At 33.5% G+C, this 144,179-nt stretch overlaps 4 protein-coding genes, 2 long non-coding RNA genes and 1 other non-coding gene across 11 annotated transcripts; 2 read left to right on the forward strand and 5 right to left on the reverse strand.

Moving 5' to 3' along the window:
• Window positions 1–25,258: 25,258 nt before the first annotated feature.
• Window positions 25,259–26,482, reverse strand: LOC105797190 (30S ribosomal protein S13, chloroplastic). The gene is made up of 3 exons (XM_012627134.2): window positions 26,291–26,482; window positions 25,639–25,863; window positions 25,259–25,558 (listed from the first exon to the last, which is right to left on the reverse strand). The coding sequence occupies exons 1-3, from the start codon at window positions 26,402–26,404 to the stop codon at window positions 25,391–25,393; spliced, it is 507 nt and encodes a 168-aa protein (XP_012482588.1). The 5' UTR covers window positions 26,405–26,482; the 3' UTR covers window positions 25,259–25,390.
• A 13,337-nt stretch (window positions 26,483–39,819) lies between these two features.
• Window positions 39,820–43,262, reverse strand: LOC105797192 (nitrate reductase [NADH]). Its single transcript, XM_012627135.2, has 4 exons — window positions 42,195–43,262; window positions 41,953–42,093; window positions 41,404–41,636; window positions 39,820–41,286 (listed from the first exon to the last, which is right to left on the reverse strand). Exons 1-4 carry the CDS (start codon window positions 43,171–43,173, stop codon window positions 39,970–39,972), a joined length of 2,670 nt encoding a protein of 889 aa, XP_012482589.2. The 5' UTR covers window positions 43,174–43,262; the 3' UTR covers window positions 39,820–39,969.
• A 7,137-nt stretch (window positions 43,263–50,399) lies between these two features.
• Window positions 50,400–51,187, forward strand: LOC105797193 (uncharacterized). Of its 2 annotated transcripts, none has more exons than XM_012627136.2 (2): window positions 50,400–50,580; window positions 50,889–51,187. In XM_012627136.2, the coding sequence occupies exons 1-2, from the start codon at window positions 50,415–50,417 to the stop codon at window positions 51,044–51,046; spliced, it is 324 nt and encodes a 107-aa protein (XP_012482590.1). In that variant the 5' UTR covers window positions 50,400–50,414; the 3' UTR covers window positions 51,047–51,187. The 2 variants fall into 2 exon arrangements, with proteins under 2 accessions (XP_012482590.1, XP_012482591.1); XM_012627137.2 differs by having other exon boundaries at window positions 50,912–51,187.
• Window positions 51,188–53,957: 2,770 nt separating this feature from the next.
• On the reverse strand, window positions 53,958–60,141 carry LOC105797194 (mitogen-activated protein kinase kinase kinase 1). Its single transcript, XM_012627138.2, has 9 exons — window positions 58,926–60,141; window positions 57,972–58,056; window positions 57,780–57,842; window positions 56,814–56,971; window positions 56,277–56,349; window positions 56,120–56,179; window positions 54,993–55,103; window positions 54,458–54,705; window positions 53,958–54,364 (listed from the first exon to the last, which is right to left on the reverse strand). The coding sequence occupies exons 1-8, from the start codon at window positions 59,933–59,935 to the stop codon at window positions 54,496–54,498; spliced, it is 1,770 nt and encodes a 589-aa protein (XP_012482592.1). The 5' UTR covers window positions 59,936–60,141; the 3' UTR covers window positions 53,958–54,364; window positions 54,458–54,495.
• Window positions 60,142–76,410: 16,269 nt separating this feature from the next.
• On the reverse strand, window positions 76,411–77,442 carry LOC128039619 (uncharacterized). The gene is made up of 3 exons (XR_008194064.1): window positions 76,791–77,442; window positions 76,576–76,650; window positions 76,411–76,482 (listed from the first exon to the last, which is right to left on the reverse strand). It is a non-coding gene; the product is annotated as an uncharacterized LOC128039619 (long non-coding RNA).
• Window positions 77,443–81,616: 4,174 nt separating this feature from the next.
• Window positions 81,617–84,694, reverse strand: LOC105797196 (uncharacterized). 4 transcript variants are annotated; one of them, XR_008194666.1, is made up of 6 exons: window positions 84,515–84,692; window positions 84,366–84,439; window positions 84,211–84,276; window positions 83,751–83,815; window positions 82,541–82,608; window positions 81,617–82,212 (listed from the first exon to the last, which is right to left on the reverse strand). It is a non-coding gene; the product is annotated as an uncharacterized LOC105797196 (long non-coding RNA). The 4 variants fall into 4 exon arrangements; XR_008194664.1 differs by lacking the exon at window positions 81,617–82,212 and having other exon boundaries at window positions 82,309–82,608; window positions 84,565–84,694; XR_008194665.1 differs by lacking the exon at window positions 81,617–82,212 and having other exon boundaries at window positions 82,309–82,608; window positions 84,511–84,690.
• A 45,506-nt stretch (window positions 84,695–130,200) lies between these two features.
• Window positions 130,201–130,305, forward strand: LOC128040070 (small nucleolar RNA R71). Its single transcript, XR_008194730.1, has one exon. It is a non-coding gene; the product is annotated as a small nucleolar RNA R71 (small nucleolar RNA).
• The last annotated feature ends 13,874 nt before the right edge of the window (window positions 130,306–144,179 follow it).

The raw sequence follows: 144,179 nt of genomic DNA on the forward strand, positions 1-144,179 counted from the left end.
TCGAGGATTCAAGTGGACAAGGTCTACTCGAAAGCTGTAAATGTACCAACCTTTTTGAAGAATCTGATGAATATAACGGGGATGAGTGAGCAGTGGGTTTCAGCTCGGGTCAAGCAAAATGGGGATAACAAGTGCATTCCTTGGAAAAATTTGAAGGATCTCATTCTAGCGCACCCAGATGCGAAGAAGAAGGTAGATATATTTGCTTTAAGCATATATGGTTTGGTTGTGTTTCTTAAGGCTTTGGGACATGTTGGCAAGGCGGTCATTGACTTATTTGATCGGCTTGATAAGAGAGTTAGACCAGTCTCGGTAATTTTGGCAGAAACCTTCAGGTCGCTGAATGCGTGCCGGAGAGCGGGAGAGGGTAGATTTATTGGATGTATGCAGCTCCTACTTGCATGGTTCCACAGTCACTTTTGGAAGGTTGAAAAAGTTTCATATCGGGTCTTTTCTGAAAGTTATTCACCATTGAAGGAGATAGTGGCTACACCAAGGAGGGATGACATCTCAGAAGAGAAATGGATGGCAATTTTTTAGAATTTGCAAGAGGAGGATATCGAGTGGAGAGCTTCGTGGTTTCTTCTAGATGATATCCTATATCGGTGTGGGCATTTTGACTGGGTTCCTTTGCTTGGAATTTGGGGAGTTGTTGGTTATGCCCCATTGCTAGTGCTAAGACAATACAGGTCAAGGCAGTAAGTGCCGGCAACTCAGGGATTGGCGGAGTGTGAATTCTCGTATAGGGGCGATGGTTACAAAAAGAGAGTTCGTGAGATAGTCAGTGCATGGAGGCAAACTCACCGAAGGAAGAGATTGGTTGTGGTTCCGATAACAACTTCCTAATATAATGAATGGTAGGTTAACAGGATCAACGATAACATTCCTGGGCCAAGTTCAGAAAATAGTCAGTTGATGGAGGAGCATTTGCGTGTTGTCCCTACTGAGCTGGAAATCATAAAGCAGGACTTTGAAAGAAGAAATGCAAAATTAAAGAAAAGAATAGAGCAAATGGAAGAAGAAAAGGTAAATTTGAGACTGGATGTGGATGTTCAGACTCGAGGCCGATAAATTAAGGAAGGGGAAGAATAAGGCCGAAGAAGAACTAGATAGCTTGAAGACGGATTACAAGAAGCTGCGTATGTCAATGAGAACTGTCAAGCTTGGAAAAACTTCAAAGCTGTGGCGTGAAGGGATTCGAGAAGAAAGAAACAAGAAAGACTGGTGGGAAAGAAAATTTCAAGAGGTTCAGGCACGAAATGAAGCATTAGAAAAGAGTTTATCAGAGAGCCAAAAGGAAAAAGGCAAACTAAAAGACAGAGTTGTTGAGTTAGAAGGGTCTCTTCATCAACATAGAAGTCGAAATTCTGTAGTAAAGTTAAAGGCAAGCCTAAACAAGATTGAAGAGATGAAGAGTAAAATAGAAGAGTTAGAAGCAGCATTACGAAATTGTGAGGTTCGGATTGAGCATCTAGAGGCAAATGAATGTCGTCAGAATGAGCAACTTCATTATTTCCAGAATCAAGTCAGAAACAGGGATCATGTTATGGGAGAAGCTGTGGTTCAGATTCGAGAAGTGGCAGATCACTTACAAACTTTGGCAGTACAGGCTGACAGGTTGAGCGTGAAGTGTGAGTTGGAGTCAGATCAAGGACAAGAATTGGCCTCATTACTTAAAAAGATTAAGGTCTTGAGTATTAAGGCAAAGCCTTATTTGTAGCCCATTCTATGTAAAGAGATATATTTTCTAATAAAGTTTTCTGAATGTAATTAAAATTAACGCCTTTTTGCATTCATTTTCATACATCACATCATATGCATTAAAAACTATTAAAGGGTTCTAATTAATCAAAATCATTCCTCAATTAACCTGGAAACCAACCAGCCAACCCAACACCGTTACGGTATAAGAGCAAAATCTAAAAGTATGGACCAAAGATTAGAAAAGCTCAAACAGTTCGAAAAAGAAATGCAGGATCAACTTCAACAGCAAATACAAGAGCAGCTCGAGAATATCCAGCAGAAAATGATAGACAAAATAGTAGAATCTCAAGGGAGCATGATGACACAGTTAACGCGACTGTTGAATGAGGGAAAGGTTAAAGGAAATAGCCCTATGGCCAATGTTGAAGAGGAAGCTGATGACGGACCTCTGTATTTTCCAGGCTTCACCCCTCCACATGCGCAGCCCCAAGCTGAGGTATACCCTCGCAAATCTTCTGTTACCATTAGGCCTCAGCAGTTTCAGGCCGATGCTTCAAGGTTGATGAATTACCAGGTTGGATCAAGCTCTGGCCTTGAGAATAATCCTGTCAATCTTATTATCCCCAATTTCGATGAGGCGGTTGAAAAAGAAAAAGTGAAAGAAGAATTGCCAAAGCAATTTGAGGAAAGGTGGAAGTGGGTGAAGAGATGTTCAAGGCAATAGAAAGCACTGAGAGATATGGTAGGATTGATGCTAAGGATTTAAGTTTAGTTCCAGACTTGGTGCTCCCTTACAAATTCAAGATGTCAGAGTTCGAGAAGTATAATGGGACTAGTTGCCCTGAAGCCCATATCACCATGTTTTGCAGGCGAATGACTGGGTATGTCAATAATGACCAACTATTGATACACTACTTTCAGGATAGCCTCACAAGGGCAGCATCTAAATAGTATAATCAATTGAGCCGTGCTAGGATTAGTTCCTAGAGGGATTTGGCACAAGCCTTTATGAAACAGTACAGTCATGTGGCAGAAATGGTTCCTGATAGAATTACCTTGCAAAACATGGAGAAGAAGTTGAATGAAGGTTTCAGGCAGTATGCTTAGAGATGGAGGAAGGTTGCAGTTCAGGTTCAACCGCCGCTCCTTGAAAGAGAAATGACAATGCTCTTTACAAACATGCTGAAGGCCCCATTCATCATACATATGTTGGAAAGTGCCACAAAAAGCTTTTCTGACATAGTCATGAGTGGTGAGATGATTGAAAGTGCTATAAGGAGCGGGAATATTGATGTTGGAGAGAATAACAAAAGGCAAGACTCAAAGAAAAAAGAAAGTGAGATGAACAACGTGAATACATACAACAAATCGATTACGGTGAATCAGCCCAGAAAGGTAGTGGCTAATCAATAGGGTTCATCAAAACAGGAATCTGGCGTGAGACCAGTTCACACCGATTCCAATGTCATATAAGGAGTTGTATCAGAATTTATTCAACGCACACATTGTTGCCCCTTTTTACTTGACCCCTTTACAGTCTCCGTATCACAAATGGTATGACACGAATGCACAACACGATTACCATGCAGGAATTACGGGGCATTCCATAGAATATTGTGCAGTTTTTAAAAAGCTTGTTGAAAAGCTCATCAGCATGGGTGTTGTCAAGGTAGATGATGCTTCTGGTATAGGAAATCCGTTACCCAATCACACTGATAGTGGGGTAAACATGATGAGTGAAAATATAGGGAGAAGGGTCAAGGAGATCATTGCTGAGGTAAAAATCCCTTTGAAGTGGGTTTAGAAGGAAATGACGGGAAGAGGGTTAATCGTCTCAGATTCAGAGGGAGGTGGTGAGACCCAAAATTATTGTGAGTTCTATCAAGAGGTGGGACACGAAATTCAGAGATGTGGAGAATTCAGAGCTCTGGTCCAGAGCATGATGGATAATAGAGAAGTGGAGTTTTTTAAAGAAGTGGAGGAAAAAGGAAGTATATGCGCAACGGAGTCAATGACGAGGATTCCGAAGGTTAATCATCCTGTGATTATCATCTCGCGCCCTAAGGTTAATGAGGCTAGGGCACAGGTGACACCGAAGATTGTAATTCAAAAGCTAACAAATTTTTCGTATAAGGATAGTAAAAAGGTCCCCTGGAATTATGAGTGCAACGTAACAATCTCGGGAAAGGAAGCTTTGGTTAGTATTACAAAAGAAAGTCAAGAGACAGCTTCTTATACGCGTAGTGAGAAGCATTGCGATTTGATAAATGCCCAAGTAGAATCAGCGGAAGGGAATTTTTTTATGGCAGAATGAAAGAAGAAGAAGACAGTTGAATCTAAACCATTGATTAATGAGCCAATAAAGGAAGAAGAAGCCACTGAATTCTTGAAATTTTTGAAACACAGTGAGTATAGTGTTGTAGAGCAACTGCATAAGCAACCAGCTCGTATATCTGTGTTAGCGTTGCTCATGAGTTTAGAGGTACATCGAAATGCGCTGATGAAGGTGTTGAACGAAACATATGTGGCTAATGATATTTCTATCAACAAATTAGATCAGTTGGTCAGCAATATAGGCGTCGATAATTTTATCTTTTTCAATGATGACGAGATACCATCTGGAGGTATGTGGTCCACTAAAGCTCTACACATTACTACTCGGTGCAAATGATACATGCTGCTAGGAGTTTTGATTGATAATGGATCTGGATTAAATGTACTGCCCTGATCTACTCTCAATAGGCTACCTGTAGATAGCTCACATATGAAAACGTGTCAAAATGTAGTAAGGGTATTTGATGGAATAGAAAGGAAGGTTATGGGGAGAATTGAGATACCATTGTTGATTGGCCCAAATACTTATGAAGTGGATTTCATTGTAATGGATATCAAGCCTTCCTATAATTGTTTGTTGGGGAGACCTTGGATACACTCGGCAGGGGCTGTGCCTTCATTGTTGCATCAGAAGTTGAAGTTAATATCAGAGGGACGGTTGGTGACAATAAATGCCGAGGAGGGTATTATCGCGTCAATAACCAGTAATGTACCATACGTAGAGACTGATGATGAGGCGGTGGAATGTTCTTTCCGATCTCTAGAGTTCGTGAATGCAACATTTATTACTGAGGAGAATAGAATCCTAGTGCCAAAGATATCCAATACTACAAAAATGGGTCTTCAATTAATAGTGGGAAGAGGAGCTGTATCAGGAAGAGGATTGGGAAGACATCTACAGGGAGGAGTTGATGCACCAATGATGAAAGATAAGTTTGATCGTTTTGGTCTAGGCTACAGACCAGACATAAAACAAAGGAAAAAGGAAATGGAAAGAAGACAGGAGAGAAGAAGGGCACGCCTAAGTGGAAATGAAGTTAAGTGGGAGCCTATGGTTTTTCCTCACATATCCAAGACCTTTGTATCAGGAGGTTTATTTATCCTGAATAAAGAATGCTTAAGGAGGAAAGTCTTGAAGAAATGTTGGGAGAGGTTCACATCAATGCTATAGGCACAATTGAAAGAAAGGTCTTGCTAGAGATTCGCCCTTATGAATCTGGAAGTGAGCTGAACAATTGGACTGCGGAAGAAATTCCTGTAGTTTTTAGAGCTTGTTCAGAGTAATTGTTCAAAACATCCTTGTTGTTTTGACATAAAATATGAATTTCTTTATATGCATATGTTGAACGTTATGTTTCTAATAAAGTACACTTTTTGTATTCATTTTTGAGCCAATAGTCTTTCATTCTTTTCGAGTAATCATTCTTTTATTTTTTTTCCGCATCATTCTTTTATTCATTCATAATCATATTTATTCATAAATTCATACATTTTTTGTATATTCTTTGGCACCTACCGTAGGTCCCCGGATATCAATGATATGAACGATACTGCTTCAGACTCAGAATTCCCTTTTGAGCAAGACATGTGTTTAGAGGGATCACATGATTTTGAAGATGACATAGATTGTGGTGTATCCCCGGACCTATTGAGAATGGTAGAACAAGAGGATAAGAAAATCTTACCTCACAAAGAATCATTGGAGATTGTGAGCCTAGAGGAGGGAAATGAGGTAAACATCAGAACTAACATTACAGCCAAGACAAGGCGAGACTTCATTGAATTACTCTATGAATTCAAAGATGTCTTTGCATGGTCATACATGGATATGCCTGGGTTAAGCACTGATATTGTAGTACACTGTCTTCCTATAAAAGAAGATTGCAAGCCAGTTCAGCAGAAGCTCAGGAGAATGAGGCCCGATATTGTGCTAAAGATAAAAGAAGAAGTCAAAAAGTAGTTTGATGCTGGGTTCTTGCAAGAAGTCAAATATTCAGAATGGGTAGCCAACGTTGTCCCTGTCCCTAAGAAAGATGGGAATGTGCGAATATGTATGGATTACAGGGATTTAATTAGGGCCAGTCTAAAAGATAATTTTCCGTTGCCTCACATTGATACTCTGGTGGATAATACGGCAGACTATTCATTATTTTCTTTCATGGACGATTTTTCTGGTTACAATCAAATAAAGATGCATCCGGAGGATATGAGAAAGACCACATTCATCACTTTGTGGGGAACATTCTGTTATAAAGTGATGCCCTTTGGATTAAAGAATGCAAGAGCAACTTATCAAAGAGCCATGGTGACTTTGTTTCATGACATGATGCAGAAGGAGATTGAGGTCTATGTCGATGATATGATTGCAAAATCCAGAATGGAAGAGGAGCAAGTTCAAGTTCTGAGGAAATTGTTTTTGAGACTAAGAAATTTCCAACTCAAGCTTAATCCAACAAAGTGCACATTTGGAGTAAGATCAGGGAAGTTGCTAGGCTTCATAGTCAGTGGAAAAGGAATTGAGGTTGACTCAGATAAAGTCAAGGTGATACGAGATTTGCCTCCATCATACACTCAGAAAGAGGTACGAGGTTTTCTGGGAAGATTGAATTACATTGTTCGGTTCATTTCACAGCATAATCCGGGTGTATGGGATGAAGAATATCAAAAGGCTTTTGAAAAAATAAAATAGTACTTGTCCAACACTCCAGTGCTATCACAACCTAGTCCGGATAGGCCACTAATACTGTATTTAAGAGTATTTGACAATTCCATGGGGTGCGTGTTAGGCTAACATGATGAGATAGGAAGAAAAGAAAGGGCAATATATTATCTTAGCAAGAAATTCACTGATTGTGAAGCGAGGTACTCGTCTATTGAGAAGTTATGTTGTGCCCTGGTTTGGACAACTCGGAGATTACGGCAATATATGTTGTATCATACGACATGGTTGATTTTAAAGATAAACCCCTTAAACTATATGATGGAGTTGATTGCTTTGAATGGAAGGATGGCCAGATGGCAGATTTTTCTATCTGAATTCGACATAATGTATGAGAGTTAGAAGGCCGTGAAAGGGAACGCAATAGCTGACTTTTTAACTAGCAGAGCCTTGGAGGATTATGAGCCTTTAAATTTTGATTTTCCAAATGATGATTTGATGTATGTGGCAGCCACTGAAGAAAATCCTCAAATGGATAGTGTGTAAGCTAAACTTCGACGGAGCCTCAAATGCTGTGAGTAATGGAATTAGGGCAGTCCTGGTATCTCCAAATAGAGATCATTATCCTATTGCTAGCAAACTGGATTTTGATTGCACGAACAATATGGCAAAATATGAAGCAAGCATTATGAGCATTCGTGCAGCCATTGAACGTAAAATCAAAGTGTTAAAAGTGTATGGGGATTCCGCATTGGTGATATATCAACTCAGGGGAGAATGGGAGACAAGAGACACTAAACTGATCAGTTATCGAAAGATGGTTCTTGAATTGATGGACGAGTTTGATGACATCACTTTCTGTTACCTTCCACGAGATGAGAACCAGATGGCTGACGCGTTGGCCACCCTAGCCTCTATGATCCAAGTGAATAAGTTAGAGGACATGAAGCTTATTCAGATGAGTATTTCTGAAACCCCAGCTCATTGCTATAATATTGAGGAAGAGGAAAAAGATGACCATCATTGGTATTTGAATGTATTACAATATGTGAAAAATTGTGAGTATCCAGGTCAGGCAACGGAGAATAATAAGAGATCATTAAGAAGAACGACCATTGACTATGTCCTAGATGGAGAGATCTTATACAAAAAAGGGAAGGATCACGTATTGCTAAGATGTGTGGATGTAGTGGAAGCTAGAAAAATTCCGGAAGAGGTCCATGAGGGTATCTACAGAACGCATGCAAATGGTTTCACAATGGCCAGGTAGATCATAAGATTCGGGTACTACTAGTCCAATATGGAAAGAGATTGCATCAATTATGCTAAGAAATGCCATAAATGCCAAATTTATGGCGATAAAATACATGCACCTCTTTCACCTCTTCAAGTTATGACTTCTCCGTTGCCTTTTTCTATGTGGGGTATGGACGTCATTGGGCCAATATCGCCAAAGGCTTCTAATGGGTATCGCTTCATCTTTATGGTTATTGACTACTTTACCAAGTGTGTGGAAGCTTCTTCATATGCAAATATCACGAAGTCAAGAATCGATATAACACCCCTAACCCCAAACCGTCATTTAACAGGTTACGAGGCATTACGGACATATCAAACAGTTTACTGAATAATTCATAATAAAATAACAATTGTAATATAATTGTATAACTAAATCCATATAATAAACTTTTGAAGTTCAAAACATGAATGAAAAAGTGAAATGAAACTCGTTCAAATACTTGAGATTTTTTTTTACAAAATTTCAAACATTTCGCTTATTTTTGCATAATACCTCCTGCAATTAAAACCATAGTATTTCCAATCTCAACCAATTCAACCAATTCATTTCACATTCTCAATTCCTATTCTAAATACCTTCTAATCAACTTAATCAACATAACATCAATTTAAATTTAACAATGTAATAAATTAAATAAAGATCGATAAACTTCTTTCATTATAATTCATAAACTTATACTACTAACATTTTTAATCATTCATACTAAAACATAATAACCTTTATACACATCCTATGTACATGCCACATTTCCAAAATAAAATATACATCACCAAAAGTATGCTGAAGTCGGGTCTGGTTTTGGATGCTGGATCAGTACTTGACCTCTACAACCTGCGCACGGAAACAATCGTACGCTGAGTATGCATATACTCAGTGGTATCACTATAATTCAATTTATAATTAAATGCATTAAATCACACACATACTTTTCATCACAATTATCACTACTAATAAACAATTCAATCTTTTGATATTAGCAATTAATTATATATAAATATCATTCTTTTTTTTTCTTTATTTCAAATTTCACTCTTCACATATAATATATCATTCGAGATTAGTTTTATCAGTAAATTTATTTCATTTATCCCTATTAACTTGGCTCGGACTCGGCGGATACACGGATTCCAACCAAACACACCAAGAACAAGAATCAATAACAGTAATGATAAGATAAAAGTAACATATTCAACACACAAAGTCTTTGAATCATGTAATAAAGATATGATAACGATTTTCGACACACAAAGTGCCGAATTGGTAACAGTAACAGTAATCGGCACATAAGTGCCTAATCAGTAAGCCGGCAAATACACCGTACTCTTCCATATCCTATGGCATGCCAACTATATCCGACTAGCCCGACTAGTTAATAGGGTATTTAATTCACTTTCAGTACAATTTTTCATCTTAGTTCAGTATCAAATATAAATTCCTTATTTCAATCAGTTTCACAGTATTGCAGTAATCACTACTACAGTAATTTCACAATTCAATACATTATACGTAACAAATTTTCAATATTTTCACAATTCACGCAGTACTCAAACAATATCCAGTATTCCATAATTTAATTCAATATCGGTTTCAATTCCATTATCACATTGTAAATTTATCATTTATTAAACACTTACCTTAAAATACTTACCACACATAATTAGCAAATTAAACATTTAATAATAATAAAGTTTGAATTATAGTGATACAAACCGTAATTCTCGTGTCTATTCCTCGTCTACTTTTTCCTTCCCTTTCCTCGTGGATGCCTCGGGTGCGATATTAGCTATGAAAAAAAAATTAAGATAATTTTCATAATCATTAGCACAACACAATTTAATTGCTGAAATTTTTATCTAACTTTTACTTTAATTTCAATTTAATCCTAACTAAACCTATATATTTTTCTTTCTCAATTCATACCTTCTTACTACTCAATTTCTTGCCAAACTCACATTTAACTATCTAATTTTTATCATATTTTCATAATTTCGAATTTATTTCAATTTAATCCTTAGAATTCAAAATTTATAGTTTAGTTTACAATTCAATCTTTTATTCAATTCCAAACAAAATTCCTATCAATTAAACCCTTAATTCCATCATTTAATCAACATAAACCCTACTCAAAAAATCTATCAACTTCCAAAACCTCAACTTATTTTCAATAAAACTTTGTTTTAAACTTCTAAAACATCTAAATTAAAAGAAAAGGACTTGATTGACTTACCAAATTAATTCCAAGCTTTAAAACCCTATTTTCCTTTTTCTTTCTTTTTCTTCTTTGTTTCCCTGTTTCGTTTGCTTCTCTGTTTCTTTGTTCTTTCTATTCTGTTTCTTTTCTTTTGCTTTGTTTTTATTTCCTTTTAATTTACTCTTTGTTTTGTTAATTATTATATATTTTATTCTAAATATTTATTTTAATAACAAGTATAATTAATACATTTGTACCATATCATAACCTTACAATTGTCACTATTTAATTTGTTTATCAATAAAATCTCATAATATAATTAATTAATTAATTAATTAATTAATATCTTTTACTTAAATTTTAAGTAAATAATAATTATAATACAAGTGTATATTTATACATTATTACACTTGTACCATCTTATCACCACACATTTGTATTAATTTTAATTTATTCCATAATAAAATAATACAATTAATATAAATTACAATTTAAATAAATAAAATAATTTTAATTTACACAGTAGATTCTTGAAAAATGAGATCATATCTCGATATGGAATGCCTGAGAGGATCATATCCGATAATGCGCTGAATTTGAACAATAGTGCGATAGCGGAGGTCTGCAGTCAATTCAAGATCAGACTGGTGAATGGTACAGTAGAAGCAGCCAATAAGAATATCAAGAAAATTGTGGGAAAGATGACTGAGACTTACAAAGACTGGCATGAGAAATTACCATTCGCCTTCTTTGCTTATAGAACGTCTGTCAGGACTTCGACCGGGGCAACACCTTTCTCTTTGGTTTATAGGATGGAAGCAGTTTTACCTATAGAGGTGGAAATTCCTTCTCTCCGGGTATTAGCTGAGTTGAAATTGGATGAGGCAGAATGGGTTCAATCTCGTTATGATCAGTTGAACTTAATAGAAGGAAAAAGGCTAAAGGCTATTCAACACGGTCGAATGTATCAAAGGCGAATGATGCGAGCCTACAATAAAAAGGTTCGTCCTAAAGAATTCCACGAGGGGGAGCTAGTGTTGAAAAAGATCCTTCCTATACAAAGGGATTTTAGAAGAAAATGGATGCCAAATTGGGAAGGTCCATATATTGTAAAGAAAGTCTTTTCAGGGGGAGCTTTGATCTTGAGCGAGATGGATGGCAAAGATTTGCTTAACCCTGTAAACTTAGATTCAGTTAAGAAGTACTTTTCTTAAAAAAAAAGGAGGCTAAGGTGAAAACCCACAAAGGGCGTTTTGAGGCGAAAGAGGATTTGAGTTGAAAACTCGAAAAAGGGCGGCTCAAATGTTGATCAAGTGGGGCATCCGATGCTTGCTATGATTGAATCATTGGAAAAGGGGACGAACGTCTTGAGGCATCAACAGAGTACTGTAGATCTTCTAGGCACAGGTCAAACTCAGAGTGGTCTTTAGAAAGTTTGCACAGAGAAGTTCAAACTGTGCTATCTGGGGCGTCTAGCCTTTTCAGTATTTATATTAAATTCTCTGTCTTGGAATACTTCATTCTTTTCCAAGATTCGTGTTTCCAATTTATTTTCTCTTTTATTCTTATTATTCTTTATAATTTATTCATCTTGAGTTTTATTCTCAATGAATTTCATCTTGTTCATTGTGATAATCTTTTCAAGCATTTTCCATTGAAACAACGATTAATGGGCTAATAATACTTTTACAAAAGAAGTTTTGCATATTACTCTGGAAGTTTCTAAATAATATAGGGATCTAAAACAGGGCCATTGTTTATAATACACCAAGTGCAAGGGTTGAAATGTCTAAAAAGAAAAATTTTAAAGTAAGATTATCCTTTCGGATTTTGTTGTCCAAACACTAACTGAACAAAACGACAAGATGGGGTGTTGGTGACAAAACTTCATTGAATAAATAAGCAGTGATCATCTTGCGATAAGAGGAGGTTTCCTCGGAGAAGGAAATCATTCAATGTGCATAGGCATTTGGTATGACACCCTGATAATAGTAGAGGACCAAAGTGCTTCACATTGAGATAAGAGAAGATTGAGAAAAGTCATGTTTTTCTACCCTTGGGTTACAGTGAAAAGATGATACAATTTTTTGTGTCCCAGTGGATTAAACTTTGAAGTTCACAGTGGAGGGCAATTTGATTAAGTGTTTTTTGGATATGCTAGTCGAGCAAGAGAACGTTGTAGTACGGCTTTAATAAAATTTGAGTAATGACAACCTAGGCGTTAAATATGGATCATTCTTGAAAAATGACATTCTGCATTCATTCAAATGTCATTCATACATGACTAGTTAGGAGCATTTGATTTATTCTGATCATGACATCTTAATCACTAGGCATAATTAGGTTCATAAAATGAATTATACAGGTCATGTTCCCCAGAGAACAGATCGGTGAAGATAGCAAATCCTATCTCCTTGAAGTTGTAGTAGAGTGGATTGAAGATATGCAAGTCTTATCTCTCTGAAGTTGCAACGGAGCAGACTGAAGATAGCAAATCCTATCTCCCTGAAGTTGCAGTGGAGTGGATTGAAGATATGCAAGTCTTATCTCCCTGAAGTTACAGCGGAGCAGACTGAAGATAGCAAATCCTATCTCTCTGATGTTGCAGTGGAGTGGATTGAAGATAGCAAGTTTTATCCCCCTGAAGTTGCAGTGGGATAGATTGAAGATGGTGAACCTTATCTCCCTGGGGTTGCAGTGGAGCAGATTGAAGTTAGTAATCCTATCTCCCTAAATTTACAGTGGAGTGGATTAAAACATCCAGATCTTATCTTTCTGAAGTTGCAGAAAGCAGATCGCATCTAGTCCTATCTCCCTGAAGTTGCAGTGGAGTGGATTAAAACATCTAGATCTTATCTTTCTGAAGTTGCAGAGAGCAGATCGCATCTAGTCTTATCTCTCTGAAGTTGCAGTTGACTGGATTAAAACATCCAGATCTTATCTTTCTGAAGTTGTAGAGAGTAGATCGCATCTAGTCTTATCTCTCTAAAGTTGCAATGGAGTAGACTGAATGAACCAATCTGATTTCCCTGAAGTGGCAATGAAACATATTGAAGAAAATAATCCTATCTCCCTGATGTTGCAATGGAGTTGATCGAAGCACTAGTTCCTATACCTCTGAAGATGCAGTAGGAAGGGATGAGGCTATTTAAAGAAAAAGAAGAGCATCAAGGTCCAGCATGACCGGGCAAAATTGGCTATTTTTAGAGTCTTTGCTATGTTCTCATTACATGACAACGAGCAAAATGGGGCAGCTGTAATACCCAATTACTGCCCGGGGCCCAAAGCCATAAACACCAAACTAAAGTAAATTAAAACTAAACCTAGCCCAAAACCCAAATTACACCCGAGCCCACCTAGACCTAACCCTAATGGCCCAAACCCATAACAGAGCAAAAAAAAAACCTTGCTGTGATAGCAAATTGGCGCCGCAGTAACCACCCCCGCAGCAACCGCCTCAACATCGCCCCGCACGTCGCGCATGTCGCCCCGCACCGACCATGCACATTTTCCCTGCAAACGAACCACGAACAGCACTAGAATGACCAAAAATTTAGCAAAAATTGTAAAAAGATTATTATTTTGCTTTATCTGTAAAGATTTGGTTATATAAAGCCAATTGTTTTTTTGTAAAGGGGTTACAAAAATTAAGAGAAAAAAGAAGAAATCGAGAGGAGAGGGGTTACGTTTTTGTATCAGAAGATTATTGAGAAAATATAAAAAAAAAAAAGAAATTGGAGCAAATAAGAAATTTTTTGAAAAGTGATTTTCTTTGTGTTTTATTTTTCATTTTTTCTTTGATTCTCTGTTTTGTGCGCAAAAAGAAAGGAAAAAGTAGAGGAGGCTTTACCATTGTAAGCCAAGCATCGTGCAGCCTTGACCACTATTTGTAGCGGGATTGCGTCGGTGACGAAGGAGGACTGGCGGCGGCGGCCAAAGGGATTTGAAACACTAGCAGAGGAGGCTAGGGTTGATTTGCTTTTGAAAAGTAACAGAAAATGAAAATTTCAAAAAAAAATTTGGTTTTATAAAGGATCAAAACGGCGCCGTTTTGAGCCTTGATTCCAGTGGCCAAAACGGCGCCGTATAGGCTTATACCTGCGTGTGTAACCCGACCAGCCTAGGTGACCCGCGTGTTTTCGCTAGCGGGGATATTTGTGCAATTGGTCCCCTTGTTTTTTCCGTGTGTTTAAATTAAATTTCTTATTTCTTTTAAATTTTGCTACACATTTTATTTTTATTTCAAATCGGTCCACATTGCTGCGCAGTGTTTTGGAGAACGGGATTAATTTCTCTTTTGGTCCTCCATTGTTAATTGCATGTTCTAATTGATCCATTTGCGTTTTGTTTGTTTTAGATTTGCCCCTAAATTTTCGTTTATTTTAATTTTAATCCTTAGTTTGTCATTTTAGATTTTTTTTATATTTTAATATCATCAATACTGTTATATTGCATTATTATTGTATTATTTATTATTGTTATTATTATCATTATTATTTCTATACATATACACACGTATATATTTTTTATAACATATATATGCATATTTTTAAAATATATGTATATATTTTAGACTTTATAAATACATGTATATATTTTATACATGTATATATTTTATATTTTATTTTCATAATTATTATATACATATATATCTATTTACATTTTATAATACATATACACAAACATATTTATCTTTTACGTTATATTTTTACAATACAAGTATACATGCATCTTCTATGTTATATATATATATGAGTATTCTTTTTAAAAAATATTATAAATATATATTTCATTCATTTTATATATATATATGTATACCTATATATACGTATTTTAATATATGTATATACATATTTTCAAAATTTACTTATATATCATACTTATATATATATACATATTTTGTAAATACATATATAATTTATATTAAAGTATTTGTTTCATGTTGTATATTAACATTTTGTCTTTTTTTTTAAAGGAAAATATGTTTGATTTCCTTAAAGCATTAAAACCATTTTTGTTCAAAATGTAGTATTAGATATTTGAGATTTTCGAGAAGATTGAGCCCTAACATATTGGGTTCCAATTTTCCTTGTTAACCCTAAACCCTAAACCCTAATGTATTGGGTATGACATATTGTTTTCTTGAGATGAAAATTCTCTTATAAAAAAGGTAATATTCAAAGTTTGGGAATTTTGAGAAATTGTACTCTAACGTATTGAGTCTCGATTTCTTCATCTGACTTAAACAATCGAATATTCCCTAAATAAGAGGGTTTTAATTTGATTTATACGAGTTTTTAAATACAAGAATCATGTTTTAAAATCTTTTCAAACTTTTGACACAAAGACATTAAATAATCAATTTGGTACCGATTTTGGGCGTTGCGAGGGTGCTAACACTTCCTCGTGCGTAACCGACTCCCGAACCTATTTTTTCAAAATTCGGAGACCTAAAATCGTTTTCAAGGTGAATCGATCACACCTCAATAAAAGATCGGTGGCGACTTCAATTTTTGTTTTAAAGTCGACAACTAAATTTTTGTTTTAAAAAAAAAGGTTTCGACAATTGTATTGATAATTACGGTCGGTAAAATTTTAATTTAATACTTTATAATTTATAAAATTTTAAATTAATAATGGTAAAATTATATTTTGACCTTAAGATGCTAAAAATTTAATTTAAATTTTTAAAAATTATAAAAATATAAATTACTTGTAACAGCCCGAATTTGGGGCTAGTCGGAATAGTGGTTTCGGGACCACAAATTCGACGAGAAAAAAATTATTTTCATTATGTTTTTATGGTCTACAATTTCACAAAATGATTTCTTGAAAATTTCGTTCGAAAATTTTGACGTTTGGGCACTCAGTTTAGTCAAAAGAACTAAATTGTAAAAAGTGAAAAAGTTGAGTTCTATATGTTATAGGTGTCCAATTGTTATGAAATTTTAAATTGGAGATATTTATATGGTAATTAGACCATTGATTAAGTTGGTGGACAAAAATGGGTATGGTTAGGCATGTTTCCAAAGTTTTTCATTAAGAGCATTTTGGTCATTTAGTTATTAAAATGAATTAAAAACAAAATTAAAAACCAATTTTTGTCCATCTTCAACCCCTAGGCCAAAAATTGCATAGAGAAACCATGGCTAGGGTTTTTCAAGCTTCCAAGCTCGATTGTAAGTCCGTTCTATCCCCGTTTTTAATGATTTTTACGTTTTTAAAATCCTCGTAACAAGATTTACCTATTTTTACCATTGTTTTGAACTAGGGTTTGAATTTAAAAATTTACCCATGAATGATATACATGTATTTTGATGTTTTATGGAAGAATATGAATGTTTGGAGTGTGATAAACGATTTGTACTAAGTAATTTTCGATGAAAATGCCTAAAATGATTAATTTGTAAAAGTTATAAAATATGTCACAAGTGTGTGAATAAGTGAGTATTGTGGACTGCTATAGTTATGAAAATGGTTCAGCTAGGCCTAAAATGCAAGGAAATTGAATAAAAATTATTTTACGAGCCTAGGGGCAAAATCATAATTTTGTGAAACTTTAGGGGCAAAAATGTAATTTTTCCAAAGTATGATTTTTGGACTGGAATGAATAGTGTGAAGGTTATATAAGTTAAATGTATTGTTATAAATCAAGAAAGACGAGAAATTAAAATTGATCGATAAAAAGAAAAGTGAGAAAAAGTAAAAAATTCCCGAATGAACCTTTGGAATAAAAGGGATACGAATGAAGTGACAGAAATGATCACATGTGGCACGGATTATGTGTAGGCCACTATGTAAAAGAGAAAATGATGGTCACGTGTGTAGTACTATGTGCAGGCTACTACGTGTATCGGAATGATAGGTCGCATGTGTAGTACTATGTGCAGGCTACTATGCGTACCAAATAGTTTCGATCACGTGTGTAGTACTATGTGCAGTATACCACGTGTATCGGATGGTAATGGTCATATGTGTAGTATTATGTGCAGGCTACTATGTGAACCGAACATCATTGATTAGTAAGGTGGTTGCTATGTGCTGAATCTATCGAGTATCTGTTATTATTTCAAAGTGTTCATCGGGAAATTGACTAAGTGTAATTGAATAATGAATATAGGTGTGGAATTGAATTGAATATCGGCTTAAAAATGGAAAAGTGAATTTTGAATTGAATTGTGATTGAAAGTGAAAAAGTGAAATTATGAAAGTGTACATTTAGCAATAAAACAGTTTAGACAGCAACAGTTGTGTGACTTTGAAAAATCACCAAAAATGGTGGAGATTTAATTAGAGGCTTAATAATATATGAAATTGAAGATTAATGAGTCTATTTTCACATAAAAGAAATAGAAGAAGCAAAAGAGTTATATATTTTGAGATATTTGAAGTTTAGTTAGATAGAGTCAGAATGAGTTCGGAATCCTCTGTTCTGACTTTAGAAAATTGTAAAAAATTGTAAAAAAATAATTATGGAAGTTTATATTTTTAGAATCCTCAATGAATCTATTTTCAAGAGAAACAAATGGAAACAATATCTGAATTCTGTACAATGAGATAATTAATTTTTAGTGAAGAGAGGTCAGAACTGTTGAGCAGTGAAACAGGGGAAACTTTAAAGAATAAACTGTACTATTTGGATAAACCAAAAGTTCTGAAAATTTTATGGTAAAAAGATATGTGAACCTAATTTTGGGGAAAATTTACGGATCTTAATTTGGAGTTCTGTAGCTCCAGGTAAAAATAATTTAGTGACTCTGACTCGAATAGACAGCTTTGAATATACATGTGAGTGAATAGTGAAATTGTAGTTAATGTTGTTTAAGTGTGTTATACACATTAAGGATGTGGAATGGAGGGGAGGAGGAGGAAAATTGGAAGAACATATGAATGATTTGTGTATAATTGGTCATATGCTCGATTATAATCGATAAACGATTGAAAAGAAATGATGTTTATAATTGTGCATTATTAGTTATAGTTAAAGTTCATGTGAGAAAATAAAGTTTCATAGTATGTGTATGTGGTATACTTGGTATATGATTTGGTATGTAGCAATGTCAGAAATGGTTTATTAATTAACTCATGCTGATAAGTTTGATACATAAATAAATGTGGTGCTTATCCATGCTTATAATGCTTATACTATATGTTTATTTGGCTAGCATGTTTGGTGTGTATGCTTAGGCTTTGGCCAAGTTGTGGCTGGATTACGCCACATTAAATTTATAAAATTACGCATTGAGATGGTAAATGTTTAGATGGAAATATGCTTGTGATCATAAAAGGGTGGTAAGGTTTAAAGTTTGTAATCTTTATTAAAATAGTTTATCATGTGGTTAGTCTCCAAAAAGACTAGCTTGCGACTATGGTTGAGTGTAATGTTTATATCTTGTGTGATATGCATAGGAAACGGAAGTGGAAAGGAAATGAAATACTAGGTTCATACTTGAAGTGTAAAATGATGCAAAAAGGGGACGTTAAGTTAAACGATAAATATGTATTAGTACTGAACTTAATGAAATTGAATTGTACGTGAATTAAATGGAAATTGCAAATGATATGATTTGAATTAAATGAATTATTGTGGTATTGAAATGTATATTGGATTGAGAAATTGAATTGAATGGTGAACATGAGAATCGTGAATTAAATGAAATGGAAATGAAGTATTGAATTGCATAAGTATGTATTGGGTCTCAGAAGCCCTATTTGTTACAAATATAGTATTTTGAAGTTATAACGTGAAGATTTATAAAAGCATGTTAAAATTTTGAAGAGTTTAAATTTGAATAAAATTTTATAACTCGGTTTAACATGTTTATAAGTATGTGTTCTGGTAATGCCTCGTACCCTATTCTGGCATTGAATATGGGTAAGGGGTGTTACAATGTGACATTGCCAGATTCGGTCATAGCGTTTAGACCAGATTTGGGGTGTTACATTACTAAAATGATGAAATTATATTTTTATTATTATAAAAATATACAATTTAATTTCAATCCTAAAAAAATTTGTTTAACTCCATCACTGGATAATTATAAATTATAATTAGAGAAATATATTTAGACCTGATCATGGGTCATAGGCCCAAAAAATGGGCTTGAACAAAAAAATAAGATCCGTTTAAAAAATGGGCCGGGCTCGAGTAAGGCATTTTTTGTCCGGGCCCGGCCTGGCTCAAATTCACTAAATGACAAAAAAATCTTTTTTTTAATGTTATTTTCTTGTTGTTTTCTCTCTATTTTGCTACCATTTTACTATTATGTTCTACTATTTTATTGTTATTGTTTGGATATTGTACAAAACTTATTTTATTGTTAATTTTGTTATTATTTTAAAGGCATTTGTTAATTTTGTTATTATTTTAGAGGCATTTACTTGTTAAGTTGCATTTATCTTAGTGCTATTTAAGTCTACATATTTTTTAAAATTTATTTTCAATTTGTTGAGAAATATTTATTTTGATGTTTTTAGAATTTTTGATGTATTATATATATTTCAAAATTATATAAAAATTAATACGGGCGGGCCGGGTCAGGCCCTGGTTTTATCATTTTTATCTAGGCCGGGTTTAGGCAAAATTTTAAATCTATTTTTTGAACCGATCTTGAGCCTAATAAAAAAACATAAATTTTTAGTTGAGCCCGACAACGATCACCTCTAAAGGTGTGTTTTGTGCGTGTTATATATGCTTGTAAATAAATTTGATTTTTTTATTTTATAAAAGAAATCTGAAAAACGTATCGAAAGGATGAAATCTCGAGCGCCCAATCAGTTCAGGTGAAAAACACAAGGGGGACCCATTCTATCCAATCTTCTCTGAAACCCAAAACGTCAGTGTATTAAAAAAACCGTAATTGCATTAGATTATTTGTTTTGTTTTAGTTATTTTCCGTACGTTTTATAATTTTTTTAAATGTGCTTTTAATAAATTAATGTGTTGAGTATTGTTGTATATTAAAAAATAAAGTGTTCATTTAAAATGTTATATTGGAAAATATAAAATATATATTTAAATGATGTTTGAATATGTTAATATTATGTTATTTCATTACAAATATTAAAATTTAATTTATTGTAATTCATTATTAATATTTTTATATGTGAATTAAATTTTAAAATTTTATTAATAATTAATATTAGTTATTTTAAATTTTAATTTGAATATATAACATATATATTACATATTAAAATATAATTATCACAAATACAAATATATAATGATATATTTTTTAAATAAGTTTTAATGGAAAATAATTGTACATTGAATACAAATCCCTGTCTAAACTTAAGCATGATATTAACATATTTTATATTTGTCTAAACTCGGTCTGACCTGAAATATGAGCATAAAATTTTGTCCAAATCCCTCCATATTTGCAAAAGACTGACCTAAGTTCATTTTAAGTCCGTCCATATTAATTCTAAAAAAAACGTTTATTTCATTTCATTTCATTTTATTTTAATATTTAATAATTTTGTATTTTTTTATTTATTGAAAAGTTTTATATAGTCATCTTGACATTATTTTATTGTTTACATTAGAGTAATATTATATATTTAGTATAAGTTTATTTTTTAATATATTCTAAATTACATAATATATAAAATAACATAATATAAAGTTTTATAAACTTAAAAATAGGTCGGATTGGATTGGACTGGACTTGAGCCTTAAATGTTCAAATATGAGTTCAACACATTTTTTAAACGGATATAATTTTTTTGTCCAAACTCATTTTTAGACCTAATATTTTTATACAAATTCTCACAAATTTCGGATGAATAACCCGACCATAAATAATTCTAGAAATAGCCGAAGACATTGAATTTTGGAAACATCTTATCAATATCATCAGTCACAGCAAAGAATATTTACTTTCACAAAGAAAAAGAATATTAATTTTCCATCTTAGACCTGTCCATGGGCCGGAAAAAATTTTCGGCCCGCCTCCTAGGCTCGGGTCCGGCTCGTCCCAAAATATGGGCCTGAAATTTTGCCCAGGCCCGGCCTGGGAAAAATATCATAAGCCCGAGCCCAGCCCGGCCCGGCCCATTTTTAAAATAAACATTAAAATTTTATTTTAAAAATAAAAAAATATTTTAAAAGTATTTTAAAATTAAAAAATAAAAATAAATATTTATTATGTTCGGGCCGGGCCAAAAAAGTGGTGCCCGAGGCCCGACCCGTTTTTTAAACGGGCCTCATTTTTTTGCCCAAGCCCATATTTCGAGCCTATATTTTTACCTGAACCCTCCCATATTTTGGGCGGGCCAGGCCGGGCCTGGCTGCCCGGCCCATGGACAGGTCTATTCCATCTCCATACTATTATTTGAGTATATAATTGACTTAGTGTTAGGGTTAAAGAATGAAACCATTACTAACTTAGTAAAAGAAATTATAAAAATATTTTTAGATGTGTAAGAATTTTAGTTTGTTTATAGAAATAATATAAAAATTAATTAATTATGAAAATGGGATGGAGAAAATTTAATTATGAGATTGGGTTGTTTGTTACAGTTCACGTCGGTGCCGCTTGACATACCGGTGGCACCACCTCTCCTTTTTGGCTAATCATCATGTAATCATCACCTTTTAAAATAAAGAATTTTTTATTAGTGTTGCCACTATGTTAGGCGGCATCCATATGTATTTTTCAAAATACTCGTAAAAATAGAGGTATATACTGAAAAAAAATTATTTAATGGTGTGGTTGGTGTGTTAGGCGGTATCAGTGATTTAAAAAAATACCGTTGCCAAAAAAAAAGTTGTGACAAAAAAATATTTTTCACATCAAGAATGAACCTGAACAAATAATTGTCCCAATACATTTAAATCGAACACATATTTGTCTATATTTATTCCAAATCTATTTTTAGTAAATTTATATGTTTTTATTTAAAAATATCAAGTTATTTATATTAATATTTTAAAATTCAAAATATATAAACTTTTAATAAAATTAAAATATATAATTAATAAAATATATATAAAAAAAGAGACTAAGCATATGATTGTCCAAATTCATTGTAGACATACTTTTTAGTTCTTTTATATATTTTTATAATTCATAAATTTATAAAATTCTAGCTCTTTTCTATATTTACATATTTTATATATAAATTTATAATATATTATTTATTTTTCAAAATATTATAGATTTTTTATATATTTAATTGAATATATTTTTATAAAATTATATTTTATATATTTCTAAAATAATAATAACTTAAAATATAATATTTTATAAAAAATAAAATATATAAAGTTACTAAAAATACATCTAAAATGAGTCTAGATAAATGAGTGTCCAGATTTAGATGTATCTGAACACTCATTTGTCAAAATTCATTCTTAATGTGCAAAATATATATTTTATTAATTTGTATGTATTTTTAAAAGTTATTTTTTAATTTATATCTATCACATGGCATATTGAAAGGCTGTCATTTGTCATCATCGGATTAGCGATTAGTGATATATTAACACAAACTAACGATGTTAATATAAAAGTACCAACCTAGATGATAAAATATAAGTTCAAATACCAATTAAGTTTAAAAAATTAAATATCAATTAAATACTTGTATACAAATTTAAAAGTAAACTACATACAATCCAAATAAAATTTATATAGAAAATGTTGAATTCTAAAACATTAAAGAAGGAAGAATGAGTTCCTCCTTCAAGACAGCGGAATCTGAGCATAGGAAAGGAAACCAACCGACCAAACATTCCACTTTGAAAATCAAAGATAATGTTGAGAGGTGGTGTCCCTTACTTGGCTAAGCTGTCCCTATTTGAAACTAGAGAAGTGAGGCTAATGTTGTTTTTCACCCAAAATAAAACCCCCAATATTCCTTAAATAATTCAAAACCAAGGAAGAATAGAGACAGTTTCAAGGAATCACAATCATATTTGTCTCAACTTCCAAAAAGGCATAGTGTAAAATACCATTTTCTTTACTTCCATGAATTGTTCTTCCCCAAGTTGCCTCATTTCGTTTTGTCTAATTAGAAGATGAAGCCACATTAATATCAAAAATCATTAGCCTCTCTTTTCTTATTCTTTTTTGGATAATAGGTTTTTGAAGATTAAATTTACATCCTATCCTCAGTTAAGATTTCATTTTAATGGTTACTCAGTTTAGATCATATTTGAATTTTATTTAATGCTTAAACTATATTAAACTATAAAAAGATCATTTTATACACACATATATATGTTGATGTAGTGATACAATAAAGAATAGATGTGGAGGAGAGAGTAATTATGCTACTGGAGGTTGGTTCACTCAGTCAAAGTGGAGACTCGGAGATGATAGAAAGTAGAGGTGAAGTAAACTTTAGATAGTAAAAGTTGAGAATATCTGAGTTGAGTGTAGGCTAGTATCTCTGTGGAGTCGTTTCTTTCTTCATCGTTCTTAAAGGTATTTATAGACGGGTCTTGTGCAAGATGGTGCTAACGTGTGAACTTGTTATTTAACCATCATTGCAAAACGCGTGGGGCAGATATCCTCAATGGGATGAGGATGTCTCTGATGAGACCAACCCTGTCATTCATTCTGATTTGACGGTATAGAATAGTTGTGCCCACGTGAGATTTGGTGCCCAACGATATCACATTCCTAATAGATGGTCGAGGGGCCTTGGGCAGCGAGTTGTTCCTGCTTGTCTAGGTTGTTAGAATGAGAGGTGAAACTTGAGAGTGACCTTTTCGATTAATAACTAGTGGATCTATTGTTCAAGCAACCTTCTGGCTTGCTACATGTCCTTATTCGGGTAAGGGATATAACAATATATATTAAATGAAAATTTAAATAAAGGAAACAATTTGGATTATTAAAATTTTATAAAAAGTCCATCTCAATTCGAGTTAGAGCAGGTTGACCGTCGATAAGCCTATGTAAGACTAAGGGTGGGTTTGGATGGGCGATTGGGTGCGGTGCGGTGCATTTAGCTTACTTTTTGTCTCACGCTACAGTATCATTACAGTATCTAATCTCACCGCTACCGTTGTTTTTACACTAACTGCAGATAAACGCACCGCCCATCCAAACTCACCCTAATAATACTTAGTGAAGATTGCTTGATTTTCCATGAATGTAAGAAGGAAGATAGGGAAAAAGCCTAAAATCCCAGGACTGTGGAACATGGCATCCATTACGGGATAAGCAACAAACAATTCCACAAACACAAGAGTGAAAGGTATTCATGTGGCTTATATCATTCAGCAAAAGAAGATAGGGTGGACAACAATTTATGTGAACACTGTTCATAATAGTGTATTGCTTTCTACTGCCGCTACGAAATCTGGGACCTACATGTTTTTATTGACAAATTTCATCCCTGATTGATTGTTTTCGACATATCATTCCAAATGCCACCACCCATTGATCTATAATAAACTTTCACAAAATATTTAAGCAATGAATAAGACAAAAAGAAGATACATTGCTTACTTCTTTTTCATATTATGGGGCAAAAGGCCATTTTTGTTACCCAAAACCCAGCTTAGGAAAGTTATGAGAGGCATCCACTTTGGACAAAAGAATGGGATGAATTGGACTAGCTTTGTTTATTTTTGTCCCAAAAAGGGAAGGCCATTTTTTGTTATTACCTTTGTTTTTCTTGACTTTGAGTTTCAAAATCAATTAGTATTGACATAGTGGATTTATCGGCAATCCTTGGTGAAGCGTTCAAACTTTCAGTTTACGTTCCGGGCAAGATCCCTGAACAACCCTAATCCCAGGGTTGAGTTCATGGGATCATAGTAATAATAATAGTAGTAATATCACCTGCATTGACATAAATTTCTTCAACTGCAAGCATTCATTTTATACCTGCTAATATAATAGGATCAAACTGTTTAAGTTTATATTTAACACAAGTATAGCACGGCGAAATATGTATCAACACAAGTACTGAGCACATATATTTAATTGAAAATGAAAATTCAAAGAAACCGTTTTTGGCTAGGCATCGGGATGAGGCATACCGTATGCTTTGCATTGCAGAAGCTACGTTCCGATGAAACCCAGAACATAAAATTGAAAGGCTCATGCAGTTATATAGACAGTGCAAATCCCATTTCAATATCAAATCAAACCATATTGTACTACAAGTCTACAATGCATTCATTTCGAATCAAACATAAAATTCAACATGATTCGCTTCATCGAAACAAAAACGGTTAAGATCAACGAGGGGCTTTCTTCTTACCAGCAATGGCAACTCTCTTACCCTTCAAAGTCCGGCAATTGTTTTTGGTGTGCTGTCCTCTACAAGGCAATCCCTGAATATGGCGAACCCCTCGGTAGCACTGAATCTCTTTCAATCGCCGTATATTAAGAGCATTGAACCGCCTCTGCAAATCGAAATTGCTTAGTAATGAGCGTTCATGGTTGCAACTCTTTAAAACAAAACAGAAGGACAAGAGCAAGTTACCAAGTCGCCTTCAATCATATATTTGGAGACTTCATCACGAATCGTAATGAGCTCTTCCTCCGACAAATCTTTGGTGATTTTGTTCTCCATTTGGAGATCACATAGGATTTTACGAGCCCTCGTGCGACCAATCCCATGGATGTACTGCAGAGAGAATTCCACTCTCTTGTTGTTTGGAATTTCCACTCCGCCAACACGAACGCATACAATGCTTAGACCATGATGCTAATCCATTCAAACCATTTTCACCAAGAATTTTAGCTTCCAAACTCATTAAATTTCAGGTGAAGTGATCTATAGGAAAAGCACAAACTTTTGAATTCTACATTTGGAATATGACTTAAAATTTCCCCTTTTTATCAACAATTAAACATACTAAGAATTTGAATATGAATTTTCCAAATATACGGAACCTTGCTTTGCCCAAACCCTAAAACCTATTAAGCCTAAAGCAACAATCTAGCAAACCAAACTAATTTCCATTTCTCATGATTGAAAATTTACGACGAGGAGCAAAAATGCGCAGAGATAGTAAGATTTCAGCTGGAAATTGCTTTATCTTTACGATTTTTATTTTAATTCAAGGAAACTTAAACAGAAGGTCAAGCGGTTAAGTTGAATAAAATTGAACAGAAATGAGAAGGAAATTTACCTTGGGAGGGTTTGAAACGGGGAGGGAAGCAGTGTTGGAGAGAGACATAGAGCTTACTTTGTTGCATATAAAGGAGAGAGAGGGTGCAACAGGCATCGCCAGGGTTTGCGCCATTTTCCTTTTCAATTTTCTCGGTATCCAAACAGAGTGAGAAGAAGAGCTTCAGACGTTGGTAGGAACTCTTATCCTCTTCCCCGGAAACAGACATTAAAAGAACTCGCTCCCTTGCAATGGCCACGTTTTCGTGGGCCTAAAATCAACTGGGCAATACTGAGTGGCCCAAAACCAAGCCTGAAAATGGGCCTTTTACTGATGGGGACTAGTCCAAAATTGGATATTGGGTTTTTGCAAAAGGGGTTTAGACAATTGGACTGGCTTAGGCTCTGATTGGAGTTTTGACTAAACAAATCTTTTTAGGTCCTAATGAGCAAAAAACGACGAAATATTTGGGGACACTAAGACAAGGTTGGGTCCTTGAATTGTATGGAGTGGGGGAATTGAGAGACGAGCACATCCTGAAATCTCTCAACAAAGGAGTTTTGCACTTGGAAATGTCAGTTTGCCATAATGTTGTTTGTCGTCCTGCTCACCTATCCTGTTGGTTTGGCCGACCTGCCAGTTGTAGTAATTAACTATCTGCTCCCATGTTTTTGTATTAACAGTGCTGAGAAGTTGGCACTCTCCCAACTTCTGTCGTACCTTGCTTTGTTGACATGTCAACCACTTGTTCATGAGCAGGCACCTTACCAACAATAAGTTGTAATCAAAATATTTGAACTTTGAGCCATGACTAGATTTGCAGAAACGACCACTACTCGGATTATCAAAAAAATGAGAGAAAATAGGAGGAAGTAGGGAGATCCTCATATGTAAAAAATCGATTATCCAAACAAAAAATAATAATTTCCCTTAAATTACTTAACTTTAATACTAACACATGCACAACACTAACAAGGCTAGAAAGGGCTTACAAAGACGGAAGCATCAGACTTATGTTTTTAGAATATGCTCTGATATTTTAATCAGTGGGACATCACAGCGTTTCAAGGGGCTAAGAAATGAAGTATTGGACCATGCCAAACAACTATAAAAGACATATTTATTACCGTTTGTAACTATTAGAAAAAGTGAACCCACCAAAATGTCCATGCATGTAGAGGTCTAGATTTTTTATAGTTTGGGTGGATCCAACACATCCCAATTTCCATATCTTTTAACATAAACTATTCAGTTCTTTTATATATATAAAAGTATGTAATCTATAATAAAAACGTTCAAGAGCTAAATAAATAATCCGATCATTGGATAGGTATGTAAGTTGGGGAGAAAGGATTGTATAAAACTGTGATTCCACGTTTTCCCTATCCCTTTCCAATAGGAGGATGACAAATCAGATCTTTTACGAGTTGAAAATCAGGAGGAAAAATCTGATTTGTCATTCTCCTATTAGAAAGGAATAAGAATGACGTGGAATCACAGTTTCATACAATCCTTTCTCGTAAGTTAGGAGACAAAGAAAAAAAAATTGGACCTTTTATAAAATAGCAACGTAATTTGAATGTGATTGATAGAAATAAAAAAAGCAAATGATAATGAAATATTTGAAAAAAGAAAACAAAACACAAAAGGACAATGAAGTAGCAACTAGTCCACCCACTTGCTCCTCCATATACATATGTATATAATTCTATCATCCATAGGATTTGCTTTCGTCCTTCGATACTTTTTCTATCTGACAAATTTGAAGTTATTACCAAAAGGAAAATTCCTTATCAATGGCTTTGAATATAAAAAGATTATCAATCTGGAAGTCACTAACATTATATTATTTACCATACTGGTCACAGTCAAGTTTGGTGTTTTAGGGACACTAATTTCAATTGGTTAGTTAAACTTGATTATCATCAACATTAAGACGGCTCTCTAAAACATTTGATGACAAAATATTTTTAGAAACGAAGTGTCGGGGTTGAAATAAAAGTATAAATTTTTTTTAAAAAATATATCATAAAATATAGAACACAAAATAAACAAAATAATTAACCCTTAGAGAGCCAAAATGACTTCAAAAGGGGCCAATAATCACATCCTTTCTATATATTTTTAATCCATTAATTGGATCAATTATATAAGAATGGCTTAACCCTTTTGTTTAAAAATAATATAGACCGTTTATTTATTTATTATGTTATTATAAGAAAAAGCAACTTATTATATATACACACATTTGATGGGAAAGTGACAGCACATATTGCTGCTGTCCTTGGCTGCTAGACATTGGAGCACTAAATAAATAAATAAACATATAAGCAAATACTTGTAATTAATAAATTATAAAATGCTATTATGATCCAAAGTCTTTGGAGATAATGCTGAAATTGTGGACTTTAATATTGATATTCTAATTTCTACCCTACCAACGAACATGCCCACTTACATTTCAACCAATTTAAAATCTCAAATTTCGGAGATAAAAATTAACCAACTATCCCTTTTAATATTAATTTCAGCAATTGGACTCTAATTCTTAACACTTGCAAGCCTAGTTTTAATTTAATTATATATAATATGTAAAATAATAATAAAAATATTTTTTAAAAAACTAATTAATTTCTAGCTTGTGCCAAATATAGAAGGAAAAAATTGGCATCCTTCATCATGGGCAAAGTCAAAAATTTCTGAGGGTTGAAATTAAATGGTAAAATAACTTATATCTTTATAATTTTAAAGGATTAAATAAAATTTTTACTATTTTGAATTGTAAAAGTGTAATTTTATTACTACAAATTTAAAATTTTAAAAAGCTTAAATAAAATTTTCTATTTTGGGACCACAGTGATCATCACCAGATAGTTCAATTAAATTAAAGTGTATTATTTTATAAAAGTCAAAGCCACTTTTTGCATTTGATAATAATAATAAAAAAGTGCAAGTGTTGTACTAAAATTTGTGTATCTACCAAAATTTTATATAATTAAAACATTGTAGCAACAAATAAAAGAAATAAAAACTATGGGTGTTTTACTAAATAACACGATATTTTATTCAGGACATCATCTAATGATGGATGTCGACCATAACAGTGTGAATTATATAAACCCTAAGGTCCAATTTCAAAACCATTTGTCAGAATCTGCTTGATTGATGCAACATATGCCCACAGTGCATGGTACAATTTAATATGTTATCTCTCATCATTCTGTACCTTTTAACTTTAAAAAAAATGAATAATTTAAATTAGGGTTTAGTTTCGACAACTTGGATTAAAATAATTAGATTAAGATTCATGTAAATGTATACTGACAAAACAAGTAATGTACAAAACTTCATAAAATATTTGAGATTCAGTACAGCTCCCAGGAATCCAATTTATTTTAACCAACAAAATTGTTATAAACACCAGAATATAAATTACTATATTTATCATTGATATTTTAATAATTTAATCGTTAAATTTATCAATTATACTTTTCAGGTATATAAATTTACATTAATATATATTGAACAATTAAATTTTTTTAATTTACTCTAGATTTACGTGTATAATTTATATTTTTGAATCATGAAATATGAGGGTTAAATTATCAAAATATTATAAAAGTAATATATGTAATTATTAAATATAAAGTTGGGGGTAAGGTAAAAATGTATAGAAAGATAGGGTTGGAAGAGATGAGGTGAGGGACATCATGAAATGATCTGCTGGTTTGATTCCAACTTGGTAATTGGAACATGTATTATTAATATAAAAAGGGTGTAAAAGGACAAAAAGAAAAGAGGGGGGAAGGGAGCGCGGAAACTAAACAAAGGCAAAGGGGTGACCCTTGGACGTTCCAAGAACCAAACCCCCATGCATGCATTTAGCTGTATTTAAATTAGAGGGTCAGTCAATATACCATCCTTCTCTCGAACGCCGCGTTCAATTCTAAACCCACCCTGGTCCCATCTATTTCACGCTTATTTAATATCACACTTCCCCTCTATAAATCCCAAATTTTGATAGGAGACGCCATTTTTTTAAACAGTAGGGGAGACGGGGCAGATGGACTTTTCTCTTTCAAGGTTATAAAATATTTTTTAAATAAGAGTGAGTAAAATTCGATTCGATTAAAAAAATTTAAAAAAATTTAAAAAAATTTAAATTTTGAGTTAATCGAATCGAATTATTCGAATTATTTGAATCAACTTGAATAAGAAATTTTGGATTTCGAGTTCGAGTCGAGCTAAATTTTTATAATTCGAATAACTCGAATAATTCGAATAACAGATTAGTACAAATACTATTTTGGTCCCTATCAATTTTGAAAATAAGCAAATTGGTCTCTCTCTTAACAAAAATTACAAAAAAATCAAAGTAATTTTCAAAATTTGAAAATAATTTTAAAATTCAAAATATTTATAGAAATTCTAAAATTTATATTTTAAAAAATTATAAATTTTAAAAAATCTAAAAATTTATAAAAAATTTAATACAATAATAATTTTGGAATCTAAATAAGTGATTAATGATTCAAGTTTATCATACTAAAATATCTTATTTTTTATTATTTTGCTTAAAAAAGTTTTCAAATATCTATTGTTTCAAATTTTGTGTTCTAACATGGAAATAGTTATATTGTACAAGATTTTAATTTAACATTATTAATTTTTCTAATTTAACTCGAAAGGTCTCAATCGATTCAATTGAACGCTCACCCCTAATTCAAGTTATCCACAAATCCAAATAATAAAAAATAAAACTACATCGTTTTGATAAATGTTTACATTTTCTAAAGTTAAAAAGTCAAAACTATCAAGTTAAAAGGCAAAACTACGTTGTTTTGATAAATGTTTACCCATTAGTCTTACTTTCCTTCCCGAATCGCCCCACTCTCCTTTTTCCTTTACTCAAAATTAATCTAAAAGTTTGACTTCGTCTACTTGTAAAATAATCGGTTCATGTAAACGAAACATTGAGTATAAATAATAATATTCAATAATTCGACTCGACTCGACAAGAATTTTTTTGACTCGATTCGAAAAAAATTCAAATTGAATTCGATTGCTAAAATAGGATTCGTCAACTCGACTAACTCGAAATTTTTTGACTCGATTCGACACTCATCCCTACTTTTAAATAATGTTTGCTTATCCTATCTGTTAACAAGCTTTGACTGAGGAAACATCTCAATAAAAACAGCATAACAAAATGAACAAGAAAATAAATGTTTCTTTCTCTTGATTTCCAAGTCTAGTTCAAGCGAGCTTATATACAGAGTACTAGGACTAACAAACTAATAATCATTCACAAACCAATTTCTTAAAACTGACTCAATAACCTAACAATTGTTAACATTTGAACATTGACTAGTAACTCTAATATTTGACTCGTTCCTTAGCAACTCGAAGTTGGTCACAAAATTAAACAAACGTAGGTTGAGTTAAGGGATCGGTGAGGATGTCAACAGTCTGTTCACTAGAAGGAACATAGTTGACAACCAATTGACCTGCAAGAACTCGTTCCCTAACAAAGTGAACATCAATTTCTACATGCTTCACTTGAACATGATGAATCGAGTTTGCTGTCAAAGAAATTGTAGTAGTATTGTTACACCACACAATAGGCAAACCAAAACAATCAACTTAAAGCTCCTTTAGTAGCTGCTCAATCCATAATAATTTAGACACATAATTAGCCACACTTCAATATTCTGCCTCAAATGTTGACTAAGAGACTACAACTTGCTTATTGGAACACCATGTCATTGGACAACCACCCAAGAAAAAATTGTAACCAGACGTAGAGCAACTATCTTCAGGGCAAGAAGCCAATCAACATCAACAAAAGTGTTATAGTTTTAAAAAGTCGAACCGTTTGTAGAAAAGAGTCAAGTCCAACATGACTATGAGATATCGGAGAATCATCTTAATAACCTGCCAGTCACATCTAGGAAAGCATTCATAAATTGACTTACTTTGTTGACAGAATATGCAATGTATGGGCGAGTAAGACATACTATTGTAATGCACCATCTATATATCGATACAAATGAGCATCAACTAGAGGACGATCTTCAGATCACTGGAGCTTAGGAGTGCCAACCATTGGAGTGGGAGTGGGTGAAGCATCTGTCATAGAGGCTCAAGCAAGTAGATCAATAATGTACTTTCGCTGATGTAATCGTAACCCATGTTCATCACGTTGAACTTCCACACCAAGAAAATAATTGAGCTCACCCAAGTCTTTAAGAGAAAATACAGAATTCAATTGTGTAACAGGAGCTGAAATCTCTGCTTTGTTGGTGCTAGCAACAATGATATCATCAACATATACCATAACAAATAGCTTAGCATTACCATAAGATCAAATGAACATGGAGTTGTCAGCCCGAGAATATGTAAATCCCAAATGAGTGAATAAAAAAATTTTAATTTTATCAAACCAAGCTCTAAGAGCCTATCGCAATCTGTATAACACTTTGTGTAACTTGCATACAAGTTGTTGACCATTATGACCTTCAACCTCAAACCTAGGAGGTTGATACATGTAGATGTCCTTAGTAAGTTCCCTATTGAGAAATGCATTATTGATGTTTAGTTGTTTGAGTGGCCAATTATGATTAACCGTAAGAGCCAAAGCAGTTCGTATGGTACTAAACCTCTTAACCAAGCTAAATGGCTCATAATAATCATAGCTTATCACTTGAGAGTACCATTTTGCCACCAATCTAGATTTATATCAAGTTACTAAATTATTGAGTTTCCTCTTGACCTTGAACAACCATTGACATCAGATAGGTTTCTTTCTTAGAGGCAACACTTGCAGAGACTAAGTACCATTCTTGAGAAAGGCATCTAATTCCTCCTTCATAGCTTGCTGCCAAGCATGATGCTTTATCGCCTCATGCACATCCACAGGTTCAACTTCCTCGTGTGTAGCAACCTTATAGACCTTAGGCTTAAAAACACCAACCTTGGTTGTTTTAATCATAGGATGCTGATTAGACATTGAAAGAGCAGTAACAAGTACTTTGGTAGAGACAATGAGTGCTGTCTGTTGAAAAAATTCGGTTTGAAAATGGTTTTCTTGCACAGTAGAAAATCTTATTTTTGAAACTCGACCCGGTTTGTGATATTTATAGTAATAAACCCTAGATCAAAATCATACATTTGCTTTTAGATAGACAGATCCTTGTCGTTCTCGGCTTTCAACCAAACGATCTTCTTCATTATTCTCGTACCACAAATTGCTCCGAGTGTGGGCTCAAACAATTCAAAGCAAACACAGAAAATATAAATAGTTTCCTTTTCTTTTAGGGTGAAAACGAAAATTCTCTCTTTAAATAGAAATTGACAAAATCATTATTTCGAAAAATATCTTTAATTCTTAGAGAATAAAAGTCTCTCTATTTTCAGGCAGAATAACAATGTCTAAAAGTTGTGTTAATAGCCTTATCGGTGCCATTTATTTATAGGGAAAGAAGGTAGAACCCTTATTGAATTAGAGAAGTTTATTTCAACTAGAAAAACAAAATTCTAATTCTAATAGGATGTAATGGGCAACAACCCTAGTTAAATATACTTGGGTTTACCATCTCACTTTATTACATAAGGGATTTTGGGCCTATTCCATATCGGATCCAATTACAAGTACTTCTGAGGCTTTTAATCTAATACTTTATAATTTGATCCAACTTAATATTTGTTTTTCTATTTCTCAAAAATAAACTTCAATATTTATATTAAATAATTTTCTTATCCCAATTTTATCACCGGTAAAAAACAACGAATTTACCCTAATAAAATTTTCAAAAAAATATATTTAATATTTCATCATTCAACTTGTTCACTATGATCGATAGTTTATTTTTATTTTGGGCTTTAAAATAACTCAAAATATAAACTCAACCTTTCAATCATTTTTGAGAAATCCTTATTCATTTCTAAATGAATTCATTTCTCATTTTTATTTTCATTTCTATTTTCTTTTTCATTCTGAAGAAAACCACATTTATTTCTAAATGATTTCCTTTCTCCATTTTCATTTTCATTTTGGAGAAAACCTTAATCATTTCCAAAATTTTCCTATTTCTTCATTTCACCATTTCTATTTATTTCTGTTCATTTGATTCAAATGCAATTCATTTTTGGTTTTAACGAGCTACCGGAGAGACCGATTGGACATATGCAATTGATGCTCAAATGATTTATAATTAAGTTCCAACTTTTTGCCTACTAATTAGAAACTCATTTATTCACGAAGTCATTCCACTATAGTATCGCGACTGAGCTCTCCCAAATGGCATACCAATATAAAAATAACTCGATTATTGCTTGTCTAATGACTTTGTCATAAGTGTGTTACTCTCATAGGATATCCTTAATTTTTTTGGAATAATATTCATTCTCTCAATATGATCATATTTTATCTTATGGTAACATTACATCTTCCTTCATGAAAAGTCAATCACTATCAAATAGTGATTAAGTCATCCATCACAAAGATGAACGACCCATGGCCACGTTTACTTTCCATCAACCATGTAATGCCAATGAGAAGATACCATTTACCCATGTCTCGAGCTATGAATTTCACTTTTGTGAACAATGCTACATACTACAGAAGTCGTACACCTAGTGCACTAGCTTTCAGTTCCTTATCTATTCGAACTTAGGCTTTCACTTACATCAAAGTGTACGAGTCATGCATTCATAGTTCGTCATCCACTCAGGATTAAGGTATGTCACACTATAAATGTCACAAGTGAATAAATCCATAAACAAATTTAAGATCTATTCTTCTTGGGTTTAATTCGATGTACTGTCAGTCTAGTTAGTCACATCTATGTCTTTATTTTCTAAGAGTCATCCACTTCGATGCCTAAGACAAATCATCTCCACAATTGGACTTGATAAATGACATAATAGTTTTTCAATCGGTTTGTTCATTTTTTATTAGACTAAGACCATGTTTAGGTTCGTCTACTAATATAAGTTGTATTTTTGTATTACAATTCGACCACATAATACCACTTAGTATTAGTTAAAAATGTAACACCTAAATTTAACGGGTCTAAAGTTTTGGGTGTATAGCAGTAAATAGCCTTCTAGCGTGGTGATATCCGTCCAAATGATTATTTTGGCGTATACACATGGGCATATAGTAACTGCACTTGAGTCAGTAATAATTTGACTTCATGATATTTTGTTATATTAAAGAGAAGTTCGTATTAATTGATAATGGGTAAGTATAGAATGAGTATTCGCCAAAGGTATAGTACGTTTGATTTGTCTAGAATATTGTGCTAGTTAGATTTTAAGTAACTTAGTTAGAAATCAACTAGTTAGCCTAGCTTGATAATTTTGATTGCGATGTGCTTATTTATATTTCCCTCGAAAACTGTAGCCCTTAAGAAGGCAAGTTCTGAAATGTATGATGTAACACCCGATTTTGGTGTAGTGCTCTGAGTGGTGTAGTGCTATCCGCTCAACAGATGCTTTTGGCGTGTAAAAATGAAAGCGTAGCAGGCATTATTATTGCGAGAGATTGTCTTAAAAAGGATAAATTGTTAAGAGAAAGGAGCTTAGTAATGTATTTTGGGTAATTAGGTTATCACCGAAAGGGATTATGCGCCGAGTTGGTTGTTTACGGTCTTGGTTACGTCCTAACGTGATGACTAGGAACGAACGATGGATTGGACCCCAATATATATAATGCTAGATTTTCATACATATTCTTTTAGTTGTAAACCATGAGCATTGCGGATCGAAAAGGATTGCCATAGGGACAAAGGTTGTATATCTAGATAATCAGGTTAAGAAAAATGAGAGTTGTTCCTCTTTCTTCTTTAAGAAGTATTCTTAGTCTAGATTTAAACGAACCTAAGTGTTTTCTCATTTCACTAAAACTAAGTTTTAGATCTGTATCTTTATCTAAGAATGCTCCATGACAAGGTAAAATTCACGACTCTACAAATTATGTTATGAATGAGCAAATCTATTTAACTGGGTAAATTGTATGATAAGGCATTTTGGGGACTTCAATTGTTAGAGATGACGAAAAAATGAGTATATGAATAGATCTTGATGAGTTTCTTTATCTTGTAGAATTAGTTGCTACCAATTGATCAAGGAAAGCCTGAAGTTTGGAGCTACAAACGGTGAAAGTCAGGTGAGTCCCTAAGCTGATCCTTGCATATGTGTTATGTATTCGAGAAACTTCGATGAAAAGAGATAAAACCATAAGATTCATGCTAGGAAAGTCTGATGGGATTATTCTGATAAGAAATGTATGATTTATTGACTTGTGTATATGGTTTGCATAAAATCTGAAGGTCTAAATGTGTAATAGGAATCTAAGGTTAAATAATGCTTGTATCTGAAGGGTTGAAAGGTATATATATGTCTAGAAAAACATGAATATGTCTTTCATGTATAAGTTAATGTATGATGAGTCTATGTCTATTTTCGGAGTTGTCTAAAGGGGTTCGTCGAGACTTTAAACACAATCTTTGAAAGGAAAAGTCCATGATCATGACACTATAATTGTGTAAGACCATAGCTGGTGGGTTATGGTGTCATATGAAAAGACCATATCATGTAAGACCATAACTAAAGGGTTATGGCATCATATGGAAAGAACTAAAAGAATGTTATTACTTAATGAGGCTTTCTACGTAACCCAAGATGATGAGGGGCAAACTTCGTGTAATGTGAGGCTAGGTGAATCTCTATTATGAACACGTTAAAAAAATGAAGCCTTTGTGACAATCTATGAATATGGAAGCCTTTGTGGTGATCTATGAAAAGGAACACCCTTATGGCGTATTCTAAAGAATGGCCATTGTGGCAGTCGTTTCAAGGAAATCTCTAAAATTAAGTTCCTAATAATAGCGCGAGGAAGAGACGCTCTTGCGACAGATTATGAAGAAACAACCTCTATGGTGCATACAAGATGGGCTACTTATGTAGCGTAATCTGAAAAGGTTTCCAATAATGAACCATGAAGGACGTTTTTACAACGAACTATGTATTGTGTATCTGTCATGATCTACAATGTCCTTAAATGAAAATAGTAAAATTGTTAAGTATGAATTGTATCTGCGAATACTCTGGTGAAGTATATGATATGAATGAGATTTTACCAAAATAAGGAATCAAGGAAACATGACGAAGAAACGAAAACGTATTTTGAAGATGACTGCAACTATTGTACGCTCGAAAGAGAGTATTAGTGACCTGTGTATAGGTCTCTTTCAGGAACTTGATGTAGTATGTCTTAGAGATTGAGGAATGTAGGTAAGGTTGTGAAGGTGCTGAAGAGAAGGAAAAGGACGCTAGAGTAAGATATGGAAACGAACCCAAGTTAAGGAATGGTAATTGAGGAAGTAACCGCTAGAGGAAAAATGAAGAATAAAGAGCGATGAGACATTCATTGAAACATTGAAAGCAACGCACCAGAATGATCCAAGTAAATGAGGGTAACTCACTACATTCCTTCAAACTTACCTCTATGTGTGTTATGTTTCAGGTGGGTCTTTAAGGGTCTTTGCTTGGAGGAACGATGCCAGGGCTACGCCAAAGGAATGGCAAGATAGGCTATTGTGTATACAGAGCGAGTTTGGGTTGGCGTGATCGAGATTGTCATAATAAATTCAAATAATATAATCAAGTTATAAGATTTGTCTACAAGTCCTTATAATTGAGATCCATTGTACAATGATTGTAGCTGTTTATTGAACATTCTTTTGTATTTTGGTTGAAAGATTAAGTAAACAGGATGTAATACTTGAAATTTTGTACAAGTAAATCAAGTGTAAGTCTGTAATAGAGTAGTAACACCCGAGGTCCGGATCCGACCGAATCGAGTTTAAGGCGTTACATGTGACACTTATTAAATTCCACTAAATAAGTGGAGTCATATTTATATGTGAGAGATGAGTTCTAAAATGATTCTTCTTTCTTCTTCTTCTTCTTTCTTAAGTGGTATTTATTGATACCTTCCTTAAACCTGAATGTATGTTACATCGATGATCTAGAACCTATGGTTCTCTTATGATAAATTATTATTTCATATCATGGTATGTATTTCAACCCTACATATTAAATTTTGAATGAGTAAATTTGTATGTGGTAATTGAACAATAAGACTGTAAGTATAAGGTTTCTACATGAGATTGTCAACGATTGATATGATAAGTCATTTGTATGTATTAGAGTAGTAATAGTAAAGTTATGTTTCTAAGAAATGATTGCTGCTGGTTCGAGATGGATACTTGGGTCTGGAGTTTTGAACTGCAGTAAGTAAGAATCAAGTGAGTCTCTACTTTGACTTACATATATACTGTTCATGCTAAAGTATATCTATATGAAAGTGATCAAACTGGAAACTAGAAATCATGGACAGTATGGTATGAATATGACACTTATACAATTATATGAATAAAGTTATGATTAAATTAATATATAAGTTAGTCTGCTCGAAAATAACTTTTATAGGATATATGAAAAGTGTTATGAAACTATGAAATTTTGGTATAGGATATGTCTGGTTCGTAGAGTTTGTAAAGTGAGTCGATTCACCGCGGGGGTAAATAAGGAAGCCCGTCAGGATTGTAAACACAAACTTTGATATGAAACTCTAAAGGAAAAAGTCCATGGCCATGACATACTCTGAAAAAGAACTATTGAATGACATTTTATCTAATAGGGTTCTTTATGTGTCCTAAGGCGATGATGGGCAAACATCACTCAATGTGAGTTTAGGCAAATCCATATGGCAAACACAACAATTTTGGGATGTTTATGTGGCATCATGTTAGCCTTTACGGTGTACTCTAAATGAATCACCTTTGTGGCGTACTCTTTAGAGCGTATTTTGTAATAAAGACTTATGGCGCACTCGATATATCATTTGTTGATCTCTGATATGTTTTGTGAAGCCTGCTGGGACAGTGAACAAGAGACTTTGTATAATTGTCTATATGTCATGCTCTGTTAGGTCTACGTGGCGTGAACTGTCAAGTCTGGTAAGGATTGAATATAAAAAATAGAAAACAACAATTATTATTGTAATTTTTTATTTTAGCTTTTAAAAATATAAAAAGGTGACAATATATTATACAATAAATATTAAAATATGTTGGTGATATATTTATAAATTATTTTTATATTTATTTATTAAGGAAAAATAATAAATATATGAGATGGGAGAAAAACACAATGGATTCGACAATATCCGCCTTATCCTGCTATTCTTATTTCGCACGCATGTGATTATGAAAACACATAAATGGTAGTGTAGAGATTATATTTCTCAATTTTTAGTTTTCGTGTATGAATAAAATTTATAGTATGAAATAATATAATTATTAATAAAATTCAGGTTGGGAAATCCACAATGACCACTTTCTTTTGTCTTCATTGGGAAATCATGTTTTCTGATTTTTGTTTGGAAGGAAAAACGAGTGTTTTTCATTAATTTAAAATTCTAATTATCCATAAACAAAATATGTCTGTTACACTTACATACATTTCTTTATAGAACATGATACAAGAAGACTTTTTTATTTTTATTTTCCTTCTCTCAAACTACAACACCCTTGATTTCTCTATGTACATCGTTTTCCCAACAACTTTGCTACGCCATGGGAAAAATTAATAAGAATACAAGACAACATTTAAACATCTCCGAATTTTCCTTAAAATACCAACAAAGAATCCTTGACGTCATACTTCATCTTCTCTAAGTTAGGCTGCACGGCGAACTGGATCATCGGCGGCGGCCCACAAGCCAACGCAAGGGTGTCGCCGGAGCCCTCTGGGATGTGATCCCTCATTACACTTTCCGTGATGAAACCTGTGCTATATTGCCATCCTTTCCTTATAGATTCTTGTACGACGTACCATACTTTCAACCGATCATGCTTCTTAGCCCAATCGTCGAGCTCCTCTTTCAGCAAAATGTCGTCCTCGGTTCGGTTTGCGCACACGACATACATCTCGGTCTCGTCCTTGGGGTCCTTTAAAATGGCTTGGATGACTTGATAAATGGGGGTGATCCCCGTCCCACCGGCTAACATTGCTAGTTTCTTGGCAAACTTGGGTTTGCCGTGAACCAAAAAGTTGCCCTGACCGGTGTATTCGATGTGACCCAAAGGACCCTTCACGTCTAGTGACGAACCGATGGGGAGAGAGTCCAAATATTGTGACATGAGGCCACCGTTAGGGAATTTCGGGTGCACCCCTTTGAAGTAAATCTTGACGACTAGATCAAAGTGGCCAACTTCATCGATGCTACTGGTTGGGGTGTAGGCTCGCATGCAGAGCTTATCATCAATGGTGGCACACAAAAATATGTGCTTCCCTACATGTAATCCGAGCACTTGATCTTCCGACGGCAACGCGAATCGGAACCGACGAACGTCATGGGAGATGGATGTTTTTTCGACGAGTTTGCATGGGATTTTCTCACGTGGAACAAGCGCCACAGGTCTTGTGGGCGCAACTTCTTTAATAGGAGCTAAAAAGCTCATGTTGGATGCTCCATGCACGGAAGTATTAGGCGAGGACCCCGCCGAGTCGGAAATATAACCCGACGTCAACAACTCGCCGATTCGATAATCTTCTAGCATTTTCTTGGCTTTGTCGGAGTGAATGGCGTCGAACTCCTCGGTGCAGTCAGTTCCGGCGTTGATAAGAATACTGTCGGTGCCACCAGGGTGATCCTTGAGGAACCGAGTGCAATCATAGATGTTACCATGGACAACGATCCAAGCCGAATCAGCAGAGTTGTGTTTATTGACCTCGGACATTGAAAATGTTTTGGAGGCAGTGTTCATGAAAGGAGAAGAGACACTCTTCTTTATGGTTGGGTTTTCGGGGTGTCGTTCCTTAGCCATCCATCCACCGGATTGGTTGCCCGGCAGTGTCGGGTGCTCGAAAACAATCCCGATTTCACCTTTGTGTGGCCTGCACACGTTTGTTTTTACACGGAACCAGCAGTTGTTCATCATTCCCTGTTACATGTGAATCATTAAACCCATTAACTCCATTGGTGGGGAACAGAGAACAAGAATATAGAGCAGTTTATTCTTTTAAAAACATGTTAAAAAAAGTGAAGTGTAGGGTGTTACCATAAGATTCCAAATGAGCTTTTCGGGCTGGGTGTTATTGGTCTCATCCCAGGCTCGAACCGCTATCTCTTTGGCACCCAAAAGGTCAAGCACTTCAACCTCAAGCGACCAGAAGCACCAGCACCAGAATTTACCGTATTTGTTAGGCTTTTCGGGGTGGTCCAATGTGCACACTTGCCAAGTTTCACCACCGTCCATTGTTACTTCTACACGTGTTACCTTTTTCCCACCGCCTGTCGTCAATTTTACACCAACATAAAGCGCGTTTAGCTATGGGATGATTAACTTCATTTCCAGGACTCTTCCAAAAAAAAGGGGAAAAGGAACATAAAAAAGGCCGATTCTCATCGCCCACAACTTGCAGTCACAAGCACACAAGTTTCAATCCAACTACTTAGCTTTGACCTTAAATCTAGTCCAGTTTTACAGAGGTGCATGGACCTTAGTTAACAGCCAACCATGTTGGGGACTTTAGTGCGTACAGTTGGAATCCAATTGGAGGAAAAAGACCAGAAGATTCACTTTGTAAAAACGAAGTTTTGAACTCACCCGAATATGAATAGCCCCTCAGAGTGTACGGCCTCTGAGTTGTCCACGAGTTGATTGGTAGGATCTCTTCATGACAAGGCGTCGTTATCACCGAGTTGATGTTTAGCTCATTGATGACGTATTCCGGCTTATACCACCAAGCTGCAAACATTACATCAGCATGTTTCATTACCAAAACACCGAATTTCCCATGCAAAATAATTTTACTGCTCAGTAAAAAAAATTAAAAACACTTTTAATACCTTCAGCGTTGGCTAGCTCTGAATCAACATGAGAAGGAAGGACCTTATTATCTCTATAGTGATAAAAATTATCAGATTCTTTCGTTGTAACGATGATTCGTTTCAACCATTTCACCATTCTCCCGCCGATGAACCCTGGTATGATGATCCGAACAGGGAAGCCATGGTCCGGGGTTAAAAGTTCCCCGTTTTGCATGTAAGCTAAGATAATATCCCGAGCTGGGTCCATGGCGAATTCCTTCTTGATGCTGGTTCCATACTTGGACCCGCCGCCTCCGGGCAAATGCTCGGCCCCTTCGAAACACACATTGAGGGCGCCATGTTTCTTGCTGTAGATCCCACATCGTTTGAGCACGTCACGCAATGGTACACCCCTCCACATCGACGTGGAAATCCCCGAAGCTCCCCAGTTAAAACCCACCGTTGGTTTGATCATGTTTTGTTCTTTACGACGGTTCCCGGCGCAAACCAAGGTAACCGGGAACTCACGGCTTTGAAACTCTTTCACGAGCTGATCCATCGTCAACTTCATCGGCCTTTTAACTAAACCGGTTATTTCTACGGTCCAGTCATCCCACGAAGCTTTGGGGACCGCACCGTGGTTACGAACGTAGTGGAGAGGAACCGGGGTGATGAAACCGTGGTGCATGAGACGGTTCAAAGGGGGTTCAGAGTTGAAAGGGTGTTTCCCTGTAAGACGGACCAGGGAAGGGTTCCGCTCGATCCAGTTATCAGCGGTTGCTTCGTCTCGAGGGTCCAAGATCGACGATTCAACCTCGTTGTTGGATTTGACGACCATGGCTTTGTAATATTCGATCTCGTTATCATCATCATCGCTGGAGGATTCATAATCATGGTCGAGGAAAACCTGGTGTACATGGCGGTGGGTTGGGGTTGGACCGGGCTTCAAGGGGGTGTACACGCCGTTCAAAGCCGGTTCAAGCCCCCTGAATTGTCTATTATCGACCGAAGCCGCCATAACAATGGAGATTCAATATTTACTTGAAAACAAGAAAGAAAATTCTTGACTGGATTTTCTTTTTTGTTTCACTGAGAAAATGAAGAAACTGGGGGAGGGTGAAGGCGTTTAAATAGGCTCGTGGAGGCCATAAACATATCAAATGGGACCCTCTGCACGATTGCGTTGTAAACCTGGTCACTAAATTCAAATGGTTTTTGTATTTGCCTTTTCTAATCAAAAGAAGTTTTTAAAAATATTTGTATTTTCTTTTTCAATCCCATTTTTTTCCTGGGAGAGAAATTATATTTTGTGTTCTTTGTCGGGGCTGAGATGCGGGCGTCGCGCCGAGCCGCGGCTCCATTCGCTGCGCTGAGTTAAGAAAGCAGTTAGCTAGCCAGCCACACGATTATTTCCGTGCATCGACAGACCGATAAATATGCACCACTTACGTAGAATAAAATATCTACTAAATTTTATTATTATTTTTTAAAAAAATTGTTCAATAGGACGAAAAAATAATAATTCCTGGGACACTTTTTTCAACAAATCTGGAAATATAGAAACGAAAGTTGGTGTGTGGAGGGAAAAATATCAGTATTAATTAGGCTCATAATTTCCATATTAATAAGCATAAGCTCAATCAATGTTTATATGTATAGGTTGAAAATGATTTATTGGCTCTGCTTAAACCTTGCCTATAGGCACGGATTCAAGGATAAATGATATTGTTTAATTACAAATATTTTTAAAAATATATACAAGGATTACTTAAATAAATATCTTGATTATTGATTTCTTCATATACAAAACACAATAAATCCAATATATAAGCTCCCAATTAAGTCTTAGCTCGATTGGCATAGGTATTGTCTCCAACGTAAGAGGACGTGGATTCAAGTGTGTTGATGCGCATTATCCTCATATTTATGTGTTGGGGAAAGGCTATGGATAATTTTAGATATTGTGAAAAAAAAAAACAATGCATGTAAGTTTAATATGCTGCACTCAAACAAACAAAACTAGACGATTCGAGCGACTAATCCAATCCATTTTTCACATTCATAGGAGTTCGACTATATTTCTACTTTACGACTATGATATTTTCTGAACATTTCTAACATTATTTTTATTGAATTTAGAAACAAATGTAACAAATTAACCATTATTTTCTTTCCATTTAGATCTCATCTTACTAGTATCACTAGAAATTGGTAAATATTTTTAATACTAACTTTTCCTATATTAGCTGTAGTCTATCCTTTTCAAATTGATTGACAGCAAAGTTTTATTTATTTTTTCCTTAAAAGTATAGCATGTCTTACCATTGCACTCAACTACTTATTAATAACGTGTTAACTTTTTATATCTTTATTACCAACAACATAAAATATTTAACTAATGATTTTGTATTGGATGAACATGAAGTATTTAACTTTCATGACTTATTATTGGAGGGACTAGTTTTTGACTTTTTATTGAATAGGTTTTATTATTGAAATATATAATGGGAAATTATTAAGTGGATTTTTCTATTAGAGAATAACATTCAAATCGAGTATTCATGACATATTTTCACCAATAAAAAAGGGTTAAACTTGAAAAAATGGTCTAAGGCTGTTAATCAATGTAATGTCATATCTTTTGACAAAGAGATTACAATTTTATGGTCTAAAAATATTTGTACTAGATTTCAGAAAATCTAAAATGTCATCAAATATCTTTGTGAAAAGAAATGATTCATAAAAAGTTATGTTTGTATTTTCTAAGAAAGAAAAAATATCAGAATTTGATGAATTAAATATAAGTTTATTATATATAAATTTTAATACGAGCTTTAATTTAATATATACTATGATATATGAATTTTAATTTTATAATTTTATATATGAATTTTTAAGTACATTTTAAAATTAAATCTAGATATTTCCAAGCTGGGGAAATATAATTGTGGATATAATAAGTAAGCATAAACGATGCCATGTTGATAGTTGTGCTTGTGGTTTTATGAAAGAGTGGATTAAAATTATGCACAAAATAAAATTTAATGTATCAAATTGCATATTTAATAAAAAATTATGTGTAGTTTTGAGATTTATAATTATCTATTAAATGGGTTTTCTGTACTTGTTAAGGGGTGTTTTTTCACCACAAAAACAATAAAGAACGCTTGATTTTAGAGTCAAAGGTGTTTTTTCATCCAAACGCAAAAAGTAAAATTTAAATTAACTTAAATCTTGGCTTTTGAGTTTGGAAACGAAATGATCAAAATACCCTTATTTATATTAACTATTTAAAAAGCTATATAAAAATTAGATTAATTTATATTTTATGTATCATTATATTAAATTATTTAAATATCATTTATTATAATATTTAAAATTTTAAAATATATTATGTATAATTAATTTTACAAATAATTTATACTAATTACTCAAGATGTACCGTATCATTGAATTAAATTATTTAAATATCATATAACATAATTAATATTTTACCTTCCATTATCATGTTTAAAATGATATTTCAATTACTTTCAACAGTAATTTTGACAATAACATCAAACACTTAAAATTAACATTTTACGGAAAAACAAAAACTGTGTTTATTATATATATATATATATATATATATAGAAAATAAAATTACATCTCTTATTAATCTCGCTTTTACTCATCTTTACAGCTATAATTACACTATTTTTGTTGTTGCTGCTTTCCATTATAGTTATTACGACTGTTAAATAAAAAATATATTTAAGATCACAGATGTGTAAGACAAATAAGAAAAGGGATAAAATTTTACAAGGTGTGGAAATGAGGGGGAAGTGGCGCATGGGAGAGCTCAACGGCCAACCAGCAAAAAACAAAATACATGGGGCGGGTTTTTGGTGTAGCTCAACAAAATACAATATAGTTTGATACTCAATAAATAAATAAATTTGTTTACATGCGTTAGATGAAATACTAAATTGATCCTTTACTCATTTCTAGGGTTAAAATTTTATTTTTGCACAAATCTACTCATTTTTTTAATAGATAAAATAAAATACAATTCAACTTTTAACCTTTATGGTACTTTTATCCAATATAGAAAAAATTATTTCCTGTTTAAGAATTGAATTCCAAATTTAATCAAAACTCAAGGTAATTAGGAAATATAAAAGAAAAAAAAAAGATATCAAATCAGACAAGAAAGAAAGAAAGAAAGAGGAAACAAATAGTGAAAAGGGAAGTGAAAAATAGATCACAACTGGGGAAGGGAGGAAATAGGGAGAAAGGGGCAAGCAAAAGAAATGGGACGTTGGCTCTTGGGGGAAACGATGAGCCAAGCTCCCTTGGTTTTTGGTGGCCCGTCAACTGCTTTGCCTGGCATACCACACTTTATAGCAGACAAATTTGTGTGTCAATACTTGAATGAGGTCCATAGATTTAGGGCCAACTTTGTTTAACACTTTTTTTGGTTTAATTATAAACTACTCTGCTCCTCACATTTATTTTTGTACGATGTGATTCTCCAATAAAATATCAAAGAATACTACATTAGGATTCAATGTTATATACACTTTGAACCCTTTTGCATTCAGCTTTGACTAGAAAACTGGGAGTATAAGCTCACAAATTGTGAATGGATCAAGTGGCACCTCATATTTCGGGTTCATATCTATGTGGCTGCTTCACTATTTCATTATTTATTTCACTTGGGTGGTAACATGTGCTTCAGCATGTGTTCAAAGCTGATAGGCCATTGCAAACATTGTGATTGCATTTACTGTCACCAATATTCTTATAACATGCAGGTACGGTTAACTTGTAGTAAAAATAAAAAGACAGGTGTCATTAATAATGAAGTTAGATAAAAGTATCATAGAAACTCTTATATTAGGAGTCGGATGTTATTTTACCTCCTCTACTAAAGAAAGGTAAATTAGTTTTTGTACATTAAATAAAAGAGTAAATTGATCAGTATGTTAAAATTTTCATCTATTTTTATCGTTAAAAATGGCCTATGTATATCAACATGTAATTATTTGGTTATTTTATCACTCATGCTAGCTTTTAAGAGTAGATTTGGATGAAATTTTAACATAAAAGATCAGTTTACTCTTTAATCTAATATGCAATGACTAATTTACCTATTTTTGATTAGAGGAAACCAACTGTAATTTGATACTTACCATTAAAGCAATAAATTTGGATAATAATATATTATTTTTAAATATAGGTATAACAGTATGTATACTTATCTATTGTAGTTGAACATCAAAACAAGCATCAATAGCACATTGTTTGGTGCTCAAGATTCTGCCAAAAAGGAAAGAAAAAAAAAAGGGATTTTGGTGAAATGATTATCATCAAGAAGAAGAAGAAGGATGAAACTATTATGGTGATTTTGATTCATGAATCCAACAAAGATTTTGCAGAGTCCACATAACTTAAAAAGTGCAGTAGGTTCCAGGTTATGACTTTTGGAATCTTTTCTTTGCGCCAAAAAAAAAGGTAATCCTTTTCTTTAATTTCATGCGACCAAATAGTAAATATCTTCTTCTTCTCTTTTTGTTTTTTAAAGCTAAACCTTTTGCAGCACTACTTTAAGGTATACAAGAATACATACATATATATACATATATATATATAATTGTTTATATATATTATAAATAGAGGTGTTTATAGTCAGCTCAGGTTGAAGTCTGATTTCAAAAAACTTTTCATGTGTTTTTGAGTAAACTCACTTTGCTTCATTATCCAAAAAATAATAAAATAATAAAAATTATATTTTTAATTAATATTTTATATACTTTTATAATTAAGTTTAAATTTTAAAAATTATTTTTATTATTTAAATTGAATTTGGGTAGGGTGTGGTGTAAAAATCCTCAAGTTGGGCCTACTTGACTGGGCGGGCTATCCGACCCTTGTACATGTTTAATTATAGATAGCAAAAGAAAAAATTATAAAAGAAATTATTAATGTGACAAATGGTAAAAGTACCATAGAGGCCCTTATACTAGGTGTCACATTACATTTTGCCCCTTTGACTAAAAAAATGAGCAAAATAATTCTTGTTCATTAAATCCAAGAGCAAACTAGTCATTTCAATTAAAAATTTCATTCAGTTTTACTGTTAAAAACTGGCGTGACTGGTGGAATAATCAGACAGTTATACATGGCATGTCATGGGTACCTCATGTCAACGTACATGGACCAGTTTTTAACAGAAAAAGTGGATGAAATTTTTAATATAAGGACAAATTTACTCTTTGATCTAATATACAGAGATTATGTTGTTCATTTTTTAAATAAAGAGAGTAATATGTAATCTGACTCTTTGTATAAAAACTTTAATGCTACTTTTTTAAAGTATTTGTATTCCTTTTTTTTTTTTTGAATTACAATAACAGAGAAAAACCTGAAACAACAAACGCAATTAACGCGACTCGAACCCAGGCCACACCTAGAGCTGTGAACATACTTAACCATCATGTCATCACATGAGGTTCTAAAGGATTTATATTTGATTATAGATTGAGGAATGAGTTTTTTAACATAAAAAAAAATTAAAATAAAGTATTTGTCGAAACCGTTTTTTTGAAAACAAAAATTTTGGTTATCGACTTAAAAAAATAAAACTGGAGTCGCCACCGATCCTTTATTAAGGTGTGATCGGCCCACCTTAAAAAATATTTTGGCCTACGAATTTTGAGAAAATGAGTCCGGGAGTCAGTTACGCACGAGGAAGGGTTAGCACCCTCCTAACGCCCAAAATCGGTACCAAATTGATTATTTGATGTCTTAGTGTCGAGGGTTTAAAAAGATTTTAAAATCAACTCAAACGATAGAATTTGAAAATGGATAATCAATTGCTCAAGTCTTGTAAAGAAATCGAGTCCCAATACGTTATGGTACAATTCCTCATAATTCCCGAACTTTGAATATCACTTTATTTTATGCAAAAATTTTCATTTTGAGAAAGTAACATGCCACACCCAATACGTTAGGACACAACAAGTTAAATTCCCAAAAATGATTTTTATACTCATGCATTTTGAATAAAGAATATCCTCGGCTATTTAAGATCATCAAAGAACATCAGAACCCAATATGTTAGGGCTCAATTTTCCTTGAAAATCCCAAACTTTGAATATTGCTTTTATTCAAAAAACTTTGAATCAAGAGAAAATGATTTTGATGTTTTGACAAAAACAAATGTATTTTCCCCTTTTTTAAAAAAGTGATAAAAAGTTAATATACCTTATAAAACAAATACTTTAACATGAGCCAAATATATATATTTACAACATATGTATAGGTACATAAATAAGTACAACATGTAAGTAGATTTGGAAATACGTGTATGCATATTAAAACACATACATATAGGTGTACTTATAAAAAATGAAATATGTAAAACTCATAATAACTTCTAAGAAAATATGCAGGTTTATTTTACAAAAATACATGTATATGTACACATGTAAATTCTGAAAGTAAGATAAAAATATGAAAATATGTATTTGCGTATATATTTAAAAATAATAGAAATGTATAAGCATATATATATAATATAAAGTATATAAAAGTTTAAAAAATGTATGTATATGTATATATATTTACAAAATAAAAAAATACAAGATTGAAACTAAAATATAAAAGTATATATATATATATATATATATATAAAAGTTAGGAAAATGAAATATAAAGCATATGTATAAAAATATATATAAGAATAAACGGGTACTATATATAAGAATGCATATATATTATACATAAAAACAATGCGTGAAGACTATATGAAAAAATGCATATGTATATATATTATATAAAAATTATGCATGTGAATGAATATAGAGATAATAATAGTAATAATGATAATATATAATATAATAATAGTGATAATAATAGTAAAAAAAAGTAAAAAACGAATTAAAAAAAATCAAAACGGAAATTAAGAAAACGGAGGACTAATTTGCAATGCTTGCGTTAAATGAGGGGGCCAAAATGGAAATAATCCGCCTCCCTGAAACGCTGCGCAGCAATGGGGATCGATTTGAAACAAAAATAAAATGTGCGGTCACATTTAAAAGAAACAAAAACTAGTTTAAAAACGATTTTAAAAAAATAAAGGACCAAATGCGCAAATAGACCGTTGAAAGGAATAGGCGCGGATCCTGGAACCGGGTCGGGTCGACGCGCGGATCCTCCCCCACTAGACGGCGTCGTTTTGCTGAATGGGTTTAAAACAAATTTCTTTCAAAAAACATGTTTGCAGCAGAGAAAGGGGAAAAAAATAAAAAAAAGGTGAAAACAAAAGATAAAAGCCCTCTGCTAGAGTTTCCAAATGCCGCCGCCGACGTTCAGCCCTATGCCTTCACCAAAAGCTCCGATTGCGACGGAGATGGCGGAGGCACGGCGGCTTCGACGAAAGGTAAGTCTTTTCCCTTCTTTTCTTTGTTGTTTTAGGTAAAATAAAACGAAAATAAAAGGAAAAATAATATATATATATATATATATATATATATATACACAAAAAGAAACGATGAACAAAGTAAAAAACACCTTCGAAAAAAAAAAATTTCTCTGTATTTCTTTTGTATTTCTTGTATATCTCTCACACTGAAAAAGAAGATCCCCCCGTGTTACAGATTTTAATCGGCTTTTATAGCCCGCAAAGTCGAAAAGAAAAAACAAATAAAGTCTGCTAATTGTTATTTTTTGCTGTTTTATCTCAATCAGACTCTTTGAGTCCACGATTGCAGGAGTTCGTGGAGTGCACGGCGTGGGGAAAAAGGGTGGTTCCGCAACATGCGCTGATCGGATCTGCTAGAGGCTGCTGGAGACCTTGCTGGAGCGGCGCAAGGAAAACTGCTAGGGTTTTCCATTTTTGGGGCTGATTTGGGTCAGGAAATGGGCCTATAATTTGGTTATTGGGTCAGGGTGTTATTGGGTTTGTTTATTGGTTTGGGCCCGGGCATATTTGGGCTTGTACAGTATTATTTAACAATTGATATTATAACTAAAAAAATGATTGTGCTTTTCTGTGTGTTGGCCTTACCCAAGTTTATTGGGTTGATTGAGATTAGTGCTAGTGATCTCAAAAATATGAAAAATAAAAAATTCCATACCAAAGAGTTGTTCTAATAGACAAAATACATAAATAATTTTCACTACAATTTTACACTGCGATTTTTTAAATAATTAGGGATATTGGATCGAGGTTGTTAAAATTCAGGATTAGTGTCAACCGAAATTTTAAACACAACCTTTCCCTAATTCGTTTGTCTTCAACGGTTTTCCTTTTTGGCGGGCTATGTTTCTCTCGACGGCATGGTCTCCGGCGGTGATGTTTTCTTGTACGGGTCAGGTGCAGCTTCCCCCTTCCCCAAGCGTGGCAGCTAGGATTTCTTATTTTGAGGTTGTGGTTTGAGCTCAGTTTTGGGCTTGTGTTTTATTTTTCTAGGCTTTTGCGTGTTGCTTTGGGCTTAATGTTCCATCATCCCTGTGGTTGGATTATACTTGTTAGTGGTGGTTTGATGTCTATGTACCTTGTTCTTTCATGAAATGAATACCTTCTTTATGACCAAAATAAAAATTCGTATATCAAAAAGTGGTTCTGCATTTTCCACTTATATTTTTGAAATCAAATCAATGATGAAATGAGTAAAATTATCAGATTTTAATCTATTGAATCTGAAATAAATAAATTGTTAAAAATTAAAAAATATTTAAAAATATAAAATTTGATTCAACTATTTCAATGGTTGGTTTTTAAATCCGATTTAATCTGTTCGTACCGAGTTACGGTCAATCATTTTTTGTCACTCTTCGAACTAATATCTCGATCAATGTTCGGTCCAACTAACTGATATAATCTAGTTCAAACCACACTAGTTTCCACTTGATTTCAAGATGATCCATTGAGAATATCCCTTGATTTCGGCTTCATCTCTCAACTGTTATTCATCATTGGCTCGGAAGTGCTGGCGATACTACTGCTCTGCTGAAAGTAGCAACAATTGATGGCCATCCACGTTAAAGATTTCCACCATTTATGGGTCTAATTATCTTCAATCTATTACCATGCATAACTGACAGTAGGATAATTTGGAAGATTGTGTATAAAATTTAGTAACTTTTCCGAGAAGAAATGTCGAAGAGCATCATTTGAAAGATTTTTTATATATTTAAAACAATACTCTTCTTGGTGATTAGAGGGACAATCCATGGTACAATAATGAAGGAATTAGTTTAGGAAACGCAACACCGCCGCATCGGCTAATACAAGCTAGTAACACCCGGGGAACCAAATCCCTTTCACGTGATAAGCTATCATTTGCAAGCCAATCCGCCACAAAATTCACCTCTCTTGGCACATGCGACTATTTCCATTTCCAGTCTTTTTGTAGGAAATGATGAATACCCTCAAATATGGAAAACAGAGGATGGCAGCTACCAACTCCATGCTGGATCATCCTGACCGACGCCTCTGAGTCCGACTCGATTACAACAGACCTTATGCCAGCATTCCATGCTAACTTACACCCATGAAAGATACCCCATAACTCAGCCAACACAATGTCGCAACTACCCAACTTAACAGTAAAGCCAATCACCCATCCTCCGTGTCGTCCGTCAGTATTTAGTTTGTATCATCCCTCCACCGGTTTACTCCAAGCATAAAAAGCTTCCTGCAGCGCACAGCAGCACCCGAAACAGCAGCAACAGCTTCCTTCAGAATTGACCCAATAGCCTGGAGCTTCACAAAGAGTGCCCAGAGTTGAGACCAATAGAGGCCAGCACCAACCACCAACCCGCCGCTTCTTAAATCATATAAGATAAACTGTCCACCAATCTGCAAAAGATAAAAGAATCAAGCTGCGCAACAAGCTCGTCGCCCAAAAAAACGCCTCTACAACTCTCGAGCCGCTCTACAATCCTAAAGAATATGAATAACATCCTCTCGCACACAACCACAAAGCCAACATGCTTCCGTGTCCGGCATATTCCTGGCCACATTAGTCAATAGCCTATCCTGCCAAACAAGCCAGACGAACAACTTGATCTTTGCCTGCTCTGGTATCCTCTATAACTCAACATTGATCGAGTCCGACACATCATCCCACCCCATCCAAAGTTGGTTAGCTGATCTAGACTGAACTCACCAGAACTCGTTCCCAACCAGATTAATCTATCCTCGTGCTCCACCCTAATTCGGCCCGGATTGGCAAGCACTTGACCAACTATATGACTCGGCAGCATTGTGTTAATCATAGGCAAAAGTAACGAAGAATTCTCCCGAAACTCCCTAACCGAAACATTCAACAACTCCAAACTCACTGCCTCGTTACAGTGCTGCAGAAGGGGTCCATCAGCTGTCCAACAATCAGGACAAAACCTGGTAATAGCCCCATTACCCACTCGCCACAACAGACCCTTCGCACCAGCATGCTTCGCCACAAATGGGAGTTTTTGCTATTACCTGTAAAAGTAAAAAAATCATGATGACCCAAATATTTTGCAGTCAACCCTCACCCATAACTGATTCGGTTCATGCATCAAATGCCAACCAAGCTTAGCTAATAAGACTTAAACCCATTCCGTCGTAATCTTCTGCCCCAACCCAGAACATCCCAATTGATGAGTTCATGGTATAAATCAGCATAGTTTTTCCAGTTGAATCACTATTTTCTATGTGACAGTTTTTCCATCTATTATGTAATTACTTCAGATCAAGGTATAAATTTCATCATCCGACGGCAGCTATGGAAACGTCCAGTCCTTGATAGATAGCAAACAAGTTGAATATGTACTTAAAAAGTAACAAGTACTAATTTCCATCAAAAATTTAGAGAGATACATATTTACAAATAAACAGCGCGCGCCTCTATTTCTTACAATAATTTCTCCTAATAAAATAATAATGTTACACCCAAAATAACAAACTAAAGCAATTTCAGAACAGAGAAAATCACAACAAATAATTCAACAGCAGTTCTTTTCTGTACAACATTGTAGTGGGATCATGATGTCCTAGATCTACGGAAATGACGTAAGGGCCCATAGAATGCCTCATACTCCTTTTTCCCTATCCTTGTGTTGACTCTTTAGTCTTTAGGGGCAAAAGTAAAAGGTAAAAAGCATTTGAGCTTATGGACGCAAAGCTGTCTTCCTTCTTCATCATGGACATAGCGGCACCCAAAGAGAATAAACATCTGTGTAAGAATCGAAGTCAAACAAACTTTTCACAAACTCAAGTTTCAATAGCAAGGAAAGAAATAAATATACCACAAGCAGAAAATGTTTACCTCATAACTTGTTGCAATTTAGTTTCAAGGCTGAACAATCAAAACCGCCGGCCAAGATGAGGGGATGCAGAGCCTGAGTGCGATGGAGGAGGCCTCTTCACAAATGGATGCTGCAAGAGCTTTGCAGCAGTTGGCCGAGCTTCAGGATTGGTTTGTAAGCATTGCATGATAAAATCTTGTGCATCTTTTGACAAAGAATCAGGAATTGGCGGTGGCTCACCTTTACCAATTCTGAACAATGCTTGCATCTGTTTTGAGTTACACAAGACATCATTAACAATATAACAATATTCAAGCAAGCTACAATTGCATGCATGAAAAACGGAGAAAATAAAAAATTTAACTAACAACAATACTTGTTCATAGCTCTCCATCACAGTGCAAGACAGAATTCACCCAACTTCATGCCATTAAATTCTATAAGCCATTTTGTCATTTGGTGATGAAAACATACAAATTTTCATATTGCCTATTCTTTCTACTTTTAAACTAGATCACCTAATAATTTATATTAGTACAGAGAAAAGCTACATACACATTCCAACTGATGGTATGGAATTTCACGGGTTAACATCTCCAACACAGTACAACCAAGGCTCCATATATCAGCAGGAAGTCCATACCCTTGACCTTTCTGGTTGACGACCTGTAATTTAACAGCTGATGATCAACAAAACATTAATGGTAGTATGTGTCACAAAGTAAATAACTACCATAGCAAAGGCAACAAAGGTAACCGTGTTCCAGGGAAAAAGCGCTGGAACTTGTTACGTACGGAAAGAATCATTAGAATCAAGGCAATAATCAAGGATGCAATCAAGAAGGTTGATATGCAATCAAGGAGGTTGATTGGATTGTGATTCTGGTTTTCTTTTATTTCCTAAGGTTTCTCTATTAGCTGAAAACAAAACTTTCCTAGTATGCTAGGAAATTAGGTTTGCTCTTATTGTAAACCTTTATTTATGAGGAAATTTGAATTTCCAGAAAATTAAGGTAGGCAACTCCTTTAGTGTTCCATCACCATAGGCAAAACTTGGAATGGAAACAAGGGCAAAGACCCTTCTGTCGAATCTGATTTTCCTGTTAATTGCCTAGTAACTCGATCTCAGACCCATGATCATAACAAAACTCATCTAAGAGAAAACACCATTTAGGTCTGATCTCAAGAGGAGCCAGCATATTTCACAATGGGAGAAATGCCATAATCAAGCATTTGCAACTATTAGTCCATGAAATTTGTCTAGCCAAAAACAACTTCGTTCAAAATTTCCTGGTGGCTAAAAAGATTTACTTTTTGAAAAATAAGTATTCATTGTTCATATAAATTAAGCCCTGGGAAATTATGTTGGATCAGCAAGAGAGATTTATACATTTTTCTCTATATAGAGAAACATTGGCCAAGAAATTGTTTCTTTTTCATCATATTCCTGATTGACTATTCCTAAAAGCTAAAATACCACCACCAGTATCTCTAGTATAGGAGAATATTAGCTAAAAGCATATTCTATCATTTCTGATGTCACCATAGCCATTATTGAGTATTCCAACAAAGCTAGATATCTCGAGCAGTATCACTAATACAGGAAATGTGATGCTCAACACACATCAAACAACAACTATTACAGAATATATCATTTCTGAGTGGAAAGGATAGAAGCAAACCTCAGGGGCCATCCAGAATGCTGTCCCTTTGCATGATTTAACATCATTCAACTTGGTTGCCTGAAGACAAACACCAGCACCAATATCATTACTGTGATCATTTCAGAAGCTACTAAGAAACAAGAAAGAAAACCAGGGTATTAAGAGTTGAAAAAACCTTTGCCAACCCAAAATCTGCAAGTTTCACAGATCCGCTTGCATCTACCAATATGTTTGCGCACTTAACATCCCTGTATCAACAAACAAGGAATTAATTCAAGTTCATAGTAACTTAAGCATAACATAGAACAAACAATTTTTAGTTCCAACGTTAAAACTATAACAAAAACCAAGGGAAAAGGACAGAAATCAAGCAGGCAACCAACCTTTAAGAGAAAATAAATACAAAATGATATGTAAAATGTTTAGAAAAACTTCTATTATCAAAGTATATCACATTCTTGACTTTTTAAATGCCCTTTGAGAAGGAATATCAACAGAGATAAGGAATCTTAGGTAAAGCAAAAAGTTCACATTAAAAGGGCAAAATTTCCATATGAAGTAATTTGCAATTGGCAAATATAAGCATGTAAGAACATACAACTAAAGTGGCAGTAAAATTTCAGATTTAGCTAGATCAAGCAAACAAAATAAATAGATAAAATTAAGTAATATGGTAATTAAATGAGAAGCAGCATAAAAAGTCTCGATTTACCTGTGAACCACATTTCGGTCATGAAGATACTTCAATCCATGCAGAATCTGTCTTGTATATGCAGAGACTTGAGAATCCCTAAGATGATATCTCTGATATAGTTGCAAAAGGGAGCCTTTGGTTACAAGCTCAAGAAAGATGTATAATTTTGATTGATCCTGCAACAATCAAAAAATCGAAAGATGGAAGTTAGACAATTAACAAAACTAAAGCAAAAGGTCATCCTGTTAAGCCAAGGTATTCAACAACCCCACTTGCATAACTAGCATGATAATACTCCAAGAAGCACACATAAATGTAGCGATTTACATGCATCAACAGTCATTCAATATTTGGCATTGAACTGACAATCTTTTTCTTTTCTTTTCAACCATCTCTCTATAGCTAAACAAGAAAGGCTATTTAAACATAAACTTTGGCATTAAGGCCTTTCCCAGATTGCAAGAATACACAGGGTGAGGTAGATATGTAACAGTCAAATTGTAGTGCAATAATGCACTAATGCTAGAAGATTAGCAAAATAGCCTCAAACGGCAGCAGCAATATAACCTTTCAATGGGTACAGATGACAAAACATTCTAAGTCCAAGAGAAATTAGTTCCCGTGATAAATTTACAGTAGGCCACAGGATAGCAAATGTTTTCTTTTATCCATGATAAATTTCTGTGGATATACACATTCTGTCAAATTTAATTTTTAGAGAAAAAATACATTGCAAATGGCTATATTTGAATTTTTTGTTTAATATCTATTTTGATGAGAAAAAAAAATAGGAAAGGAGGCTAAAATGTTACAAATAAAATGACAAAGTAGTTATTGCCGTAAGTAGCCAATAAAGAGAGGTTTCTGTCCTAAAACTCAAAAAGAAAACTAAAAACAAAATTAAGCATAATCAATTTTTCAAAATTCAGAGAATAACCAAAGTTATCAATTCAAGTGATTATGGTAAATGTGACAAATTAGTACCTTATCCGTGCCATAATACTGAACTATATTTTCATGTTCAAACTGACTTAAAAGCGCAATCTCCTGAAAAAGAAAGGAAAGAGAAAAATTAAATGGACAGAAAAGAAGAAAATAGATATTTCAAGAAAAAAAGATTGATTAGCATAAAAGAAACTGAAAATTTAAATAAATAAAAGCCAAGATCTGTCTCACATGTTCAAGTTGGATAACACTTTGCTTTCCCTGACTTCCTTGATCAAGCAACGAAACTTCCTTCACCGCAAAAAAGAATCCATCGCTACAGGAAAATGAATGGATAACTAATCAGTATAGCATGACTGAAAGAAAAACATCTCTTTCCCAAAGAAATGCATGATCTACTGAACAAGTGGAAAACCAATTAATTGCTGGTTAGGGTAAAATATGCTTTTGTACACTATTATGAAAAAAATTATGATCAGTGATTTTTTTTTCTGGAACTCCCAAGTAAATGTCATCATATAGCTTAAAGCCTATAACAATCCAAAATCTCTACAATTAGTTCCAAATCTCTACAATTATATTTCTCATGTCTTCAAAAACAGTAAACAATAAATTCATCATCTTGAAATCTATATACAAAACAAGATATCTCCAAGGAACAAGTTCCTAACCAAATAATACCACCAAAAACTTATACTCGATTCAACAATCAAAATCTATTTCTAAAACAGGACTTACTACCACTCACAAATTGCCCACAAAAAATGTAGGTCCAATCATGCAAAACTTCAAGCAGCAAAAATAAAAAACAAAAACAAAGTAACACTTAAAGACAGATGATAGTGCAGGCTAAAATACATCAAACCTTCATGTTCAAGACGCAGAAACATGAGATGTCCAAAAAGTAGTCACATTTGGAATTCACCATATAAATGAAATCTAGCAATCCTGAGATGCTACTATCCTTAATCCATCAAGCCAAACATGTAAGAAGGTGCTCTCTAAAGAAGAAAGGGGCCATATAGAGGCGCTTTCTTAAATGCTTAACTAAGACCAAGAACACTTCCTAACCCTAGATGCTTGAAACAAAAGATAAATAAGGTGCCCAAAGATAAAATAACTTGAAACAAAAGCTACTAAATGAAAATGGATGTTATATTATAGGCAGAGTATCAAATCACTTACTCAGAAATCCCTTCGTAAACCGATCCAAATGATCCACTTCCCAGAAGCTCACCTTTCTCCCAATAAGTAATTGTCCTTTTGAACCTACCGTTAGGGGAAATATTTGACATAGGCTCCGTTGTAGTACTCGAAGAATCATCATCATTCGAAGTTGTGAAAGAACAAGACTCTGAAAGCACCGCATTGTCTCCTATTCTCATTAAATTTTCCTCCTTAGTATTTCCCTCATTAAACCCACCGTCCTCTCTTTTATATTCTTCGTCATCGGAAGACGAATGTGAGTTAACCGGAATTGCACACCCTCTATCGTCATCGGGGCCGAAATCCCTAAACAGATCCCAGGTGGAGCAGCCGTTATCGATCGCTTTTAGCTTTATTCCCGGAGGTGGCTTTAAAAACGGTGGCCTATCCCCTTTAATTCCACTATTCCCTCCTCCAACAACAACATTCGAAACGCAAGACGTGCTTGACTTCAATTCGGTTGTCGTAGTATTATCCACCGCAATTTTATCAGAAAAGCAGCATTCCCTTTTCAACTCGGACGAGTCGTTCCGAGTCAACTCAGTAGCCAAAACCCGCTCAGCCAATTCATCTACTGTTACTTCAGCGGCCCCGCCGCCTTTTACTAGAGCTGTCTCTTCTTTAGGACTATCCAACCGGTTTAATCTGGACCGAGGCAGAAGATCCGATGACGATCTGATCTTACGGGCCTCCCAGGAGGCGGTCGGGATTGAAAAATCTTCAGGACCATTAAGGCCCAATCTCCGACAAATTCGATCGAGCTCTCCGTCGGTTCCTTCGAGACGAAAGCTTGTTTGATACAAATCGAGCGATCGTGTGACTAGAGGAGAAGAAGAAGAAGAAGAAGAATCATCGAGAGACGAACAAAACGAGCCCGCATCGTAATCGATGTCCTTCGCTGCATTGCGTCGCTCGAGTCTAGGTTTTCTTCTGCTCCTTTTCGAGTCCATGGCGACTCTATTGCTAAAGAATCGAGGTAAGTGATGCATGTGGAACAGAATCCATCAAAATTCAAAAAAACAAGCTAAAGCAGCATAGGGTTTCCGAAAATATCAATTTAAGAAAGAGAAACACTTTTGCTCTTTTTCTCCGTAACTTTCCTGGGAAAATTTAGGTGAGAAAAATTGGGAGCGAAAAGCGGCTGACCTAAAGAGAGAGAAAAAAAACGTGATAATGGTAGACAGAGTGGCTGGCTAGTAAACGCCGTCGGAAGAGAGAGAAATAAAGAGATTATACGCGTCGCCACGTGGCGCTTGCAAGAAATTTTTAAATCTTTGCATCCAAGGATTACTTTTTTATCCAGTTAGGTCCTTCAGTTTGTAAATATTTTTTTGGATTGTAGTCATTAGGCTCGGATTTGTATTTATATTTTGATTGTATGATATTTGTTATATTAAAAAAAGGTAAATTAATCATATATATTATATTAAATAGTAAATTGATCCTTCGTACATTAAAAATTGATGAAATTTTTAATAGAAAAAACTGAATTGTTCTTTAATTTAACGTATAAAATTTAACTTGTCCAAATTTTACTAAAAAGACAAAATATAATTTAATTTCTAATATAAGGGTCTTCATAATACTTTTATCACAAATTTCTCAGCACATGAATAATAGGCATATACCCAAATTTATTGTGTTGTGTTGGAGTTACAATTTTTTAAAAAGTTTCACAACTATAATACATATACAAATATATATATATATATATATATATATATATATATGATCAATTGTAATATAGAATTTAACCAATATACAATACAATAAAGAAATAATAAGATTCAAACCTTTTAAGGTCTAGTACCTTAGCTTTTGCTAATAGTGTCTTAGACCTAATCATAGCCTACGTCACATGTCCAAGTTCGAGAGCTTATTGGAAAAATGAGTAGATTTAGATAAAAATATAAGTTTGAAAATGAGTTTAAACAAAAAAAAAATAAGACTCATTTTCTAAACGAGTTAGGTCTCGGGTAAGATTATTTTTTGTTCAGGCTAGGCCCTGTCAGAATTAGTTGTTTTGCTGTCGTTTCATTGTTGTTTTGCTTTTATTTTATTATTATATTGCTATATTATTATTATTATTATTATTATTATTATTATTATTATTATTTGGATATTGTATAACTCGTGTTTTATTGTTAATTTTGCTACTTTGCTAAGTTACAAATGTCTTAGTGTTATTTAAGTATAAATACTTTTTAATATATTTTAAATTGTTGGAAAATATTTATTTTAATGTTTTAGTGTATTTGATTATTATATTTTAAATTTACTTTTATATAAAAATAATCTAAAAAGATTAATCTGGTAGGGTAAATCAAATTGATTTAATTTTTAATCTGGATCGAACTTATACAAAATTTTAAGTCTATTTTTCGGACCAAACTGAATTTAAACATAAAATAGATCTAAAATTTTATATTGACTTGAAGTATGATTAGGTGTCTAGTGTCTAAACCTCATGAACAAAGATTAGATATTTCTAAATAAAATTTTGACTTCAAAATTTTTAAATAAAAATCAAAATTTTTAAAAAAAAAATTGATATCAAATATAGAAAGATGTGTATAAAAACAAATGGTCTACAGCCACATGGCAGCTGGCAAAAAATGGGGTATTCGTCATTATCCTTGGTAAATGTGTGAATTTGCGTAATGTTAAGGGTATGGTGAGAACAAAACCTATCTCCACTGGAATTGACTTAGTGTAATGCTATGTGAGTGGAGCCATCAACTCTAATTTTAATTTGATTCAATTGGAATCAAGATTTATTTATAAAATTTTAGTTAACTCATTCAATTCACATTTACATCATTCCATATTCTTCACGCGGGAGAAAATTTAGTATAAATTATGTTTATTAAAAGAGTATATAAATATTTTATGCATGTAAAAATAAACTGAAGCTTTAACTTAGAGTTGTACATGAGTTGGGTTAGGTTCTGATAAAATTTTAGGCTCGATTGATAGGTTTGACTTTAGTCCAGCTTGAAAAATAGGCCTAAATTTTTGTCTAAGTCTAGTCCCCATGTATTAATTTTTTAATTTTTAATTTTTATATAAAAAAATTAAAAATATAATACACTAAAAATATTAAAATAAATGTTTCCTAACAAATTGAAAATAAATTTAAAAAAAATCTTTATACTTAAATAACACTAAGATAGGTACAACTTAACAAGCAAATACCTCTAAAATAGTAGCAAAATTAACAATAAAATAAGTATTATACAATATCCAAATATTAACAACAAAATAGTAGTAACATAATAGTGAAATGATAGAAAAATGGTGGCAAAAAGTGAGAAAACAACAACAAAACATAGAAGAATAAGGATTTTTTTTTATTGAAAATTCGAGCCGACCTAGGCTCAAAAAATCTTATTCGAGGCTTGATCCATTTTCTAAATGAACTTATATTTTTGCCCAGACCCTCTCATTTTTCGAGTGAGCCTTCGAGTGGGGTCGAGTGACCCGACCCATGGAGAACTCTACTTTTATTTAAGTGGTAAAGTTGAAAGTTTAAATATTATATGGTTTTGAAGTTCAAATCTCATTATATTTGGGTTTTAATAGTGTAACTTTATAAATACATGGTTTTTTTAATTAAATCGAGTATCGTTCAGTCAAATTCTTAGATGATATTAGATTACTTGATTGTAGTACACTCACAATGTGGATAAAAAGCTAATATAACAGGTATATTTATAAAAAAATTATATTAAGGCTTTGGTTAAAATGTGTTTTAGGTTCAAATCTCATAATAATAATATTTTATAAAATATATATAAATATAAAAATAGCTTCGCATTAATATTTGTTATTTTGTATGAGTCAAGGGTTTTAGTATTAGTATCCAATTGATTTGTGATAGCATTTCAATCAAGAGCTTAAACGACTTAATTGGTTTCATGAGTCAATGGGAGCCAACTTATTTGAAAATTTATCAAAATACCCTTCTATAAAGTAAGTTGTATTATTATAAGAATGCTTTTTTTAAAGTTTTATATAAAAAATGAATAACAACTCAATTATGATGAATTTTGAACCCATAACACGGTAAATCTTAAACATTTAATTTTACCATTTCAACTAAAATTTTATTTAATTTTATATCACTTTTTAACAAATATGTTTATCATGTAAATTTTTACCCACGCCACGAGGGTTATATGTTATAGTTATAAGTTAAATTATAGAAATGTATAATAATATTAAAATGATACATGAATTTTGATTTAATGTGTAATTTGATGTAATTATACGTATGAAACTTTGATTGTAATTCAAATGTATGCATAAAATTTTGATTTTGATTCAATTGTATACGTTTAATTAATAGATACATCAATTTGAATTTTATGTTGAATAAATATATAATTATTTGTGTATGTAATAGGTTAACGATAAATGATGTTATATTAATAATTACATTAGTGATCTATAAAAATTAAATCAAAACATTTAAAGTATAAAATTACATAAAATCAAAATTTATGTATAATATTACATATCAAATCAAAATTCATTTATACTTTTAAAATGATCGAATTTGCTATGATTATTAGTTACAATCATAAATTTAAAAATCCGTAAAAAGCATATAATGGAAAATGATAATATCGTAACATTATAAATTATGTTCAAAAACACTATACATGTTGTTGCTTCTTATATTGACATATGGCATTTTAAATGTTTTGTGGAAAGTGGAATCAGGGTAGAGGGAAGGGAAGTAAATAAATAATTAAAATGATGAGAGAGGAAATGGAAGGAAAAATAAAAATAAAAATAAAAATAAAATGGTTTATGTTATTAATATTTTATTATTAAATAGATATTCATTAAAATTAATATATGTTTATAATATTTTAGAACGAGATTTATTTTATTTATATATTTTAGTATCTTATTTGTAGCTTTTATTGACATGGTAATATGTTAAAAATACAATATGGTATTTATAAAAAAAATAAAAGTTAAATATAACCATTAAGTAATATATAAATAAAAGGGTAAACTGTAAAAATAGTCACTTTTGTTTGCATCAGATTATATTTTAATTATTTATGTTTGAAATGTTACGTTTTAGTCACTTACGTTATCATTTTGTTACGAAGTGGTCACTCTACCATTAAACTCCGTTACCTCCCTAATGATGGTCCTACGTGGTAGTCCAAATGGGTTTTAAATGCCAACTTGGATGTCCTATGTCGCAGTCCAAATTAAATTTATTTAATTAAAAATCTATTTTCATCTCAGCAACTGGATATCCCAGTTGGTATTTAAAACTCATTTGGACTGCCGTTAGAGAGGTAATGAAGGTTAATGGTAGAGTGAGCACTTTGTAACAAAACGATAATGTAAGTAACTAAAACGTAACATTTCAAACATAAGTGACTAAAATATAATCTGAGACAAAAAATAGTGACTATTTTTATAATTTACCCTAAATAAAAATATTAACGTGTAATTTAAATTAAATTAGTGAGGCATGTAGGTTAATGGAAATTTAAATTAAGTTATTTAGCGTAGGGGAAAAATAAGAAATTTTATAATTCGTTAAATTTCATAAAAATTATACTGAAATGGTGTTTAAAATATAATACCTATATTTATATTAATATTTTCATAATAATTAGTTATGATATTAATAATACGAGTCTTGGAGAATGTCAAAATTTGAATCTAATATTAAGTCAATTAATAAGTTTAAATAATTTAATGTATGTAAATGATAATATTGATTATAATTATAAAATAATTTATGTGCCTTTAATTAATATATAATAATATTAAGTAGTAATAAATTGTGTTGACCCTTGTGGTCTTTTTCGTTAAAAAAGAAATGTTAAGTAGTACTTATATATAGCGTGTATATTTAGAATACTATGATATTTATTATTAATTAAGGTTGTTTATTATTTTATAAAGAACTAATAATTAAATAAGAGTTAGGTTTAAAATATATTTTTAATACTTATATATGGTCTATATATAGTATACTAAAAAATATATTATAATAAAAATTTAAGTCTAATTATATATTGGATGGCTTCTTCTTATTCTTTTGGATTTTTTAGTGGTGCTGAGGCTAATCCCCTTGGGGATCCGAACACGAAAAAGGTACTTTCCAAAGAATCAACTAGTGTGTTAGAGGATGAGATGGTTGTGGATACCATGACAACCCCAACTTTATCTTGGAAAGATCTGGTACTGGGGAATAAATCGGACGAGCAAAAAGTGGTGGACGAAATAAATCCGTTAGACAAAGACTTTGCTTTACAAGATGGATATGTTAATAAGTTGATAGTTAATGGCATCCCTTCTATTGACTTTTCGGAAAGGATCCACCAACTCTTAGTCGAGGAAATGGCCACTTCAGTGGTACTTAAGTTACTAGGAATGAGCATCATTTTCTGGCTGTACAGAATAGACTTTATGGATTATGGAAACCTTTCACGCCCTTCCAATTAGGGGTGAGCATTCGATCGAATTGAATCAAAAATTTTTGAGTTAATCGAGTTTTCGAATATCATTTTATCATCCTAACTTTATTTGAAGTTTTCTCGAATCGAGTCGAGTGAGATGGAATTCAAATCGAATATATTTGTTCGAGTTAAATTTTAAAAAATAATTTTGGGTCCTTGTAACCATTGTCACCCATCGTAATAAAATTTGTCCACCTTAATCAAATTTTTTATTAACTTTCAACACCTCATAATTTATTTATTAATTTTTATATCTTGGTTAGCTTATTTGTTTGCTTAGTTGTTTCAATTATCTTGATTCTTGTCACTATGTATTTTGGAATTAAAATATATTAAATATAAAAATATGATTTTTAATAAAAGTTATTTTAAAATAAAATGTGAAATTGATACCAATATAAAATTTTAACACGAATATTTTATGGCATAATTAAGAATTCAATTTTAATATAAATATTCAATATGACTAAACAATTCAATAATATAAATAATATAAAATTTGAAAATTAATTTAATAATATAAATAGTATATATAAATAAAATTATTACTATTTATGTTTAGTGATTTTTTTTTGATAATTTTGATTTTTTATTTGAGAGTAAAGGGTGAGAAGTAAAAGTTTAGGGGGAAAATAAAAAGTTTTGGGGAATAAAAGTTTGAGGGAAAGTAAATAATGGGAGTAAAATTTTGGAGGGAAAATATTAAAAAAAACATTGGAGGGGGGAGGGTTTGGGGTACATGGGAGGTGGGATGGGAAGAGAATAAAAGTTTTAGGGGAAAAGTGGGAGGGAGTAAAAATTTTGGGGGAAAATAAAAGGTTTTGAGGGTTTTGGGGAGTAAAATTTTGAGAAAAAGTAAATGGAAGAGTAAAATTTTGGTGGGAAATAAATTTTGGGTAGATTGGGGGGGTTGGGAGGGGAGTAAAAGTTTTGGGGGGAAAGTGGGAAGGAGTAAAAGTTTTGAGGGAAAAGTAAAAAAGTTTGGGAGTTTAGGGTAAAAATGTAAAATATTATAGTTTGATATTCGAATTATTCGAGTTATTCGAATTCGAAAACTCAACTCGATTCGAACTCGAAATTCGAAAAAAAATTTGAGTTGATTTGAATAACTCGATTAACTAGATTCGTTTAACTCGAAATTCAAAATTTTTTTCGATTTTTTTGAGTCGAATCGAGTTTTGCTCACCCCTACTTCCAATTTATGGACATTGAGAATGACTATTTTTTTAGCTAAGTTTTGAAGCATGAAGGGCTATGAGAAGATATTATCACAGGGTCCTTAGATCATTTTTAGATAGTACTTAGCTGTTCAACCTAGCCAACTCTCTCATACCTTAACTTTATCATTGTGTGGATCAGGTTTCCAGGTCTTTCTAGTTTTCTTTACAGAAAGGAGATATTATGGGAAATTGGGGGTTTGATCAGAAAAGTAACAAAACTAGATTTCAATACAGACAACAAGGGAAGAGGACATTATGTGCGTATGGCTGTTTATATAAATATTGACAGACATCTAATTTCTCAAGTTCTAATCAATGGGAAGATACAAAAAATTGAGTATGAGAACCTACCGATGGTGTGCTTTTCGTGTGGACGGTATGGCCATAACAGGGAGGTTTACTCTAATAGATCTCCACTTTCTGCTGTATTGGAGGTATTATTACAGTCGTCTAGCTTTGCTTCGACTGTTGTGGAACCGTCGACTGCCGTGGAACCGTTGACTGGAAAAGAGAATACAACTCGTGGATGTTGGTGGAGTGAAAATCCAGGCGCTAATCTCGTGAACCCAATAAACTGGGAAGGTCTAAAGAAGGGGAGAAAATCACGGGTTCAAGATTTCAATCTCTAATGGCACCAGATTCGGAAGAGGTGAAAATAAATTCTGTCAAAGAAGATTTTTTGGGATCTAAAAAGCATGGAAAAGGGGTTTTAATTGATTATGAGGGAAAAAAATTATGGGCTAATCACCTGGGATCTTTAATCGTACCCAGCAAGAACGACATAAGGTCTTTAGACTTTCTAAGGGCCGAAAACCTGTAACTGATCACTTTGGGCTGGCGACATCGGGGGGAACAATTTGTAGGCCTGCTCGTATGGTTGGATCTGATTCGGGTGTGTATAGAAAAAATGATATGGAGGCTTGTGTGGTTAATATCGAGTCTAAAGACGAGGAAATTTCGAAGGGCCCCTTGATTATAACAAAAAAAAGGTTCTTTTAAATACTTTCCCTTATGAACCCATTTTAGAAAACATTTTGAAAAATATTATTTCAAAGGCTCCCACGATTCTAGTAAATAATGGTATTCCTAAGGCTGGTACTCTTGGAGCGGTTGCAAGTAATTTTTCTTCTACTCCAGTTGAAGGTAATAAGGATCTCTCTTTGCATTTTAATCCAACTTTTGAGGAGCTAAATAAAGAAGCAATGGTTGTGAAGGGTGGTATTTTAGATGCTAAAAAACATTCAGCAGTTGTTTTTCAAGAGAAGGTGAATTCGAACTTAGCTAGAGCCAGTGACAGTAGCGAGTTGGCTGATGCGGAAGGTTAGTCTAGGTCGACAAAAAGAAAGGGGATTGAAGAGAAATCTTCGGGCTCCAATGGGGTTTGGAAAATTAATATGAATAAAACAATTAAGGGATCAGGTAATCGCTTCAAGGCTTTGGGAAATCATTGAGTCTCTTTTGTTAGATCCATGTTGAAGGCATCAGATCTTATTTCCTCTGAGCTAAATGGACAAGAAGCTAAGATTCTGACAAATGAAGAAGGGGAGCGGCCAAACATTTCTGCTACTGGTCGACAGTAAGTTGTTCCTCCTTTTTACTTTTTATTATGAATTTATTTATCTTTTCCCAGAATGTGCAAGGTTACGCGAATGTTAAATTTCCTCGAATATTTTGTGAATATAATAAACAATATAGACCTAATATTATCATTATTCTTGAGCCAAGAGTTGCGAAGTTAAAGCAGGCGCTATTATTGTAAACTTGGGGTTGGAAAAGTCACATCGCATGGAAGTAGTTGACTTTTCTAGAGGTATATGGTTAGGTTGGAGGGAAACCCTTGATCTTGAGGTGATTGGGAATCATCCCCAGCTTATCTTGGTTCGTATCTATTATATACATCAATCTGTGTCGATTTTTATTGCTTTTGTTTATGGTAGTCCTGACAGACAGAAAAGAAAGCTACTTTGGAGAGATTTATTACTTTCTATTCCATCTGGTTTTTATCATTGGATGGCTATCGGAGACTTTAATGCCATTCTCTTGTCAAGTGATAAAAAAGGTGGTTAGGTGAGAGGTTAGAGGTGTTCGTCATTTGGTGAATTTGTGGATTTGGCGCAGCTTCAAGATCTTGGTTTTAGGGGTCCTCTATATACTTGGCATCATGGTAATTTGTTTGAGAGTTTGGATCAAGCCTTACGAAATGAGGTGTGGTTGGAGTTTTTTCCTTTTTCTTTGGTCTCCCATCTCCCAAGAATAAAATCCAATCATAGGCCCCTTCTTTTCAATTTGTATCTGGACATTAATACCTCTTTTGGTAGGCCTTTTTGGTTCTTAGCTGGTTGGACAGAACACTCCAATTTCTCAGAATTTGTTGCGGATAAGTGGAGTTTTGATGGCGACATGACTAGCACGATTGCTCATTTCACAGATAGACTCAAATATTGGAATAAATGTGTGTATTGTCATATTATGGCTTGAAAAAAGAATCTGATTTAAAAGTTGACAGGTTTACAGAAAGTAATGAATTTTTCTAGCTCTAATAGACTTGATAAATGTGAATTAGAGGTTCGGGAGGAGCTTTAAAATGTCCTCTATCATGAGGAAATGCTTTGGAAGCAAAAATCAAAAAGAGATTGGTTGAGTTTGGGGGATTGCAACACAAAGTATTTTCATAGTTGGACGGTTGAGAGAAAAAAGTTTAATCGAATAACAGCTCTGCGTACCTCGGATTGCAACACAAAGTATTTTCATAGTGGAACGGTTATTTTTTCAAGAAACTGTATAGAGATGTACCAAGTCAAATGGGGAATCTTCCCCCAAGTGCTTTTTTGAGACTTACGCCTTATGATATGGATTTTCTTGGAAGATTAGTTTCAAATGAAGAAATAAAAAATGCTCTTTTTTACATGGCACCGCTAAAAGCTCCAGGGAGTGATGGCTATCATGCATTATTTTTTAGAAATAGTGGGATAATATCAGAAGAGCCATTTGTAAGTGGACTAGGAAGGGCTTTTATGGCAATACTATAGACTCGGATATGAATAACACTTTAATTATGTTAATTCCTAAAGTTCCTAAACCAGAAAATTTTACCTATTTTTTGTCTAATCAGTCTTTACTCTATTCTGTATAAGCTTGTCATAAAGGTAATTGCCAATCATTTCAAGGTGGCCTTTCCGAAGATTATAGGATAAGAGCAAGCGAAGTTTTTTGCTAGTAGAAAAATTAGTAATAATGTAATCATTGCGCAAGAAGTTTTGCACTCCATGAGAATCAAGAGTAACCGTAAATGGTTGGCCATTAAAATAGACCTGGAGAAAGCCTATGATTGAGTCCGATGGGATTTTATGGAAGCCTCTCTTAAGGCGACACACATTCCTAATTATCTTGTTAAGGTTATCATGTCTACTATATCGACCTCCACCATGCAAGTTCTATGAGAGGGGGTTCTGACTTTTAAATTTAAATCAGTTAGAGGAATTCATTAAGGATGCCTTTTATCTCCATATCTTTTTGTGTTGTGCATAGAATGGCTAGGACAGAGATTGGGATCCTATCCAATGATCCAGGAGAGGGCCAACACTCTCGCACTTGTTCTTTGCGGATGATTTGGTTATCTTTAGTAAAGAGGATTTGATTCACTGTGGAATTATCAAAGATTTTCCAGACTAGTTCTGTGATTTCTCTGGGCATAATTTCAATGCTAGGAAAACCAACATTATTTTTTTTGAGTGGTGTAAAAAATGAGTTTAAAGAGAAAATTTGTGCAAATCTTGGTTTCCAACAAGTTTAGGATCTTGGTCACTACCTGGGGATTCCGCTTTTCCACCAAAGGGTCATAAATAGTACATTGAATTTTTTAGTGGAAAAAGCCCGAACTAAGCTTTCGAGTTGGGATGCTAAGAAATTATCCTTTGTAGGAAGGATGACTTTGGTGCAATCAGTTTTATTATCAATCCTAAATTACCTTATACAATCAATTTTGGTTCCTAAAGGCGTTTGTGACTCTATTAGAAAATGGTGAGACAATTCATTTGGGATGCGTCTGATGGAAAGACGAAATTAGCTTTAGTTGGTTGGGATAATATCTGTCAACTGCAATCTCATGGAGGTTTTGGATTGTGACATCGTAATGATCAAAACATTGCTGTCATTGTAAAACTTGGTTAGAATATTGGCAAAGACTCTTAACCAATGCCGAAAGAGTTCGGAGGGGGTTTAGGCAAGACAAGCTATGTCCCCTTTGTAGATATGAAATTGAGGATGCTCTACATGTGCTCAGGGATTGCCCAACTGCTAAGGATGTTTGGATACGGGTCATTCATATAGATCAATAGGGTTTTTACTCCACCTGTAACTTTCCTGATTGGTTGATTTCAAATTTATAGGTTCAAACCAAATACACCATAAAAGAGCAAATATGGATATGTTTCTTCAAATTAGTCTTATGGTGTATCTAGAAGAATTGAGATCTATTCATCTTCCAGGGTAAGTACATGAATCTGAACAAGATTCTTAAAGTCTCTTTTAGGTGGGCGAATCAATATACTTCGACCAATAAGTGCACTTCGATAATAGACTTGGTGCTCCAACTGGAGAAGAATATCCTAGGTATGTGGTTTTTCCTTCACACAAATGGTGCAGTAAGAACACATTGGTACATCGACTACAGGTGGCATGGTAAGAGACAAAAAAGGGATGTGGATTCTTGGCTACAATCATTTTCTCGGGAAGTGTCTGATCTTTGACGTAAAAGAATGGGGCACTTTGGATGGCTTAGTATTGCTCGAGAAACAAGGATACAAGGTTGTTATTTAGTCCGATAATCTTGAGGTTGTTAATACCATTTGTGATAACCAGTCAGCAGGATCACATTCATCATTGGTTAGGTAAATTCAACAGATTTTGTCAAGTAAAGATAGATGGTTTCTGAGTACTGCCCGAGAGAAAACAATCAAGTAGTATACACTTTAGCAAAATTGGCTCTGAATAATGATGATGATTTATGTATTTTCAATAAGCTTCCAGTGGAGATTCAAGTATCACTGAAAGATGATAGTCTTAAGGAGTTTTCGAATCTGAACATTTCTATGTAACCATTATGTTTCCCTAGTTTTTATATGTCCCCCTAAAACATATATTATAATATTTAGATTTTTAAATAATATTATTTCAAAAAATCTAATTAATGTATGCTTTTTTTACCAATTAGAATCCTTAATTTTAAAGACGTTTCATAGGAGTCTTAACTTTTGTTTCTCTTAGGTTTTCGAAGGTGTGAGTTCAAGTTTATTCTACCATTTTTGTGCAGTTTTATCTTGCCTAGTCAAAGCTTATTTGTTGGTTTGTTTTATATTGTGTTTTGCTAATGGAAGAGGGTATGCAGAACCTATCTATTAAGGAGAGGGAGGGCTTGGAGTTGGTGTTCGAGTTTGATATTATAGTGTCAGATGGCATCGACTATGATCTTTACCTATTGGGTAAATTCAAGGGTAAGCGGGTGATAAACTTTCTTGCTATGGAGTGTATGTTACTTTCATTATGGCAGCCTTTGCAATGAGCAAATATTAATCTAATAGGTGACTCGGGTTTGTATCTAATTCAGTTCTTCCATGTTTTAGATTTGAAAAAGATGATCTTGGGGGGGGGGAGTCCTTTAACAATCATATTCTATTGATTCATCAACTAAAGAAAAGAGAAGATTTAAAGCATGTTGTCTTTTTGTTTGCAGATTTTTGGGTTCAAGTTCATGATTTTCCTTTAGGTTTTGCTTCAGAAAGGTTGGCAAAGGATTTAGGGAATGTTTTGGGGTAGTTTTTAAATTACTATTTGAATAATTGTATGGATTTTATGAATAATTTTCTGCGTATTTGGGTTAGGCTTAATATCAATGAGCCTCTCATAAGGAAAAAAATAGATCCGTTCACAATGTGATAATTATTTTGAGGTGTCTTTTAGTTACAAGTACATACTGCTGTTGTGTTACATTTAGAGGCACCAAATGGAGTGGTAGTGCATGGTTGGCAGAAGGAAATTCGATCGTAGGTGCGACAATAGACATAGAGGTTAGTTTCTTAATGGTGACATGATTATGGTGGATTAGGGGAGCATGATTTTGGGGCATCAAATTAGGAGTTCAAAATATGGGACGAGATAAGGGGGATATAAAAATTCAAAATTGTTTATAATATTTTCCTCAATCATGTGTGCATATGCCAACTATTACTGGAGTAAAAAATGGTGTGGGACTCATATGTGTAAGGGAAGGAACTTTTGTGCATTGCTCATGTAGCTAAGATACGTCCAAGGTGGATGACTTAGAGAATAGATGCATAGATATGGAGGTTGTGAAGAAACGACTAAGCGAAGTGTTAACTAATGTGGTGGGTGACCCAATTCAGTGTGCGAGGATTATTTCTAAGAACGTTGTTGATGTTTCTATGTCTTCTTTATTAGCTAGTCCCTTGTCCAGGACCCGTTGGGGAGCAATGATTTATTTAGCATGAAACTATTAGGGTTTGAGTAATCCCCAAATAGTGTTGTCCCTTAAGTACTTAGTGTCTTCGTAACAAGCTTGATGTGTTGTTTTTATTCGAGACTCTTATTTTTGCTAATAAAATTGAAAAGATTTGTGTTCTTTTACATTTTGGTTCTTGTTTTGTGTGGATAGATTGGGTTGGAGTGGGGCTTTAGCCCTCTTTTGAAATTATACTAGCAAGTTACTGTTACTAATTTCTTTAGGAATCATATTGATGTTGTTCTAGATTATGGCTGTTGGGGTAAATGTAGATTGACAGGTTTCTATGGCTTTCATGAAGTGGAACGTCAGTATCAGAGTTTGGGATTCCTTCGTACTCTTGCACAAGCTTTGAGTTTGCCTTAGATGTGTGCAGTAGATTTTAATAACCTTCTTTCGGTGAATGACAAATGGGGTGAGTTTGAGTATCTAGTGTCATTGATGAATGGGTTTTGAGATTCTATTATAGATTGTAAGCTGGTGAAGATTCCTTTGATTGGGTTTTAGTATACCTGGGAATGGGGTCATGGAATGGATTTGTTTGTCAGGGAGTGACTTGATCATGTTTTTCGTAATAATGCATGGATTCAGGTTTTCCCGTAGTATAAGCTTTTTAATTTGGTTTGTCCTTATTCAGATCATAGTCCTATCAAATTGGTTTCTTCTTTCATGTTACATATGCAACGTTTTAAACGTTTTTTTATTGGAGAATAAATGGTAGAATGAGGATGATTGTATGAATGTTATTACTGAGTGTTGGCCCTTTGTTGAAGTGAGTAGTATGATTGCAAAAGTAGGCGTTTGTGGGGATCGATTATTTGCTTGGGCTAAAGAGAAACGAAAATCTTTCATCGTTAAGTTAAATGGCCTTAAAAGGAAACTTGAGGTGGTACAAGAATCAGATTATAATGCTGAGGAAATTCATAGATTTAGGAATGAGCTTAATGCACTGCTTGCTTAAGATGTGTAACCCCTAAAATCGGGCCTAGACACTATGGCCCAATTTGAGCGATTACATGGGTCTTGAAAATGGCCAAAATGATTTAAAAAAATAAGAAAATTCACTTACCTTTTGAAAACATTTGGTTTTGTAAAACATTTTTTACTTTTCGTTATAGAGTTATGTGTTCCTTTATATTTAAAAATAATTTGAAATGTAACTTAGTTTTTAAAACACATATTTGCAGCGGCTAATAATCACTAAAACATTTCTTTCATCGTTTAGAAATCATATAAGAACAATTCATGCATCAAACCTTATTACCAAAATAGTGTCCCATACCACAGTTCATAATATAAAATTTAAAGTCCCAAAACCATTTAAACAAACCCAATTTAAAGTTCATAGTAAAAGTCCAAAAGAAGTTAAAAAAGCCTATAAAAATACCAAACCATTTCCAAAATCCATAACCACGAAAACATATTATACCGAGAGCCTCTCCGAAGATCCAAATCTGAGCCGTAAGTATGAGGATTACCTGAAACACACGAAAATCATGGGTGAGCTTTAAAAGACTCAGTGTGAGATCAATACAAACAGTTATTTTAACACATAACATAACACATCAAAATATCACAAAGCATTTTTCATAGAATTCACATATTATCACATTTATTGAATCAAAACATGACATGCTTATGAACAATGCACAATTACAGGATTTCCTACCCATCTCCGCTACACACTAATATCGAGTTCCACAAAACTCATCCATCCAATAACACACCAGTTTGTGGATAATCCATAACACAGATACCGATGAACGGTCACATAGCACATCGTGGACAAGTCACCATATAATTGCCAATAACGACCACATAATTGAAGTTAAACTGCCACATAGCTTCCTCCTTTCACAAACCCGCGCCATGCATGTGATATGACCATTTTAACACATATTTATCACTTATCACATTTTTCACATTTTCATGCTCATAACTCATGTATCTCAATTTTCACATATCCATACATCATAACTCATGCATGTATCTCGATTTTTTAAAAGATCTTGTACTTTTCATTATATAGTTATGTGTTCCTTTATATTTAAAAATGATTTGAAATGTAACTTAGTTTTTAAAACACTTATTTGGAGCAACTAATAATTACTAAAACATTTCTTTCATCATTTAGAAATCACATAAAACAATTTATGGATAAAACCTTATTATATCAAAATAGTGTCCCATACCACAGTTCATAATATAAAATTTAAAGTCCCAAAACCATTTAAACAAACCCAATTTAAAGTCCATAGTAAAATTCCAAAAGAAGTTCAAAAAGTCCATAAAAACACTAAACCATTTCCAAAATCCATAACCACGAAAAGATATTATACTGAGAGCCTATCCAAAGATCGAAATACGAGCCTTAAGTATAAGGATCACTTGAGACACATGAAAATCATGGGTGAGCTTTAAAAGACTCAGTGTGAGATCAGTACAGACAATTATTTTAACATATAACATAACACATCAAAATATCACAAAGCATCTTTCACAGAATTCACATATTATCGCATTTATTGCATCAAAACATGGCATGCTTACGAACAATGCACAATTACAGGATTTCCTACCCATCTCCGCTACACACCAATATCGAGTTCCCCAAAACTCGTCCATCCAATAACACACCAACTTATGTACAAGCCACCACATAGATACCGATGATCGGTCACATAGCACATCATGGACAAGCCACCACATAATTGCCGATAACAACCACATAATTGAAGTTAAACTGCCACATAGCTTCCTCCTTTCACAAACCCACCACATGCATGTGATATGGCCATTTTAATACATATTTATCACTTATCACATTTTTCGCATTTTCATGCTCATAACTCATGTATCTTAATTTTCACATATGCATGTATCATGCTCATATTTTTACATATCACATAGTTTCACTTTAGCATACTTTAACATACGTAATCTGTGTTAAAACATGGATCTTGTCATATACATACAAATATCACGTTTTAGATAATCACATATTAATTTAGCCACATAACATAGAGTTCAGATCAACATTTCACGCATTACATATCACAAATTATGGATTTTTCACAACACTTAATAGTTTAGGTCACTTACTTGATTTCCTCCTCGATTGAGTTTTTCAACCCCACACGAGTATTTAAGGTACTCACACATTATTTAATTAATTAAAATTTTAATTAAATAGTAATATTAAACTTAACTTAAAACAAGAGTTAGATCCCACACCTTAATATAGATTTAAACCATTTGCTCCCTTGTAGAAGTTTCGTTTAGGTTTAGTCTTGCTTGTAAATCTAAACACACGATTAACCTATTTTAGTCATGATCTATTAGAATAAAATGGCTTTTAATACAAGATTTAATGTGAAAATCTCACCAATACTTACCCTCAATTTGAATGCTCGAATTCGTCACTCTCGCGATGTTTCATTATTGATTTCTCAGAGGATTGTTAATCAGTCCTTCATGTTAACAAAAGATCGTATTAGTACTAATAATTTTCAGAATAAAAAATAAAATACGAATTATTTAGGCCTTATACCATTCATCCATGTCACAAAATTTTAAGACGAAGGATTTTCAATCCCAAAACTTCACTTACTCTTGTTTCGTTACGAGATGATCGAAGGAATGAAAATAAAGTGAAATTGATGGTTGGATAATCTAAAATAATTGAATAAATTAAAAGAAAATATGTGTTTTAACCACTAGGGTAATTGGCAAAAGAAAGAGAAAATAGAAAGGAAAAAGTCAGTCATCGATGGCAGTGGCGACAGTGGTGGCTCAACGACGGCTGCGGCTCAATAGTGGTCTGACTACGGGGGGTGCAATTGTCTGTTAGTGGTACAAAGTACAAGTAGGGAGGAGGGTTTGATTACTTTTTAGTTGAAAGAGAGGAGAAAAAGAGAGAAGAAAAGAAAATCGGTGGAGAAGAAGGTGACCTACGGTAGTTGCGACAGTGGTGGAGGGAGAAAACTGAAAGGAAAAGAGATAGAATGTTAGTTGTGGACAGTGGTGAGGTGGTGGTGCAAATAAACTCACAGTGGTGGAAAGAAAAGGGTGGTGGCTGTGGTGGGTAAAAAGAAAAAAAAGTGGAGAGGAGGGAAAGAAAGAAGAAAATGATGGAAAACGGGGTGTATGGCTTGCCAATGGGTGTTTTGGAGGTCAACACAAGCACTTTTAGGGATGAAGTATGGGAAAGATGAGGGAACATAGGAGCAATAAGGGGGATATGTTTATCTTAAAAAGGGAAGTTTGACTTGCTAATGAAGGAAATGAATCCTCCCAATATGGAAACATAGGTGAATGGTAAGGCTAGCTAGTACATGATAAAAATGTTCAAAAATTAAATAAAAAATATGTACCCATTAGAGTTCGAACTAGGGACCTCAAAGATAGCTAAAAGCTTCCTACCACTCATCCACAACACTTCATTATTTTTAAATTGCGTGATTATTTTTAAAACATAAGAGCTGACAGATTCACCCTATTAACGAAATTAAATTAATTAAGAAAATGTGCTGTGACAAGATGCTATTTATTGGAGTCAATGTTTGAAATTTTTTTGGCTTTGTTATAGGGAGGCTAATACCAAGCTTTTTCATCCTCAATCATCAAAGAGAAGACATCACAATCATATTCATTATTTTCTTGATAAGGAGGGTCGTCTTTGCTCAGATATATCGAGTATAAGCTCTATTGTTCATCAGTATTTTGAATATGCTTTTTTTGTTTCCACTACTGGGCGATATGATATTTTTAGCTCTTTGCCGGCTTAGGTTGATGTTGCAGACAATGACCCTCTTCTTACCCATTTTATTACTGATGAGTTTCGTAGAATGGCTTTTGAAATGCACCCAGTTAAGGTCCTCAGTTCGGATGGCATGAATTCGTCATTTTATCAACATTGTTGGCAACTGGTGGGGCCTAATATTGTTAGCCAGTGTAATGTATAGCTTAGGAATGGTGAGTTTCCGGAAATTGTTAATGATACATTGTTAATTCTCATTCCCAAGAAGGATTTGCCAACCTCTTTAAATGAGTTTTGGCCTATCACTATATGTAATTTGCTTTATAAGATTATTGCTGAACTGCTTGCAAGTCGGTTGAAATTTATTATGACAAAGCTCATTTCTCCCATGTAATCTACATTTGTGTCTCGGCAACTTATTATTGATAATGTCATGGTCACTTATGAAATAATTCATTACATGAAAATGAATAGAAATGTGCTGTAGGAGAGGCTGCCATGAAGGTTGATATTGGTAAGGCACATGACAAGGTGGATTGGAATTTATTTCTAACTATAAATTCTATTTTTCGAGAATAACAACTCTACTGATTTCTATAAGAGAAAAATATTTACTTTCCTATTGAAAGTAAGAAAATTGTTTCTAGTTTTGTGTTTGATTCGTAATTGTTCGAGCCCACACTTGAAGTGATTCGTGGTACAAGAATAACAGAGAAGATTGTTTGGTTGAAAGCCGAGAACATCAAAGATCTGTCTCGTACAAAGAACATGTAATTTTTGGGAAAATTTTATTGCTATAACTATCATAAACCGATTTAATTTTCAAACTTTTAGTTTTTCGCTTTGCAAGAAAACCATTTTCGAATCAGATTTTTTCCAACATAAAACAATATCTCTTGGTTTTTAACCGGATGGGCAATGACTTAAAGATAGATTGGTGCTATAATTCATGAGTTTAGAAAGCAAGTTTAAGAGAATGGTCTAGGTGCACAATGAATGTATTGTAGATGGTGTGTACAAGGTAGCATCTATAGTATATGAAGACTATATTGCAACAAGTGGTGTTCTGGATGCTTTGGATCAAGCTATTGTAGATGGTGTTGACATAATCTCACTATCTCTCACTTTTAATCAAACAATTTATTATGAAAATGTTCTAGCCATTGCTTCCCTTTAGCAATAAAGAAGGGGTTTGTTGTCATCTATTTCGCTAGAAATGATGCTCCTAATACTACACATAATACAACTCCACTGGTTACAACGATTGAGCTTGAAGCACTTAAATAGACTTTCACTATAATGATAACTTTAGTAAATAGCCAAACATTCAAAAGATATTCAAAATTCCCAAATCTTTCTCTAGTTATAGATGCACCCTTATACAATAGTAAAAGTGATCTTAACAAATCAATATGCAATAATGAAGCATTGCTGGGAGTGAAGTACTTGGAAATGTGATCATTTATGACACCATCACTAATATTAGTATTATTCAACAAGTATAAGAGCTTGCAAGAGTTGAAGCAACTGTAGGAATACTGATCGCAGGTTAGATCTCTTCTAAAATTGATAAACTTGACATACCCAACTTGATTTTACCATCATTTTCAGGTGCTTCTATAAAAAAAGTATTTTTTTTATAAAAGTAGTTGATGATGAAAATGTAAAAATTATGAGATTCATTCTCACATGGGGGATAAATGAAGCATCACAAGTGGCTTACTTATCTTTTAAAGCACAATACCTCGTGAACCCAAATACTACAAATTGAATAACACTCCAATTTAATGGCTCGAAAAAATAGGAAACTATCATCTACAAAAAAAAAAGATAAGTCACTGAAGAGCTTCCACGACAAATAGATATACCATGTAAATTACCCCAAGCCTTAGCCCTTTGAAAAATATAGCTTAAACCTTCCGCACAAAGGATAAATAGATACGGCGACAAGGGATCTCCTTGTCTAAGTACCGATAAGGAATAACCAGACCCACCTCATAACCATTTAGCATAATCAAATATCAAACTAAAGAGATACACATCATAATCCATACAACCCATTGATCTGCAAAACCTAGCTTATATAAAAATATTTAAATATTTCTAATTTAGGAAGGAGAATTATTCTGACACATGAATGATATTGTGATTTCTCTGGAAGACTTGCATACTCATTCCTTCATTTATTTAATTTAATTTTAAGCATATTTAAGTTAGTTTAATTTAATCAAACCCATCAGTTAAATTTATTTTCATCACCAACCAATTTGCTAGTAATTAATTTTACAATATGTTATTCACATAAACAGTCCCTGGGAGATGATACTCGATATACTTATCACTTTATTACTTGTCAACGATTGTGTACACTTGCACATCAATCGAATCATCTCGAGACACACATATTCGAATATATCGCGACAGACATTCATAGTATGGCATATACCTAAATCTTGAGTGGATGACGGACTATGTATGTGTGACTCGTATACTTTGATGTAAGCAAAGGCTTGAGTTTAAATATCACAAACTTGGTTAGTTTTCAAAATTTTTATTTTCTGCCATGCAAGAAAATTATTTTTGAACTGAATTTTTTCCAACATAATTAAGTTCAAACTTTCCACCTATTAATTATAAACTCATTTAGTCACGAAGTCATTCCACTATAATATCGTGACCAAACTCTCCCTAATAACATACTATTACGAAAGCTACTCAATCAGTGCTCGTCCAGTGACCTTTGTGTTACTCTTATATGATACCTTAATCTCTTTGGGATAATATTCGTTCTCCTAATATGATCCTATTTTTTTTATCATGGTAATCATTACATCTTTCTTCATAAAAAGTCATTTACTATCAAATAGTAAAACTCTCCCTAATAACATACTATTACGAAAGCTACTCAATCAGTGCTCGTCCAGTGACCTTTGTGTTACTCTTATATGATACCTTAATCTCTTTGGGATAATATTCGTTCTCCTAATATGATCCTATTTTTTTATCATGGTAATCATTACATCTTTCTTCATAAAAAGTCATTTACTATCAAATAGTAATTAAGTCATGTAATGACAATGAGACGATATCATTTACCCATTTCTTGGGCTATAAATTCTATTATTTTGAATGATGTTACGTACTGCAAAAGTCGTATACCCAATGCACCAATTTTTGGTTCCTTATCTATTTGAACTCAAGCTTTTACTTACATCAAAGTATACGAGTCACGCATACATAGTCCATCATCCACTCGGGATTAAGGTATGCCACACTATGAACGTCACAAGTGAATAAACCCATAAATAGATTCAAAATTTGTTCTAGTAGGGTTATGTTCAATGTACTGTTAGTTCAGTCAGTCACATCTATGTCACTATATTCTGGGAGTCATCCACTCAGATGCTCAAAACAAAGCATATCCGTAATTGGACTTGATAAACGACATATTAGTCTTTTGATTGGTTTTTCTAATTTTCAATTAGACTAAAGACATGTTTAGGTTCATCTACTAATATAAGCTCTCTTTTCATATTACGATCCAACCACTTAATACCACTTAGTTTTAATTAAACATTAGATAACTGGTGAGCTAATATTCGCTTCCATTTTGCTTTGCATGCAAAAACCATTGAGGACAATATACAAAGGGTATTAATGTGATTCATGAAAAATTTTATTAAAATAATCTGTTTGAAAAATTATAATTGTTCAAACAAATATATTACACTTAGGGCTCCAGATCCAACACTTTACCCTTACAACCATGTTATGCATGGATTTAAAGCCAAGATCACACCATCTCAAGTATAAAAAAGTCAAGAAATTTGCAGCTCAAATTGCCATACACAAGGAGAAATTTTGGCAAGATGTTCACTACACACTCTCCTCAGCTTGTTGGATTAAATCATTCCTTTGTATTTGCAACACCCCATACCTGACCCGATCGTCGGGTTCAAGCTACAGCATGTCACATTCGTTGTCGGAGTAACTGCGAGTAATATATGCACATAGGATGATATACAATCATTTCCAAGTCTTCTACAAGCTTACAAAAGCTCTATTGCTAACCCGAGGTTGAATTAGGACCAAATTGTAATGTTTTTCAAAATCTTGAGTTGGCATCACGACTTTGGGGGTTCCTTATCGCAATACAACTCATTAACTAGGTCTCGTCACGACGAAAAATGCTCGATGCCGCAACGTGTTTGCAATTGATCCAAATTGTACCAATTCAAAATGGCCTAACCAATTACTTAAGCTCATTATCAACCTAATAAGGACATAAAATCACATATTAGTACTTCATATACTACCTTAAATGCTTCATCCCAATCAATTCATCAAATTGACCATACAATTCAAGAACTAATCTTAACATACATGTCCATTTCTATTAATTGGATCATTCAAACCAAAGGCCTTATATAGGTGCATAAGAAAACTTAGCAATTCAACTAATATGCTCATTACATTTTCTACATTAACCATTTCCAAATTACCAATTCTAACTTCAAACATTCACAAAATAGCATATTATACCAAAAATTGACTTGACATAGGTATATGCCATATATTTAACAAAACGAAACTATACAAACATTGATGAGTTGAGGATCTCCGGCTGGATGCTGAAACCACTTCTTCTAACCTCGAGAATAACCTATACCTACACATAAATAAAATAAACCGTACGATGAGAAATAAAGCTCAGCGGTATTTCCATTATTCAAGTCACAAAATGAACATATTCAATATAAGAATTCAATCCAAATATGCCATAATTCGACCAAATCAATTCACAAATCAATACTCAAATACCATTATTATACACCATTTCAATTAACAATCATGCTATACTGAACATTCTATTAACAAAGATATAGTCATTTCCATTTCAAATTCACATACTTATGAATGCATCATTATGACATTCAATCTTATTTCATCCAATGTTATTTAATCATTCATTTTATAATTAACTTTTCTTTATCAAGTGTACTAACTCGTTCAAGTTTGATTTTGCCCCAGTGCTCGTATAAATCGATTCGCACGGTCTTCACATGTTATCGTATATCACATTTCACATGTAATCAAATATACCAAATCCAATCACAATTCATATCAATTACCATGTAGCCAATCTATTTTTCTTTTATGATACCAATTTGTATTATCAATTCAATTCCAATATCGTTCATCCAAATCATACTTTATATGCCCTATTAACCGAACTTGGACTCAAGATGGATATACAGATTAACCAACCAACACACCAATTTGGCACCACAGTGTATCAATAGACAAATCAAAGGAAATATACTGGCACTCATAATGCATCATCGGATAAACCGAAGCAATCATACTGGCACACATAGTGCATCATCGGATAAATCGAAACAAATATATTGACATAAATAATGCATCATTGGCCAAACCGAAGTATAAAACAAAATCTAATCCTATGACATGTAAACTATATCTGACTTTGCCCGAACAGTTAATAGGGTAACCAATTTTTCATTTTCGTCACATGGTTCAATTCACGTTCCATCACTCTCAATTCATCATCAATTCACCATTTCAACACATAATATAACATGCTTCAACTCAATTTCATACCAATTTTCACATATCAATTAAATCATGTTACTTTCTATTTTATTCAATTTAGTTCTCCATCTCAATATACCATTTCAATAACCACAATTTAATTCATACAACCATTATATACTCACCTCATTACTAAATCATGCAATTTAACATGAATATGCAATAATTAGATTGATCTCAAATCATAGAAATACAAACCGAAAGCTCGCGTCACTCATCGTCGGCTCTCGCCTTTCCTTTCTCTCTTGATGGCTCAACGTCGTCTTTAGAGAAAAATATAAATATTTTAAAAAAAGAAAAAATATTATCAATATTATAAATAAAAAAAATAAAAATATATAAAATTTTAAAAAATCAATTTACTTCTAAACCCCAAAAAAATTGTGTTCTAATAGTTATCTTCTTCTTGTAAAAGAATTCATTATAAAACAAACTGTGTTTGTAGAGAAAAAGCACTGAGAGAACATGATTTAGGTCTGATCTAAAGAGGAGCCAGCAGCTTTCACAATGGGAGAAATGGCATAGTCAATCATTTGCAATATTTTTTGAAAAAGATGTGTTCATGATAAGCTAAATGTTCAGATTCATGCTATGGTGGTCGGTCCATATAAATGAAGTCCGGGGAAAATTATGATGGATCAGAAAGAGAAATTTATACCTTTTTCTCCGCCATACACAAACATTGGCCAAGAAATCGTTTCTTTTGTCACCATATTCCTAAGACCTAAAATACCACCAGCAGTCGTTATTGTGATAATTTTTGAAGCTACTAAAAAACAAGAAAGAAGATTAGAGGCTTAGAGTTGAAAAAACCTTTGCCCAACCCAAAATCTGCAAGTTTCATAGATCCGCTTGCATCCACCAATATGTTTGCGCACTTAACATCCCTGTATCAACAAACAAGCAACTAATTCAAGTTCATAGTACTTAAGCATAACATAGAACAAACAATTTTTACCCACGCAGAATCTTTCTTGTATATGCAGAGGCTTGAGAATCCCTAAGATGATACCTCTGATATAGTTTCAAAAGGAAGCCTTTGGTTACAAGCTAAAAGGGTCATCCCAAGGTATTCAACAACCCCACTTACGTGCATTAGCATTCATTCAATACTTGCCATTGAACTCACAACCCTTTTCTTGTTTTGGCATTAACGCCTATAATCTCTCTCTAGAGGCTATTTAAGCATAAACTTTGGCATTAACGCCTTTCTCATAATGCAAGAATATGGAGGGTCCAATTGTAGTTTATCAATATTGCATTAACACTTGAAGATTTAGCGAAAATAGCCTCAAATGGCAGTTGCATTATAACCTTTCAACGGGTAAAGATGACAAAATTAGTTCCCTATATCTGTTTAGATTTTTAACACTCTTTTGGGCAATTTTTACCTACGCCACAGGTTGGCAATTGTTTTCTTTTACCCATTACTAGATTATACCACAACTATGTTGGGGATTTAAATAATTAATTAAAAACAAAATTTAATTATATTGAATAATTGTCAATTAAAATACCTTTAAAAGTTTAAATTAAAATATTATTTTATAAAAATAAATTTAGAATTAAATTAAGATAAATTAGAAAAATATGAGATAAATTGAGATTAAAAATATGATGTAATAAATCAAAACATGACACAGTATTCAATGTATGGATCAATCAATTCATTGTATAATTTAAAATAAAATAATAATTGAAGTAATAAAATATATTTATTTGTGTACAATTAATATGACAAATTATATAAATATTCTTGAAAAGTATCAAATTATGTTAAAAATTAAATATAGAGATAAAATTTTAAATTTGAGCATAGTATAGGGACTAAAAATAAAATTTTACCATTGTTATACAATATTACTTGAACCAGATCGGACCAGCTAATTGGACCGAGAACCAACTGTGTACCATATTGAAAAGTGGCTTTGAATCGGTTAGATCGAGAACCGGTACAAACTGGTTGAACCTGCGGTTGAACTGGGTTTTTCTTTTAATTTTTTGAATTTTTTAATCGAATTGGTGGGACCAGTTGGACTGGCGAACCAGTGGCCTGACTAGTTCAACCACCGGTCTGGTTTAAAAAACACTGTTGTTATATAATCTAAAAAAAATAAAGAGATCAAAGTTGAAGTTTAACCATCATCTTATAATGTAAAAGAAAAAATAGAAGAGGTGTCGCTCAAGGTACTAAATTATGTCATATAGACCGACATTGAAATTTAACCATTAATATATAAACTAAAAAGTAAAGAGATCATAAGTGTAATGAAACCATTAGTTTATAACGTAAAAAAAAAAATTCCAGAACAAATGTTAAAAGGAAGAAAATTGAATTAAAAAAAATAAAAGCAGAAAATGTGTCATGTAGGCCTTCTTTTTATATATAGTTTATATACGCTTTAGGTAAGCTATTAAAGTGTATGAATTATCATTTGAAGAATTTTTCCTTTGCTTTTCAATAATGCAATCAAATAGGAAATTAAGCAAAAATAAATTTATTTCAAAGAATAATAATTAAAATAAATTAAGTAAAATTTTAAAATCAGAGCAGTTCTATAAAAGTTATAATGATTTAAGCCGAATAACTAAACACAAAATTAAATTTTGTGTGATTAAAATTAAGAATTTTTTAGTTTTAATAATATTTCAAGAAGTAAACTATTGTCTTGGAATGATTAAATTAAACATTAACGTATTTAATTAAAAACAATAAATTAATATAGTATTTTATTAATGTTGATATGTGTCCAACTCGGCGGAGGGTATAGCAATAACCCTCGAGTCGAACAATGCTACCCACAACCGCATCAACAATTGGTGCGGTGAGCGTTGACTGAAATGTCTCAGAATTAGAATGATTTTACCTAAAAACCCCATCAACAATAACAATGACACCAACCCTGCCAATTCCTCCACTCCAAATGGAAATGACGTTCACAACACAGAACTTCCCTCAATCCAAACCAAGACGTCAACTTGCCTTGCCATGACCTCCATGGAAGCCCTGACCCAACTTTTGAATGTCCTTAACACTCCCTTGGCTAACCTAGCAACTATGACCTTTCCTTCAATTCCCATCACCCTATCATCTCCTACTATCCAACAAGACTCCAGAGATGACCTTATAAAACAAATCCCCTCTTGTTTGGCTCTTAAACCTCAACCCATTGTTGTGGCCATTCCTCCAGATCAAACTTTTCAGCAACAACTCCCTAGCTTTCAACATCATGTTACTGAGATGCAGGAAAAAATGCATCTCATGGAGGAACAACTCCTGGTTCTGCAGCACCAGTTCTAAGAACAACAAGAGCATTAACACTTACCGGATCAGCAAAATGCCCACAATGAAAAATTGATCTTAGAGTACGTGCAACCAAAGACGTTGCGAAATGTGGTTATTTACCCCTTCCACTAGAACTGAAAGGTACAACACATTCTGCTATCCATAAAAATAAAAAGGATCACAATAATAATGAAGTGGTACAAGATCTTCAGCTTGTCAACCGTCTAGAGTGGGAACCTCGAAACAAGGTTGTTTTTATTGAAGAATAAATTGTAGCCTTTAGATTGAAATTCTTGTAAAAGGCTAAGGTTTCTAAGTTTGATAAAGTTTCTTAGAGCTACGCTAATGAACCTTTAGACCATTCCATTTTAACTCACAACCTTTTCGTTTCTTTCAAGTTCCTTAAGTTGCCTTATACTGGTATGAGTGACCCAAAAGACCATTCAGCTCACTACAACAACCACATCAACATTCTTGGGGCCTTAAATGCTATGAAACATGGAATTTTCTCCATGACTCTTTCTAGAACTGCCCGACAGTGGTGCCTGTCACTTCCCTCGGGGTCTATAATCATTTTTTATTAGTTAGCCTGATTATTCATGAGCATATTTTTAGCCAAGAAAACCCCACAACAATTCCTAGCTTATCTTACGTTCATCCTGCAGAAGGAGAACAAATCCCTCCATGATTTCATGAAGAGATTTAATGTTGCAACCATGATAAGAAATGATGTTTCTGACGCTCTAGTCAATCAAACCTTTTTGGCTGAAACTACTCATAATTTTCTTTGATTTCACCTCATTGGTAACCCCTCAGAGAAGTTATCTCAGTTATATTAAATGGTTCACTATTTCATGAAGGGTGATCAGATAGATATAAATCAAGTCAGGTATTCAGTACAAGCTACCTAAAGGTCTCATTTTTCTAAACAGCCTTTTTATTCATGCCACCATCAAACTCCAACACTTTAGTACTAGTTTCAGCAAAGGACTCCCCCTCAGTAGGTGATGAGCGGTTCCAACAAGATAACCCTTCGCAGTAAGGGGGTAGGCAGATGGTTAATACCGTGGGATAACCTCGTTTCTCAGGACTCGTGAGGAACAGTTTTCGTAACCAACCTCAGCCAGAATGAGTCCCGTATAACCATCATCGTACATAACATCAACTTAATTGTTCCCTTACTGTCATATTTGACCAAGTTTAGTATCAAGGTATATTACCAAACCTTCTAGCTATGCCCTTTAACCTAGGTTGAGATGATTCACCCTTTTATTGTCATTATCATAATGATAGAGGCCATACTATGAGTTGAGTTTTCCAACTTAAAGATGCCATCTGAAAAGGGCTACTATGATAATATGGGTTCCAAGACGCTTACTCGCTAAACAAGGCAAATAATCAAGAAGTAGAGCCCTTAATAATCGATGTGAAGTCAAAGGAAAATGATTTATACACGAGGTTATTAATGTTTTGATTGGTGGAAATAAAGGATGGGTCACCTCAAGCTCCAACCTGAAAGTTCACCAACAGAGCATTCTATCTGTTAAAATAGATGTCGATAATGGCAATTGGACAATGGCAATTGGATAATCGCAAAAATAAAGAAAAGAAAAAAAAATAAAAACACAGATTTTACATGAAAACCCTTTCAGGAAAAAAAACATGTGTAGAGGAAGAGAAATTCACTAATGTTGAAAACTGAATGATACAAGAGGAGTTTCAACTACATCTATTTAAAGGTTGAAAAACCTTATTCTAATCAATGTTAAATAGAAGAAGTGTAGTTTTACACGGATTCTACTTGTGCTGCATAGTCCGTTTTACCACTGTATTTTTTCTAACAAGGATTCGGGTCACACAACTCTAAAATCTCTTCTTTGGCACGAATTCTCAATGAACAAGTTTTTTACCATGAAATCTCAATGAATAAGTTCTCCACCTCTTTCACGAAACCCTTTAAGGGGTATTTTTAAACAATGAACACCAAGTCCAAGAAATGCTCAAACTTGATTATAGGAAGTGACTTAGTCATCATATCTACAGGATTATCATGAGTACTAACTTTGTTCACAACAATACTACCACGAACAATAATATCACGCACAAAATGATACCGAACATCAATGTGCTTTGTTCTCTTATGAAACATTTGGTCATTCGTAAGGAAGATGACACTCTGACTATCACAAAACACTGTACTAATCCAGAGGTCTTTACTGAGTTCACCAAAGAGTCCCCTTAACCAGATAGCTTATTTACAAGCCTTAGTAATCGTTGTGTACTCAGATTCAGTAATGGACAAGGTACTGTAGTCTGCAAAGTCATTTTTCAACTGATTGCACAACCCCCAATAGTAAAGACATACCCGATGAGAGATATTCTTTTATCAAGGTCTCTAGCAAAATCAGAATCAATATACCCAATGAGTCTATCTCTTGTTCTTCCAAACTGTAAGCAAACATCAGTAGTACCTTGTAAGTATATGAAAATCCACTGAATTATTTTTCAATGTTCTTTATTGGGATTCACCATGTATCCACTAACCACACTAACTGCATATGACAAATCTAGACGTAAGCAAACCATAGTGTACATGAGAGATCCCACTGCTCTAAATTATGGAACACATGACATGTATCTGAAAATCCACTAAATTGTTTTTCAATATTCTTTATCGGGATTCACCATGTATCTACTAACCACACTAACTGCATATGACAAATCTGGATGTAAGCAAACCATAGTATACACGAGAGATCCCATTGCACTAGAATATGGAACACGTAATATGTAGTCAATCTCACCAGCTGCTTGTGGAGACAATGCTGATGAAATTCTAAAGTGGGCTGCTAATGGAGTACTAACAGGTTTGATACTCTACATATTGAACCTGTAAAGAACTTTCTCAATGTACCCTTTCTGACTTAGGTAAATTTACATGCTTTACTATATCTGAGAATCTCTATCCCGAATATCTTTTTTACTGTACCCAAATCTTTCATCTCAAATTCTTTCCTAAGCTGGGTTTTGACCTTTCTTATCTCCCATTTATCTTTGGCTACTATCAACAAGTCATCAGCATAAAGGAGTAGATATACAAATGAACCATCATTGTTTTTCTTAAAGTAAATACAACTGTTAAAGCTGTTTCTTTTGAAATCACGAGTAGTCATAAATGAATCAAACCTTTTGTAACACTGCATAGTTGACTGTTTGAGGCCATAAAATGACCTTTTCAGCAAGCAAACATAATCTTCTTTTTCAAAGACTGTAAAATCCTCTAGTTGTTGCATGTAAATATCTTTCTCAAGTTTTCCATGCAAGAACATTGTTTTTACATCTAACTACTCAAGCTCTAAATCAAACATGACCGCAATACCAAGCAAGACTCGAATCGAACTATGCTTCACAACTGGAGAAAACACATCTGTGAAGTTTACACCTACAATCTGACTATAACCTTTTGCAACAAACCTTGCTTTATATTTGGGGTTTTTTAACTCCTGGAGTCCTTTCTTTCTTCTTGAATACCCATTTACAACGAATAGCCTTTTTACCTTTAGGTATATTGATTAGGTCTCAAGTTCTATTCTTATGGAGTGATTCCATATCTTCTTGCATGACAATCATCCACTTTCTTGAATCTTCGTAGCTAATGGCCTCAGAATAAGTAGATGGCTCTTGATTTGCATTTATATCTTTAGTAACGTTTAAAGCATAAGCAACTAGATCAGCCTCGGCGAACCTTTTTGGATGTTTAATTTCCCTTTTAGGTCTATTCTTGGCAATTGAATATTATGGTGAAGAAGCAACTCTACTTTGAGTTTCTGTACTAACTTGAGGAGTAGACTCTGTTGTAGATCTTGGATCAATTTGAAGCTCCACCTACTTCACATATGTGTTTAAACTTTACTGATCTTTATTGGAAGAGCCTTTAAGAGATAAGTTAGACAGTATAACAATTTCATAAAAAATAACACTTTGCTAATAGCAACTTTCCTCGTTCAAGACACCATAACTTATACCCTTTAATACAAGCCTTATAACCAAGAAAAACACATAATGGATCTAGGTTTCAATTTCCCATTATCAACATAAGCATACATATGACACCCAAAAATCTTCAAATCAGAATAATCAGGAGGATTACCAGACCATACCTATTGTGGAGTCCTTTTCTTAATGGCAACAGATAAAGACCGATTAATTAGAAAACATGTAGTAGTGGCCGCTTCAGCCTAAAACGGCTTTGGTAAACAAACATTCAATAACATACATCGAACATTTTCCATGATTTTTTTATTCATTCGTTCTTCATCTTTTTTCTATAGAGTATGTTGTACTATCATGTGTCTCATGATCCCTTCTGATTTACACAATTTATTAAACTCATCAGAACATAATTCCAAGACATTATCTGTACGAAGGTGTTTTATCTGCTTTCCTATTTGCTTCTTGATCATAGTTTTCCAAGCCTTAAACGTGGAAAACACATCACTTTTCTGTTTTAAGAAGAATGCCTAAAATTTTCTGGAAAAATCATCAATGATCGTTTGTATCTAATTAGCGCCACCCCTTCAAAGGCACTTTAGACGGTTCCCAAAGATCAGAAAGAATATAATTTAGTTTTCCTTTTATGTTATGGATTCATCTGATGAATCGAACTCTCTATTACTTCCCAAAAACATAGTGCTCACAAAACTTAAGTTTGCTAATGCCTTGTCCATCAAGAAGTCCTATTTTGCTCAATTTTGCCATGTCATTCTCACTCATATACCCTAAACGCATGTGCCAAAGTCTAGTAACATCATTATTTTACAAGGAAAAGGAAGCGGCGGCTGCATCACCAGTAATAGTTGAACTCTGTAAAACATATAACTTCGCAGTCTTTCTCTACTATTTCATTACAATGAGGGAACCCTTACTGATCTTTAGAACCCCACTTTCATCTATGTACTTGTACCCTTTTGAATCAAGAGTACTCAACGAAATCATATTTCTCTTCAATTCTAGTACATGTCGTACGCCACTAAGTGTTTTGATGACTCCATCGAACATATTAATTTTGATCATGCCAATACCTATAATTCTACATGAAGTATTATTTCCCATTAAAATAACACCTTCAGATACTGTTTCATATATTATAAACTAATCTCGATTGTGACTCATATGGAATGTGCAACCAAAATCAAGGATTCACTCCTCACTCACTTTAGAGTTGTCGACATAAGCAACTAGGAGTTCACCATTAATGTAGTCTTCTACAACATTAGCTTCACCAGATTATTTTGATTATTTTCTGTTTTGATTTGTCGCCTCCCTTTTAATTTTATTTTGCAACTTACAGCCCTTAGACTTAATGTGCCCTTTCTTCTTGCAGAAGTTACAGATTTTACTTTTGTTTAATGATCTTGATCTAACCTTAGATTTACTGCGAGGATTTCATTCTTGTGTCCTCCTACAATTATCATTAGTATTTAATTCTTATTTCCCATGAACAATGAGACCCTCTCTCTGAGAGTTAGATCCAAACACAAAATACTTCGTCTTGTTATATGACGTTAAGGAAGCATAGACTTCATCAACTATGAGAGATTCACGACTATACAAAACTGTATCTCTAAAGGTTGAATAAGCAGGGGGTAATGAACAAAGTAGAATTAACCCTAAATCTTTTTTATCATACTAAACCTTCATGGCCTCTAGGTTTGAGAGAATTTCTTTAAACACAGTTAAGTGTTCGTGCACAGACGCACCTTACTCCAAACAATAAGCATAAAGACGTTGCTTCATATGTAACTTGCTAGTTAGGGTTTTTGACATGCATAGCTACTATAACTTTTCCTACAATACAGTGATGGTGTTCTCCTATAACACGTCCTATAGAATTTCATTCGATAATTAAAAACTTTCGATGTTTACGCTTCTTCTCTTTCTTCATCAATGTCGAAGGCATTTTACCTAACCCTAGTAGGGCATACTCCAAATCCATCTGCACAAGAACTGCCTGCATATTTATCGACCACAATGCGAATTTGGTGTTTCGATCCAACAGCGTAATATCATACTTCATTGTTGCCATTACCGTGATTGAGACAAGCAACTTGAAAAGCTCTGATACTAGTTTGTTAAAATAGATACCGATAATGGCAATTGAATGATCGCAAAAATAAAGAAAAGAAAAGAAATTAAGAACACAGATTTTACGTGGAAACCCTTTGGAGAAAAAAACCACGTGTAGAAGAGGAGAAATTCATTAATGTTGAAAACTGAATGATATAAGAGGAGTTTCACTACATCTATTTAAAGGTTGAAAAATCTTATTCTAATCAATGTCAAATAGAATAAATGTAGTTCTATATGGATTTTACTTGTGCTGCATGGTCTGTTTTACCATTGTATTTTCTTTAACAAGGATTCGGGTCACACAATGCTAACACTATCTATATCTATGTCAATTAAGAATCCTAGATCTTCCTTTTGGGGTTTAAAATTTTTAGAGTTAGATAAATTGGAAGTTCTAGATGCAAAAGGAGATGATCCTCTTATTGTCTCAACCACCATTTCATCATTTTAGGTTAATAGAATCCTGGTAGACACGGGGAGTTCGGTTGACATTTTAATAGCTAAGGACTTTCACAAGATGGGTCTTAAGGACACAATATTAATGAAAGCAGTCCAATCTATGGCTTCTCCAATTAGTTAATCACAATTAAGGGATCTATCACTCTCCTGGTGGTATTGGGTGATGAAGAGCATAAAATAAAAAAAAAGATGGTTGACTTTTTAGTGGTGAACCATTTGATCATATATAATGCAATCTTTGGCAGGCTAATAATGCCGATGGCCAAGATGGTTGTGGCCACTTTATGCACGATGGTGAAATTCCCTATGCCTACACAAGAAGGATACATGAAATGTGATCAGTAGAAGGCCTCGAGAATGTCATATCATTTATCTAAGGCTTACAGAAGAATAGACAGTCCTTCTTCCTTATTCTCCTCTTCTCGCGTGCTACAACCACATCTAACCAAATTCTTCGACTAGGGTGAATGTAATTAACAAAACAATTCTAGACTTGGAAGGTGTAGAGCTAAAATCTGAGGCAAACCTCTAAAAAGCTAGAGGTACAAAGATCACAGAGTCTCTATCCTTAAATGTAGAAGATCCTGAAAGGGTCATAAAGATGGTTGCCACCCTCTTATCTGTAGAAAAAGAGTTGTTGAGCTCTTTACCAATTAATTGTAAGGATGTTTTTGCTTGGTCTACTTCTGATATGTCTGGCATCCACCCTTCCATCATTTAACATTCTTTAGGGGTAGACTTTAGCACTCGACCAGTAAATAAGAGAAAATGATGATTCTCCTTGAAAATAGTAGCGACAATTAGACAAGAGGTAAATAAATTGCTAACTGTCAGTTTGTTCGTGAAGTCACCTACCCGGATTGGGTGTTAAATATGGTAATGATGCCCAAGCCTGGGAATAAATAGAGAATGTGTGCAAATTTCACAAATCTAAATAAAGCTTGCCCGAAGGATAGTTTCCCACTACCTTCAATTGACTGGTTGGTGGACTCTTCAGCTGGTCATGAATTCATGAGTTTTATTGATAATAGCATGTGTGCTTGCGCAAAAAAAAATTATAAAAGAATTTAAAAGCACAATTTTTAACTGCAAGCGTACAGTGTCAAATTGTAATATAGTTTTTTATTACAACAAAATACGAAAGTATTCTGAGGATTTAACCCAAAGGATTGCCAAAAATCAACAAATGGTGTTATTAAATCAATTATTTGAAAGCAAGTATTAATCTAATTGAGTCTCAAATTAGTAGTGCTTGGGATAAAACTAATCCTAAATTTAATATCTACTAGGAATTAAGGACATTTCTATTTCTTATTTAAGCAATGCAATTTCGTAATTCTAAAATCAATCAATTAATTAACTATTAATTAAGCTAATATCTTATCCCGGTTGAATTATTTACTACCCTTACATAGGAATACCCTATCAGTCTCTTCCTACTTACCACCTAAGCTACCTTTTCGGTCTCATCGCTCAACACGCATTTACCAAAACAATACATGACAAATTCTCCTATCGGTCTCCTTTGTCTACATAGTCTACTAGAGACGTCAATTCTAGTATTTGGTAAAGTTAAATAAAATACCTAATTGAATAGAAATTAATATTCAATTAAATGATCGTTAATCAATTAATCTATATGAGATAATCATCAAAGCGCATAAATCATTCTTAATATCATACAAACAGTCTATCAATTAAATGACTAACATAATATAAAATAAGAATGAGTGGACACAAATCTCATTGAAAAATCCAGTGATTACAAAGTTCTTGAGTAATCTCTACTTTCAAATTTTAATTGATAAAATAAAATTCCAACACATAGAATAAAAATAAAAATAATAAAAATTTTAATAAAATAAAAATAAAAATAAAATATAAAACTAAAAACCTAATCTAAGAAAATTTCTAAGAGAAAAGTCTAATCTAAAATCTCTACTAACTATCCATACCTAACTCTAAAACAAAATGTTGTTTATATAGGAAATAACTCAAAGACTAAATTACCCTTCATATTACTACAACGCTTAGGGATTAAAATTAGAAAATGATCTCGAAATGCCCTTAAAACGCAAGTCAACACTCATAGGAATTGTCATGATGTGGAGTCTGTTTTGATCCCCTATTGCGTCTATCTTCAATGTCGCGACTTCCATAACTTGTGGTCGAGACATTATTTGTAGTTTCATCCCTGAAGTGGATATTCAACTCCTAATTAGTCATATATAACCACACAACTTTATTTAGATATAGAATAGCATAAGATAGCATAGAAATGACTAAAAATCACACCTTTTTGTTTTACTTAAACACCTAAAATCACAAATTAACACTAAAATGAATCGATTCTACTTAAAAACATTTTGAAATATGTGCAAAGGTACCATAAATAACACATTAAATTGTAGTAGATCAAATCCCTTACACTTACATTTTTGCTTATCCTCAAGCAGAACCAAGTCTAAACACACCAATATGCAAAAGATGACCCTTGTGGCATAGGGCCAAACCTTTCATCTCACAATTCGTGTGACGTTAGGCGATTTCTTCAATCCAAATGTGCCTAAGTCAGCCTAACTCTCGCAAAGTGAGAATTCTTGATAGAAATTCTCCAAGGTACCAAAAATAAGCAAAAGCAAGTCAAAGAAAAAATAGAGCTCGAAAGAACAGAATAGCCATAGAATAACAAAAACATACCAAGTGTGGAGTAAATGCTCCTAATTAGTATTCACTACTAGATGAATTACATTGAAAAATTTCTTGCCCTTCCACTCGTAAATTTGCAACTCAACTCCTTGTGCTACTCCTACAGTTGGGACCTTTTTAGAACTTATTGAATTCATCGTCTTGGTCGATTTTCTAACTGAAAGACCAAGTTTACCCATAAATTTCTCTGATATAAATAAGTCTGATGCCCCCGTATCAATAAAAGCATCACTTTTCAGCCTTCGATGTTGATGTCCACAAACATTAACCATTTCTGCTTGTGCTCCCTTGTCGCTTTAGCAAAATTGAATATAATTGGTTTAAGCTCATATAGGCTTTCCTCCTTAGGCTCCACTTTCTTCTCTTTATTGATCATAAATATCTTAGATTGCATTGGACAATCCTGCATCCTATGCAGACCACAACACAAGAAGCATTTCGCTGGCTTTTTTCCATTCTCCTTGGCCTTTTTGGCTTCAAACCAAGCCTGGTGACCTCTTTTTCCTGTCTCATTATTCCTTTTGATAGCTAAAAGCAAGAATTATTTTGGACAGTACTTTACCATGTGTAAACCGTCTCAAAAGAAGCATTTTATCTCACTCTCATTCTCTTTCGGGTTGTTGTTGGTTTTCCACTTCCCATTTTGTGGCCTTCCACTGCTATTGTTTTCGACATTACCGTTGCTATACTCGCCATGTCTTTCTTCATCTTCCCTCCCATTACTGTAACATCCCTAAAAATTTTAGAATTTAAACATTGGTTAATAAATGATAAATCAATTAGAATTTGAGAAAGTTAGAAATTTGGAATAACCAGTTCTATGAGATGGAGAAAATAGTTGTTAAAGGTATTCGAAAAAAATCTGTGTATTAAGAGAAATAAATCCAAGAATAGACTAAATTGTAAGACAAAGAAAAGAATTTGGGCTAAAGTAAGAAAATTAAGAATGGAAATTATGGAAATTATTAAATTATATTTAGGAAAAATGAGGGACTAGAGGTGAAAATTACCAGGAGAGGAATGACTCGTCTATAGAATTGTGGGAGATGATGATGGGTAAAATAATAATTAGTGAAATAATATATTTTGAGACATAATGATTATGGGCCAAAGTGCGATGTTGTAAGTGTGATGGCCTAAATTCAAGGTTATCAAAACAGTGGTTTCAGAACAAAGAGAAGTTGAAGCTACTAGTAATAGAAGGTCCAAGACAAGGGACCGAAGTGAAGAGTCTAAAATGGTCTTCTATCAAATGATGAATGAATGGTTTACTCAGTATATAAGAACTAACCCTGTAGTGTAGCAAGCTCAAGCTCCTCCTCCTCCTCCTCCTCCTCCACCGGTTCTCGAGATTCCACAGGGTCCAGGTACTGAATCTATCAGAAAAGGGAAAGCTCCGGTTGATAAAATCAGAAAATATGGGGCAGAAGAATTCAGAGCTGCAGTTGATGATAATCACAAACGGGATAAATTTTGGTTAGAAAATACTACTCGGGTTTTGGAGGAATTATCTTGCACACCAGAAGAGTGTCTGAAATGTGCAGATCATTGCTAAAAGATACAGCTTGCCATTGGTGGAATACTAAAGCTTCAGTTGTTCCGAAACAAGAAATTACATGGGAATTCATTCAGACAGAGTTCAAAAAGAAATATATCAGTCAGAGGTTCCTCGATTAGAAGAGAAAAGAATATCTTGAGCTGAAACAGGGTAAGAGATCGGTATCTGAGTATGAAAGAGAATTTGTTCAGTTAAGTAAATATGCTCAGGGATGGGTACAATCAGAAGCTAAAATGTGTAAACGATTTGAAGAAGGGTTGAATTAAGATATCAAGCTATTGATTGGAATTCTTGAAATCTGAGAGTTTGCTACCCTTGCAGAGCGAGCTTATAAAGTAGAAGAATTGAGCAAAGAAAAGAAACAAGCTGAAAGAGAAGCTCGGGTTTTTAGTAAAAGATCGATAGGGAAATCTCATCTTCAGTTTTAAAGAAATTAAAGAGGTATTATGATCGTCCTACTTCAGTAACAGGTTATTCTGGAAAGGAACGGGGTTTCCAACGCAATAACCCGAGATCTCCCACTCTGTCTGTGACTAGTATAGGTTGTGTCGGCAGTCCTAAGCCGAGATGCCAGTACTGTAATAAAACTCATTTTGGTGAATGCCGATTAAAGAGCGGGGCTTGTTACCAATGTGGTTCTTTCGATCATTTCCTCAGAGATTGTCCAGAAAGGGGTGAAAAAGAAGCTGAACAGACATTGAAGCTGAGTAATCCAGTTTTGAGGGGTAGACCACCTCGACCATTTGGTAATTTCAGTGGTAGCCGAGGAGCTACGAAAGATATTGCAGGTACGCCTGAGACACGAGCACCTGCTAGGACATATGCCATCCGTGCTAGAGAAGATGCCTCAGCACCCGATGTTATTACTGGTACATTTTCTTTACTTGATACTAATATTACTGCATTGATTGATCCTGGTTCTACACATTCATACATATGCACAAAATTAGTATTTGTTAAAAATTTATCTGTTGAACCTACTGAATTTGTGGTTAAAGTCTCAAACCCCCGGGGCTAGTTTGTGATGGTGGATAAAGTTTGTAAAAATTTTCCATTGATGGTAAAAGGTATTTGTTTTCCGGTTGACTTGATGTTATTGCCTTTTGATGAGTTCGATGTGATATTGGGTATGAATTGGCTAACTCAGCATGATGCAGTAGTAAACTGTAGACAGAAATATATTGTGTTGAAGTGTTAGAATGGAGAATTACTTCGGGTTAAATTTGATCAAACAGAGGAATTATCTAATGTGATTTAGGTTATGACAGCTCAGAGGTGTGTCAGAAAATGGTATAATGCCTATTTGGCATATGTGTTAGACACTAAGGTATCTGAGTCAAAGATACAGGCAGTGCCAGTTGTATGTGAATTTTCTGATGTGTTTCCAGAGGAATTGTCGGGGTTGCCACCAGAAAGAGAAGTGGAATTTTCTATAGATCTGATTATGGGAACTACTCAAATCTCCATAGCTCCGTATCATATGGATCCTACGGAATTAAAGGAGTTAAAGACACAGTTGCAAGAACTTGTTGACAGGGGTTTTGTCCGACCAAGTCATTCACCTTGGGGTGCTTTGGTTCTATTTGTGAAAAAGAATGATGGGTCCTTAAGATTATGTATTGATTACCGACAGCTCAACAAAGTCACTATAAAGAATAAGTACCTATTGCCTCAGATTGCCGATCTGTTTGACCAGTTGAAGGGTGCCACTGTATTTTCAAAGATTGATCTCTGATCGAGCTACTATCAGTTACGGGTAAAAGAGCCAGATGTGCCAAAGACAGCTTTCAGAACCAGGTACGGGCATTATGAGTTTCTTGTTATGCCGTTTGGGCTGACTAATGTACCTGCAGTATTTATGGACTTGATGAATCGAATATTCGGACCGTACTTAGACAGGTTCGTGGTAGTTTTTATTGATGATATCATGGTCTATTCCCAAGATGAAAATGAGCATGCAGAACATTTGAGAATTGTGTTGCAAATTCTGCGAGAGAAGCAGTTATATCCTAGTAAAATCTCAGCTATTATTAATTGGAGTCCACCGAAAAATGTATCTGAAGTTAGAATTTTCTTGGGTTTAGCTAGTTATTATCGGAGATTTGTACAGGGGCTCTCTATGATAGCTTCTCCGATGACCCATTTATTATAGAAAGATGTTTAATTTGAGTGGAGTGATGAATGCCAGCAGAATTACGATCGATTGAAAGATTTGTTAACGAAAGCACCTGTGTTGGTACAACCTGAACCGGGTAAAGAATTTATTATTTATAGTGATGCATCATTAAATGGTTTAGGTTGTGTCTTGATGCAAGAAGGTAAAGTTATAGCATATGCTTCGAGACAACTTAAGCCACATGAAAGAAATTATCCGGTGCATGATCTTGAATTAGCTGCTATTGTATTTGCGTTAAAAATATGGCGGCATTATTTGTATGGTAAGAAATCTCATATTTATACTAATCATAAAAGTTTGAAATATCTGATGACACAGAAAGATCTGAAATTGAGACAGCGTAGGTGGCTTGAATTGATAAAGGACTATGATTTGATTATTGATTACCATTCGGGTAAGGCTAATGTTGTTGTTGATGCTTTAAGTCAAAAATCTCTGTTTGCTTTGCGAGCTATGAATGCCCGATTGTCTTTGGTTGATGATGGTTTAGTCGTAGCTGAGTTGAGATTTAAACCGACATTTCTACAACAAATATATGAAGCTCAGAAAAATGATGAGAAGCTACAGGCTAAACGGGTACAATGTGAGACAGGTAATGATTTAGAATTTTAGATTGGGATTGATGGTTGTTTATTATTTAGAGGCAGAGTATGTGTACCAAAGAATTGAGAGCTTGTACAAAATATTTTACACGAGGCACACAGTGGTATTATGTCCGTACATTCGGAGGGCAAACAAGAACATCAGGTACCTTCGGGGTTACTTCAGCCAACCATTATATCGAAATGGAAAAGGGAAAGAATTACTATGGATTTTGTGTCGGAATTACCATTGTCACCGAAGAAGAAAGATGTCATTTGGGTGATCGTTGATCGATTAAAAAAATCAGCACATTTTATCCCGGCACGTATGGATTATTCTCTAGATAAATTGGCTGAACTGTATATATCTGAGATTGTCAGGCTACATGGAGTGCCAATCTCCATTATCTCTGATAGAGATCCTAGATTTACGTCTCGTTTCTGGGAAAAATGGCAAGAAACCTTGGGTACTCAGTTGTATTTTAGGATTGCTTTTCATCCTCAGATAGAGGACCAATCTGAGCGTGTAAGTCAGGTACTGGAAGATATGCTCCGATGTTGTATATTAGAGTTTGAAGGTAATTGGGAGAAGTATCTACCTTTGATTGAATTATCTTATAATAATAGTTATCAGTCCAGTATTAAAATGGCTCCGTATGAAGCTTTGTATGGTAGAAAATGTAGAACGCTGTTATATTGGACAGAGCTCAGTGAAAAGAAGATACATGGGGTTGATTTGATTCGCAAAACAGAAGAAAAAGTCAAGGTGATTCGAGATAGTCTAAAAGCAGCTTCCGATCGTCAGAAGTTATATGCTGATCTTAAACGAAAAGAGATTGAATTTCAGGTGGGTGATAAGGTATTCTTAAAAGTGTCTCCTTGGAAGAAAGTTCTCTGATTCGGTCGAAAGGGTAAATTGAGTCCAAGATTTATCGGGCCATATGAAATCATAGAAAGAATTAGAGCGGTCGCTTATCGATTGGCATTACCACTGGAACTCAATAGAATTCATAATGTTTTTCATGTGTCTATGCTACGACGGTATCGATCAGATCCTTCACATGTTATTTCCCCGACAGAAGTGGAGATTCAGCCGGATATGACTTAAAATGAAGAACCGGTCAAGATATTAGCACGGGAAATAAAGGAGCTTAGAAATAAAAAGATAAATTTGGTGAAAGTATTATGGAAAAAGCATGAGATTGAGGAAGCGACATGGGAACCGGAGGAGGCAATGAGGAAACAATACCCGAACCTCTTTACTTGTAAGATTTTTGAGGACGAAAATCCTTAAATGGGGGAGAGTTGTAATGGCCTAAATTCAAGGTTATCGGAACAGTGGTTTCGTAACCACAAATCTGATTTAAAGAGAAATTTATTTTAATATTTTTGCATGAAAATTGATATGATAGGAAAATCGTATGAAAATATCGATAGAAAAATTTTATCGATTTAGTGGTTAGTTAGAAAAAGAAATTATTAAAGAAATTGGGTAAAAACAAGGTATTAAGACCTCGATCTTGTAAAACCAAGTCAAAAATATTTTTATAAATATTTATGAAATGTTAGTAATATGATATTAAAATTTTGTTAGAAAATTTTAATGTTTGGGTAGTCAATTAAGTGAAAAGGACTAAATTGAAAAGTGTCTAGAAGGATTAAATAGCTCAATTGTTAAATGAGGAGGGACATAAATTGCAAATAAGCCTAAAAGGAGATATTTTGGGCGGCATAAGCTGAGAAAAATTAGGAGAATTGGAGAATTAAGGGTAAAATTGGAATATTACAAAATTTACTTTAAAAGTTAGGACTAAAGTGGAATTATCTAGTTTTCTCTTTATTTTTCTGCATTCTCATCAACCAAAAACGTCCTAAGAGTTTATTCAAGCTGGTTTTTCATAATTTTTGCACCAAGTGAGTTAATCCTAGCCTTTTTCTTGTAATTTTTGTGTTTCTAAGACTTTTACAACTAGGTCCTATTACTAAATTCATTAGTTTTTGATTTTATGAAAGAAATTGAAAGTTTCTATGAATATGTACTGGAATTTTATGATGAAATAGCATGAAATTGAAGCTTTAATTTGTTTATGAGATGATTTTATTAGATAATTTCAATAGAAATTAATTTGTAGGACTTAATTGTGAAAAAGTTTGGAATTAAAGTCTAGTGCTAAAATTCTAATTTCCAAAGGTTATAAAGTAGTTTAAAGTGATAGAATAAAGTGTTAATTGAGAAAATAAGCTCAATTGAGAGGTTAATTGAGCAGGGATGAAATTATCATTTATTGAAAGCTTAGGGAAAAATGATAATTAACATCATGCACTAAAACAATTTTGGACAGCAGCAGTAGTCTAAATTTTAAAAATCACTAAAATTGTAGAGATCGAATTAGAGAATGAATAAAATATTAAATTAAATCTTATTGAGTCTAGTTTCTTATAAAAGAAACGGTGTAAGCAATGAAATTGTAAATCATGAGATATAATAGATTTTGTGAGACAAGGTTAGAATGAATTCGGGTTCCCCTGTTCTGACTTTGGAAAATCATCAAAAATTGGAGAAAAATAATTAGGGGATTAAATTTATATGTTTAAAATCCTTAATGAGTATATTTTCAAAAGAAACAAATGAGAACATCATCCAAATTCTGTACAATGAGATAATTAATTTTTAGTGAAGAGGGGTCGGAACTGTCAAACAGTGAAACAGGGGAAAATTTAGAGAATAAAATGTAGTTATTGGGTAAACAAAAAATTCTCAAAATTTTATGGTAAGAAGATATATGAGTTGAGTTTCGAGGAAAATTAGTGGATCTTAATTTGGAGTTTCGTAGCTCAAGATATAAATATTTTAGTGGCTATGAGTCAGTGAGACAGCTTTGAATGCACTATAAATGAAATTATAGAGAATGTTACATATGAACATGAAATGTATTAGATTAATGATTAATTTTATTTATTTAGATCCAGAAAATTAAAATACGAAGCTAGATCAAGGAAAAGAAAAAGTTTGGGATTAGTAGATTTTTGTTTACGAACAAGTATCGAGCTAAGTTCGTGTAACTTGAATTATATTCTTAAATGCTTGAAATGTTGTTATTGATGTGAATATGGTTTGAATTTTCCAAAGTCAGAACAGGAGATTCCAAAAACCAGTTTGACCTTGTCTAACTAAAATGCAAATATCTCAGAATACATAATTCCTTTGTTTACACCGTTATTTTTCTATGAAAATAGACTCAATAAGCTTTAATTCTATATCTCATCCACCCTATAGTTCATTTGCTACTATCCTTGGTGATTTTTTAAAATCACGTCACTACTGCTGTCTCAAAACTGATTCACTACCAATTTTTACCTTTTCATGATTTCTATGCATAATTTATCACCTATACATTTATAACAACAAACACCTTCATACTTAGCCATTTTAATAACTATTCATCATCAAATATTTACATATCATCTTTTGGTCATATCTTAAGAATATACAATCGAAATGACCAAGTCACTATACATACCATAGCTCAAAACATTTATCGTCTTAAAATATCGAGTTGTGGTGGTAGATAGTGTGAACGCTCTCCAACGTCTTCAAGATCCCGACTATGCTTGATAATACTATATGAAAGAAAAAGAAATAAAAGAAATAAGCATAAAGCTTAGTAAGTTTACAAGTAAATAAATAACAACATTTATCATAAACAATTACATTCATAAATTTTTATTAAGCATTAATATCTTTACTTTCCTCTTTACTTACTCTCTTACTCGTTTACTTGCTTGCTTAACTTACTCCTTCGTTGCTGAAATTTCTTTTCTCAATTGATAACTGAGATACTCTTAATCTTATTAACTCACCTGAACTTGTCCATTAGGCTTTTACCTGAACTTTCATGTAACATCGTCTATTTATTAGCCCGTTGAATCACTTGGAATACTAAGGATACTCGGGTCTCCTGTCTCAATATAACATGCCAAAGCTATGTCCCAGACATAGTTTTACATGAGATGTTTCTTGTACTACCAATGCCATATCCCAGATATGGTCTTACATGGGAGTTCTCATATAGGTGCCCATGCCCTGTCCCAGGCATGGTCTTACGGGGGACCTCTCATCTCGGTGCCAAAGCCATGTCCTAGACATAGTCTTACATGAGACCTCTCATAATCTCAATGATGCCAATGTCATGTCCCAGACATGGTCTTACATGTGATCTCTTTACCCAAATGTCATGACATTTGTATCCAATACATTCATCATGTTTCAACGGGGCCTTTTAACACTGATTCTCTGTCATCTAATACTTGAGTTAACATTAGATATTTTCATGAAATAAATACATAATTGCTGAAAAATAACAGCATTAATAATAATTATCAAAATATTGTATTTATTTACCGTAAACTTACCTCGATACAAAATATGATCAAATCTAGCACTTTAGTCCTCAACCTTTTTCTTTCCCCGGTCTAACTCCAGATTTTTTTCTTCTTGATCTATAATAGAAAATTTAGCTTATTAAATACTCACATTCATCAAAACAGTCCTTAACTCGAACTTTGACAAAATTATGTTTTTGCCCCTAAACTTTTGCATATTTACCTTTTTTCCCAAAGCTCGTAAATTAAACTTCATCCCTTATTCTTATGTTTTGTGACATGCTGAACATTTTTCCCTTCTATGGCAACATCAAATTCCCACTCTAACACTTACTTATGAACATTAGGTATTTTTGCCGATTATGTCATTTTACTCGTTTTCACTTAAAATCACTTAGCAAAAGTTGTTTAACATAATTTCAAGCTTCATATTCTACCATAAAACATCAAAATAAACTCATTTCACCTATGGGTGTTTTTCCAAATATGAACCCTAGGTTAAATTATTGCTAGATTAAGTTAAATCAAGTTACCGGGACTCCAAAAACGTAAAGAACATTAAAAACGGGGCTAGAATAGACTTACAATTGAGCTTGAAAGCTTGAAAAACCCTAGACATGGTTTCCCCTTGTGAAATTCAGCCATGGGGTTGAAGATGAACAAAAATTGGCTTTTAATTTTGTTTTTAATTCATTTTAATAACTAAATAACCAAAATACCCTTAATGGAAAACTTTGGAAACATGCCTAACCATGTTCATTTTTGTCTACCAACTTAACCAATGGTCTAATTACCATATAAGGACGTCCAATTTAAAATTTCATAACAATTGGACACCTCTAACATGTAAAACTCACCTTTTGCACTTTTTACAATTTAGTCCTTTTGACTAAATTGAGTGCCCAAACGTCGAAATTTTCGAACGAAATTTTCACGAAATCATTTTGTGAAATCATAGACCATAAAAATATAATAAAGTAATTTTTTTTCCTTATTGGATTTGGGGTCCCGAAACCTCTGTTCCTACTAGGCCCAAAACCAGGATCTTTTCCCATGACAACTCGAAACATGAAAAGCTCTCCCCTGAGCTCCCGAATTCTCATGTTCAATGCCCTCATAGTGGCTATTGTTTCCTCCTTCAAAGCCATCATCGTGGCCTCAAGAGCATCATCCCTCACTGTTAGCTTATGCTCGGTGGAATTCATCCGTCCTTTCATTGTTTCCACATTGGAATCGAGAGACTCCAACAGAAATTCCCTAAGCTACACCTTCAATGAGTTTAGCCCCTCAGCAGTACGTCCCTTGACATTCTAGAGTGTCTCCCTCATGTCCCCTATAGACTCCTCAAGAATGACCATTCATCCTTCCAAAGCCAACAGCATGTCCTTCGATCGACTTGCTTTCTTAGCCCTCCTATGGGTTTTTATTGGCTCAATCTGATTGACAACTACTTTCATCATCTCGATCGGTGCCTTTGCAACCTTAGCTTGGATACCAACTGTCACAAGGCTAGACCTTTCATCTCGTAATCCGTGCAACTTTAGGTGATAGCTTCAATTTAAATGTGCCTAAGTCAGCCGAACTCTTGCAAAGTGAGAATTCTCGATAGAAATTCTCTAAGGCACTTCAAATAAATGAAAGCAACTCAAAGACAAAAGAGAGCTCTAAAGAATAGAATAACCACAGAAAAGAAAAAATACACCAAGTGTTTGTGTAAATGCTCTCAATTAGTATTCACTACTAAATAATGAAATACAATGGATGATTACAAATGAAGGGGAAACTCTCTGTTTATAGTTGAGCTCCCCCAAATCTAACGTACAGCTAGCTTTACATCGATGGATGAAATTGAAGCCTATCTACATTTAAGAGATTTATATGATCCCCAAAGATTACAAAATAAAATCTTATTAGATTTATATGATCCCCAAAGTAACCCTAATATTTTATAAGTGTTTCACTAGGCCACCAAGGCTTCAAGTAGATGGGCTTCTCCACATGTTTTGCAAATTGAGCCAATTCTAGTGGGGCAAATTAGCCCCATTTAATTGCTTGACCTCCATTGGACGCTCTTTATGAATTGCTAACGGGTTTTGAACCGCGGCCAGTGACACTTAGACTATGTTAAACACTAAGAAACATGACAATTGAATATTGAATTTAATTTAATCAATATTATTAAAAGTTTTCTTTTATGTAAAATGTATTTAAAGTTTAACAATTAAGTATTGACTAATTTTAATATTGTAACATTAAAATTTAATTCAATTGATTGAAAAAAATAGTTATATCAATTTCATAAATATTTATAAATAAAAGATAATTTATTTAAAATCAATTTAATATTTAACATATGAAAAAATGAATTGAATAAATTTAAATGCAGAGGACCCACTTACACTAAGTAGTTTTACATTCTTTCGTATATCTTTTTACGACTAATATTTTAACAATCTTGAATTTATTGATCTAATCGTACTTGTTATGTTTATAAATTTTAAACCGATACAATATATGTATAATTCAATCAATAATATTGTATATATTAATAGTTATTTAACTGTTGAGATTTTTTCATAAAAAATAGTCATAAAATTTTAATTTACATCAAATTTGACATGTATGATATATATATGAATGAAATAAAAATATAATGGTTGGATTGTTAAAATATTAATCATGTAAAAAATAAAAAATGTGTAATTTTACAAATGTATAAATGAATCTCTCCTCAATTTAAATAAAAGATATCTTGTGAACATAAAAATACAAACAATAGTTAGGTAATTGAAGTATAATTGACCCCCATTAAAAAAAAGTATAATTTACCCCAAGTAAGCCCAATGAAATGTAAGTTCTTTAAACGTGCTCATTAGGATGATTTTCCGTTTTTTTCCTTTTCTATTTGTTTTTAGGTAATTAAAAACTTACCTCCTTTTTTACATTATTCTCATGGCTAAATAGGCTAAATATGTTGATTTTTTTAATTGGCCAAATATGTCGATTTTGGAAAGGTGAAAGTGCATCTAGTTGGGTGTGCTGACACACATTCTCTCCTCGAGCACCAATTTTTTAGGGTTTTTTTAGGGTTAGGGTGTTAAGGGTGAAACTATGAAAGTTTATAGGTAGATTTGAGGGGCCGAGGATAAGCTAACGCATCTCTGAACACATACATTTCACATTTCATACCGGGATAGGACCATTATCTTAGAAACCCATTCTATGGAAGTCAGGTTTCAGGTTGACAGTGCTTGATATGGTCATGACTCGAAGTCTAAGTGGAGGTCCCAGTCGGCAACCGTTATGTTATCACGGGTTTGAGTATAACGGGGGCCAGTTGGCGATTGCTATGCAATCATGAGTTCAAGCTTTTTGGATACCTACAAATTATGTCTTATATATACTATATATAAGATTAAGTCCATAATCATAGGGGAAAATAAAGGATTTTTCAGTGTAATCAACATAATTTTTTTCCTCTATTTTCAGGCACCCGGTATATTCAACCTTTCATTCTTATCTAAAGGTTGACAATGAGGTGGACACAAGAGGGCTCTTGGGCGGAGAGCGGATGTTCTGGTGGAGTAAAGGTCAAACTCAAGCCAGCACAGTTATTAATGGGTTGTTTAACAATGACAACTGTTGTCGCCCCGAAAGGAGCATCACATTTACTCTTCCATCATAGTCGCTGCCCACTTGAGAGTCCTTAAGTGTCCATGATAGTGCCAACCTTCGGATAAGAAGGAAGGTTAAAGATACCGGTTGTGTGGAAATGGAGAAAAAAATTAGGCCGATTATAGCGAGAAGCCTCGCTATTTTTCCCTATGATTATGCCCTCAAACTTCTGTTTGGTATTTATAAGGCAACATCCCAGGGTATCAAAAAAGTTTGAGCTCGTGCCTAAATAACAATCGTCAACTGGCTCCCCTATACTCTGATACATGACCTCGTACGACCATCGACCAAGACCTCACGTAGACTTCCACCCATGACAGTATAAAGCACCGTCACCCCAGAACCTAACTTCCACAGGATAGGTTTCTGAGGAATTAGTCCCATCTCAACAGGATAAATGAAATGTGTGTGTCTCAAAGTGATATCACATCACCAAAGTGAAGGGATGATGGTTGGAAGAGATGATGGTTTTAGGGATGATGGAGTGGAGGGAAAGCCCCCTTTTATAGACACGAATGAGGGGTGAGATTGAAAAAAAAAACCCTTGGTTGAAAACGCGTCGTAAAATAGGCATTTCCATCAAATATCTAAAAAAGGTGCCTCAATTCTTACCCTGGATCAGGACACTTTGGTAGGCTTTGAATGGTGGTGGAAGAAAAGCGTGTCCAGCTGGGCGAGCTTTCCTGCTGACATGTCAGGGAAGTGTGCCAATCTGGATGTGCTTTCTTTGTATTTAGTGGAACGTGCATCAAGCTAGGCACGCTTTCCCTAACATGTCAATAGGAAAGGTCGCCTAACTGGACGCGCTTTATGTTCACCACCACTTAAAGCTTGCCACTTAAAGCTTGCCAAAGTGCCCTGATCCTAAGAATCCTGGGTACGTTTTCAAGCACAACAAAGACTCTTTCAAGCATGCATCTGCTAAAATTGATTCTGCTGAAAGGCATTTTCAAGCACAAAAGACCCTTTTAATTATTATTCAATGAAAATGCATTTTGAGGCACACTTTCCCTCTCTCTTCGTTCTTTTTTTCTATTAAACTACCGAAGTATTCAATACTTACACAAAGCAGACTCATTCTTTTTTGAAGAGTTGCACTGCAAATGTTGGCTGCATTTCTTTGGATAACAACTTGAAGAATTTTTTTTCTAAATATTTAATTCGTTTTAAATTGAAATGAGTTGACGAGTGAAATCTGTAATTTATTTTGACGATCAAATTTGTAATACGAACGTCGAAGTCATATTTGTAGGAGCTTAATCTGTGGAATTGGCTTTCAATCGTACCATTCAATTGCATGAGCTACAAACTAGAATCAGGAGGAAAGTTAGGGATCAAGTTGGGAAAGAATTTCATTCTTGAAATATAGATATCTGGCATCGGTGGACCCCTTTAAGTATGAGTTATTTGATATGAGATGGTCATAGATTTGCACTACTCAAGTGGAAATGCTATAATGGAGTTATATGTCGAGGTTGATGAAGCTGGTCCATCTTCAACCAATGTTGCGGCTAATACAAGAACTGAAACAGAAGTAGAAAGTCCTACAGCACGATTGTGTGATGGGTTCACTGCTTTGTTATAAAGCTCCCATTATGATGTCTCTGAACCATCAATGGGAACACATTCTTCTGTTTCTGGCACCTATTTGAACTTTGACGACCATTATTAATCGGCGTATGAACGTAACCTAAACCTCGACACCCTACATGACATTCAGTCAGTGCGTTTGATTTTAATTTTGGTGGTTCGATGTCTTGGGCAGAAGTATTTATAATGGTATGCCATCAACCTAGGCCAGTTGGCAATCCAGTGCAAATAATGATCATAACATGGGGTATAAAGAATTAATAATTTACTCCCTACGTTCTGGTCCTGTAAGGGTACATCGAACCCTTTGGTTGAAGATAACGATGAAGATGCAGCTTAGGAAAAAGGTCCAGGGGCGAATGAAAGGGCAGCGAATGTCGTTCACGAATTTGAATTGACCTCGATCCAATTCGACAGTCTGGGCTGGATGGTTCGAAACTAGCACTTTTTTCTGAACTAGAGCAGGTTCCAATTGAGCCAGAACCTTGCGAGTCTAGCGATGATGATTCGGACAACGCTCTAAATTTAGATTTGAGATTCAGGGGATATGAACCTCTGACCCACATGCATAACATCGACCTCTCTATCGAGGCTGGTTTAGAGATCCCGTAGCTCCCACTCGAAAGACCTGACCATGCAAGTTCATCATCAAATGTCCAAGAATTAGAATTTTTCATCGAGTATCCCTTAAAAGATGTTTTTCTTACTGCACTAAAATGGTAAAGCTTCAAGAATGGCCTGAACTATCATGTCACAAAATCCCGTTCGAAGAAATTTGAGGGAAAGTGCGCAATGGAAAATCATGGCATCTTTTCAGAATAAGATGGGCTTGTGGACAATAAATAAGTATATCGATCCACATACTTGTGTTGCGGTAGGTGCACAATGGGATCACCCAAGATTTCTATGTGGCCTGACAAGGGTTTTCATCTTTGCCAATAATGTAACTTTGGCTCGTACTTTGCAAGTGTAAGTCAAGGTCATTTAAGGCTAGACTCTGACATGATATTTGACATAATTCTACCTATGGTGAAAGCAAGTCTCAGGTTTCCTGTGTCGGTATTGATTGCAAACATTCATAGCCAGTATGATTGCACGAGATCATACTACAAGGCATGGGTCGTAAAACAAAAGGCTATCGATATGTTGCATCATAGGTGGGATAGGTCATATAACAATTTGTGAAAATAGGTCAGGTATTGGACCAGGTTTGCAATAACTCCAGGAGAAAAGACAGATGGTTGGGATTTCTTTCTTAATAGATTACAGTGTCATGTTTGCCCCTATCCTGATGTATGTGTCATGTTCGACAAGAAACCAAAATCTTGGTCGCTATTGAACGACATGGTAGCCTTTGGGATTGCACACACACAGGTACTGTATACAACATGTCGACTCCAACTACCACTCAAAATGGAGTTCAAAAAGTGAAATAGATTAAGTCATTGATCTGGTTATGTAGTTGCAACTATTTCCACAATCATGGTATACCATATCTCGTTCATTATTTGCATTCATGGGTATACTTTTCTCGACAGGGTACGAGCTCGTCCAACTTCATTTCCATGAAATTTTGGATAACTTATGTGCCATCAATAGTTACAATGTGGCATGCCTCACTAACATACGCTTTGAGCAGTGGACATAATCATGTGATGGGGGTATACGATCCGAGCACATGACAACGAACCTAGCAGAATGCATTAATTCCGTATTGAAAGGGACAAGTCATTTGTCAATAACCTCGATTGTCAAAGAAACATACTTTCACTTGGTAGCCTTATTTCCAAAGCAAGCTGAGGCATATGTTGGATAGATAGCAGGCGGTCAAGTTCCAATTAAAATTTCTCTCCCGATTGAACTCTTACCATTTTTACAATTTAGTCTTTATACCTTAATTAATCACTAATTCGATAAAATTACCAATCCAAAATTCAATTCACCTACTATATAACTCCATAAATTTACGACTTTGATTTACAGAAATGAGGTCTCGAAATGATGTTTCCTGACACCACTGACTTTCGAGCCGTTATATATTTCATGTCAAATATTATATATGGAAAATATCGTACAATATAGATTAAAATTTTACGAAGAAAATTATAATTTGCAACACAAATATAAAAAATTTGATCATATTTTATCGATATCAATTATATTTACATCACAAAAAGTTAAATGAAAAATATATCATCGATGTTCTCAGCCTGAGTGTGTGCCACAAGGCAGTGGTTGATGGTTACAGGTAAGATTTCTACGTACAACTTGGGGTGTCGGCTCCTCCTCTTGGTCGTGATCATTGTCTTCATCTTCTTTATCTTGACGTCAACCCCCGTCTTCGTCTCCACCCCTCATTTTCATCTTCATCTCGACCCTCACCTTCATCTTCATCCCTTCCCCCGTCTTCGTCTTCATCTCCTTTTTTCCTAGTTGAATGTGGTGTCATCCTAGCCTCCCATCGTCTGTCCTCTATTCTACAAGAAGGTCATTAAAACAATGAGCCACCTTGATAAAATAATGACACGGTGGGTATTTTGGACACTTTTGGTGAATAACTGTGAATGTCGCAAAAATCAGTTGCTCATAATATCTGGGAATCGTTGTTATTGGCGGATACGTCGGCATTGATGTCGACATTGGTGTCAGCGTTGGGGTGTAATATGCTAAGGATAGAAGTGCCGTGAAATACACACCTGCAGGAGGTGTAGATGCAAGATGCGGTGGTGCATGTGAAAAATACATGGGGTTAGTGAAAGGAACATGAATATATGAAGGGAACTGATTGAGATGTGGTGCATACATCAGTGCTCTTTGTTGGGTTGGAGCCAATGATGAGCTCCTCGAAACACTTGCTCTGGATATACAATGCTGGGGAAATTTTCATTGCCTTTTCGGATGAATTTTCTCTCTTCAAATTTCTCTTGTATTCAAGTGTGTGTAAATAATGACCCAAGGCTCTCTTTATGTAGGGAGAGTTTAGAGAGTTAAACTATGATCAAACTTAATCACTTTAATATTAAATTAATATAATATTTGTCAAGATAAATATTAGATTAAATTTAATATTAAATCTTATTAAAATAATAGAATGTTTATCTACATGATAAACATTAAATTAAATTTAATATTAAGATAATCACTTTAATATTAAATTAATAAAATAATATTAAGATAAGTATTAAATTTAATTTAATAATAAACTATTAAAATAATATTATTTTTGGATTAATTAATCTAAAATCAAATTCTCTAGTAAAGTCCAGTTGGAATGTAACTCTTCCACTTCTCAACCATTGATGACCAACCGCCCTCGACCACCAGGACACCGCTACTGTTGCAACCACCGACATCGCCATATCCGGTGATGCAAGTGCGACACCCTTACGACCTGACCGGTCTGGTCTAGCCACCGATTGGACCGTCAGTTGGGTTTCACATACTGGGCTCGATTCGACCAATTTTTGGGTCTTGGTCTCAGTTTTGAGCTCCCGGGCCCAATTTACGATCTCAGGTCCAATTTTCAGGTTCAGTTACCCATTTGGCTAATTGTCTGACTTGAAAATTAACTTCCAAAAATATCATATTAATTTTAATTAATTTGATTAATTTAATTTTACTTGATCAAAATTATTTTTTCCAAAAATCACTTAGACTTTCCAAATTAATTTTTCAAGAAAATTCTTTAATAAAATTCTCCAGTTGAACAATTATCACGACCACCTAATTTAATTACACATCGAATAAATCGACTCAATTAAATTATTCCCAAAGTCGTAGAATTTTCTTCTAATTCAAATGCAGTTCGATCGAGCTTTTGTTGAGCTAGCGGAGGGACCAACAAAACATATACAATTAGGCTCTAGTGATTGCAATTATGTCCAGAAGCATCATTTTGATGATTCGCAATTACTGAATCATGGAGTCAATTCACAAGAAGTACCATGATTGAAAACTCCTTATTGTATACTCTTTATGTTGATGTCTCGAGACATAAACATTGATGTCCAGGAAACCAGCTAAACATCTGACTAAGGCAAGTGCACCTATCAATTAATAGTATAGCTATGGTGAGCATAGATATCGTTCCCATGAAGACTAAAAGTACTAGTAATTACTGTCTTTCTATTATTTAACCGATAAATTTGAATTGATTGAAAACTAAAATTAAATTAATTAATTAACTAATGAATATGATAAAGAACAATTTAGGAAAATAAACGATTAACAACCAAGAAGCAAAATAATACCCAGGAAAGAATTCACCTAGACTTCATCTGTCAATATCAATTTAAATTACGCAATTTCTTCACTTAGTATCTTGATCTGTAGAAATCCCTCAATTATGTTAATATCTCTCTTCAAGAATAAGTGTAACTGGCTCTAGGTTGATTAATTGAAATTTCTTTCTAATTAAAACCCTTATTATCCCATTAAATTGATCTATAGATTCCTTATTATATTTGACTCTAATCTAGTAGATTTATGTCATCCTATTTCTAGTATTACATGAAACTCCACTCAATTACGCTAGATCTTCTCTTAAACAAGATCTAGTCCTCCTCTAATTTAAACATGTCAAAAATAGTCTAGAAATATTAAACCAAGAATTAAACACACATAATTGAGAACAAGATCTAAGTATTTATTGCGTAAAATAAAAATCAAAAGACATAATTCATCATAGGGTTCATCTCCCCTAGGTATTTAGAAAATTAGTTCATGCTAGCAAATAAAAACATCCCAAAGACAATATATATGAAAGAAGTAAAGAAAATCATTATAATCTCCTGACAAATCAAATGGGAGTCTTCAATCTTGACGGAGATCTACTTCAAAATCCACTTCAATGGTGTTTTTCGAGTTATTTTCTTGAGTATTCTATGACGACTCTCTCCTATCTTCTTATTTTTGTCATATATAGGTCTCAGAATGTTTGAAAAACCCTAAAAATTGTATTTTTCTGTTGTTTGGAGTGAAATTCACGAAATCGACACGACCTGCCACATGGCTGTGTGGCAGCCCGTGTGAAATGGTCCAGCTCGTATGGCTCCTATAACTTGCTCCAATTTTCCATTTTTCACTCGTTTTGCTCCCAAATGCTCTCCTAAGTATAGAAACATGAATTTACAGGATTAAAAGCATAAAATTCACAATTTACATCAAATAATCACCCATAAATATATTAAGAATGAGATTAATACATGTTACTTTTAGCACCTATCAAACATGCAGGCTGTATTAAATGCACGAATTCAATACTCTCAATGGCTAGAAATTCCCTCCAAAGGCTTCAAACATCCAAAAATCAATGAAAAGGTGTAAATATGATTCAAGGAAACTGAAATGAAGATAAGAAACAAGCTTACAAAGATCAATAACAAAAATCCAATCATTTGACCTTGTTATTTTTATTTTCACTTGTAAATATTTGTGGGTCCAATTCTTATTCATTCTTTCAAGTATTATTTTATAATTGTGAGAGCTTTATCAATGTATTTCTACCTTCTATAGGTGCTTATTCATTCTCAATTGTATTTCTCAAATTTGTGAGAGGTTACTTTAAGGTTTTGGGTAGAAAATTGGTGAAGTAACTTTATCTTGCCTAATTTAAATGATAGTGTTGTAAATGTTAAAATTTGTCCTTAAAAGGTTTCAAATTATTGAAGTTGAAAAATCCTCAGTGGTGGTAAGCTAAGGTAATGATGTAGACAATTGGATCTAAACCATGTTAAATCTTTTTGGTCATTTTTCTTGTGCTCCTTATTTAAAATTTTTTAAACACCAAATCACCTTCGTCTTGGTGTACATTGATTATAATACCAGCATTTAAATGGAATAACATTACCTTGATTTGAATTTTTATACGTGTACTGCACACTTACAGAACATGAACAAACAAAAATGGACTGCTTAATAAATAGTAGCATCTTTATGTAATAAAGAGTTGAACATAAAGCAATACAAATGTAAAGTCTAGTAATGCAGAAGACTAATGCTATAAACAGGGGCGAGAATTTGAACAAATCAATGAAATTTTTTTTGAGTTAGTTGAGTTGATAAGTCCTATTTTATCTTTTATCATCCGACTCAATCTAAAATTTTTTGAATCGAGTCAAGTGAAATTGTTAACTTAAATTAAAAAATTTAAACATGTAAAAAATTAAATCTTGTTAGAGAACATAAATTTGAAATCATATATATTTGAAAACTCTTTTAAAATAATAATAATAAAATTTCAGTTTGATAACCTTGAATCGATAATTACTTGTTCGGGTTCTCAAAATTATTATTTTGGAAAGTGCTTAAATATTTTAATTTGGTATTTTTAATTTTTTAAAAAAATATGCAAATTTGGTATTTTTATAAATATTTTGAGTTTTAAATTTTTTGAATTTTTGGAACTTATTTTGACTTATTTTGTAATTTTTTGTTAAAAGCAGACTAATTTGCTCATTTTCAAATTGACAAGAATTAAAAGGGTATTTATACCAATCTATCATTTGAGTTATTCAAATTATAAAATTCAACTCAACTTGAACTCGAAAAATCGAATTACTTACTCGAGCTGAATCGAAAAAACTGAATAACTCGATTCAATTAACTAAAAAATTCAAGTTTTTTTTCGATTTTTTCGAGTCGAATCAAGTTTTGCTCACCCTAGATATAAATGCTAAACATCTACGAACGAAATGAAATGACTCAAGACATTAAAAAATGTTAGAATATTTGGATAATTGGTGCTTGTGTGTTTTATTCATGTTGACACTACAATAAATTGGTCATTTAGAGGCATTTCATAATGGTGGTTATAGGGAAAAACATTGAAACATTTTATATACAACAATATTTATAGACATAAATGCCAAAATATCCTAATTTCCAACTTACCATTGTACTGCATGGTTTGTGCAAGTGTACATAATCGTTATCAAGTAATAAGTAAAAGAGTTATCATCTCCACATGGACTGTATATGTTAATCAATTAATTGTAAAATTAAAGTTCACAAGTTGGTGATAAAAACACAATATTTTGAGTGATGGATGTAAAGAATAATTAACTAGATGCAATATGATGCCTAATGCAATTTATCTTAAGTATGATAACCAACTAAAATGTATAAGATGAGTTTAGCAACATAAACACAAACCTCAACAACAATAACATGCATACGCTAGAATAATCATATTCATCAACTCAGTTCATTTTTATAATGCTTAACAGTGTTTGGAAAATATTCCATGGCAACTCGATCTTTCATGAGCTTGAAACTAAATTAAGTCCCTTCGAAATCTTTTACTTAGTAAAACATGCATACTACCATAATCATATTAAACTAAGGGTTTCTTAGAATTCATTTGAAGTAACAGGGACTAGGTTAGTTTGAAACATGTTAATCACATGAACCTAAAAGCAATGCAAGGTAATAGAACTCGACCAAGTTATTACAAACCTTCAATTTATTCTGGGTTAGATATAAATTAAGCATGCACCTTCCAATTATTATGTCCATTAATCATCATCTGGGCCAGATTAAGCAATTAATTCTAATGAATTTAGTCATATTTTAATGAATGAAATACATGCATGATTTTAATTGGACGTATCAACGACCGAGGCACAAACACCTTAAATATGATTTAATCAAACTTTATTTGTAACACCCCTAACCCCTCTTTGTCGTCAGATTAGAGTCACGGGCATTACAACCAATTAAAACATTTAATTACATTTCAAGAAGTAGTAAAAGCTAACTAATACCATCATAATAATGTCTTATAGAACAGAATAACTAATCATGCTATGCAATGCTAAACTTGGTCTTCCACTGTCTACACTCTTATCATTATTTATAGATTGCTAAAATTAGTCTTCCACTGTCTACATTCTTATCACTATTTATCCCTTCTTGAATGCTTGAAGTTGGAATACATAACAGACTATTCCAATTATTAGCATCAGAGTAAAGGTCCATACTCTAACTATATATTTTCTTTATCGTTGATGATGTTATGCACTTAATTTAGGTTTGCTAATCAATTCCAATTTAGATTAAAAGTTACTCTTACAGCCCCTATTTCGAGTCTAAGGGACCCTAAAAATAGTTTAAAAACAGGTAGGGACTAATTTGGAAAAATTTTAAAGGTTTAGGGTCATTTTAAAAAATTCTTAAAAGCAGGAGACACACGCCCGTGTGGAAATCCCCAGGCCATGTGACTCTCGAAGTTGGGACACACGGCTATGTCCCAGCCCGTGTCCTTGCCCATGTAACTCATTGGCTTGAGAAACGCGCCCGTGTCTTAGCCCGTGTCTCTACCCATGTAATTCACTGACTTGGGTCACACGCCCGTGTGTGACACATGGCCACGTGCTCCTAAAAGTACCTTAAAACTCAAGTTTATCGTTTCCTACTTGCTTGGACACTAAGCAACTCAATTACTAATCATTTAATCTATTTAAAACATGATTTAACATGCTCAAAATATACCAAATCCATCACCTAATATTCTTAACCAATGTACCCTCATTGGTACCACATTTTATATGTTCAAACATTTCAACAGTGCATCAACCATTCAAGACTTTCATACATACCAAATTTTCCAATATTGAACTAACATCTAGCTAGTTAGGATATCAAGCTTTAAAACTAAAAACACATACCAAAGCCTAACTTCAACCACAACCATATATACATATAAAAATCATTTAACTAAGAAACCAAAATATCATCATTATAAACATATCAACAAGGACTCCCTAGGTACTTGCCATTACAAAATAAGATATCACCACACTTAAGATCAAGATTTGTTATTTGATGCTGAGTCAGTGATAAGTTGAACAGTACCTAGCCTACGCACGGAAAACAAAACTACACGCTGAGTAAAACTCAGTGGTATTTCTATAATCCAAATAATATAAACTTAATATAATTAATTAAAATGCAATATGCAACAAGTAAGCTATGTTCATGTGTTTCAATTCAATGATATAATTTTTCTAATTCCTTATTCACATCTACTAAGAATTTCACATGTTCAAACACATATTAATGGCATTTCATATAGAATTTGCACATTACAACTCATGTAATGGCATGATTCATCTCTTTGTTCAATACTTGAATTCTTTTCAAGTTCCACATCTCATTTCATCATTTCATATCTCATTTCTCATAATTCAATCCATATTCATGGCAATATACTATTTCATATTTCATTTCTCATAATTTCCATTTCAATATTTTCTCATCTCATTTCCATTTCTCAACCATGTCATTTCAATATCGAACACATAAATTTTATTGTTTATTTTCCCTATTAACACGACTCGGACTTGGACGGATACGCGGATCCAACCAACACACCAATTTGGCACCTAATGCCTCATCGGATAAATTCAAAGTAATAATTGCGCCCAGCGCTATATAAATTGACACCAGTGTCTCATTGGTTAAACCAAAGCAAATTGGCACCCAGTGTCTCATTGACTCGAGGTTGAAGTAATCCCTGAACTCTTCCTATCGTATGGCATGCCATCTATATCCAACTCAACCCTAATAGTTTATAGGTTTTCATTTCACATTTCAATACAATCAATGTCTCATTTTCACATATATATACATTATAACATATAGTCAATTCAATAATCTCTTAATCAATATATTTCATAATATACAAAATCAATCCATTTCAAATCCACTATTAATTCAATTCAATCTCAAACTACCAAAGTACTCACCTCAAATGCTTACCATATGCAAATAATTTAAATATGCAACATTCTACTAGTTAATTCGAAATATAGAAACACAAACCGTGAATTTCGAGCTATTCAACGTCAATTTTATCCTTTCCCTTTTTACTCGAGGATTCCGGTACGACATTAGCTAAGGAATACAACAATTAAAATACATTAATATTACACAATTAAATTTCACATTGAATTTCAATTTTTACACTATATTTTGCTTACTTTTCAATTTAGTCCCTAAACTGAGACTAGTTTTTAACCTTCACATTTAAATTTATATTTTATACTAATTTCACTCTAACTAAATTTAGCTTCCTCTTTCCAATCGACCCCTTAATTTCTAATTTTTCACAATTTAGTCCTTATTACTCAAAATCAACAATTTATTCCATAATTTAGTCATTTTCCATTTTCAACTTAAAATCTATCTATTTAATCCATAATACTTAAACTATTCAACAATGTCAACACCTAAAATCTTGAACAATACTAAAAATTACAACATGGGTCGAGTAGCCCTAAGTATTAGGATTTCAAAAACGTAAAAATTACAAGATAAGGACTAAATTGCACTAACAAATTTGGATTTGAACGCTAAAACCTCCTTAGGCCATGCGTTCTTCTTCCTCTTTTCTCTCTTTCTTTTCTTTTCTTTCTAATTTGCATGATATCATCTCTTTCTTTCCACTTTCTTTCTATTTCTTTTCATTTTGTTTTCTATTATTATTATTTCACTTATAAATATAATATATAATATACACATGCGTATATATCAGTAAACCATGGTCTGCTTCCTCCCAACCAATTTAATTAATGGTACAATTTACATTAGCCCTTTTAGTTTATTTCAATCTATAATTTAACTTTTGACCCTTACGCGGTTTAATCCATATACCTTAATAACTCATGAAATTTACTAATCCAAAAATTAATTCCTTCTAGACTAACCTCGTAAATATTTAATAAAAATATTCATAGGTTCATTTTACGGGAATGGAGTCCCAAATCTCACTTTCCGACACCCCTGACTATCGAGTCGTTACATTATTAAATTGATGCAATCATTTTAGCTAAAAAGAATTAAGCTACCATTGTTGATGATAAGATAACAAAGCACATTGCAAACATGATTAAATCACCGTAAACAAAGATAAGGAAGAATCAACTCTTATTGTTTCGAAAATTCTATAGAATCTGATCGAAGTAGCTTCCTCCAATCCTCGTGTTGCTCCTTTGCAAGTTACTTCTCAATGTGGCCGGCCAAGAGAATATCTTATCAAGGTTTTGCTGGCTAAGGGAGAAGAAAAATAGGGATACTACGCATGATGAAAGAAAGCAAATGAGAGAATAAGAAATGAAATATGATTGTTGAATGAAGGATGAGTAGAGGATGTAAGGATGAATTGAAATGGGGAAAAGATGTGGGTATTTATAGTGAAGGTTGGTGGATGAGTTTAATAAAAATAGTGTGAAACTCCCCATTTACTCTTTTTCTTGGCCGGCCATATATTGTGGAAGGGAATGGATGTTGGTTGCTTGATTCAAGCATAAAATCATGCTTGAATTATGCAAGGGTTAGACGACTTCAAGGGAAAATCTTGTGGGATAATTTTTGATTCATTTGAAACCGTAAGGACCTTCAATAAATTTCCCAAAAATTGATTTCTGGGCTGCTCACAAGTGTCATGTCAATTTGGGCTTGTTCTCTCTAGTTTGGTGACCCAATTGTTTACCAGACTTATCCATCAATTGATCCATTTTCAATTGGATAAAAAAAACCTCTTCATGACCTATTTGCATGTGTTTGTTGTCCATGTAGAGTGAATTTAGGCATGTCCATGTAACTTTATTTTATAAATAAATTATGCATAATTCCTTTGGTTCAACTACATTAAATAAAGCAAAAATTAATATGTAGCAAAAATAATTAAATTATGCATAAACTTAGTACAAAATAACATAAAATTACATTCTTCTTTAAATCATGTTCATTATTGAAATATAAACAAAATTCACTCAATTAGTGATCAAATACTGAGATTAATATTATTTTAAGTAAAAAAGTGTTATAAACTATTAAAGAAACCTATATAAATTAGAGTTTACACACCTCCAAACTTAATCCATTACTCGACCCGAGTAATACAAAGCAAAAATTTAGATAGAGAAATCCTGCAATAAGTTTAAATAAAATCATTAAGTAGAATAAACTTTTGCACATAAACATACATCAACAAAATCATGCTCACAAACCCTTTTTCTTGATAAGTTGCTCATATGCAAACATTATTTCAAAATTTTATTCTAAGTGCGGGAAAGAAAAAAAAATGCTAGCATAAGTCATAAAGTGCATGTTGTTCAAGATCATACATATCCTTCACCATTCAATCAAAGTTTCCTTATCACTCAACAAAACACTCACAAGGTTTAATTAATGGTCCTCATATGTTGAACTTAGCAATTCCTCTCCACTAATGTAGTCGGCATAATCATCAAAATCAATAGGTCTTTTATAAGGTTGTAATGGGCTAGGCTCAAGGTAGGGATAAAGAGAAGTAAATTTTTAAGTTTAGGAATCTTATCCCTAAAATTGACTTGGAACAATTCAAAGTACATCCTTCCTACTAATGGGTTTTACCCCCCAAACTTAATTTTGAAATGTATGCCGAACAATATTTCTCAATACTTTGAGTATTTATTTTGCTCTTTTTGCTTGACATTTGAATAGAGTTTTTTTTAAAACAACACATGAAGAATATGTGCATCTTTATAAATTTTTCCTCGATCTTTGCTCACCAAGACAAGTATATTTAAGATGGGTGCAAAAACAAGATAAAATTTAAAAAGATGGTAGCATGGCTTATGATGTTGGTAAATGACAATAAGATAGACTTAAAGGCTCAAATTAAGGTTTCAAGGGTCAATGGTAGGCGTCAAAGGCTCAAACGATCCAAAGAAAATGTGCCTAAATCATGTTTAGATTCTTATGCCTCCTAGGATTTTGCCTCAACAAAGTTACTAAGTCAATTCTAAGAAATTAAACCTTCATACATGTATATTTCAAAGGAAGTTCAGTTTTCATGGCAAAAGGCTATATAAGACCTGAGAACACACAAGCATTCCATAACTCAGGATAACATAAAAAAACTCAGATAAAATAAAAAATCATACTTGCATTTGAGCTAACTTATGAGCAAAAAGTTTCTCTAAAAATCATTTTATTTCAACATACTCATGTGAAAGCATTGAAACATACTTAAGAAAAAAATTCAAATTCAACCTAATATTGCTCTACCCCCTTTAAAAAGAAGCAATGTCCTCATTGTGTAAACAAAGTAATGAATGAGAAATGAACACTAGGTAGGATAGCAAGAACGAGAGGTGAGTCATGAAGAAGTACCAAGTCTTTCTCAACAATCCAATCCTAGACAGGTTCATTCACATTACCACACTACTTTGATTTTTATTAGAGAAGAGGCATTGAATTTATTTTATTCATGTTTGCAATTTTTATTGTGTGAAAGCAAAATATTACCTATGAAAGAAATATAAATACCTAAAAATAAATAAATGCTAAGAAAAAGAAATTCCCCCCTTTTTATTCATGTCATCCTCCATGTGTTTTTTTCCTTTTCCCTTCATTTTCGCACTTGATCCCACAATCTTCTCTTGCCATGTCTCGAAGATATGCTCTGGGAACTCAGGAACAAAAGTGTTAGAGATATTCTTAAAATTATTTCACATGGTATCATATCTAACTTTCGTATATCTCTAGTAAGCTTGTTGTTGTTTATGCATGAATTTCCACATATCCATCATATTTGAAAATTCTGATTTCTTTATAGTGTTTGAAGAAGTAGGAATGGTCAACTTAGGATTAAAACTTGGCTCCACTGGCTAAACAACATTTTGCTCCACCCTCGATTCAAGGCTGCTTGGTTTCTCTTTAGTTTCTACTTTTTCTGTGTCATTTATTAAGTCAGCTTCTGGTTCAAATTTAGTTGTAGACTCATCAGATTCTGGTTCGTTCGGTTCATTTGGCTCAACTTGGTTCAATAATTCAACATTCTCTACTAATCTTTCAAGGTCATATCTTGTTATGCAACTTGAACATAATGGTCCTTCAGGTTTGCCTTTGATCTTACTTTGGCCCTCAAGCAAAGTAAAGTAATCAATGATGGAAAGTAGGCACTTCCTGCCTTTTTCTGAGCACAATCTTGGATCTCTTTGAGAATAATTCTCCCAATATTGATAGACCTTTCTGTTATAATCGCATACAACAAAAGCATTCATTCCATCGAGATGGTGGAACTATGTGAGATAGGCATAAAGCTATATCGAATAAAGTAAAATTGTACCTTAGCCACTGGATTTAAATATTCCTTTCAACACGAATGACTTCCATACTTTCTTATAATCCATTGGGATCCCAGATTTGTGACCACATTAAGTACTTGTTGAAGAAAATCCCAATTGATATTTGTCATCATTCCAAATGACTCATCTTTTTCAACATTAGGTAAGATAAACAAATCATTAATGGACCTAGAAGTAGGGGGTACCTTCTTTTTGAACAAGAACTTCATTAGCATCTGGCGTGGTCAAATTGGCATAAAACTCTCACACTAATTCCTTTTCAGGCATTGGTCGTGCATCACAAAATTGATTCCAATTCAAAGTATCAATTCTCTTTTAAATTGACAATGGCATAACCATTTTTAATTACTCTCCAAATTGAAACCTTTTTTTCGGCATCATGGGTTGATTTTTGAAGATAGAATCAAATCTCTCCCTCATTTCCTCATCTTGAATCCCAATTGGATTTTTAACAGAAGTTTTGGAAGACCTAGTTCTTTTGCAAGACATGGTAACTTTTCTTAAAAAATAAGAGAAATTCCAACTAAAGAAGTAGAAGGAATCGAAAATGTGAAATATTGCAACAGCGATGGAATTGTGACGAAAACGGTGTTGCGATAGCGAATGATTTATGTCAGTAAAAGGGTTACTCCGGTGAAGATTTTGTAATAGCGGAAGGAGAGACTTGCTACAAAAGGAAAATTTTGGGGAAAATTTTCAAGATTAGAGGCCGACGGCTAAGAGAACAAAGGTGGGTGGCAAGTGTTAAAGCTAATTGCTTGAATGGTTGTGAAAAATATGATGGTAGAGAAGGGTTTATATAGTAGTAGATTAGGGTAAAAATTAGCTAAAATTTAGCTACAATGGGTTACTTGGATGGCAAGCATAAAAGATGGTGGCAAAATTTTAGGTTTTGGGAGATATATGGGCTACAATTGATGGGTAATTTCCTCTTCTTTACTATTCAAGGCCTTAAGCCCAACTGCAATTATTTGTTGAACTGAAAAAAATTAAACTAAACTAAAAGTAAACTAATTAGTACTTGGGCCAAATTGACCCTCTTATTAAAATAAACAACTAAATTTAAAATTTGCAAATAAGAATCAAAAATTAAAAATTTTAGATTACTTAGAAAATTTCTTCTCGAAAAGTTACATCAACTTAATTCCCAAGAACGGTTGGAGGGGTTATAGATAATCAACTTAAGTTTCAATATCCTTAGACAAAATTAATTTAATGTACTAATTGAAGAAAAATAATTTCTAAGTATACTTATAAAAATATGAAAAATCAAGGGTCTATTAAATAGAACGAGGTTTCAACTCGCTCAATTTCACCATCCCAATAATGTTTGAGACATTGACCATTAACTTTAAACGTACCTCTATTGTTGTTGTGCAATCCTACAGCTCCATATGGATAAACTTTATGAATGATAAATGGTCCAGTCCATTGAGATTTGAGCTTCTCAGGAAATAACCTTAGCCTCGAATTAAACAACACTTTTTGACCTTCTATGAATTCTCGAGGTTGTATATGATTATCATGCCATCTTTTACTCTTTTGTTCATACATCTTGGCATTCTCGTATAAAATAACCTCAACTCCTGAAGCTTGTCAAGTTGTTACATCCTTCTCTCACCGCCTTACTTAAGATCCAAATTTAATTGTTTCAAGGCATAGTGAGCTTTATTTTCCAACTCAATCGGAAAATGACATGCCTTTCCAAAGAGTAACCGATAAGGAGTCATTCCTAACAGTGTCTTAAAAGTAGTTCGATAGGCCCATAAAACATCATCAAGCCTTCAAGACCAATCTTTTCTATTAGGTCGCACTACTTTCTCAATGATACCTTTGATCTCACGATTTATCCTTTCAACTTGCCTATTTGACTGTGGATGATAGGCAGTGGCAATCTTGTGTTTCCTATTGTACTTGTTAAGCAACCACTTAAGTCATTTATTTACAAAGTGAGATCCTTCATAGCTAATTATAGCTCTAGGAGTCCCAAACCGTGTAAACACATACTTATGTAGGAATCACATGAAAACCTTAGCATCATTCGTTAGGTATGCTTCAGCTTCAACCCACTTGGATACGTAATTCATAGCTATTAGGATATACTTGTTACCATAAGTAAAAGGAAACGGGCCTAGAAAATCAATACCCTATACGTCAAATAATTCTATCTCTAAAATGTTTATCAAGGGCATTTCGATCCTCCTTGATATGTTTTCGGTCCTTTGGCATCTACATAATTTTTCAGATATGCATATGCATCCTTGAACACTGTAAGCCGAAAGAATCCCACTTGTAAGATCTTCGTTGTAGTGTGGGAACCACCAAAGTGTCCCCCACTTGGAGATAAATGACAGTGATACAAGATCTAATCAATTTCACTTCCAGCTCACACTTTCTGATTATGTTATTTGCACATTGTTTAAATAAAAATGAATTCTCCCAAAAATAATACCGACTGTTGTGAAGGAATTTCTTCCTTTGTTGGTATGTCATTTCTTGAGGAATTATTCCACATGCTAAATAATTCGTATAATTAGCAAACCAAGGTATTTCATGAATTCGACTTACCTCGAAGATATGCTCATTTGGAAAATTCTCATTAATTGGAACAAGTGAATGGGTTTACCTCGTTTTGTTCCAACCTCGACAGATGATCAGCTACTTGATTTTCAACACCTTTTCTATCTTGAATCTCAAGTTCAAATTTTTGGAGTAAAAGTATCCATTGAATCAACCCTGGTTTAGCATCTTTCTTCATGAGTAAGTATTTAATGGTCGCATGACCAGTAAATACTATGACTTTCGTACCTATGAGATAAGAATGGAACTTGCCAAAAGAAAAAACTATAAACAGGAGTTATTTTCAATTATCATTTAATTTGGGATTCTGTCAGAGTTCTGCTTGCATAGTAGATAGGATAAAACACTTTGTTTCTTCTTTGACCCATCACAGCTCCAATAGGAAAATTGCTTGCGTCATACATCAACTCGAACAGTGAGTTCCAATCAGGTGTAACAATTAATGGGGTTGAGATTAACCAAATTTTTAATTCCTCAAAAGCTTCCAAAATTGCCTTGTTAAACTCAAAAATTGTATCTTTTTCTAATAAGGAACACAAGGTTTGGAAATTTTTAAAAAATCTTTGATAAACCTTCGGTAAAAACTGACATGGCCTAAGAAAATTCAAACTCCTTTCACACTAACTGGTGGTGGTAATTTTTCAATTACATCCACCTTTGCTTTGTCGACTTCAATCCCTCTTTTGGAAATTTTATGCCCCAAAACGATTCCTTCATTAACCATGAAATGGCATTTCTCCTAGTTAAGGACAAGATTTTTCTCTTCGCATCTCTTTAGTACCTTAGCTAAATTACTCAAATAAAACATCATAAGTATTACCAAAAATAGAAAAATCATCCATGAAAACCTCAACAAAATTTTCTACCATATCAATAAATATTGCCATCATGCATCGCTGAAATGTGGCAGGTGCATTGCATAAACCGAAAGGCATTAGCCTATAAGCAGACGTACCGTACGGGCAAGTAAAAGTTGTTTTGTGCTGGTCTTCTAGGGCTACAACTATTTGGTTGTATCCCAAATATCCATCAAAGAAAAACTAATATTTGTTACCTGCTAGTTGGTCTAACATCTGATCTATAAAAGGCAATGAAAAATGATCCTTTCAAGTGGCTTTGTTCAATTTCTTGTAGTCTACATAGATTCTCTAACCCGTGATAATTCTCGTCAGGATTAACTCGTTTCATTCATTCTCAAAAATCGTGATTCCACCTTTCTTTGGTACACATTGTACTGGACTTACCCATGAACTATCTGAGATGGGGTAGATAATTCTTGTAGCTAACCATTTGATAACTTCCTTTCAAACGACCTCTTTCATGATAGGATTGAGTCTCATTTTCCCATCAATTCTAGCTTGCGCACCCTCCTCTAAGATAATTTCATGCATACAGAAAGAAGGGCTTATTCCTCGAATATCAACTATGGTCTATCTGATCACTTTTTTAAATTTCTTTAAAACTTTGATCAACTACTTCTCTTGGTGTTTTGTTAGTTTGGGTGGTTCCTCGATTGACATATTTGATTACGTGTATTCTCGAGCTTCCAACTCTAATGGTTCAAACCGAGCTGGTTGAACATAGTTCTCCAAATTGGCTTCCATCAAAGTCATATTTTCATTATTTTTTCAATCTTCCAATGGTTCAGACCCTAAAGTGTTCTCTAATGGGCCCTTCACAAAATTGTTCTTCTATTCCATAGAAACTAAGGTTTCTAGCTCCTCCATTACTGAACTTTCCTTCATTAGATTGGGAAATTTCATTGTTTTAATAACATTAAATGTTACCTAATCATCTTGAACTCTCATAGTGAGTTCACCATTTTGCACATTTATCAACGTTCTTCCCTTAGCTAAGAAAGGTCTCCCCAAGATGATCGGCACTTTCTTATCTACTTCAAAATCTAAGACAATGAAATCAGTAGGAAAATAAACTTATCTACTCTTACCAAAACATCCTCAATAATTCCTTCTAGGTATCCTAAAGATTGATCCGCCAATTGGAGCGTCACAATTGTGGGTCTTACTTTACCTAATATTCCCAACAGGTTGAAAATAGATTTGGGCATCAAGTTGGTGATTGCTCCTAAGTGCACAAATCTTTACCACAGTAAGATTCTCCAATATTACAAGGTATAGTAAAGCTTCCAGGGTCCTTCAGTTTCGGAGGTAGCTTGTTCTGTAAAAACGCACTACACTCATTTGTTAGTGCTACAATCTCATACTCACTAATCTTTTCTTCTTAGACAGAATGTCTTTCATGAACTTGACATAGTTGGCATTTGTTCTAAAGCCTCCACCAGCAGAATGTTGATGTGAAGTTTCTTTAGAACATCTAAAAAATTCTTAAATTGCATCTAATGTTTCTGCTTATTTGGTTGGAATTTTTGAGGATACAGAGGTGATGGAACTTTGGGTTGGACTAAACAACTTTTTTAGGAGATAAATCTGCATCCAAAGAATATGTTAGCTTATCAAAATTGACTAGTTTAGATTTTACCTCATCAGACTATATAGGTTCTGACTCTTTTGGTGTAGGAAGTTCAACTATTGGTTGACTTTCCTCCTTCTCAATAGGTTCATCCTCAACCACAACTTCCTTGTGTTCCAAAGTATTACCATTTCATAAAGCAACTACCTTGCCATGTTTCTTACCCAAATTTCTTGGATTTTCTGTATCGCTTGGCAAGGCTCATTGTGGTCTATTACGAATTTTCGTGGCTAACTGACCCATTTGGTTCTCCAATTTTTTCAGTGTTGCTGCTTGGCTTTGGATTAAGGCATCATTCTTCGCCATGTATACCTTCAACAAGTTCTCCAAACTATTAGATGATTTAGCTTGTTGTGGTTTTGGAGCTTATTGATTAAACCCTTAGGATTGGTTTGGTCTATGTTGTATGTAGTTGTTGTTCTGTCCATTTACTTGGTTACTCCAAGAAAAGTTTGGATGGTTTCGCCATGAAGGATTATAGAAGTTGGACTGTGGTCCTTGTCCACTTCTATTTTGGTACTGATTAATTCGGGATTTTATGGAAAATTCTTGAAAGAATGACCGTCCCCACAATATACACAGGAAAAACATCAAATTGACTTGGTGTTTGGGCTGCAACTGGATTTAAACTGTTGGTAGTAAACTATTTCAACATTGAAGATATGAAAAATACTTGAGCTAAGAGTGAAGTGAGGACATCTACTTCATGCACTCCAACTATTCGTCTTCCTGAAGTTGCTCGATTTGTCGGTCACTGGTAATTGTTACTAGCTATTCTCTTAATGGTCCCGTAAGCCTTATTGTAAGATTTTGACAAGAGAGCTCTATTCGAAGCAGTATCTACGACCAACATTGTTGTGTGTTGAAACCATTATAAAATGTCTCCAACTGGATGCAGTTCTGTGATGGGGGAATTTAAGAAGTAACTCCTTGAATCTTTCTCACGCCTCATATAGGGACTTGTCATCCAATTGTTGAAAAATAGTGATCTCATTTCACAACTTAACATTTTTTCTAGGTGGGAAATACTTTACCAAAAATCGTTCAGTTAATTCTTGCCAACTAGAAATTGAATGTGTTGGCAACAAATTAAGCCATGCTCGTGCTCAATCTCGCAATGAGTATGGAAAAGCTTCAATCTCAATGCATCTAAAGTTACACCAGCTATCTTAAAGGAATCTCTCACCTTTATCAATAATCGAAAGAGAAGTTGTGGATCTTCAGTGGGCATTCCACTAAATTGGCCCATTGGCTAAAGCATCTTAAACATTACAGGCTTCAATTCAAATTGGGGTGCCTCAATCTCCGGTCTTCTAATTCCTAAATTTAACTAATTAAAAAGGGGCACAGCGTATTGTCTTATAGCTCGATCCCTATCATCAGCAATAAAGATTGGATTTTGAGCCTTAGCGGCTCTATTTCCTTGAACATCATTCTGATTTCCAAGGTCCATTTCGGCTTGTCCTTGGGCTAATCTTTCATGTCTTCTTCGTCTTAATGTTCGCTCGATTTCAGGGTCTACGGGTAATAAATCGATAATTCGATATACGCTCATAAACTCCCGAAAATAAATCACAAAAATTAAAGAATAAAGAATAAAAAGTAATTAGTAAAGATAGAAATAAAATAAAATAAAATAAAAAACGAATCACAAAGAATAATTTCAAAAAAATGATTAAGACAACAGTCCTCAGCAACGGCGCCAAATACTTGTAACGCATGGTTTGTGCAAGTGTACACAGTCATTATCAAGTAATAAGTAAGTAAAAGGGATATTTTCTCTACAAGGACTGTGTATGTTAATCAATTAATTTTAAAATTAAAGTTTACAAGTTAGTGATAAAAACACAATATTTTGAGTGATGGATGTAAATAATAATTAACTAGATGCAAGATGATCCGTAATGCAATTTATCCTAAGTATGATAACTAACTAAAATGTATGAGATGAGTTTAGCAGCATAAAAAAAAACTTCAACAAAAATAACATGCATAGGGTAGAAGAATCATATTCATCAAATTAGTACATTTTTATCATGCTTAACAGTGTTCGAAAAATATTCCATGGCAACTCGATCTTTCATAAGCTTGAAAGAAAATTAATTCCTTTCTGAATCTTTTACTTAGTAAAACATGCATACTACTATGACCATATTAAACTAAGGGTTTCTTAGAATTCATGTGAAGTAACAAGGACTTGGCCGGTTTGAAATAATTTAATCACATAAACCTAAAAGCTATTCAGGTTATAGAGCTCGGCCAAGTTATTACGAACTTTCAATTTATTCTGCGTCAGATAAAGTAAGTATGCACCTTACAATTATTATGTCTATTAATCACCATCTGGGCCGAATTAAGCAATTAAGTCTAATGCATTCAATCATATTTTAATGAATGAAATACATGCATGATTTTAATTGGATGCATGAACGAATGAGGCACAAACACCATAAACATAATTTAAACAAAATTTATTGAATTGATGCAACCATTCTAGCTAAACAGAATTAAGCTACCATTGTTGATGACAAGATAAAGAAGCACATTGCAAACATGATTAAACTCAAAGTAAACAAAGATAAGGAATAATCAACTCTAATTGTTTCGGCAATTCTGTAGAATCTGATCAAAATGGCTTTTTCCAATCCTCGTGTTGCTCCTTTGCAAGTTGCTTCTCAAGGTTTTACTGGCTAAGGGAGAATAAAAATGGGGATGATATGCGTGAAGAAAGAAAGAAAATAAGAGAATGAGAAATGAAAGATGATTATTGAATGAGGGATGAGTAAGGGATGTAGGGATGAATTGAAATGGAGAATGGAGGTGGGTATTTATAGTGAAGTTTGGTAGATGAGTTTACTAAAAATAATGTGAAACCCCCCCCCATTTACTCCTTTGCTTGGTCGACCACTTATTATGGAAGGGAATGGATGTTGGTTGCTTGACTCAAGCATAAAATCATGCTTGAATTAAGCAAGAGTTAGACGGCTTCAAGGTAAAATCTTTTGGGTTAATTTCTGATTCATTTGAAACTGTAAGGACTTCCAATAAATTTATCGAAAACTGATTTCTGGGCTACTCTCAAGTGTCATGCCAAATTGGGCTTGTTCTCCCTTGTTTGCATGGTTTGGTGACGAATTGTTTACCAGACTTGTCCATCAATTGATCCATTTTCAATTGGTTTAAAAATAACTCTTCATGACCCATTTGCTTGTGTTTTCCATCTATGTAGAGTGAATTTATGCATGTCCATGTAACTTTATTTTATAAATAAATTATGCATAATTTTTTTGGTCCAACTGCATTAGATAAAGTCTAAATGAATATGTGGCAAAAATAATTAAATTATGCATAAATTTAATACAAAATAAAAAATACATTCTTCTTTAAATCATGTCAATAACAAAATTCACTCAATTAGTGATCAAATACTGGATTTTATAAACTATTGAAACCCTATTTAAACATTTTTCATATAAACTACACATTAGTGTTCAAAAGGTGTTATAAACTACTGAAAAACCTATATAAATTACGGTTTACAACCATCAACATTTTGCATGAAACCCTATTTAGAAGTTAACCTTTACTTGTAGTTTTTGCAGAAAACACTATCATAAGTTGAATATATCAATGGTGTTTGTGTGTGATAAACATTACAACCAAAAAAATTAATTTATATTTATTAATTTAGGTTTTAATTGATATTCGTGGCAATTACAAGCAAAAGTTTTGATAAATGTTGAGATTTTTTGTGGCAATTTTTCGACTAAACGTGACAACATGTCCCATTTTGTCAGTGATTTTTTAGAAAATGTCACAAAATCTCTATTGATGAAATGGGAATATGATATTAATTGGAACTTTTTTAGCATCATTTAGTGGTGCTCTTTTATCAAATGTCACAAAAAGTCCTTTAAATTTCCCAAATCATGCGTTAATTCTTTTTGTATCAAAATAATAATAATCCTTTTTTGTGTTTTCGGTCGAGCTTTGATTTTCCATTTACTTTTGAATATGTTGATAATGTGTATTTTAGGTTGAATAAGTTTGAATCTTGTTTTGTAATGCCTTGCGCCTTTTTGAATTGATATAGAAGTGTTAAATATGATTTTTAAGTGTTTTTGGACTAATTTTTATCTTTAAAGGTCTAGGTTCTATTACCCATACCATAGGTATCGGAACAAAGCAAGTTAGTAACTAAAAAGCTACATTACTTGGGCTAAATTCTAATACATAGCCCTAGGTATTGAAAGATGGGGTTATGTGCTGAAACCTAGGTCCCTGGCTAGCCCCACTAAACTATTTTGTGAGTTTTGAGCCCGTCGAAGCTCATTTTTTACTCTAAACACTTTCAATCTCCCATGAAATGATTTTAAATGATTTTGAAATGTTTCTAAAGCCCTCAAATTGTATAAATTAAATTTTTATGATTTTATAAAAAAATATTTTAATTTTTGAAATTTTAAATAACTCCAAGGTTTTTGTTACATATGTGTTTCGGTAACATCTTCCACTAGTACAGTACATCAGAATGGGTGGGGGTTGTTACATTGATGGTTAATTTGCTTAATTACATACTAAGCTAAGTTTGATGTATTAAGGGATAGTGTGTAACATCCCACAACAGGCCCGATCGCCGGACCCGAGTAACAGGATGCCACATCAACCATCGTAATTTACACATACACGCATATCATACAAGCAAGGTCATATCTTAATAACTTAGTTACTTATAGATGTGTTCGCGGCATAACAATCATTAATAGACATTAGAACCAATTTAAAAATGTGCTTAAGTACCATTTAATAAATTACCAAAGAAAACCACGTGGGTATCGTTACACAAACACAGGTATCGATATTTATCAAGACAGGTATCAATACCATTTAAGAAAATCGATACCAATTTAGCATTTTGTTTTTCTTTAAAATTTGAAAACAACATTTTATCAATACCTGAACAAAGGTATCTGTATTTTTACCCCGAGTATTGATACTCGAGAAAGGGTATCGATACCGAATTGAGCTACTATTTTCTTGCACATTCATCCCAACACTGTGGTATTGATACTTATGCCTTGAATATCAATTCCTCTATACAAAACATCAAAAACACAACAAAATAGGGCAAAATTCATACTCAAACATTTACCTCTTCAACATGCATCAGCAAACACATTATCTAGCATCAAATAGACCATGCATATAATCCAAAGCAACATCAATACCTCAACTATTCAGGCCAAAATGAAACTAATAAAACAATATTAGAAATCCATCAAAATCCTATAATTCTAAAATCATAATAAACTATTAAGGACATATTAAAAACTAGCAAAAATTCTAGCCACATTGCCTTTATTTCCACAGTTCAAAATAATAATAATATCACCTACTCAAATCATTATAGCCTAAATTGGATCACTTCCTTGAAATCGCACCGCTCACACTTAAAACATTAATTATCTACAATAGTTTAGAAAGGAGTGTGTAAGCTTAACAAGCTTAGTGAATGATTAGAACAACCACAAACAAACATAATATCATACGTTCAACGAATGCACCTAACGCACAATTACAACCATCCTTAACTATAATGCCAAACTAACATAATCATGCATCGCTTGCTCATACATCTAACTTTGTACTCACATATATATAAATACAACATATTTCATAAGCAATTCATTAAGTAATATTTTTGACAACTTAATACTATGAAACATAAAAGTGGGCTTTATCACCACACATTGGATACACGGATCTCCAACATACCGATGACTTGAAGAGTCAAAAATATCCCTTAAGTGTAGCATCAAGCTAACACTCTCCAACACACCAACATATCCCGATGAATGGAGCTTAGCTCACATTCCCTTATCCCTCCAAACAATCTCAAGCTTCAATGCCCCAAATCATAACACAAGGTGAGTACTCACAAAATCCTATGGCATGTCAACTATATCCAACGGTCTCAAAAGATCACAAGGCCAAAGTATCATCAATTATACACATATTTATTTACCATTTTCTGCACATTTTCACTGCTCTTTTACATCATACACACAATAATGTCACAACCACATAGCATGCTTACCATGCTCTCTGTTGTTGCACTTACAAGTGCTAACATATAACTCAATGAGCTATAACCACCATAAATCACTCATATACATGCATGAAACTGAAATTCCATAATATATATTGACACAATAGCATATCCACAATATCACAAAGTACACAAAAGGAGTAAGAAAGCTTACTCTCAAAACTTAGGATAAGGGTTTAGGCTACTCTTAAGGTCCTATTTAGCACTATGAATCGTGTCTACAAGTAGCTATTCCAAAACACTCACCATTCACGCTTTCGCCTATTTGCCAAAACTTAAACTAGTTTTGCCTTGCTCGAAGAGGGCTTCAACAATTACGAATCTTCTGACGTATTAACCACACAAATACACAATTAATTAGCAGCCATAACACTCCTTAAATAAACAAAAACACAGGTCTAAGGCTAGTTCCAATTATATTTGGAGTTTTCGACTAGCATAGACGAAAAAAAATTTCCTTAATTCACATTCAATCCTATCGCTTAAAATCGATTCTAAACACCTAATTACTTATCCAAGAATAATTTTCAACCTTCAAGACACTCAAAACACCTCATATTAATGGTTCTAAAATTTTTGAAAACCATGGCCATTTTTATGAAAACTCAACAAAACCTTCAAATCCTTTAACAAAACCTTAAAGTGAGTTTAAAAATCTTTTAATCACATCAAAACAAGTTGAAAAACTCTTAAAAATAGTATTTTTTCTCCCTACAATCTTAAATTTTGCCATTAACGACTCTAACTTCGACTACCACACAAAATCCTTACTTCAATATATTAAAACTTGATTTAAAAAGGCTAAACTACATTAAAAATTATTAGAAAAACAAAATATTACCTTGATTGAGGGGAAAATGAATGATTGATTGAAAATATGAAAAACTCACTTGGAGAAAAATCAATAAAATTAATGGTGTTCTTGGTGTTTTTATTTGAGTTGAAAAGGGTTTTAATGTTAAGAAGATTACGAAAATCCAAAGGATTGAAGCAATGGAGATCAAAATTGGTGAATGGTATTTAGGGATTTCAATGGACAATAAAAATAAGTGAGAGGGGATGAGAATCGTGAGTTTACTGTGGGTGAAGGGGGGAAATAGGGTATTTTTAAAACTTTGGAGTATTTGCCCTTGAGCTACTCCCAATTTAGACCCTTTTACAAAACAGACACTACACCAAAAAAGGCTTTTAGCAGTATTTTTAGCGGCGTTGAATAAAAAACGCCGCTAAAAATCAAGCATTAGTGGCGCTTTTCAAAAATCGCCGCTAAAGATCCAGCATTAGCAGCGCGCTTTTTGGAAAACGCCGCTAAAAATGAGCATTAGCGGCGTTTTTTAGAAAAGTGCCGCAAAAAACCTAAGCCCAACGACATCATTTTATGACCTTTCGAGAATTTAGCGGTGTTTTTGGAAAAGCGCCGCTAATGCTCAGACCCTTAGCGGCGTTTTTTGGAGAAGCGCCGCTAATGCTCAGACCTTTAGCGGCGTTTTTTGGAGAAGCGCCGCTAATGCTCAGACCTTTAGCGGCATTTTTGAAAAAGTGCCGCTAATGCTCAGACCTTTAGCGGTGTTTTTAAAAAAGCGCCGCTAATGCTTAGAGCTTTAGCGGCTTTTTTTGAAAAGCGTCGCTAATGCTCAGACCTTTAGCGGCGTTTTTTGAAAAAGCGCTGCAAAAACATTTTATCTGTCTATTTACTATTTAATTTGTTTATTTATATTAATTAAAATTCAATAAATTTTTATTGAATATTTTTAAAATGGATAAATTTGAAATAATGGCACGTATAAATAATTTGAAATAAAAAACATAGAAAAATATTTGTTAAAAATGGAAAAATTAAAATACTATTATTTAAAATAATTTTAAAATTTTTTGGGTACATGACTGATTGACTTTTAATTTATATATTAAATAATTTCATATATAATTGTAAAAGATACGATAGTATTAATTTTAAAATATTTAATTAATTATCATTATAGTTTAGGGTTTAATATATATGGTTTAGGGTATATAGTTAATTTAAGATATTTAAGGCCGGTTTTGAGTTACAATTTTAAGGTTTATAGATTATGGAATTAGGGATTATGGATTAGGGATTCTAGTTTAAGGGTTGTGATTTAGGGGGTAGGGGTTAAAGATTAAGAGTTAGGGATTAATTTAGGGTTTATGGATTTGGTGTCAGGTTAAGATTTAGGGTTTAAATTAATTAGTGTGTTTTAATTTATATTAAATAATGTTTAGGGGTTGGGGGTGAGGGTTTAGATTAACTACTGAGAACACATGCATTTTTTTAGTTGCTGGAAGTACCAATGTCAAGGATAATTTAGTTTCGAAAAATAGGTTCTGTTGTTGTTTGCATAGTTTTGAAGAATGTGTCTGAATAGAATGTAATCTTAGCTCCAAGGCCCTTAGATTGACATGTTTCGCCTTGTTCTACTTCTTGAAGAAGGCCTGATTTTCATCATTGTATGAAAACTGTAATTCCCTTAAATCGATCATGTAAGGCATAATAATGGATAAAGCATATGAAGTTGCAGTATGGGTGCTTTGCTTCCCTGAACTAAACATTACTAAATGTTGCATTCTTTTATCATTTTTTTTCATGTTGTTTTAGCTTCGAAGATTAATTAGCTAAGAATTTGAAACACTAAAATGATATTTAAATAGATTTGGAAAATTTTATAAAAATTACTGATCTGTTTGTCTTCTGCAAAACCTAGAGTTTTTTTTTCATTTGTTTTCCATATAATGTTTTATGGTTTTATAGTCAAACCTCTGATTTTGCCCTTTTCGATAGAGGGGAAACTTTAGGTGCAATCCCAACTTGGTATACTTTCACAACTTGGTTTCCATATATTCCACTTGAGAATAGGTACTAATTATTTATTCATTTTTCCCTTTTTGATCAGATTTAAAGCTAATATTGAAAGGAATCATTTAATTTAATTCATCTATATTATTGCCCAAGTTGAAAAATGAAATACCATTTTTCCCTTCTAATTTAGATGCTAATCACAGACAGCCTGCGAAAGTGAGTTTTTATTGCATAACCTTCATTTTCAATTTTTTTAAATTTTTTATTGCATAACCTCTCTCTCCCCCATTCTCAGTTTCTATTAATCTTTTTAATTTTTTTTTCTGTGAGTTCACTCAAGAAAGGTTAGTAAAATTTTGTTCAGTGTTACTTGTGTTGCAAATGCTTACATATTGAGACATGGATTTTATTGTTGTATGTTGAGTTTATATGTAAATGGTACTGAATGCTAAACAAAGTTGGGACTAAACAATTGACAAAAGAGATATGGACTGGAGCTGTCTGTCATGATTTAACATAGAAGGCATAAAATAATTGATAGCTGTGAAATGTTCACTTAGGTTGTACTTAGGAATCTGGGTTTCTGAAAATGGATTTGAATTTAAATATGGTGTAAGTTGTGTGATAAAGAAACTTGTAAGTTTAACATCCATGACTGTTTTTGAAATTTATGGATTGTGAGATGCCCGTATAAGTGATGAATTTGAAATTCCTATGGATCTTTCTTATTTTGATATTCATGTTTTTATATCTTTAAATACATAATCATAATTTTAATTATTTTGTGCATAATGATGCATTTATTCTCACAATTAATGTAGGAAATGAAATCTAAATCCAAATTCTCAAATTCATATTTCCAAACATAGCATTAGAAAATTAGGGATAATCGAGCTAAGGTAACGGTAGAAAATTGAAATCTCAATAATTTGGCCTTTATTGGGATTGGGAAGAGGCACTACTAAACAACAACCATTTGTTATAGTTGGGAATTTGGGACAAAGATAAAAATGCATATCATGAAGATCTAGTGATAGTAATTGATATTATTGTTCTCCTGACGCAAAGGATGTCAAAGAAATTGCTTGTTAACAAAATGTAGAAGTATAGAAAAAGAAAATATATGGAAAACTATACATAAACGCACGTGTAACTTTGTTCAAAATTTGCTTTAGTTTTTTTTATCTTGTTAAATTTATTTCTTTATTTTAGTTATAATTGTGAACTTTCATTTATTTTCCTTTCTAGGATGACTTACTTTATTTTACTCTTATTCTCATCCAGAGCATGTAGGCACTAAATCTGCTATTCAAATTTGAAGCCATGCTCAAAATTTTTTCTCTAAGGCTCATTGCTTTGAGTTCATTACAAGATTTCCTTGATTAAATAAATGTATTATATCATTTTTTACCAAGATTTACTTGATTAAGAAAATGCATTGTTGCTTGAGAAAGCAAATCCGCATATTGCTGAGAACATGGTGATTCTCTCTTGAATTAATTTCTCATTCTGAGCCTGTTGTAGTAGCCTTCATCTATGCCCTTGAGGCCTTGACTGTACTTGGGTTCTGTGGTTGCAATAGCTGCCGAAATGGTACATAGCATGGCTATTACTGAAGATGGAGCATTATTTTATTGGGTTTCCTCATATCCTCATCTTAGATGCCAATAGGTTCTATTCCATTGTCTTTGTTGATTTTAACTTCCTGGAGTGTAGCTTTTATTTACTTCATTTGGATGAATTTGTACAGCTATATTCCTTTGTGAGAAAACAATCGTAAGCATTTACTTTGGTAAGTCTTGGTGCAAATCGCCATCTCTTTGCTATAGGTGATGTTTACATGTGGGATGGCAAGAAAAGTATGGATAAACCACCTTTTGCAACTCGGTTACACCGAGTAAAGGGAAAAAAGATCCCTTAAAGAGTTGATTTTGAGAGTTGGTCACAAGAGAATGTAACTTGTAAACAATTTTCTAATATAGAATGCAACTTGTAAATGAAACTTATGTAATTCTAATATAGAATGTAAACAATTTTCTTATGTAATTCTAATATAGAATGTAACTTGTTTTAATTTTCTCAATTTAAATTCATTAATTTTTATATTTAGCTTTAAAGTTAAAATTTTAATAGAAATTTTAATTTAATATTTTTTATCCTTAAAAGTATATAGTTTAAAGTTTAAATTTTAAAAATAAAACATAATATAATATTTATGATAGAAATAAATATTATTTAATTAAAATATTTTTTTTAATTCATGTTTTTAGCGGCGTTTGTGGGAAAAGCGCCGCTAAAGGTATTGGTCTTTAGCGGCATTTGTGGGAAAAGCGCCGCTAAAGGTCTTGGTCTTTAGCGGCGTTTGTGGGAAATGCGCTGCTAAAGTTCTTGGTTTTTAGCGGCGTTTGTGGGATAAGCGCCGCTAAAGGTCTTGGTCTTTAGCGGCGTTTGTGGGAAATGCGCCGCTAAAGTTCTTGGTCTTTAGCGGCGTTTGTGGGATAAGCGCCGCTAAAGGTCTTGGTCTTTAGCGGCGTTTGTGGGAAAAGCGCTGCTAAAGGTCCTGGTTTTTAGCGGCGTTTGTGGGATAAGCGCCGCTAAAGGTCTGGTCTTTAGCGGCGCTTGTGGGAAAAGCGCCGCTAAAGGTATTGGTCTTTAAAAAACGCCGCTAAAGTTAGCGACGCGTTATTTAGCGGCATTTTTTTTTGCGCTTCTCAAAGCGCTGCAAATACTTTTAGTGGCGCTTAAAGACCTAAAAAAGTGCCACTAAATGCCTGTTTTGGTGTAGTGAGACCACTTTATAAAATTGAAAGTCTTTTCTGCATTATTTTCATAAATCAATTTAAATTTCAAAAGCCATAAAAGAAGATATTTTCAGGTAGTATATTCTAAATTCCTGAACCTTACTTTAAGCCATAATTCTAAAACTACCCTCGAAACTTCTAGGCCCAATTTCGAGATGTGACATTGTGCTAAGGGGGAGAAATGATATTCTAATGATAAACTTCCTTACTTGTTTGGTTTTGTTCAAAAAACTGCTAAAGGAAGAAATTGTTGAGGCAACTTTTTGAAATGATTGTCTATGTGCCAATGGAAGTGGCCACTTCGGTCATCATTGCAAAAGACAATTTATTTTCCATATTTGAAGTTGGTAATTTTTTAAACAAAATCTTAGGACTTGAATGATGTTGATAATGATGTTGATATTGTGAAAGTATGTAAGCCCAACCGTGGAAACCGGTCCATTTATAGCAACTTATCTTAGAGATTAAATTGGTTTGGATGAAGCAATCGGATCCTTTAGATTGTAGGGAACAAATAAAGATAGGTTTGAAGAAATATCACCAACAGTCCATTTTACATTGATCTTTATTAGTATGTTATATCTTATTTTTTATTAGTTATTGTTTAATAAGGGATTGGATTGTAATTGGTCTATAGTACATTAAAAAGCCTCGAACTTTTATATATTCAAGAGACTTGTAAAGGTTTTGTAACAGAGTATTGAGAGCACTTATATGTTCATCGTGGAACTATTTTTGAGAATGCATTTGAGAAAGTAAATATGTTTTATTTACTAGCTAAGTTCTCAATGGAAGAACTTAGAGGTGAGTCATCTAGGTTTTAAAATTCAAAAGTGAAGTTGTTATACCAATGTGTGATAGAGCTTGAATCACTTGTTGTATTAAAATTAATGATAATAAATCTACTCGCTGAGCTAAGCTCCTTAGATGTACAAAAGTGAAATTGTTATACTGATGTGTGGTAAAAATTATGGAAAATGATAAGTAAATAAGGAGTGACTTACCAATTAATAAACAATATTTTTAGCTTATTTTATTTTATTTTATTTTATTATCCTTTAGAATATTTAAATTTAAAATCGACCTTTATTTAAAATAATGTCACATGTTTAGAAATAAAGATAAAAAGAAAAATTGCAAATGATTAAATTACTTTTGAACTGTAATTATAAACAATTACAAATGCAACTTTTAAGTGATTTTCCAAACGGAATCTTGAAAACATTTTCAAATGGTTAAAATAAAATGCCTAAACTAGGCTTAGTCCCAAAAAGAAATGATGTTATACACATAAATATGTTCTAATCCACGTTCTCTAAATCGTTGAAACAATAATGATGTCAATCAAACTAAATGTGTGCTTGGATGGGTGGAAAGGTGGAGCAATGGGAGGAGGGAGTGGAAAAGTGAAAGAAAATTGGAGGGCATTTAAATGGATGGTAAGAAAAGTGAGAGGAAATGTAACACCCCCTAACCCGTGTCTGTTGTCAAAATAGGGTTACGAATCATTACCATACAAACTAAACATTATACATACATTTCAAACATGGACATAAACTTGATATAAACCATTTATTCACATACCTATTGTCCCTTAATCAAGCCCTCGAGGCCCTAAAAATACTTTAGAAACAATTTGGGACTAAATTGGAAACATTTGGAAAGTTAAGAAAAAGTTAGAAAATTTGGACTGCAGGGATCACAAGGCCGTATGGCTAGGCCATGTGACTCACACAGCTTAGACACACGCCCACGTCTCAGGCCATGTAACAATCAAAATAGGGACACACGGCCCTATCCCAACCCGTATCCTTACGTGTGTAACTCTCTGAGTTGGGTCACACGACCAAGCCACACGTCTGTGTGCTAGGCCGTGTAACTCTTGAAATAGCCACACACGCCCGTGTATTATGCTGTGTGCAAGGCTGTGTAACAGCCTGACTTGCATGCATTGAAATCTATAGAGGACAGATTGCCGTGTTGTCTGGCTGTGTGTCACACGCTTGTGTCTAAGGCCTTGTGGACATGAAATTAGCCAAATTCAAGCCATTTCCAACACCAACTCATGTAACCACCTAAAAGCATTTTGAGCACATGATCAAGGCATTAAAACATGACCAAAACCAACATGAAATGACCAATTCAATAGTCCAAGATCATTCAACCAATATGCCATACAAGACACCTCAAATGTAAAAATACAAATTTACCTAAACATATATATATACTCAACGACAATTCATTCATAAACATCTAGTTCATTTCCATCTCAAAACATACCATATCTTGACCTATACCATTTCAACATAAACTTATCATTTGAGCCATACCATTCATGCATCATAAGCACAAAAATGCCACAATTCAACCATCATCAAAATGGTACCAAAACAACCAACTTATACATACCAAAATCAACATCTAAGCATTCAACTACACATCAAACACAAGTCCACTGATACATGCCATTATAATTCTGGCTAAAACATCAAAAACTAATGATATATTCGTTGGATAGTGTGATAGATCTTCGATGAGCTTCCAAATCGATCGAGCTTCCAATTATCTATATAACATAGGAAAGAAAAATACGTAAGCACATAATGTTTAGTAAGTTCATAAAACATCAATATATATAGATAAAATACAACATAATCCAACCACAAGCTTGGCAGAAGCCTAAGCACCATTAACAACACATGTTAGTGAATTCAAACATAATTCACTTGAATTAACATAAGGTAAGCCATTATACATGAACATACTTCATTTGAACTCATCATTTTCATGAACATAAGTATACTTCCATTGAAGATTACCACTTCAATCCTTTTCATAATTACATGAGATAGTTCATTTAAGCACTTATTGTTCCTTTCCTTTTCATGCCCTTGAACCATTTAAAATGTCATCGGATACTCGGGAAAGCTCACACGAAGTGTGCTGAACATATAATCATAACCTTTCCTTTACATTGTTGCTCACACGAGCTGTGAAATGGGCCACTCACACAAGCTGTGAGACAGAATGTAAGCTACACGATGCTGCTCACACAAGTTGAGGAGTATCCGTAACAAATGTAGGACCTCAGTCATCGATAGGACATTCAAGATCAGTACCCGGAACATGAAATCCCTAATGACATGTC

The sequence above is a fragment of the Gossypium raimondii genome, chromosome 3 (assembly GCF_025698545.1).
Source record: "Gossypium raimondii isolate GPD5lz chromosome 3, ASM2569854v1, whole genome shotgun sequence".
Taxonomy (NCBI): domain Eukaryota; kingdom Viridiplantae; phylum Streptophyta; class Magnoliopsida; order Malvales; family Malvaceae; genus Gossypium; species Gossypium raimondii.

Coding starts and splice junctions, on each gene's coding strand:
- LOC105797190 (XM_012627134.2), bottom strand. CDS start 26,404: ATGGCGCAAACCCTGGCGATGCCTGTTGCACCCTCTCTCTCCTTTATA. Junction 25,864..26,290: donor CCGTTTCAAACCCTCCCAAG/GTAAATTTCCTT, acceptor TGAATGGATTAG/CATCATGGTCTAAGCATTGT. Junction 25,559..25,638: donor ATATGATTGAAGGCGACTTG/GTAACTTGCTCT, acceptor TTCGATTTGCAG/AGGCGGTTCAATGCTCTTAA.
- LOC105797193 (XM_012627136.2), top strand. CDS start 50,415: ATGTTTGCAGCAGAGAAAGGGGAAAAAAATAAAAAAAAGGTGAAAACA. Junction 50,581..50,888: donor CACGGCGGCTTCGACGAAAG/GTAAGTCTTTTC, acceptor TATCTCAATCAG/ACTCTTTGAGTCCACGATTG.
- LOC105797192 (XM_012627135.2), bottom strand. CDS start 43,173: ATGGCGGCTTCGGTCGATAATAGACAATTCAGGGGGCTTGAACCGGCT. Junction 42,094..42,194: donor AGAGCTAGCCAACGCTGAAG/GTATTAAAAGTG, acceptor TAATGTTTGCAG/CTTGGTGGTATAAGCCGGAA. Junction 41,287..41,403: donor AGCTCATTTGGAATCTTATG/GTAACACCCTAC, acceptor CACATGTAACAG/GGAATGATGAACAACTGCTG.
- LOC105797194 (XM_012627138.2), bottom strand. CDS start 59,935: ATGCATCACTTACCTCGATTCTTTAGCAATAGAGTCGCCATGGACTCG. Junction 55,104..56,119: donor CATTCTGGATGGCCCCTGAG/GTTTGCTTCTAT, acceptor GTTAAATTACAG/GTCGTCAACCAGAAAGGTCA. Junction 54,706..54,992: donor CATACCATCAGTTGGAATGT/GTATGTAGCTTT, acceptor AACTCAAAACAG/ATGCAAGCATTGTTCAGAAT.